The 144,179-nt window shown below is 34.6% G+C and overlaps 1 protein-coding gene across 1 annotated transcript; it reads right to left on the bottom strand.

Moving 5' to 3' along the window:
* Nucleotides 1–25,568: 25,568 nt before the first annotated feature.
* Nucleotides 25,569–141,382, bottom strand: MBOAT1 (membrane bound O-acyltransferase domain containing 1). The gene is made up of 13 exons (XM_003760139.4): nucleotides 141,014–141,382; nucleotides 96,707–96,852; nucleotides 95,140–95,217; nucleotides 86,883–86,978; nucleotides 74,960–75,015; nucleotides 69,928–69,982; nucleotides 59,259–59,442; nucleotides 56,526–56,718; nucleotides 51,955–52,058; nucleotides 46,833–46,897; nucleotides 42,128–42,260; nucleotides 36,263–36,414; nucleotides 25,569–28,350 (listed from the first exon to the last, which is right to left on the bottom strand). The coding sequence occupies exons 1-13, from the start codon at nucleotides 141,110–141,112 to the stop codon at nucleotides 28,230–28,232; spliced, it is 1,482 nt and encodes a 493-aa protein (XP_003760187.1). The 5' UTR covers nucleotides 141,113–141,382; the 3' UTR covers nucleotides 25,569–28,229.
* Between the last annotated feature and the right edge of the window lie 2,797 nt (nucleotides 141,383–144,179).

Raw genomic sequence — 144,179 nt, 5'->3', positions numbered from 1 at the left:
ATTTTTTAATGAGCAAAATGCACTAGATGACCTCCCAAGATTCCTTCTATTTATAAGATTCTATGGATTATATGACCACAGCCTTACAAGATTTAATAATCTAAATGGGGCAATAAATCATATACATAAAGACAACTTATTTCAATTGAATGAAGAGTTTTCATATGAAAGAAGGATCATATTTGTTCTGTTTGGCCTCTAGAGAGCAGAGCTAAGAAAAAAATGACTGGAAGTTATAAACATGTACATTTAGGCTTGATGTAAGGAAAATTTTCCTAAAAATCATAGCTATCCAAAGGTGGAATGAGCTGCTTCAATGGATGATGGATTCTCCTCATTGAGAACTATTAGAAGTTGAACAATAATTTGTCTAATATGTCAGAGTAGAAATCTTTTTAGTTCTGGATTGTATTCAATGACTGCTGAGGTACCTTTTCAACACCGTGGGCTAGTGGACTAACAATACAAAGCAGTGTATGATTGATTCATTGAATGATGATGATATTCTGTAGAAGCTCTGAAAAAAAAAGAGAACAATATAGATTCATTGATAAACAAGGTTTCATGGAGAGGATGGGAGCTAAGTTAGACTGAATAATGAGGAGGATTTGGATAGATGGAAAAAAAGGCTGTCCAGGAAAGAAAAATAGCACAAGGAAGGGAAAGCTAGCATTGATGTGTCATTCAGTTTCCTGCTAAATACATATATTAAAGAGTAGTCATCTCAGACTCATGAGTAAGATGAAACTTCCCACTTATGGACCCTGTGATCACCACAGCAGATAGCCATCAACCATAAGCAGGAAATAGAGTTGTATGGACTGCACATAGAAGGTAAGGAAAAATCCCAGAATCTCAAGCTAATAGGCAAAGGGAATGGCAGACTACTAGTGCTATCTTCCTTTCCCTTGTGCAAATAGCTTAAAATAGCTGTGCAACCCCTAAGATAGAAGGCAACAGAATTTTTCCCTACACAAACTAAGCCAATGTTAATAATATAACCCTTTTCTTCTTCCCCAGAAATGCAGAGATTAATCAATAAATTGTCTGCTTCCCATCACATCATTCATAATGTGAATCATGGATGTATATTGATGACTATTTTACAGATAGAGGGATAGAGGCAAAGTAGTTTATCAGATCCATTGTGGTCACACAACCGATTAATGGTGAGGTCAAAATTAAAATCTATTTCCCTTGTCTCCCAATTAATCAATCAACAACCTTATATTAAGCATTAAATATGTGCCCAGCATGGTGCTAATCATGCAATACAAAGACAAAACAAATCCCTGCCCTCCTGAATTGACAATGTGTAAATAGTTTCAGGTACACATAAGACAAAGAGAAGTAATATTCAAGGAAACCTGAGAGGAAAAGACACTAGCAGATGAAAAGCCCAGGGAAGGCATCCCAAAGTAATTAGCATAAGTACTCCTCTCTGTGCTTCTCAGTCCTTGTCTCTCTGACTCTCTTTCTGCCTCTGTCTTTTTGTCTCTTTTTCTGTCTCCCCTTCTCTTTCTCCCCCTGCCTCTCCCTCTTCCCTCTTCTTTTCCCTCTCCCTTTCCCTTTCTCTCTCTCTCTTTTTCTCTCTCATCTTTCCCCTTTCTCTTCTTCACTTTATACTTCCTATTCTCCACCTATTTCCAACACTACTTAAGAATTGCATGAATGCACTTGAATTTTTCACTAACCTTCATACTGGGTTGCCATCTTACATATTGCAAGTTGTTGTTTTTACTCTGGATGTTTAAACACTTGGCAAACTTAAGTCCATGATTCATAAATATCATTCTTTATTTGGCAAGTAAGCAACGACCAGAGAGTTGGCGAGATGAAAACCTAAAGGAAGAGGCTTAGGTCCCTTTGGTATTTTAATGCTTTGCAGAAAGGAAATGATCGGCCATGAGCCTGGCTTGTTTCATTCATTCTATCTCCCGAATGCAGTTTTTTCCCCCCAATAATTTAATAACATTCACAGGGATATTAGATTAATTGGATTTTAATTCCGAATGACTGTGAAAGCAGAGAAATGAGTCACCAGCCCATACTAATGAGAAGATCTATTAAGGATCCTTCTCTGATAGACACATACAGAGGGTTATAAATATTTCATATCCAATTAATTGAATTTTGCCCCTTATATATGACACTGCCCTGAAACGTCAGTCAAACAAGACCAGAGGAAGCACAGGGAGAAGAAAGAAGAGACAGAAAGAAATTCATAGCTTCTTCGGAATAACAATGACTTTGCCACTCCGTTTTCTCCTCCCTCCCTTTCAGTCACCAAAACCTCTAGTCCCTATCCAAGCAGACCCCCTGCCAGTCCACGTGGGGCCTGCCGATAGGAGTTGGAAGCTTTTAAACCAACTGCAGCTGGTTCCATACGGTGGGGAAATTAATGTTAATTAATCAGAAAGCAGTTTTATACAAGGCTGTGTGCAGAAGGTTATTTGAGTCCTGCTGCAAATAGATTTATAGGTGTAATTGCCATGTTGAATGACCCTCTGTAAATAGGCTCATTAAACTGGCCATCAGTCAAAAAGTCTAATTGAAGCCCTGCAGTAGCCTGCAATCGGGAACATGTGGCTTTTGATAAACAAAGCTAGCCCACAGCGGCATGCTCTCTGGAAGGCTTAGATAGGGCTGCTGGCTATCCTTCAGGTGGACCCAGCTTCTCCTGGCTTCTCTAGTTCATTATCTCTGCAGGAAAGAAGAAGAAAGCTGTCTACCTATCTATATGCCCTGTCCCTCCCTTTCTTTCTGCCAATTCCATGAGACAACACAGGAGGCTACTGCAACAAGCACTACGCTGAAACCCCATGGCTAGAAGAGAAAGAGGATTTGTAAAGAAGTATGAATCACCATGATACAGTGCCATGTTTTATTGCCAACATGGACCTGACTGGGCAGGAACAACAGGACAAACTTTCACATAGAAGAGAATTGCATGGTCATTTAAAAAATTCTACATACAAAGATAATTCTAATATTACCATTCAACTTACCCTTAATTTAGAGCACAGCTTCTTAAACTGTAGGTTGTAACTCTATATGGAGTCACCTAACTGAATGTGGAAGTCATAAAATTATGATTTATTATCAGTAATATTTTTATTTGTATACCTATTTTCTATACTTTTATACCTGCGATCATGTAAAAATGTCTCAGGCAAAAAGAGTTTGAGAATGCAAAAAATTTAAGAAATCCTTACTTAAAGGATTCTCCCAAAAATATTCTATTTCTCCTCCCAGCTAAGTGTAATTGTCAATTCTCAATTCTTGGTAAGAGTAACTGAAGAAATATGAACTGTCTAGCTAGCTAAAAGTAAATGGAAGATTAACCATCATGCACCTTTTCACTGCTTTTACCAAGTTTCTCTAAATAGAGCTATTGGTACTGGTAATTGCCACAGTAGCTTCCAGGAGTAGACTTTAACTACCTAGAGTCACTTTGCTCAAAGCAATCATATCCCTTAATGCCCACATCCATTATTAATAGCAAACTATCAGCACACTAAAATCAAAAGGTTGTTCATAGATAGATGGATTCTTTCTTTTATTTGGCTATTGCAAACAATAAAATGAACAAAAACTCAAAATGACCTCTGTGCATCTCTCTTTTACTTCTGATTCTGAAAACACAAAGAGAAAAATTCCTATGATGAACAAATGGGGAAGCTGATGCTTATACACACAGAACTAATCAACTAACAGTTTTTTTTAATCTACATAAGGGCAGCTTTGTGGTGTAGCAGATAGAGAGCTGGGACTAAAGCCAGGAAAACTCATCTTCATGAATTTCAATCAGGTTTCAAGGACTCAATAGTTGTGTGTCCCTTTCCAGGTCCTTTAACCACTATTTGCCTCAGTTTCCTCATCTGTAAAATGAATTGGAGAAGAAAACTACTCCAATATCAAACCCAAGTGGGGTCACAAAGAGTCAGACATGACTGAAAAAACAACTGGAGGATAGGGGCTATTTTCATTTTTGTCGTTTTAACAACAGTGTCTAGCACACTTTCTAGCATATTGTAAATGCTTAATTAATTTTTGATTTATTGATTACATATATACATATATACAATTATATATAATACATATTAATTAATATTTATATGAGAGAGGGCATGTACAATATTGAATCAAAACAAAGGAAAACTATTAAGGCAATTTTTTCCTTTTTCAAATTTTAATGACAAGTAAGGATAGAATACATACAATAGTCTATCCTCCACTAGATTTCAATAACTCATGGTATTCTCTCATGCAGAGAAGGAAAGCACTAGGCTTTGACATAGAAGATAAAGTGCCAGGTACTTTAAACAAGTACACCTGAGTTAAAATTTGGCTTCAGAAACTTACTAGCTGTGACTCTGACTTAGGTCCTTAGTCCTGTTTGTATTACTTTTCTCATCTGTAAAAAGAACTGGAGAAGGAAATGGCAAACCATTCCAATATCTTTGCCAAGAAAAATCAGACATATCTGAAAAAATGACAGAGCCACAACACATAAGGATAGTTAACAGAGAAGGAATATAGAAGCAATGGACCAGTAGGTCAAGTTCCAGAGCTCAGAGTGAGCTTAGTTAGTAAGGAAAGCTAAGGATGAAAAAGTGGGGGAGTGGAGACAACCATATGGAAAACAGAAAAGTGAAAGAAGTGAGATGATTATAACTTAGGATGACAGAAGACACAGATGCTCAATTTTTACCTTGGAAAATATATTCTTATTTATGGCTAATAAGAAATTTACTCAGAAGATAATATGAGAACAACTAACTAACCTTGAATTCAGGGTCTCTGATCCAGATGATTTATATCTTTGTGTAGTGAAAGAATTGACAGATGTTAGTGATGGATCAATGTTAGTGAACAAGAGAGGTGATACAAGACTGCAAATGAGCAAAACTTTTGCTGAATTTCAAGAAACGGGAGTAAAAAGAGGTCACAAAGTAAAATGCTAGGTCCAGACCTGGATTTTCTTTAATTAATTTTTAAAAAATTTCAAACTCCAAATTCTCTCCCTCCCTTTAACCCATCTCCCATCCACTAAAAAAGCAAATCATATGATACCCATTGCACATGTGAAGTTTTTCTGAATGAGTCATGTGATATAAAAAAGGGAAAAGCAAAAATAAAATAAAATAAAATAAAATGGAAAAAATAAGTTTTCATCAGCACTCATACTTTACTTGTTCTCTTTCTCTGAAAGAATATAGCATTTTTCATCATGAGACCTTTAGATTGGTCATGGATCATGATATTGATCAGAGCAACTAAGTCTTTCACAGTTGATTATTGTTTCAATATTACTATTACTGTGTCCAATGTTTTCTTAGTCCAGCTCACTTCACTTTGCATCAGCTCATATGTCTTCTGGCTTTTCCTGAAACTATCTCCTTCATCATTTCTTATGACATAATAGTATTCCATCATAATTATACACTACAACTTGTTCAGTCATTGCACAATTGATGGGTATCCCCTCAATTTCCAATTCTTTGCAACCATAAAAAGAACTGCTAAAATAATTTTGCACACATAAGTCCTTTTTCTTTCTCTTTGATCTATCTGCAATGCAGACTTAGTAGTGGAATTGTTGGGTTAATGAGTAAGGGCAGCTTTATAAAGTCTGGGGATTTTTACAAATCATTCTCCACAATGGTTAAATCAGTTCAGTTTCACCAACAGTGCATTAATATACTTATTTTTCCACATCTCCTCCAGCATTTGTCATTTTTCTTTTCTGTCATGTTATGTAATCTGATAGGCATAAAGGTGCTTTAGAATTGTTTTAATTTTCATTTCTCTAATTATTTGCAATTCAGTGTATTTTATATGACTATTAATAGCTTTGATTTCTTATTCTGAACATTGTTCATATTCTTTGGCCATTTACCAATTGGGGAGTAAGCCAATGAGCTTGACTTTATTTTTGGGGAAAATTTTAAAACACATTTTTATAAAGAGTAAATTTTTTACTCTGTAGCTTGTTTCAAAGCATGATTCAGGTGCCACTGTCTTTTCTGACTCCTGTCCCCTACATCTAGTCCCCCTCTCCCAATCCTCCCCTATTCACATACACATAAAGTTAGTGCTCCCTGCTTTTTGAAACTAGAGTGATGTTCTTTTTGTAGGTAACATCTACTCTAGGATATTTTCTGCAATTTACACACATACTCAAGTTGGATGTCTTTGGGATATGTATATGTGAACATGTGTTGTGGGTGGGGGGCATGTGCACACATATGCAATCACTCCTATAGTTTCAAGGGATACACTACTTCTATCACCACTACCAATATATATATATATATATATATATATATATATATATACACACACACATATATATATATATATGTGTGTGTGTGTGTGTGTGTGTGTGTGTGTGTACATTAGAATATCTGATGAGCAACCTCTAATGTTCTATAACAATCAGTCACTATACAAAATTAGTTCTTCACAAATAGATTTACTAAGATGGCATTGTAAGAACAGCAGCTACAAAACATTTATCCATAAACCTGGAAAGAATTATCTCACAAAATAAACACAGCATCTATGGGAAGAGTGATTACAGAGTACAATGAAAGCATGGTACTCATTTATGGAAAGCATGTGGCCAAAGCTACTTTAAATTGTAGACTATAAATGACTTTCCTTTTCTAGTGGAATCCTCATGAATCTCCCCAGGTGAAAGGCCCCTTGTTGGACAGGTTACTCACTGGGCTCCCCAGAGTTGCCTCTTCTTCACACTTCAACTTTCAATTGCCAGGATTCTTTCTCTAAGGAGTTAATAGCCACCTCTCTTTTTTGCTTCCTGAGGTCCAGTTCCTTGAAACCACTCTAGACTTTGAATGAGTAGATCTCTGTATTTATATCTAATTTGAGCATGCTTTTACTCCCTTAACTCCCTTAAATGTCTAAACCTGACTATCCATCTGCTGAATAAACATCTCTTTCTCAGTGAGCAGCAAAGCTGCTGAATTCTATGACTGATAAAAAGAATCAGAGAAAAATTCATTTCCTATTCTCTCTCTCCTCAGATATCCTCTGCTGGCTGGCTGTTTTTGTTTGACTACACTTAATCAGACACTTGAACTAGATCAGGAAGTTGTAAAGTAACTTCTTTTGGATGAAAAGCTTGGCTCTAGTCAACATGGTCAAATAGGAGAATGGGGGATTGGTCAGGGAAACCAAATCTACTTCTTCCCCGAAAAGAGTAGTTCCATCTCAAGGGCTGAGTTACTAGTCTGGCCTGCCAAACTGCCAATTGCTTCCAGAGATTAGCTATTGAAAGACTTCTAAGTCCTGCAAGAGACATGTAAGACATATGAAAGTCTGTGATTACAATTTAGGCCTATATCAACTGAGCTGGTGACAATGGATGTATATATTGTATAATTAATATATCTTTTCCATGTATATTTTGTATAGTTATTTATCTAAGTGCATATTTTATCTTCCCAGGAGAAGACAAGCTTATTGAGACAAGGAACTATGTAATTTCTATATCTGCATCCCCCCAGGAACTAACACAATGTTTTCCACCTAGAGGACACTTAATAAATGTTTATAATATTGTACTTAGAATTTAGCAAGGCAATTTGTAAAGTTGTTCATGCTACTCTTGTGGAAATAGTGTAGAAATATGGACAAGACAATAGCACAATTAAATGAATTTGGGCTTGGTTGAATGGATATTAATGATAGTTATTTATGGTTTAATGTCACTGTAAACAGAAGTCTTCAATGGAACACCCAAGAGATCCAAACTGTTTCACATTTTCACATAAATGCATCTCTATAAAATTTGTTAGAAGCACATTTTAGACAGCACCTCTCTCAGAAGTGACCCACAGCACAGTCTGAGGATAAGGTAATTGCAGTGGATTATTTAGTGAACCAAACTTGAAGCTGAATACTACCAGGTTCCATCTACAGTATACTCATACATAAATAAAAGAGAGCCACCACAATGATGTATACATACCAAATATCTGTCTAGCATGCCCATTTCATATCAATCAATGTACATTTATTTAATCTATGAGGCACAAAGAGAAAGTACAAAGACAATTTTCTTAAGTGACTGGGGGAGTCATTTATGATGAGAAGGGCTAACTGAACACATTGAGTTGGAAAGAATATATTTTTTTCATAATTATAACTTTTTATTGACAGAATCCATGCCTGGGTAATTTTTTACAATATTATCCCTTGTCCTCACTTCTGTTCCAACTTTTCCCCTCCTTCCATCCATCCCCTCCCCCAGATGGCAAGCAATCCTATACATGTTAAATAGGTTACAGTAGATCTTAGATACAATATATGTGTGCAGAACTGAACAGTTCTCTTGTTGCACAGGGAGAATTGGATTCAGAAGGTAAAAATAACCCCGGGAAGAAAAACAAAAATGCAGTTTACATTTATTTCCCAGTGTTCTTTCTTTGGGTATAGCTGCTTCTGTCCATCATTGATCAATTGAAACTGAATTAGGTCTCTTTGTCAAAGAAATCCACTTCCATCAGAATACATCCTCATACAGTATTGTTGTTGAAGTATATAATGATCTCCTGGTTCTGTTCATTTCACTTAGCATCAATTAATGTAAGTCTCTCCAACCCTCTCTGTATTCATCCTGCTGGTCATTTGAAGAATATGTTTTGAAAAACATATTCTGAAATGAATTATTGAGATATTTTGAGTGCCGTCCTGAAAGAAGTACTTACATTAGTAAATAGGGTTCCAATGTCTATGGAAGAGTCAATGAGTCAATAAGAATTTAAGTGCCAACTATACACTAGAATTGGCAGTTAGGTGACCCAGTGGATAGAATAATCAGCCTAGAGTCAGGAAGACAACTATGTACAATAGGAAATAATCAAAGAAGGACAGAATTCCAATTAAGAGAAGAATTTTAGCAAGTTCATGAAAGAATTCAAGGAAATCAGGAAGTAGATTTGAAGAGAAAGAACCTTCCAAACATGGGAAAACAGCCTAGAAAATGCCTAAGACAGAGAGAACTTTAAGGAAGCCAGTGTTACTGGATCAAAGAGTACATACAGGGGAGTAGGGTATAAGAAACCTGGAATAATTAGGAAGATCTAGATGAAGACTTTGAACATGAAACAGAGAAATACGTGTTTGATCCTGGAAGCAATAGGGAGTCACTAAAGTTTATTGAGAAAAGGGGTGACATGAAATATCACTTTGGTAGATGAATGGAGGATAAATTAGAATAAAGAAGTCATGCAGACTAACAAACAGGTTTGTTGCAATAGTCAAAACATGAAGAGCTGAAGAGATGCACCATGGTAGCAGCAGTATCAGACAAGAGAAAGGAATGTGTTTGAGAGCTGTTGTGAAGATGAAATGAACTAGCCTTAACAATAGATTAGCATGAAGCAGGAGAGGTTGATGGAGGTATATATAGTGAGAAGTCAAGCATGACACCTAGGTTGTAAGTCTGTGGGACTGGGACACTGGGGAAGTGACAGTAATGGGGAAGTTTGAAAGAGGAAGGGGTTTGGGTGAAAATTAATGAGGTCAGTTTGGGACATGTTGAGTTTGAGATATCTACTGGAAATCTAGTTCAACATATCTGAAAAATAGTTGAAAGACTGAGACTGGAAGTCAGCAAGAGGATGGGACTGGATAAGTAGATTTGAAAATTTATTAACATATAAATGATCTTTAAATACACAGGAGTTGATGAAATCACCAAATGAAGTAGTATAAATGGAGAGGAGAGAAGAAGCCAAGACAAAGCCCTATGGGATACCTATGGTTAGTGGCTATCAGTTGGATGATGATTTAGAGAAAGGGACTGAGAAAAAAGCAGTCAGATAGAAGAAGCAGGGGAGAAGGGCACCCCAAAAATCTAGAGAGAAGAAAGTATCAAGGAGAAGAAAGTGATCTACAGTGTCAAAGGCTACTTGTAGAGAAATCAGGAATGAAGACTGAGAAAAAGTCATTGGATTTATCAAGTAAATTTAAAGAGAGCAATTTTGGTTGAATAATGAGGTCCAAATTCAGACTCTAGAGAGTCTTTGCTCTAGAGACTCTAGAGAGACTCTGAGAGAGAAGAAGTAAAGACAACTATTGTCAACAGCTTTCTCTTAATCACAAAGGAAAGAAGAGATATGCAAAAATGACAGGGTTTGAAGGATCAAGTAAGGAGTTTTTGAGAATGGGGTAAATATGATCATGTGTGTGACCAGTTGACAGTAAGAGATTGAAGATAAATAAGAGTGGGGATGGTTTTGTGGAAGAGACAATGTCAGGTGGAATCACTTGTATAGATAGAGAAGTTTGCTTTGGCAAGGGGTAGAGCAAACAATGAGGACCCAGTTGAGGTTATATAATATAAATTTGTAGTGAGCCCAGAATGGATGCATGATTTCTCTACCTTATTCAGAATTAAGTGTGTAGGACTGAAGGCCGCAGATGGAGAAAGTGACCTAAAGCTCAGATTTGGCAGAGTACAATCAGCAATATGATAAGGAGGCCAAAGACAAAAAATACTGTATAGTGTTCATTAAGGCGTCAAAATGCAGAAAGGAGGAGATTGTGGCTACTGTAAGGGTGATCACCACAGAGAGAATTGAAGGATCAAAGGGTTGGAGGTGACAGTGTAAATGAAGAGTAAAATTGAGGGAAGGTGCAAAGTCAATAGATCGTGATTAGATAAGGGCATTTCAAAGTTGAACATGTAGGTTGGTTCTTCATTCTCAAAGAGGACAAAAATGACATTACTATGTTTGAGTCAAGTTAGTGTGTCCAACTGTGGCTGATAATATCAATATGAATTCCAATTGCTTTGCCACAAATCAGACACAAATTATGTCTATAAACATTTGGGACAGTTTCTCTAATTTTGGGCATCTTGCATTTCTAATTCTAATTCAATTCTGCTTTGCTCATACAGCACAGCACCTTCTCTGATGAAGGCACACCATGCTGGGAGGTTCTGTGCCAGTATTTCCCATATCATACAATCAATTCTAAAGTTCTTAAAAGAGATATTGAGAATGGCCTTGTGTCCCTTTTTCTAACCACCTTGTGAGTGGTGGCCATCTGTGAGCTCTCCATAAAATAGTCTTTTGGGCAAATATTTTGATTTTTGAACAATGTGGCCAGCCCAACACAGCTGTGCTCTTCACAATAGAGTTGGAGTGGTTGGCAGTTTAGTTCAAGAAAGGACCTCAGGGTCTGTTAACTTATCCTACCAGGTGATGTTGAGAATCTAAGACAATTTAAATGTCAGTGATTAAGTTTTCTAGCATGGCACTGGTAAACTGTCCAGGTTTCACAGGCATACAACAATGAAGTCAGTACAATAGCTCTGCAGACCTTCAGTTTGGTGGTCAGTCTAATACCTCTCCTCTCCTCTCCCACACTTTCCTTCAGAGCCTTCCAAACACTGAACTAGTTCTGGTCATGCATGTGTCAACCTCTTTATCAATGTGTACAATCCTAAAAAGTATACTGCCAAGGTAAGTGAACTGATCCATAACATTTAAAACTTCTCCATCTGCTGTAACTAATGGTTCCACATATGGATGATATGGTGCTGGCTGATGGAGGACTTGTGTTTTCTTGGTGCTGTTAAACCAAAATTAGTACAAGCAGCAGAGAAAAAATCCGTATTTCATTGCATCTCAGCTTCAGAGGCTGCACTAAATGCACAAACATTTGAAAATGAAAAAATCATGTATCAACACTCCTGCCACTTTAGTTTTGAGTTAGAGCCTTTTCAATTTGAAAAATTTACTATAAATGCAATAGTAGTCTTTGATACCATGAGAGGTAACTGGCTATAATGTTTCATACAGATGATTCATTGTTGCATATTTAAATATATATTTTATATTATCTATCACATTGTTAATAAGTTGTATAGCCAGTAGAGTTGATGTAACTTACGTCTGAGACTAGAAAGCTAGATAGAAGAGGGAAAGACAGAAGACAGGTAAGGAGTATAGGAGAGGGGGAAAGAAAAACTTATGGGGAAAAAGTGTTCACTTTTATTTACAAAATGCAGTGGGGGCTCAGAGAAAATTGAATGAGAGAAATTGTGTATTTATATGAATTTATTAAAATTATATATATATATATATAGAGAGAGAGAGAGAGAGAGAGGGAGAGTCTTACAGTACTGCTGATGAGTAATGACAGTGTAGTAATTTTCATATTTTATTATTTTATTTGATACATATTAATTGAATATTATTATTTCATTGTTTATTACTATATAAACAAAGTTTAATGCTTAATTTAGCATTTTTGTTTGATAAGTATAATTTTAAGTCACAAATACTCAGAAAATAGAGGTCGACTTACTAATATTATATTGTGAGACAATGGCACTTTAAATATATCACATTCTCTTGACATTGTATCTACCCTTAATTTAAGACAAAGATGTTATATGATTGTTTAACAGAGACGAAAATAAATTAGTTGAATAGGTGTAGAGTTATAACTAACAAAATAACAGGGGAAACAATACAATTAGTATTTTGTGAATTGTCAGGCCCAACTGATCATTCAAAAATTCCTGGTACAGTGGTAGTATGAGATAGTATCCAGAAACTGATCCCTAAACTAAGGGGAAGGAAAAAGTGAGAAAGTTAGTTTTAGAATTGAAATTTTTTTATGTAGAAAGATAATTTATCAATGGAAAAACTGAGAGGCTTGATAAAATTGGAGAAATATTCTTGGCACAGAGATAGTCCTAAGGAAGGATTTCCTTTGATAGGTCTATGTTCCTACCAATTGTTGGCCAATAATAGGTCTCAAACCAATTCTTTTTTTTTTGTTGTTGATGTTCTTTCTTTCTTTCTTTATCTTTTTCTTTCTTTCTTTCTTTTCTTTTATTATAGCTTTTTATTAACAAAACATATGTATGGATAATTTTTCAACACTAATCCCTGCAAAACCTTCTGTTCCAATTTTTTTCCTCCTTCCCCCCACTCCCTCCCTTAGATGTCAGATAGTCCAATATATGTTAAATATGTTAAAAATGTGTTAAATCCAATATATGTATACATATTTATACAGTTATCTTGCTGCACAAGAAAAAATTGGATCTAGAAAGAAAAAAAACCTGAGAAGGAAAACAAAAATGCAAGCAAACAATAACAGAAAGAATGAAAATACTATGTTGTGGTCCACACTCAGTTCCCATAGTCCTCTCTCTGGGTGTAGATGACTCTCTTCTTTACTGAACAACTAGAAATGGTTTGAATCATCTCATTGTTGAAGAGAGCCACATCCATCAGAATTGATCATTGTATATTAGTTTTGCTGTATAGTCATCGTATAGTCAGGCCAATTCTTAATTCATATTGTTTGGGCCCTGATGGCTCAGTTAGTATAAATAGTAATTGTTTCTGTTTTGACCTGAAACCCTGATGGTCTTCCCCTCCCAGATCAGATTTTTTTTTTTTGACTAGGTAAAAGAAGCCCATTTTTGGCTTCAATTCTTACTTATCCTTAATCACTAAATTGCTGTTGCCTCAGTCAAACTGAGACCTGCTAAAGGCCTTAGCTTATAAAGACCCAGGTCTCCCACTGCATCCAAGGCCATTTCCAATTTCTTGATCTGTATCTGTCCACTGGATCCAGATGGCTCTGAAGGATATAGTGAGGCTGGTGACTTTGTATAGCCAATCCACCCTCACCTAAATCCAATTCATTTGCATAACTTGTCATCACCTCCCTGATGTCATGACTCTCTTCCAGGAATGAAGAATAAACAGCAATAACAACTTTATTGGAAATATCTCAGGACGAGACCCAGGGACAGGATAGGGAAATAATAGAGATTTGGACTGAGCATGCTACAAAATTATTTTAAAACTGAAAGGTATTAGAAATACATAATTTTAGCCAGAAGCTTCAGACTTTTCCATTTATGATGTCTCTTAAAACATTTATGCTTATTCTGTCACATTTATCTCTAATATTTAGGGATGAAAAGGAACATGGAGATCAGCTAACCAGATGAGCAAATCAAAGCTCAGAGAGCTTCTCTTGGATACAGATTTTTCTTTTGTCTATATTCCTGCCTCCCTCTCCCATAGAAAAAGTTTTTTTTCCCCTAGGCTGCAAGGCTTCTCTTCCAAACTGGAAGTACTTATATCATCTCAGAGTCAAGCTAAAAAAAGGAGTTTACTGCATGAGAAACAAACTATTTGTTTTCTCAAGCTATCTCTATGTACTTACCCTTATTCTCACCCACCTAAGAGGACTTTGATGCTTGGATTTCGAATTTCTTTCTCTTTCTTTTCCTTAACTTCTTCTTTTTAAAAAATTATTTAGTTTTTGCTTTTCCCCAGTTACATGTAAAAACAAATTTTATTCAACATTAGTTTAAAAAATTCTCTCCTTTCTCCTTTTCCACCCCTATCACCCACCAATGAGAAAGCAAGAATTCTATATAGGTTATATGTGTAGCCATGCAAAATATTTCCATATTAGTCATGTTGTGAAAGTATACATAGAAAACAAAATAATCCTCAAGAAAAATAAGAAAGTTCTTTTTAAAGAATCCTTCAATCTGTATTGAGACACTATCAGTTCTTTCTCTGGGTCTGGATAGCATTTTTCATCCATATCCAAGTTGTCTTGTATTATTGTACTGCCGAGAACAACTAAGTCATTCACAGCTGATCATCTTATTACTATTACTTTGTACATAGTACAATTTACTTTGCATCATCTTATGGAACTTTTTCTAGATTTTTCTAAGAGCATCCTACTCATTTCTTGTATCATAATATTATTTCATGCTATTCTATAATCACATATCACAGGTTGTTTAACCATTCCCCAATTGATGGGCATCCCGTAAACTTCCAATTTTTTCCAATCAGAAAAGAGCTGCTATAAATATTTTTGCACATATAAGTCCTTTTCCTTTCGGTTTTTTATCTCTTTTAGGGTACAGAATGATAGTGGTATTGCTAAGTCAAAAACCATGCATATCAACTATTTTTAAACCCTGATTTACTGGTTTATCAGGTTAGTTGAAAAGTGACTGTTTGGCTCAGTGCTTTGTGATAAAACGGTCTCTTTTTACCTACTACTTTAGACTATGTGGTAGGTACGTAGTGCAGTAGATAGAGCAATGTGTCAGGAGTTAGGAAGACTTATCTTCCTGAGTTCAAATATAACCTTAGATACTTACTTGCTGTGGGACCCTAGGCAAGTCACTTAATCTATTTGTCTCAGTTTCCTCATCTGTAAATATGAGCTGAAGAAGGAAATGGCAAATTACTTTAGTATCTTTGCAAAGATACTAGGTCATGAAGAGTTGGACATTACTGAAAACAAATGAAATCAACAATAAGACCATGATCCAAAGCCTCCATTATCATTGTCTTTCTATGACCTTGGCACCCTCTGGTTTTTCTCAGTGTAAGTTTTCCTCCCTCAATGAAGTTTTGCTATAACTGACTCTTTAATGCCTAGCGACTTTCTTCATCAAACAGGCCAAGCTGAAAGATATACTCTAGTGTAATTGAAAATAGGATACTTGTCTGTTTTTAGCAATAGTTTGATTTTTAATGTTCTTTAAGTTCAATATTCAAATATATTAATAAAATTAAATAAAAAATAAAAATAATTTAATAACTACTAACAGAAACATTCAAATTAAAATTTTAAATGTATATACAGAAACACCTTTTAAAATATGTTAATCATAACCAAAGTAACAATGAAGTCCTATTTCCTTTGGGGTTCCTTTGGATTTTTTCTCCTTATGTGTATTTTCTTTAAATTTTGTTATAATTTTTATATTTTAATGTACTGGTACTTAATGTGCTTAATGTTCTAATTGATCCTGCTTTTTTAACATCATTTATATTTGTTGGTTATATTTATATCATTTCTTATAATATGGTAATGTCCTATCTATTCCATTGTCCAGTTGTTATACATATGAGTCATTTACTATTGTAAGATTATGAAAACTTCTATTTTAAATAGAAAAATCCATATGCCTACTTTCTCATCTTTATCAGTATAATCTATTTATGTACTTATAGTATCCTTAATGGAAACATGAGAAAGCTCACTGCTATGAAGAAGATCCTGCATAGATCGAAATTGAAAATGAGTTCCCTATGAATAGCGAGATCCTTCAAGTCTTCTTTTTTGCAAATGATATTTTGTTGATTACATAAAACCACAGAACATTACATCAATGTGATTAGTAGTTATTCCAAATGTTGACTGACAATCCAAATAGAAAATAATTCACAAAAATGGATGAAAAATTTTTTCTATAATATAAATGCTCATAGTTCCTAGACTATGATAGATAAACATAGTCAATTTCCAGTCTATGTTGTATTTTGATTAGTGTATGTATATGGAATAGGTACAGCAAATGAACAAGAGTTGAGCCTCGAACTTAATACAAAGAAGAAAATGAGCTGGATGTATTTTTAAATTATATGGTAATTTTTAAAATACCAAGAAAAAAACCCACTTCTATAGTGTAAATGTTTGTATGGTGATGCTACATAGCCATGAATCATGAAATATCACTGACCGAAGAATTAAAATCATGGACACCTAAATACCAATAAAAAAAACGCAGTTGACATAAGTATTCTGTCCTTTGTTTTCAATAATTTACCTGGGAATAAGGAAAAAGGAATGTCATCCCAAATGATTATTTTACCCAACATGCTAAATACCTTTTTCTATATAAATGACTCTTCTCTAGAAAATGTATGATCGAAAAGAAGAATGGCCTGATCATATATCAAAAACACTTAGATTTTAAATTCTTTTATGGCAGGGATAGTCTTTTGCCTTTTTTTTTTCCTTTTTATATTCCCAGCACTTAGCACAATACCTGATAAAATATAAGAACTTACTAAATGTTTATTGGCTGATTGAAAGAATTACTGATGGATAACCTAAATCCTGCATTGGTACTATCAAAATAGATAAGAACCCCAGGAAGGTATGCACTATATTGGGCACATTTTCTTTAGTAGATTGATGAGGAAATATGGACAATAATTATACAAGATAAGAAGACAGGAAATTATTGGAGAAAATATCAAAAATAAAGCATTGAAATTAAGGAGAACCAGGGAGTCTTTTTGGAAAAGTTGGAATTTTAGCTGAGACTTGAAGGAAATTAGGGAAATGACTAGGCAGAAGTGGGAAGAGAGAGAACATTCAAACATAACCAGTGAAAATGTTCAGACTCAGGAAATGTGGTGTCTCATAGGAGGAATAGGAAGGAAGCCAGAATTACTCAAGGGAAGTAAGCTGTGAGATGATTGGGGCTTTAAAAGCAAAAAGAGGAGTTTATATTGATTCTAGCAGGAAAATAGTGAAAGTGGAGTTTACTATATAAGAGGTGTGATGTAGTGAGAGAGATATTTTCAAAAGATCAGTTAAATAATTGGACTGAAGATGAGACAGAGTGGGGAGAGATTTGATACAAATGGGAAGACTAACCAGCAAGCTATAGCAATAATCTAGGTGTGAGGTAACAAGATCCTAGACAAGATCAAGCAACAGAATTCAGCTGATAGAAGAAATTTTGTGAAGGTAGAATTAATAAGATTTGGCAGCAGATTGGATATGCAGGATGAGACCAAGTGAGGAGTCGACATTCACTCCTAGGTTGTGAGCACAGGTGACAAGGACATAGGTGGCGCTCTTATTAGTAATAAGGAAATTAGGTGAGGCAAGGAGTAGTTCTCTGAATGCAGGAAAAGAAGGCTTCAGTCTCTACTTGAGAAAGCAAAATCAGATATCTGAGAAGTTGATCTCCTCTCTCTAGAAACAAATCCAGTCAGGGTTCCATGGTTCACACTCACTTGACCATCTTTGGGTGGTCAAGAAGTCCTAGAGAAATTAAATCCTCCTCTATTAAATAGTGAGCTTCTTGAGAGCAGTGTCTGCGTCACAGTTACTTTTGCAACTTCAGTACTAGTATAGTGGTATTTGATAAATGCTTTGGGGAACACAATATAGGCCTGGCTCGCGGAAAAAAATGTCACTTGTAGTTGCTCTGAGGAACCACGAGATGGCATCACTTTACATGTTTTTCAGAGCTTTCGTGTAAAACCACTTAAAAATGAAAGGACAGAAGTTCAGCTATCAGTCTTAGATTATTTGGCACATTTGGCACAAAAAGATTCATTTTTTACCACCCAAATTAGTGAAAAGTGAATTTGTTTCTTTCCCTAACTATAATAGCTTTAGAGCCTTTAACTTCTCTCAAAAACTTTCTGGTCTGGAACAACAATACTAGATTTTGCTACTTACAATGAGTTTTTATTTTTAATTAAAGTCTTTTATTTTCAAAACACATGTATGGATAATTTTCAATATTCAACCCTGAAAAACTTTGTGTTCCAGTTTTTCCCTCCCTTCCTCCCATCCCCTCTCCTAGATGAGAAGTAATCCAACATATATTAAATATGTGCAATTTTTCTGTACATATTTCCACATATCTCATGCTGCACAAGAGAAATCAGATTATAAAGGGAATAAAGGAGAATGAAAACAAAATGCAAGCAAACAATTACAAAAAGAGTGAAAATACTATGTTGTGATTCACTTTCAGTTCCCACAGTCCTTCTTCTGGTGGTAAATGGCTCTCCTCATCACAAGACCTTTGAAACTGGCCTGAATTATCTCATTGCCGAAGAGAGCCACGTCCATCAAAATTTATCATTGTATAATGTTGCTGTTGCCATGTATAATGATGATCTGGTTCAGCTCATTTCACTCAGCATCAGTTCATGTGGGTCTCTCCAGGCCTCTCTGAAATCATCCTGCTGATCATTTCTTATAGAACAATATTCCATAATATGTATTTATCATACCTTAGCCATTCTCCAACTGATGGGCATCCACTCAGTTTCCAGTTTCTTGCCACTACAAAAAGGGCTGCCACAAACATTTTTGCCCATATAAGTCCCTTTCCTTCTTTTATGAATTCTTTGGGATACAAGTTCAATAGAAACAGTGCTGGATCAAAGGGTATGAACAATTTGATAGCCTTTTGGGCAGAGTTCTAAATTGCTCTCCAGAATGGTTGAATCAGTTCACAACTCCACCAACAATTTATTAGTGTCTCTGTTTTCCGACATCTCCTTCAACATTCATCATTATCTTTTCCTGTCATCTTAACCACTTTGGGAGGTGTATAGTGGTACCTCAGAGTTGTCTTAATTTGCATTTCTCTGATCAATAGTGATTTAGAGCACCTTTTCATTTCTTTATCTGTCTCTTCATTTTGCATTTTGACCATTTATCAATTGGAAACCATTTATGAATTTGACCATTTATCAATTGGAGAATGACTTGAATTCTTATAAATTTGAGTCAGTACTTTATATATTTTAGAAGTGAGGCCTTTATCAGAACCCTTGAATGTAAAAAAAAAATTTTCCCAGTTAAATTTCTTCCTTTCTAATCTTGTCTGCATTGGTTTTGTTTGTACAAAACCTTTTTAATTTAATATAATCAAAACCATCCATTTTGTATTCAATAATGTACTCCAGTTCTTCTTTAGCCAAAAATTCCTTCCTTCTCCATAGATCTGAATGGTAAACTATTCTTTGTTCTTCTAATTTGCTTATAATATCTACAATGAAGTTTTTTTTAAAGAGTCAAAAAGCCATGAGCTTTCATATTGCCCAAAGCAAATAAGAAAAATGGAGGCAATGCTGAGAAACTTTTACCCACTAATACAGTTATAAGATCTTTTATTGCCTGAGAGGCACAGGAAACAAGGAGATAACTTTCAACAAAGAGTATGCTATGGCCTTAGACTTTGTCTTTATTATATACCAACCAAGTATTGTTCTGGGAAAATCTTACTTGCTTACTTAATAATAATAGCTCAAGGAGGCCTCAAGCCTTGTTGAATTTGAAAATAAAGGTCATTAGGAAATGCTACCTGTACAATCATTATTCTTTTTGCTAGGCTTTAAAGATTTTCAAATACTTGTTTTATTTTATCCAAATTATCTATTTCAACTTCATCTCAAATGTACAAATATTTTCAGTGGACCTCATAGATTTATTTTTCTGAATGGAGGTATTGATCTATAATATTTAATCAGCCACAAATCATATTAAGTATCTATATGTCAGATGGAAAGCTAAATGACTCAGTAGACAGATTGTGGGACCTGGATTCAGGGGGAAAAAATCCATTTTCTTGAGTTCAAATCTGTTTTCAAACACTTAATAGCTGTGTGATCTTGGGCAAATTACTTAATTCAGTTTGTCTCAGTTTCCTCATCTGCAAAATGAGCTGAAGAAGGAAATGGCAAATCATTCAGTATATTTGCCAAGAAAACCCCACATAGTTATGAAGAATAAGACATGACTGAAAAACAGCTGAACAAATATGATAAATTCTGCTAGGAACAAAAAAACATAAAGAAAACCTGACCTAACAAAAATGTAATGCGACTGTCCTGTCATATAGTTGGTTATGGTAGAGAATTTTTATATTGAAGAAAAGAAATTTCATTAACCCACACAGTATTTAATGGTCTAGAACTTTTCCTAATCCTTTACCTTTTGTTCTCAACTAATATTATCTCAGATCAGTTAAAAGTGATTTTATTTTTCCTTTTCATAGTCTGATATTACTATTAAATTAATACTTACCATTATCCTCCAACTCCCATTCTCTAATGTTGCCTGAGGTCTGTAAAGTTGATTTCCCAAACATTTTCATAACTGTTTTTCAACAATAATTGTTTTCTTTCAGAATCCTGTGTATTTCATTTTATGCATTTATAAACAGTATTCTAAGGAGTGGTTTCCAAAGGCTTCACTAGACTGCCAAAATGATCCATGATATACACAAAGAACCAGTAAGAATCTATGATCTAATTACACATGATGTTATAGTCAGTGGAAAAAGTGCTGGCTCCGAATTTGTATTCAAATCCCTTCATTATACCTCACTCTTGTTTCTGTCTAGGTCTTTGTTGTACTAATCATGATCCATTATTCATCTTCCAACCCTTCCTCTCCATTGGCTGCTTTCCATTTACCTATAACCATGTTCAGTTCTTCCCAAACTTTTAAAAAGAACACGTCTTCATTTAACCCCTTTGTCCCAACTAGCTACTATCATTTGCCTTTTTTTTTTTTTATCATTTTCTTCCTTTTACACTGAATATTCTTAAGACTTGTCTACCACATATCAAATGTTTCCACTTTCCCTGATCCTCATGTATTACTTACTCCGTATGTGGTGCCTCCCACTATTAGAATGCATGGTCCCTGAGGGAAGGGACCAGTTTAATTTCTGTATTTGTATTTTCAGTATTTAGCACAATGTTTAGAGCATAGGAAATACTGAATAAATACTCATTAATTCATTCATTCAGTTCTTACCAGTTTTGCTCTCATCATTGATGATTCCCTGATCATCAAATCCACAACAATTTTTTTTTCATCTCCCCTACCACTCCTGCACTCTCTACAGGATTTGATATTGCTAATCCCCCTCTGGATACTTTCTCCTTCCTTGGCTTCTTACATATTATACTCTCTTGGTTCTTTTCCCTTGTTAAGCCATATAATGAGAAGACCAAATCAGGCTAATCACTTGCCTTCCAATTCATGCTCCACCTTCAGTATCCTCTATCTGCACCCTATTTTCCTTGCCCCTACATGCTTACCTCCCACCCTGCTTTCCAGTTTCTCTTTGTTATTTTCTCCCATTAAAATACAAGCTCCTTCAGAGTAGTAACCATTTTGTTTTCTTATTTTTGCACACCAAGTGCTTAGCACAGTTATCTAGCATATAGTAAACATGGAACAAATGTTCTGTATTATCTCCAATTTACTATTGTATGTTCCAACTGGACATTCCATAAGCATCTCAGATTCAAAATATGCAAAACTATAGTTATTTGTATATGGGTCATAAGCCTCTTAGTTACACTGCTATATGAAGATAGGGATTGTATCTTACCTAAACTGTTTAACTCCTCTAGGGGCAAGCACAAAGAGTATATTATCTTCCCCCCCCCCAATTATCTTTGCATTCTTAGTCATCATACCAATGCCAACTTACCTTTTTTTGGTATAGATCTAGTCATGTCACTGCTCTCTTAAAAACCCTTCAAAGATTGCTGCTGAAATTTAAATTCTTTATCCAGGCATTCAGGCCCTTCACAATCTGCTGCCATCCATCATACACCCTTCAAACCTTAATCTCAATTACCAAAATAGTCCTCATAGGTAACCAAAGGCTTCCTAATCTCCAAATCCAATGTCTTGTTTCATACTATCAACATTCTATACTCCAACTGCATAGGATCATTCATTGTTTTCTATAATCACTCCACTTTACAAACTGTTGTTTGTACTTTTCCCTATATTTGGAATACTTCCTTCTTTGTTGAATTCCTACCTTATCTTGTAAACCTAATTCAAATGGCAATTCACCTAGAAAGCTTTGTCTAATGCTTTACAATGGTCTTTGTTCCCCTCAAATCTCATAAAGAACTTTGTACTTTTTTGCATTTATGATACTTTATTCTCTACTATGATTATTTGTGCGAGTCATAAACCTCTCTTAGTCACACTGCTATATTAAGATAGGAGTTGTGTCTTATCTAAACTTTTTGCATACAGTTGTTATTTTAAAGGCATTGAACATTTTTTTGAAATAATGGAATGGAAAGGGAGTTCATCTTTCTGTTGAGTTGGAGGACAGCAATGAAACTTTTAGTCAAATACTGTTTCAAAAGGAGGTCTTATAATGATGTCATAATTTCCCATTCCACATGGAGAATCTTCAATCCCACAGGCTAGATAAAAGTGGTATTGCTCTTTAATGTAATCCTCAAACATTACTGAAGAATCCCATTCTTCACTTCACAAAAGAAATATAATAATATAAGAATCAGTTATCTAGCGTCAGAAGGGACTTTTAGGCTACATAATTGGTTGATGTTTCTCAGTTTCCAAAACAAACTGCTGGAACCTGTTAAGTTCCATGCCTAGGTGAAGGGGCAAGTCAATTCTCCAAGAACCTCCACAGTTGTGGATCATAACATCTGAAGGAGTTGCAAAGCAACCTTTACTGGCACAGATATTGCTTGTGAACTGGGAATGAAATAAATTGGAGGCAGAGGGAAGAGGAGAGAGGTCGGACAACACAACTGCCTCTCAGTCTCCTTACATCATCATCATCATCATCATCATCATCATCATCCTTTCACATGTAAAGATCCATTCTACAGGTCTGAGTTAGACCTTCAGCGTCCACTGGCAGGTGGCTTCTGTATCACAACAGGAACCCAAACTGTTCCTTAAAATACTACATAACACTTTTAGAATTCAATTGAAAAACAATTTTGTTTTTAAAATAACACAATTTTACAGAATTTCAAAGAACAACAATAAAACGTTAATTCACTTCCAGGTAGGGTAAAATGTGGGAAATGAGATTCAGGGAAAGAGATTTGTTGAACTTTGGAATCGTGAAAGATAGAGAATGAAATTTAGGGAGGGAATTATTAGAAAGATTTTGAAATGAACAAGAAAGAAGACACAAGGAGGACTTCACTGAAGAAAGATGCAAATTGACATACTGAGTAGGAGGCACTGGAGCTATTACTCAAGCTGTTATCCATCACCCACTCACTGATTGATAATAGAATTTATACCAGGTTCAAATGTCAATCCAGTGATTGTGGTTACCAATCATATCTCTCAGCTTGACCCCCACCTACTTATCCACTTCCTTTTCTGCCTCGGAGTTCTCAAATGTCTCCATGTTGGAATAGTTCTCAGTGAGCAATTTAACCAAATTTAATTAAAAAAAAAAAAAAAGGTTAAAATGCATTTCTTAGTTTCTTAGTTCTGGATTCATTCATTCATCCAATAAGTATTAACTCTGATAAAATAATAAGAGAAGAACAAAAATAAATGCAAATTAGAATAATTTCAAAGTAATTCTGAACAGAGTACCTCTAAAATAACATGGTAGATGTTAGCTGCCATGCTAAGTGTTAGAAGCAATGTTGAACTGTATCCCCAAAGTGACTAACCTGTATATAACTTTTAACCCAGCAACACTGGTACTGGGCATATAATATATAGAGGTTAAGAATAAAAAGACATGTATATATAAATATATTTATGATAGAATTTTGTTGTTGTTGCAGCAAAAAACTAGAAAATAAAGTAGGTGTCTATCAGCTGGGAAATCTGCTGGATGAACTAATTGTGTATCATGAAAATTTAATATGATGAAATCTGAGAAACCTAGAAAGTCTTTATTAGTTGATAGAGAATAAAATGAACAGAACCAGAACAATTTACATGATGATGACAAAGAGAATGTAACAAGCATATTCAGTCATAGACAATGTGTTAATATGTTTTGTTTGAATACATTTATTTGTTTCAAGGGAGAGCTTCATTTTTTTTTAAGAGAGAAAGAAGCATTTAGAAGGTACTTAAGAGACATCAATGATTGCACTTGTATAATCTATATCAAACTTCTTACCCTCTTAAAGCAGAGGGTGAGGGGAAGAGAAAAAACGAGGGGCAGAATTTGGAACTCAAAAATTATCCCAAAAATTATTGTTAAAATTTTTTTACATAGAATTGAGAAAAATAAAAGGAAAAAATTCTTTTAAAAAGAGATATGCAAAAAGAAAAAAGGAGAAATGAACAAAGCATTTAAAAAATAAGCAGAAGTCCAAAAGAAAATACAAATAGAGCAATTTTATTACTACTCTGTTAAATTTAATATATGCTTTTTAAAAACTGCATGCAACAGAAGTTTACCATTTTATATACAATCTTTTGTTTTTCATTGTGTATTGAAGTGTTCATGTTTATTGATGATGGTATGTTTATAGTAAAAATGGAAAAATCAATGAATGCTAGTATACTTTTATGGTTCTAAGTATTCTGAGAGACATTAAGATGTATAAACCAATGCACTGTCCTTTAAGAGCTTATAATTTACCTATATTGTACTAGAATGTATGTATTCAGTCGGTCAGTGACCTTCAGTGGATTAAAACATTTCCCTATTCTGTTGTACTTCATCTCTATCCAGAAGCAGGTCAAAGATTTGAAAACATAAAATTGGATTTTGGGAGATATAAATTTAGCCCCCATTTCAGAAATGATTCATTGATTTTTCCCTATGTTATCTTTCATCTGGGTAACCCAATTTTTCTCTTGAAAATGGGACATTTTAATATATTGCAAACTTGTTATGATGTTACTCATTTGTCTATGGATTTAGTTAAAATACAGGATCAAGTATGTCTTCAGTGTAGATTTCATTTCTTCCTCTAGAATTTGAGTTGGTCAACAAACATTTATTAAATACCTACCATGTGCTATTTTTTGTGGATACAAAGAAAGATAAAGAATCTCTTTTAGGGTGCTTACAATCTGATGGGAAAGACAACCTGCAAACAACAATTATGTACAAACAAAATATATACAGAATAAAAAAAGAAATAAGCAACAGAGAGAAGGCACTGGGATTAAGAGGTACTGGGAAAGGCTTCATGTGGAAGAGAATATTTTAGCTGGGACTTGAAGGAAATCTGGGGATAGAGATGAGGAAGGACAATATTCTTAGCATAGGGGAAAGTCAGTAAAAATCCTGAGTCAGGAGATGGATTGTCTTATTTGAGGAACAACAAGAAAAGCACTGAAGAGTATATGAGAGGGTATGAGGTGAAAAAAACTTGAAGGTGGGGGAAGGTTATAAAAGGCTTGGACATAAAATAGAGGGTTTTTCATTTGATCCTGAAAGTGGTAAAGAGCTATTTGAATTTATTTAAAAAGGGGATAGGAGGGTTACCTGGTCAGACTTATGTTGAGTGAAAAAAAAACTGGACTTTGAAGAGACTTGAAGCATGGAAGTCAATCAACAAATTATTTCAATAGTTTAGGCATAAAATAATATTGGGCCAAAACCAGAGTGATGATGGTGTCAGAGATTAGAAAAGAGCACATGAGAGAATTCACAATTAAATCAACAGACCTTGGCAACAAATTGGTTATGAGAGAGAATGAGAAATTGGGGAAGGGGGATAATAATTAAATTGTGAATCTGGGGGACTGGGTAGATGGCAGCACATTCAACAGAAATAGGGAAGTTGGGAGGAAGGGAAGGTTTAGGGAAGAGTAATGAATTTAGTTTGGTTTTAGATATGTTGAGATTAAGATGTCTATACGACACACTGTATAAAGTAGATAAAAGGCAGCTGGAGATGTGAGACAGGAGGTCGGGAGAGAGGTTAGGGTTGGATAATAGATCTAAGATTCATCTGCTTAAAGATGATAACTGAATCCATGGGAACTGAAGAGGGACCAAGCAGGAGCCCTGTGGGATACTGTAAGATAAGTATGACTTTTCTCATCTAGCACATGTTTTTTGTTTGTTTGTTTGTTTGTTTGTTTTTAAACAGACCTTTCATTAGGTTCACTATCAACCTAACTAAATGGTAAAAATGAATGACAGTATTAGTTAAAAGAGAATTCTGAACTCTTCAGAAGAAAGGTACGACATGCAGAATAAATCATTTCAATAATAAAATCACATTTTTATAGCAATTTCCATGCTTTCAGATGATAGCCCCAAGAGGAAAATACCATGGTGAGGGGCAATATAAAGAGTGGGAAATCAGGAAGTTGTAATATTCAATACAAAGGCACAAATAAAATCTTATTTTTTTGCTAAAAAAATGTTCTAGTAAATTGAGTCCATTAACATAAACAAAAATAAACTCTTCCAGATAAAAATGTCTCTTTTAATATGTATAAAGGTACCTTACAATATTCCATGAAAAACTAATTTTCCACTTGTCAACTTAAACCCTTTTTCCTTTTCCAAACCATTCAATTAAGGTCATACACTGTTGTTGTAAGGTAGTTTATTATTATTATTATCATCATTATTATTTTCAATAAACCATAATGGGCCATTTTCTTCTCCCCAAAATAATATTACCCAATAGAGGTTTCCAAAGGGAAATAAAACACATTCTCTGAAAGATTTCTATCAAGAAGATGAAAAGAAAATTGTTTGTTCAACCTTTGCTTTCCATCCTGATGATTCAGCTAAAAATAAAGTTGAATTTATTCAGCTCCGACACTTTGGAAATTGAAAATCAACACAGAATATAGCCTTGTTCGTGTACAACTCAGACAAATTAAGGGTAAAAAAACTGAATTTATAACAACTTGGTGTTCTTACTAACCCCTTGGGGGGAAAGTTAACAGGTTAAGAAAAGCTTTAAATTACATGGGTTATTTTTGGTGTTTTCCTTCAAAAAGCCATGGCTGCATTTGGTACAGTGAACATCTGGCCTTCACTGGACCGTCCCTCAGAAACAGTCCTCTCAATTTAAATGACCAATGTTCCTACTGTGAGGGAGCTTCAATTCACATGTGGGTTCAGTTCACAATGTGAAATCATTACACCCTTGGAAAAAATTGCAGCCTACTCCAAGTGCAGTCCTGAATCTCCAATCCATAATTATTTTCTGTGGGAACTCTTTGCTGGGCTGAGGATTCTGGCCAAATCCTATGCACCTCTGTTCCCCCAGGTCCTGTGTCTCCAAGTGTATATGAAATAATGTGAAATAATAAAAATGTACCCTAAAACCAGCAGGTGTCACTGCAAGAGAGTCAGAATCTCCAAAGGAATATCCCAGTCCTGAGTGTTTTCTGGCATAAGAATGCCATGACAAGCTGGGATAGCCTTCTCTGCAATCTCCCTCTTCCTGCTGGAGCCTACACCAGTGTTCTCAACATTCAGATTCTTGTGGTCGAACACCATGGCTGAGCCAGGATATGAAGCAATGCCCTAAACAGCCAAAGAATAAACACCCAAAATGGGCTGCCTCTCTAACTCTTGTACTTCCTCTAACACACACACACACGCACACACACACTCACTTCACACTCAACTATCCTATAAAATATCAAAACAAACTATACATATGACTGATTTAAATACATGAAAAAGACTTTATAAAAATATTCCCTGCTTTTAAAATCAGAAGGCTATAAATCTTGTCTCTCAGCCTTCTGACTGGGTCACTGAAAATCATTTAAGCCCAAGGTCTTTTTTAATGTTTCAACATTATAAAATACACACCCCTGTTTCCATTCTGGTTCAAGCATTTCACTTGTCCAAGTTTTCTTGTGATGTATCATGTTTTTTCCTTGTTATGAAAAGAATTCAGAGTCTGAGATTGCCTTGTGGTTTGTGGTTTGATGGGCAGAATTAGAATTATCAGGAGGCTTATGATGTGTAAATGAAAATACAAGGATCTAGGAATAAAAACACACCAAAAAAATGTCATCCATAATAATATAAGTACAAGAGGGCATACAATATCAACATTATGAGATCACAATTAAGAGAACATGTTGAGTTTTGTTTTAGTTTTTTAGCTTTTGTTTTTAATATCAGTGTTATTCTTCTCAAAAGACCCACTGAGATTAATGGCATGTATTTATGAGACAGCTGGCCATAGCTAAGGCAACAGATTAAAGACATTGAAGGGAACAAGCCTAACATACTAGTAAGGATATTGACTTATTGGTCTTCACTTATAACCTTCATTTTCACCCAAAAGCTTTTCACATGATTGGATGAATGAACAAATAAATGAGCTAAAGAGATATCCAATGTTGTAAATAGTAAGTCCAATGTTATTGAGCTCCAAGTCTGAATGGTCTTTCTCAATCATGAATATACTTTTATATACACTATAGTAGTGTACAAAGTTCAAGTTAGTGAAGAAAATCAGTAAGAACCAATTTTTGAAAATCTGGTTCTACTTGTTTGAAAAAACTTTTTTTTTTTTTTTTTTTTTTTTTTTTACCATTACTGACAAAAACATTTATCAAGTATCTATCATTGCTCAACTCAGGTATACCACCCACTGATGTTAATTGGAAATATTTGTTCTTTTTCCACCAAGCTATGTTTATTCTCAGTGAAGAATGCCAAAATTCCTTTTTCAGAATTAATTCTGCAAAAATAGTACTTTATACAAATATTCTGGTAAGACTACGCCTATTTGAATAGGCAGAATTTTTAATTTTCCTATTTTGGGGGGGATTGGAAATGAACAGACTATTGCAATAAAGTCATATATAACAAATATATGTGACATATGATAAAGAATTGATGTCTCTTCAATCAGTTCCTCTGATTCTAAAGACATAATGGTACTAAGCAAATAAAATACATTATTCCCTGAAATTCTCATTTAGAAACTCCCACATAGTTCCCCAAGTTAAATTTGTCTATGACACTAAAGAATATCTATCAATAATTGTCATAAACTATGTCTGAACACCTCATTCAAAGTTTGTTCAATTAGCATTCTTTCTGTACCTCCTTAAATAAGTACCTTCTCTTTGGTACAACAGAAAGAGCAGTAGCCTTGATTGAGGGAGACAAGGCTTCAAAATCATGCTCCCAAACTTACTAGCTGTGCTTAAGTAAACTTAAACTCCCTGATCTTTAGTTTCCCCAAAGAAAGTAAACATATTTTTATTTCCTCCCTCAAGGTTATTCAAATAACACCCAAGGTTTATAAAGTTATTGTTAAGTTAAAGGAACATGAGAGTCTCATAAAATGCCAGACAGCTACTCTATAAATGATTTCTATAAAGACAGGAAATATATATGATGTTGTAAGTAGGCATTTGCTTAGGTGAGATAAGAAATGCACTAAAGTAGTGGTAATAGCAGTATCATTACTAGTAAAAGTAATAATAATCATAGTAATAGTAATAGGAGTAGTAGTAATAGTAATAATAGTGAAAGTAGTAGAAGTAGTAGTAATAATAGTGGTAGTGGTGGTGGTAGTAATAGCAGTAGTAAGTAGTACTAAGAAATTATATTAATTTCTGTGAGGAACAAGAACAAGAGATACTGCAAATAGCTCTAGAAACCTAGTCCAAATTTTAATGAAGATATTGACATCCAGAGAAGTCCAGTGATTTCACCACAGTCACATTAGAATTTGAACATAGACCCTCTAAATCTAAAGCAAATCCTTATTATTCTCATCTGTATCTTAATAACAAAAGCCATGAAAAGGATTTTGTAATCTAATAGGCAAGGTTAAGGTGATTAAGCAAATAGCTGTGCTATAAAAAGAAAGATAAATATTTACATCTCTCTCCAAAGTTATTTGGATTAACAAATTATTTCCTAAATCTAGCCTTGCACTAAGGAATTATTCCCTAAATTATATTTTATTTTTGTTCATTGGCCTAACTCTTCATAGGAACAACATCTGTTTCAGCCATTTAACCAGAAGTTAAGTGCCTGCTATGTGGCAGGCACTGGATTAACACTCTACTTAAATGTCATCTCATTTGATCATCACAATACTTCTATGAGATAGTTGCAATTATCCTGATTTTACAATTGAAGAAAGGGATGCAGAGAGAGAGTTCAAGAGAACTGCCCAAATTTCCTGGTTAGCTAATACCTAATGCAGCTTTAAACTTAAATCATCCTGACTGTAGACCTAAGCACTCTGTTCACTGAACCACCTGAATGCTACATTAGGGTGCACACAACTGGGTGTTATGGGTTTTTGTCTTATCAGAATTCACAGAGGAATTCTACCTTAGAATCCAGACAAATGAAAACCATTTTAAGCTAAATGTGGACACACTACCAACTAAAGATAAATTTAAAATAAAAACAAAAGCATCTCTGAAATTAAAATTTAAATTATCAAGCAAGTGGACAATTAATAGAAATTTTTTTTCAGCACAAGACTTTGCAGCACAACCATTATGTAAAACCATTGTATAAAAAACAAACACTGAGAATATTCTGTACCAAATAAGTGACTACAGAAATCCAAAAGTGATAATTGACTTGGTATAAAAGTCACCCCTGTGGCTTTTTCAGTTTGATATAGAGACACAAGTCATTTCAACTTCTTTTACTCATCTCAGCTTATCCACTGAAAGACCCTGAAATCTATTAATTTTTGCTTCCCTGTCGGCCTAGCCCAGAGGAGTTACTTTTAATGACAACGTTCAATTAACAATAGGTTAACTTATTCTTCACTGTTTGTGAAGTAAAGGTAAAGTTGCCAGTATCAGTTTGCTATACTCTAAGATCCAGCTTGCCTGGGCACCGTAGTTGGAGTTTGAAAAAAATTTAATTTAACTTCCCTGTAGAGATAGAAAATGCTTAATATAGATTAGTTCAGTTGGAAAAATGTTTTGAGATGTAAATTAACAGTCCAATTTATGCATGATGAGCCAATGGTAGGAAGTGAATGAGGAGGAATCTGGGATCTTCCCTTAGAGACCTTAAGCTAAAGGAAATGGGGCAGAAAAGTGGCAGGAGAGAAAGGATAAGGGGAGATTTGAGGACTCTGCTTCCCCTGTGAGGAAGAGGATAAAGATATAAAAATCACAGTCTGAGAGAACAAAATCTGACCTTGTAGTCCAAGGGTACTTAACCTGAAAACTATGGATACTCAAGGGATCTATAGATACATTTCAGGGGAGAGGGGTCTGTGAACTTGGACGGAGAAAAGAAATTAGAAGTTTATTTCAATATAATTGTCTTCTTTTATAACCCCATATATCTTATTTTATGCATTTAATAATATTATTTTGTAACCAAAGGAATCCATAAGACACACACACACACACACACACACACACACACACACACACACAAGGGTTGCAGATCCAACCCTTTCATTTTACAGATGAGTGAACTAAAACCCAGAAATTAAATAATTTATCCAAAGTCATAGTAAGTGAAAAAAGTGTTATCTCAAAGAAAGTCCTCTGACTCCAAACCTATTTCTTTCCACTCTCCCATGTTGCTTCCACCTTTTGAAAAGAGGCTTTAAAAAGTTTGGATAGGACTTAATAGAAGATTTGAGAGGCAGTATAGGGCACTCCATATGAATTCAATTTAGAATTGAAGGAGCTGAGTTCGAATCTCAGTGTTACCACTTACTCCTTACTTGTGAGACATTAGATAAGTCATTTAATTTAAAATAAAGATACTGGATTAGATGCCCTCTCAGGTCCCTTTCGGTGCTTAAAGTGCTTTAGAAATGCTAGGTATCATTATTATTAGAGTCAATAAAAACAAATTTAATTCCATAATATGGGAATTGACCAGGAAGTCAGAGGACAGGAAGAACAGAATATGTTCCAGTTCTTAGTAAAACTTCCTGGAAGTCCAGGATCAAGTAATATCATCTCTGCAAACTTAATTTCTCTCCATTTGGTTATTTTAACTCTTCTGTATTTTTCTCCAAATAACTAGATGGCACAGTCGATAGAGTGCTGAGTCTGGCCTCAGAAAAGCATCTTCCTGAATTAAAATCTAGTCTCAGGCTAGCTGTGTGACACTGTACAAGTCATTTAACCCTGTTTGCCTCAGTTTTCTCATTTATAAAAATTAGTTGGAGAAGAAAATGACAACTACTCCAGTACCTTTGCCAAGAAAATCCCATTTGGGCTCATTAAAAAGTCAAGCTTGACCGAATAACAAAAATATTTTTCTCTGTAGTCCTTAGTAAAAAATCCTTTGAAATTCACTTATAAAAGGGTTTTGTCCCCTTTTCATGAAACAGGACTACAAAGGAAAGCAGAAATCTGGTATCTTTTTTCCTCAAACCAGGTTGGATAATAAGAAGTCAACTCATTCCAGTGAGGCTACAGACAATGATTTTAAGATTTCAGAAGGGGATGAAAGCAAACTATTGCAAACTATTGTTATGGGCAACATTACTGATGGGAAGAATAGGCTTAAAGAAGGCAGTAGCCAACTAACACCTCAATTCCAATTCCCAATGCACAGAGAGTAGGCAATCTGTGACAGAGAAGAAAAATCACATAAAAATTACTTCTTAAACTCTTAAGTAGCTCCAAATTGAACTTATTCTACATTTGTATTTATCTGTGTTTGTCCCTTTCTAGCACCTAAATGACAATATATATCATAGTATGAGAAACATGACCAAAGTATTTTGCAAAACTTAAAGCCTATGTAAATATTAGTGATTATGTGAGTCAATCTAGCGGACAGATATAGAAATCTTATACTTTTCTCACAAAAATTATCACGTTTTAGAAACCAAAAAAAAAATCTAAAGGTCTTAAGCAGTTATGTTATTCTTATTTAACTGTTTGAAGGACATTCATTAAGCACTTCTTCTCAGGTAGTATGCTAGGTATCAAAGAGAAATATAAGAATGAAATAATCCCTATTCTCAAGGAGTTTACCTTTTAATATCCTGGCCTGAAGAAAAGAGAGCATATGTACACATGTACATATGAACATATATAAACTATATGTCTCTGGAAATAAACTTATTTTGATTCATGTTCTTTCTTTTTCTTTATTAAAAATATAGAAACCTAAATACAGTGTTTCCTAATTTACAAAAAGCTTGGATTCTAAAAGGGCATATGTAAGTCAACAGTTTGAAATTCAGAACTTATTTTCCCATAAATATAATGTTTGAAATGGTAGTCAGATTCCTAAGCCAGTCCACAAAACCTTATTTAACCCATCAACAATACTGCTGCATTATTAATAATTAAATAGAAAAACAATTATGCTGAATAAGAAATGCTTTTTAATTCATGGACAGGGCTATTTGCTGTGGCAGTAGAAATATAGGCTGAAGGCTGAGGTATAGGAGGGGGACGGAAGGGGACTGGGAAGGATGTCTCCCAGCCCTCCTAATCAATCTATAGTTAGTTTTATTTAAATGCCTGTCATACCTGGGTCCAATACCAGATAAATTCTCTTGAAGGAAGTATGTATCAATGAAGCACTTAGCAACAATGAATGGAGAAAAGAACTAATGACTTCTGAAAAGTCCTCTTCTCAAACCTGTCCTTTTTATTCTTTAATTATGTACTTGGTACTATATAGAAGCTTCTATCCCAAGTACTCTTTGTAGCTCAAGGTAGACAAAAATGCATCTTTGTCTGCCTCTCCATCTTCTAGGCCTAGCAGGTAACCGCTATCTTCTGTTCCACATAATCAAACCAGTTTTCCAGATCATAATCACTAAATTTTCACTTTCAATGGTGCTTTACAATTACTTCCATAGAGATTAATTAAGAAAGGGAATGCTTTCTTTATAGAGAGGAAACTAGACAGACATCACCTCTCCCAATTCTGTTCCATAATTAATCTTTTCAATCTTCCTATATGAAGAAGAGGAGGAAGGCTCACCCAATGACCTGTTGAGAGGCTATACAGAAATAGTTGAAATAGAAAAGGAGGTAGCACAGCACTAATAGAGAGCTGATCTGGATTCATATCCTACATTCAACAAAGATGAGATGTGTGATCCTGGGCAAGCCACAAACTCTCAATGCCAGACACAACTTTCTAAGACTATAATTTGCAAAAAAAAAAAAAAAAAAAAGTGATAACCTTCAATGGTAGATTCTTCCCTTTAGGATTTCTTGTACTAATAAAATCACAAGTCTGACACCTAGATCTATCCCAAAATTAAATATTAAGGTGCTCATACTTCCCCTTTCCCATTTTTACACTTCTATTAAGTTTTAATAGTTTTATCAGTGATTAAATGACTATGGAGGAATTCTTTTTATATATACTTTGTATTACAAAGTCCTCCCTTTGAGAATTTTGGCTTTTGGATCCTTCCCCTAAATGGGGAAGGCAATAGAAAGAGAGGGAAGCAATTGTATGTCTGCCTAATTTCTGTTTTCCAAAGATCCCCTAGGCAGATATATCAGTGAAAAATCCTGACCAAGCAGCACTTTAAATAACCTACTATCTGTCAGCATGACCTCCACACATCTCTAACATTCACCAAAGAAAGATTTCCCTTGACTGTAAGGAGGAAGTGAATAGAAAGAGATTGAATGTCTGAGAAAGAACAGTTAAACAAAACAACCATTTCAGGCTTTTTATTTCTTTTAATGCTTTTAAAATGATGTTTCAACCCTACCTCATCTGAGTGTTTAAGAGAACTGTGTTCTGTCCTCATAAAAATCCAGGAGGAGTAGAACTAAGAACCAGGAAGCCACAGTACAGCAGCAGACGTGGAGTCAGAATACCTGGGTCTTAGTATTGTGCAATTGTGCCTTCCAACCAGAAAATAGAAGAAGTCCCTTCTGTTCTCAATCTATTCCCCTGGAATATTTGGAGTTCAGACTTGTATGTGTATTTTCTTTTCTTTCCCCTGGTGTATAAATAAGGACTACCTATCCACATTTTGGGCTGAGAGGGGGGAAGTAAACAAAAACAAAAACGTCAAGAATGGTCATCTGGAGTTCAATCCTATCTGCTGATCCTGTGGTTACCAGGAACCTCAGAGGAAAGGACAAGTCCAAAACGAGTAGAGAAATCATAAGCAGAGATTTTAGATAAGAGCCAAACAAGAGAAGGAGCCATGAGGTGATCCCATAGTGCACAGAGTCAGGGGCCCTGAGTCATTCATTTTCCCGAGTTCAAATCTGCTTCAAATATTCAGGAGCTGTGTGACCCTGGACAAATCACATAATCCTGTTTGCCTTAGTTTCCTCATCTGTAAAATGAGCTGGAGGAAAAAAATGGCAAACCACTATAGTATCTTAGCCAAGAAAAGCCCATATGGGGTCACAAAGAATTAGAAACAACTGAATAACAAAAATAAGGGTAAGGAAGTAAAATGTAATTAGTAGCATCTACCTCGAATTGGCAGGAAAAGTAAGGAAGGAGCCTACAGAAAGAGCATATTGATAAAAAAGGAGAACAATTAATATGGGGAGGGAAAGAGAAGGCTAAAGATTAATTTGGCCAATCTAGAAAGGAAGAAAGAATATAGCAGCTTGGGGCATTTTCTCCCAGGGTTAGAAGCTCTATGAATTACCCTAATATTGGGAGTACAGTATTTTTGGATTACAAAGGAATATACTTTTCCCTCCCATAAAATTTTTTCTTGTTAATTATGATGGATCCAAGTATATTTAGGGTTAGGGTTATATTATAAAAGGCTTAGCATCTTTGGCATTTTTATCTTTCTTAGGTGTTTGGATCTTGGAAACTGTCTCTGATAATACTGCCCAAGAAATATCTTCCACAGAATTCTTTAAAATATCAGCAAATCAGGATTTTACCTTATGGATAGATCTAATTACCTGACCCTCATGCTGGACACAATCGATGTTTAAAAAATGAAACTCCTAAGAGATGGAAACTTACTTGTACAAAGTGAGGGCTGGTTCCACTGCCAGCATGACAAAAGGGGCCACTGTGTAAGAGACAGCCAGCTGAGTGGAAGCCCACGTGATGACATCATAAGCTGTCTTGAGAGTTTCTGAAGAGAGGAAGAAATGTCTACAGGTGGTCCTCATCTGTATGCATGGAAGAGAAAGGAAAATAAACATTCTTCAAATATTCTAGAGCAATATTATGAAGGCTAACAGAAATAACAGTGGAAGCTGTCAAGCTATCTCATCTCTATGTCCAATCTACCAAATGATTCACCATGAGACATTAGGAAAGAATAGAATTAAGACTAGTAAAAGAAAATTAGCTAGGAGGCAAGTTCCAATTCAATATTTCCATTTAATACAAAGAAAAATTATAACAATCAGAGCTGTTCTATAAGGCTGCCTCAGGAAGTTTTAATGAATTTATTTAGTCCTTAGTCCAATTACAAAATGCTATTTAACTCATTCTCTCACTTTATCTTGAAGGGGTACCCTTTCCCCATCCCTGCACTTTGCCTTTCCTTCACCTCTGGCCTTTCTAGATTCCAGTGGGCATCTGAGGGAAGATGACTGACTAGCCATGAGCTTGCCAAGACATAACAATTACAACAATTATAAGATGGAAAAGCCCCATATCTTAACATCTGTCTTGACAATGATCCTCCAGAGCCCCTGGTACTGTCATGTGACCTTGAGCTTTGTCTTCTACTTTATCATAGCAATCTTGAGACTTCTGGACCTTTTCTATCAGCTTTGCAATTGAACACTCTTGCATTTATTCCTCCATTTGACAATGAGTTAGGTCTATTATCTTTTCCTATTTGTATCCAAACATTTAGCATAGTGCTTGATTGGTGCACAATAAATGCTTAATGCTTTTTTTCCTCACTCATTCCTGTATCCATCCATCCATCCATCCATCCTATCCATTCTCAAATAAACTTTTTTTTTATTTAATAGCCCTTTATTTACAGGTTATATGCATGGATAACTTTACAGCGTTAACAATTGCCAAACCTCTTGTTCCAATTTTTCACCTTTTGCCCCCCACCCCCTCCCCTAGATGGCAGGATGACCAGTAGATGTTAAATACATTAAAATATAAATTAGATACACAATAAGTATACATGACCAAAACATTATTTTGCTGTATATAAAGAATCAGACTCTGAAATATTGTACAATTAGCTTGTGAAGGAAATCAAAAATGCAGGTGGGCATAAATATAGGGATTGGGAATTCAATGTAATGGTTTTTAGTCATCTCCCAGAGTTCTTTTTCTGGGCATAGCTAGTTCAGTTCATTACTGCTCCATTAGAAATGATTTGGTTGATCTCGTTGCTGAGGATGGCCTGGTCCATCAGAACTGGTCATCATATAGTATTGTTGTTGAAGTATGTAATGATCTCCTGGTCCTGCTCATTTCACTCAGCATTAGTTTGTGTAAGTCTCTCCAGGCCTTTCTGAAATCATCCTATTGGTCATTTCTTACAGAACAATAATATTCCATAATATTCATATACCACAATTTATTCAGCCATTCTCCAACTGATGGGCATCCATTCAGTTTCCAGTTTCTAGCCACTACAAAGAGGGCTGCCACAAACATTTGTGCACATACAGGTCCCTTTCCATTCTTTATAATCTCTTTGGGATATAAGCCCAGTAGTAACACTGCTGGATCAAAGGGTATGCACAGTTTGATAACTTTTTGAGCATAGTTCCAAACTACTCTCCAAAATGGTTGGATTCGTTCACAACTCCACCAACAATGCATCAGTGTCCCAGTTTTCCCACATCCCCTCCAACAATCATCATTATTTTTTCCTGTCATCTTAGCCAATCTGACAGGTGTGTAGTGCTATCTTAGAGTTGTCTTAATTTGCATTTCTCTGATTAATAATGACTTGGAGCATCTTTTCATATAACTAGAAATAGTTTCAATTTCTTCATCTGAGAATTGTCTGTTCATATCCTTTGACCATCAAATAAACTTTTGAGAATGGGGAGGGTGGGGCAAATAGAATTTCAGTACTTGGAAAAGATCTCTGATTTTTCCTGTTTCCAACAACACAAAACACAATACCCGTACATTCTGAAAACAACTTCAAGAGTTTCACTGAACTAAGGCTGGCTAATAAACCACAATCTATTTAATTGCCTGAACCTGAAGTCTTTCCAATTTGGTAAAACATTCTAAGTTCACACTCTGCTGGCACTGTCTTAAAAAGCCAGGAGTTATATCCAAAGCACTATGAGGCAGCAGCATAGGATTTTAGTGGATATGGTCAATTTAAGTTCAAAAGGGTTACAAGACTAGACCAAGGTCACATAGTAAGAGGCAGAACCAAAACTTAAATCCGAGAATTTGGGAATTATTCACAAGAAAAGTTGGATGATCTTTGAGCACCTATGAGTGATGCTCTTAAACGATTCTTATTTTAAAAAAGAGATTAGCCTAAGGTTACTTTTAACAATGCCTCCATATGAGAGGCAACTAGGTAGCATAGTGAAGATGTCTAATTGCTTTGGTTTCCTCTTCTGTAAAATGGAAATAATAATAACAACTCCTTCCCAGGATGGTCCTGAGATTCAAAGGAGATCATATGTATAAAGTGTTTTGCAAACTTAAAGCACTGTATAAATACGATTAATGTTGTTATTGTTGTTAACAATAATAATAATACTGTGGTGTGATGGGTACAATTCAGAATTTGACATAAGAAGTCCTAATTCAAATTATACCTTTGACCTTGCTTTCTCTGACCTTGAACCTCTGGCAACTCCTTAAAATTTCTAAAAACTAATTAATTCAGTTATATCTAATTTACAGCACCAGATAATCATGTATGGAAGCACACCAGTGGGGACTCAAGAGCTACCTAGCATTAGATAAAAAAACTTTCAAATGTCTACCTAGAAGCTTAAGAGGGAAAGATAGCCAGCAACACCATGAGGACTTGAGATGGCAATGCATGTATGAATTAGAGAGCATCTTCAGTACCTTGCTACATTAATGTCAACAGTAATATATCATATCACTCCAAGTAGAAAAATTTTTCTGTAACATCATTCAACAACTCATTCATTTATGGCATTTTTATAAAAGTAAGTGGTTGTATAATGTAAAAAAGAAAGAGAAAAAGAAAAAACTCTAAAAACAATTAGCTGAATTGATGCATAGTGAAGGAAGCAGAACCAGTATATCATTGCACATAATAACAGTAATAATACCATGATCAACTGTAAAAAAATTTAGCTACTGTGATCACTATTCAGGACAATTCCAAAGGTTTCATGATAAAAAATGCTATCCATTTTCAGAGAACTGAAGAATTCTGAGTGCAAATTGAAATACAAATTTTTCACTTCATTTTTTTTTTGCTATTTTTGCAGTGTGGCTAATATGTTCATATGTTTTGCATAATGTCACATGTATAATGGATATCATACTGCTTGTCTTCTCAATGAGTGTGGGAGAGGCTGGAGGGAGAAAGAGGATTTGGAACTTAAAATTTAAAGAAAAAATGTTAATATATTTTAACATATTTAATACGTATGGGACTATCTGCCATCTAGGGGAAGAGGTGGGGAGAAGAAGAGGAAAATTTGTAACAGAAGGTTTTGCAAGGGTCAATGTTGAAAATTTACTCATGCATATGTTTTGTAAATAAAAAGCTTTAATTAAAAAAAGGAAAAAATGTTAAAAATAAATAATTTTTCTTTAATAAAGAAAGTACCAGCTCTTCTACATTCAATCTCTTCCTCTTTTCTCCCCATAATGGTGATTTCCCCTAACATAATGTTTTCCCATTAATAAATATTGTTGAGTAGGGTGAGACTGTAATACTTATTTATCTAGCGTTTTTAGAAAATGAGTTTTAGATAAAAAAAATTTGAAGTAAATGAAGTTAATTTCTTAAGGCTTAAGCACACATTTTTTTATCATTTTCATGAAAATCTTTTAAAAATATATTAATCAACAACCCTATTAAACATGATTTAAATGATTACATGCTTCCCTGAATTATTAAATAGTACACTTAACATCCTTTAATGCTTCAAGGATAACAGAGTAATAATGATAAACAATGGGATTACTGAGTGCTATTTGGCTTCAATCAGTCATGATTTTCCATTTACCTGTCCCGCCAAGTGTCATATTTTAGGGGTGTGCTTTTTAGTAATCTTCTTAATCTCCTAGTTCCAGTTTCTAATCTGCTACCTACTAACGAGGCTCTCTCAGTTATAGTGCATTTTACATTCAGCATTGACATAATCTTCCTCAAGCACAGCTCTAATCTTGTCACTTCTGCTGCTTAAATATTTTTGATGACAACCCACTGTCTCCTGAGTAAGGTCTAGATAACTTAGCATAGCATTCAAAACCTATACAATCCAGTCCCAGCCTCCACTCTCAGTTTTACCTATTATTTATCTTCCAAAAGTAATTGTTGATGTTGTTTAGTCACTCTCTATGACCCCACTTTGGTTTTCTAGGCACAGATAATGGAGTGGTTTGCCATTTCCTTCTCCAGCTCATGAGGAAACTGAGACCAACAGAATTAAGTGAGTGTCTGAGACTGGGTTTGAACTCAGATATTCCTGATTCCAGGCCTGGCACCCTTTCTCCCAAATTTAGAGTTCAGTTCAACTGATTAAGGTTCCTTCAATACTCAAGCTCCCAGCCACTTTTTTCAAATGGAATGAAACACACTTTAGCTCAAACATTCTTCCTTCCTGAAGTTTCCCTAATCACCACAGCTGGAAAATCTCCCTCTTCTGAAGATATAGGGCTTTATATCTCTGTCTCTCTAATGGCACTTATCTCAGACTGATTCATATTAGGATCATTTACTACATCTTATAAAACTCTCCTACTAACTTGTAAGTTCCTTGAGGGCAGAAACTATGTTTAATTCAGCTTTGTCTCCAACCTAGTTCCCAATAAGTGCTTGGAAAACAATTGTTTAAATAACGAATGAATGCTATAATCTAAAAAGAACTGGATGTTACCAGGAGAAACTAAAAAGCTACACTTCTTAAATCAGTAAACTTAATTTTACCCAGAATCCTAAATCAACAGGCCATGGCCTAAGTATTTACTCTTCCCATACAGGACATGAGCTCCTGATTATTTATGAGTTCAAGATTGTGTTCCAGAAAATTGAGCCTGCTGTTCTGTTAGTTTGATCTCCAGATTAATGTAGAGTTACTGTTCTGCCACACCTACTTTAATTAATAGATTGTAATCATCTGTAATTAGCAGGTGGTTGGTATGCTCTTGGATGCTACTAAGTATTTGAAAACAGTCTGTTCTCTTAATTGAGTCAAGCACTTCTCTTATAAACTCCTTTACTTTGTTTACTTATGAAACTTTTTCTTCATTAATAGGACTAAGGAAAAACAAATCCTGTCCTTTGTAAGATTACCAGAAATTCCTACGTTGTTGTTCTTAGTCATATCTGATTCTCTGTGATCTCATTTAGGGTTTTCTTGGCAAAGATACAGAAGTGGTTTGCCATTTCCTTCTGTGGCTTATTGTTTACAGATGAGGAAACTGAGGCAAACAGAGTTAAATGACTTGCCAAGGTGATACAGTTAGTAAGTGTCTATGAGGTCAGATCTGAACTCAGGAAGTTGAGTCTTCCTGCCTCTAAAGCTGGAGTTCTATCCACTGAATCACCGAGCTACCCTTGATTTTAGCATTTTAATAGAAAATGAAAATTTGTTTTTAAAGATATCACAAGAACCCAAAAAGAACTAAATAAGTAAATAAAAGAATACCCCCCTGCAATACACACACACACACACACACACACACACACACACACACACTCAAAAGGACACTTACTGCTCTGGCCGCTAACGTAACCAGGATTCCAGTTAGGAATGTAAAATAATATCCAGGATAGACACCATGCCACAATGCAGACAGGATAAACGTTAAGGCTGTAGGGAAGCAGGGAGCCCGCTCATAGCAAACACTGTAATGAGAGTCATGCACAAATATTGCTGCAGGTGAAATGCCCGAGACACAACTAATTACACTACTCACAAGCCACTCCTGCACTCATCTATGTTTCTGAATTCTGGGGAACTATTTTCAAGCTTTCTCTGGGTTCCCTTATTCATCTCTGGGTAGCCAGATAACTATCAATGGCAAGGCATGTGCTTACATACTCTTGCAGGGATTTCCTACCCAAATCTAGAAATCATTTCATAAAGACTCACAGATTTTAGAAAGCTTTTATTTAAAACCTATGATATGCTAGGAGGCAACTAGGTGACTTAGAGGCTAGAGAGCTGAGTCTAGAATGAGAAAGACTTGAGTTCAAATCTAATCTCAGAAATTTACTATCTGTGTTACTCTGGGCAAGTCACTTAACCTCTCTGTTTACCTTAATTCAAAGGAAAAGGACATGGCAAACTGCCCTAGTACCTTTGCCAAGAAAACTCCAAAGGGGGTCACAAAGAGCTGGACTAGACATATGGCAGGAATTGTACTACACACCTTGAAATTGTTATTTTATATTCTAGAGCTAGAAAAAGAACTTAGACATCCACTCTCCTTGTTTATAGTTAAACACAGCTTAAGTGACTTGTCCAAAGTCACAGAAAAGTATCAGGAAAGCTGGAAGTAGAATCCAGATCTTATTTCCAATCTAGTATTCTTCCCATTCTACTATTTATAAACTTGGTTCATTTCCTCCAAAAGACCTTTTTTCTTCTTGAACTAGTCAAAAGCAGATTAGGAACTATATCACATGTTTATTAAGGTACTTTATCTGATATACATTTAATTGTTTGGCCTACTGTTTCAACCAATGAGGATGAAGCCCCAAGCACAAAGAGAACAGAATGAATGAACAATTGTACAAATATTTGAGGGTTGGGATAAGCAGAATGGGGATAAAGAGCAGAGAATAGGATTTTGTTGGTGTTCAATTGTTTTTCAGTCTTGTCCTACTCTTCGTGACCCTATTTAGGATTTTCTTGGCAAAGATCCTGGAGTGGTTTACCATTTTCTTCTCTAGCTAATTTTACAGATGAGGAAACTAAGGCAAACAGGGTTAAGTAATTTGCCCAATCACACAACTAGTAAGTATTTGATGTCTGAATAGAAATCAGGAAGATGAATATTCCTGATTCCATACCCAATACAACCTAGCTAAGCTAGAAAATAGCAAACTAAAATTTAAGAAAACCTTGGTTCCAAATACATTTTGTAACTGAATAGTCTCTAAGTCATTTCATGTTCCATAGTTCAAACACTGAATGAGTACTGTTAGTACTATCATTATCCAAATACCAGGAGGTATAGTTTCATTTTTTGAAAATACTTTTCCAGCAAACCAACACCATTGAGCTTCCCATTACAAGTTCTTTTTTGCCCTTCTTTTAAAGTGGATATAAAGATCTTTTAAAGTGAATTTAACAAGAAATCCTATTCTTGGTCCAAATATTCACTTTTCTCCTTATTTATATAATCTCTACATATTTATGGGAGTGCCCTTAAACTTCTGACTTTCTTGTTAACCTTCCTACCTCCTACCCAAAAAAACTGGAATCATTTTTCTTGCAGAAGTCTTGTACCTCTGTGATTACACAGAGGAGAATGGAAACAAGTTACCTTCCTGACAGACTCCAGATCAAGGATACATCTATCTCTTCCATTGCAAGGGATTTACCCAAATAGTATAAAATAGGAAAAAATCCCAAAAGGAAGAAGTAAGCATAAACAGTAACATATCAAACCAATCTTGGCCCATTCAGTTCCCCACCCCCCCAAAAAAATTATCAGGATGCTACAGAGTTATAACTTGGGAGCCTCTTGTACTAAAGGTTATTTCAAGTCATATGTATGGATCAGAAGAGGAAATTGTTTTGAAACCTATTTTCTAAAAGATATTTGAGATTGAAATTTCTTGTCCATGGAACCAGACCTCAAAGTTCTCATTTAATTTTATGAACTATCCTAGTGTGTGTGTGTGTGTGTGTGTGTGTGTGTGTGTGTGTGTGTGTATATATAGGTTCCAATCAACTCTTACTAGATACTCTTGGAAACTATTCTGTTCAATAAATCAGTATTTTTTATTCACTTCCAGTTTCCTTCTACTCACAGTCAGTGAAGATATTATTATATTTTTTGGTTGGAGTAAGCGACATTTTTAACAGCTATAAGTCTCAAATAAAATTTCAGTTCCTAAATTCTCTTGACCCATCCTTGAAGTCTGATCTGAGTTAAGAGCCCTGCACATAACTAGCATGAATCCCATGAAATTTGTTAGAATGAAAGCTCTTTAGGAAGTTGTCTTTGTATTCCTATACTGAGCATAATAATTATTATTGTTCTGTTGTCATGACCATCTTGGACCATATCATCCATAGAATTTTTTTGGCAAAGATACTAGCATGGTATGCCATTTCCTTCTGTAATGGATTAAGGCAGAGATTAAATGACTTCTCCAGGAAAACATAGTTAGTAGGTGCCTGAGACTAGATTGAACTCAGGAAAATGACTCTTCCTGACTCCAGGCCCCAACTCTAATGCATCACCTCAATATTTTTTTAAGAAGAAAAAAAAAGAACAAATAAATTTATTTGCTCAGTAGAAAGAAAAGTTTGCCACTACTCCTACCCTATAAAGAATAGTAAGAATTTATGGATAAGTTATGCCCCCACTAAAAATGAGAGACCAGATTAAAGACTTGGAGCCAGAATACCAATAAACTTTGGATGGAAAACACTTTGCGCAATCAGAGAGACCTACAGAGACTAAATGTGAATCAATGGATGCTATTTTTACCTTTTTTTTCTTTCTCATGTTGTTTCCCTTTTGTTATGATTTTTCTTTCCCAATCTGACTTATACAGAAATACATTCAAATGAATGTACATGTACAATCTAAAAAATTTGAAATTTAAAAAAGCAACCAAGGGGGAAAAAATGGAACCAACATATTATGAAAGAAAAAACATTGGATTTGAAAGCAGAAGACCTGCTTTTCAATCTCTCCAATGTCATAGACTAGAATGTCCTAGTATGTCCTAGAATGAGTCATAAAATCCCTCTGGACCTGCTTCCTTATTTGAAAAATTCCAGGAGTAGGTAAAGCAATTTATGGGACACATTATCTATTAACTATTCAGACTCACTATTTTTGTGTGTTGAAAGAGGCATCCAAGAAATGATGAGATGAAAAGCCTGTCCTCTGTTTTAAAACTGCTTTTAGCACTTTCTCTATAGGACCTTGAATAAGTCATTCAACATCTCAGCAACTCAGTTTACCCATATGAGAAAATATGCAATTGATAATGGTATCACTTAGAGATCCTATAAGCTTACAGATGCTGCCAACAAACATTTTAGTGATAACTGGCTTAAATATTCATTATTAACAGATGTTAAGACTCAAGTATAACTAAATTTTCCTGGCTCAAAGTTGCTATGGCAATAAGAGGGATAGATAGGAAAGTAAACACAGAAATGCAAAGATAAAAACAAATACTAAGGACAATTAAAATTAATTATAAAAGGCAATTGATACATGTTGTATATATGCATAGATGTGGGCATTATGCAAGTTCATAGCAGCAATAGTTCATATATGTTCAGTGTTGTATAGTCATTTAAAAAATAATGATACAATAAATATTTGCATTATCATGACTTGTAAAATACATAAAGCATGCAAAGTCTTCAGGAAAGGAAATTCACAGCATAAGATTGGGACAGATGAACAAGATTATATTGCAGAAATTATCTGTGACATTTTGTTACAAGTATCTCTTCTTTAACATTAATCTTAGTGGGCCATCAGAAATTCTGTTTATCAAAAAATGGTTTGCTATTTTATAGAGAAATCAGTTTTTAAATTAGTTTTGAAAGTTGTTACGGTAAACCTACATGTCATATGCAGGAAATGTGAAAACACTAGAATAGCAAAGAACAGGAAAACATCAACAAATCACCAAAAAGAAGGCATAAACAAACTAGGCAAAGACTTGGGATGTCCTACTGCTTTTATTATTACCCATTCAAAATGCAGACTAGCATGAAATTATGACCTCCATAAAAACTGCCTTTTGTTGAGGTACAATGTTACAGACATGAGAATGTTCACTTCCACTTTTAGGCAATGAAAATCTTGTTTTATGTTAAGAAATTGCCTTTCAAATTAGACAAGCGCTCCCTTCCTGAGTTCAAATCTGGCTTCAAACACTTACTAGCTGTGTCATCCTGGGTAAGTCACTTAATACTATTTACCTTAGTTTTTTCATCTGTAAAATAAGTTGGAGATGAAAATGGTAAACTAATCCAAATATCTTTGCCAAGAAAAACATGAATAGGGTCGTAAAGAGTTGGAAATGACTGAAACACTATAAAGTTTTAAGGTTAAAGACTATCTTTGCTTTTGTCTGTGTCCCTATTACCTATCACAGTGTCTGGAACAAGGCAGATATTTAATTAATGATTGCACTTATTATTTATTTAATGGATGCCATTTAAATATGTCCCAATTCTATAAGTAAAAGAAAGCTTTTTATTTTTCTTACCATTTTAGCCAAATAGCCGTTTGAATATTCCAGTTTTCTATGTACATCTTAAAACTTGTTGCAGTCTAGGAAGAAGAAAGAAACACCTATTATTGGTATTAAAATACAATGAGTAATGCCAATTCTCATCCAATAATACTGACTCCTACCCCAAATGGCAATAACAGTCATTATATTCTACCAGGGATGACTAGCTTCAGTTAAGATTGACTCAATATTTCCATCACATACACTAAAATTTCCTGATGTTTATAAATGTGGCCAAACTTGCTTTGCAACCTCTCAATTTTTCTTAAAAATTATTTTCAAGTCATGGGAGAAGAGAAGGAAAATGTTGTGGGTTTTCCGTCTACTCTTGTTTCAAAGTCATCTGAATTTTAAAATGGAATACATTAGCACAAGATTTATTGCAGGAAAATTTTAATCATGTGAACTTCACGCCCACATGGGTAACAGTTCTAGCTTAACACACAATTCTTTATCATGTGGACAATCCACAAACTAGGTCATCCTTATGGAGCCAGTGCCATACTCAGCAACAATGGCTCAAAACGCATCCATTGCTATCTAGGGGATTAAGAGATTCCATGCATGAAGAATTCCCAATAAGCAATGTAAACTTTTTTTTAAATCATCCAAGCATGTCAGGAGTGACTCAGGTAAACCATGAGGTAAATCCTGAATTAGATGTCCAGTTGTGTTCTCATAGTACATCTTTTATCACTTGGTACAGGGAGGGTAAGCTCTCCCTCCCCAAAAAATACATAAACTCACATCAGTTCATATGTCAAAAGTTACTCTTCTAAGGCTAAAAATCCAGGTAAAATTTCTTTGAACGGATTTTTCTTCACCATGGGAAAACCTTATGTTGGCACAAGATGTTGAGTTAAGGAGAGGATTTTCCTTCAAAGGCAATCTGAACATCCATCTATTTAGCTGTGGGTATTTATTTCATAAACTTAATGGTTTTTATTTACCCCCCTTTTTTTCCTTAGGGTTAGTGGAATGAAAAGCATATCCTCAAGGCAGGCTTACTTACACCAAAGCTGCTTTCCTCAGTTGGCTTTGGATTGCTTCCAGGATTAAATATACAGTGAATACAAGTTTTCTCTTTCTAATCATATTCCATAATAAGTAGGTAAATAAGTAGGTAATTCTATCCCTTTCCATCAACAAATCTCAATGTCGACAGAGAAAGAAAATAGTACTTATTGGGGACCTGGCTGATGTGAACTAAAGGTCACCAAACATAAGGTAGGTTTTAAGGAAAGAAATGTTTTATGGATTCTTCTGGAACAAGATTCTTGACAAGAAAGAATTTTTGAGAAAGAAGGAAAAGAAGCTTCCTGACGCCATTCAGGTAGAGAAAGGGAACCTGCCACTTTGACAATAATAGCTAGAATTTTAAGAGTAAAAGATACTTTATATATCCCATTTGATCCTGACAACATCGAAAATTAAATGCTATTTACTATTCTCATTTTACAGATTAAGAAACCTAGGCCGAGAGATGTTAGGTCACTTGTCCAGGGTCACATAGCAAAGTTTCTGACAATTAGAAATGAGTTTTTCCAGATTTCAAGTCTTGCACTCTATCCACACACAGTCAAGCTTAATAAATTTTTATTGAATTGAATTAAATTGAAGTATGACAACAGTCTTTAAAAATGAGATCTCTCCTTGTGGTTGTCATTTGGACATTTAGAAAGCTCCCTATGAACAACCCTCTCTCTTGTTCTGCTATGCATAAGTTCACCATTTACTAAAAGCACTATTTTTCTATTTAGAACAGGTTCTAGAAATTACTCACGCCTATGCTGACTAAAACTATTATCCTCAGCATAGTAGTCCTCAAACTCTGCAGAAAAGGAAAGGGCAAAGGCCCTGCAACAACACCAGACACTCAGTTGTTAAAAAGCACAGCATAACTGCATAATGATCACAAGCATTCCTGCTTTTTTTGTTCTTGTTGCATGGAACATTGTCAAAGATGGCTGGATGGTGGCGTTTTTGTTAAAACTAGTACTTGATTGCTAACACTGTACTCTAAGAGAAAAAGAAAAAAAAAACAAGCTTGACTGCACATTCTGTCATAATGCATCAGGCAAGCCACTGAGAACTTTCCCTCCCTAGAGGCATAAAGCATGGACTATCAAAAAAATCAAAGAATCTTTTCCTTAAGCATCCTTTTTGTCATGAACTTTTAGATCTAGACCTAGAAGTGTCCAAAGAGGACACAGAATCTCATCTATTCATTTTACACATAAGAAAACTAAGCTTCCCCTCCAAAAAAAAGTGATTCGCCCAAAAGGAATAAAAGCACTTAATATATTACAGACATTGTGCTAAGCACTTTACAAATATGATCTCATTTTGATTCTTACAAGAGCCCTACTAAGTGGACACTATTATTATCATCCACATTTTACAGCTGAGGAAACTGAGGCAACCAAAGGTTAAGCGATTTGCCCAGAATCACACAACTGGTGTCTTGAGATCAGGTCTTCCCAACTATAGATATCTATCTACCATGCTACCTAGCTGCCAGTTACATACCTAACAATTTAAATATCAGAGGCAGGATATGAACCCAAAACCTGATGAGAGAATATGCTCTTTCCACTGCACCATGCTGCCTCTCTGAAAATGTGGTCAGTATCTTATTTTTTATGTTGTTTATCACATAGCTTCCATAAAAGTAGAGGAGGTATGTGGCCACTGTGTCCTTCCCTGATTTCCCTGTAAACATAGACTCTCCTCCATGGTCTGATTCTCTTCTTTCAAGGGATTTTGTTCCCAATACTTAATAGTCAATAAAGCAATACCCACAGGATACATGAATCACCAGTCCTATACCTAAGAAAGATCTATACAAAACATCATCTCCCCATGACCATCCAATGGCTGGAGAGAAAAGGGTTCAGGACATGGGAGCTTGGCCACCTATTCCTGTTCCTAATTCCAAGAAAGCACGAATGGCACTTAACTAAAGGAAGATAAATTGAAAACACATCAAAAATGACTTGACTCAAGAATAAAGGGAGTAAAAGAGAAAATACTTTAGAATTTCAGATTTATAAAATGGTAACAGGACTAAGTGACCATCTTGTTTAATGTCAACCTAAAAAGGATTCATCATTAAAAGGTACTTGATGACTAGTCTTCCAGGACCTAACGGGTAACCTCCAAAGAAAAACTCTCCATCTCTCAAGGCAGCCCCATTCCACTTTTATCAAGCACTTAATGACTTCAGCCTTAGTCACTCTCTTTTATTTCTCAATAGATACATGATCTCAGTTTAATTTTACTGATAGCATCCAGAGAGAGAGAGAAAATGCAAGTATAGATATGATATAGGGGAGAATAAGCCCCCCCCCAAGGAATTGGAAGCAGAGAGGCAGAAATGTTTATACTTTTGCTATTGCTTTATTTATGCAGTAAATTAGCACACAAAACTAAATTGATGCTAAATGATTAAATGTAACTAAAGTATTCATTATTAGTAACTAAGAGTGGGAGGATTGAGACAATGGCAACAGAATTAAAATATCCATCAATTCTTTGCAGTGCCACCTAAAATATAGCAGGTCTCATTTTTAGAGAGAAAACAGACTACATCTACTGCATCTGTGCAACCACAATCTCTTCAGAAAGCTGCCATTTTTCCTCATCATCAGAATTGTTTGCATTTCTGTCTTCAGAATTTCATTCTTGAAAATTTTATTACTACACCCATATAACCACAATATTTTTTTTAAAAAGCACATCAGAATTGTTGCCTTTAAATCTTCTAAATTTCATTCTATAAAGTTTCCTATCTCTCCTGGAATTTTAGTCCATAGAATACTATGTGTTCTTCCTCTGAACATTTATGAAATCTACTCTCCTAAACTCTAGGGTATATTACAGATTCTTTCAAGCTTTTTTTCTCCTCTACCACAATTTCAGAGGATCACCCCCTCCTTAATAAATTCCACTCCAGTAATGAGCTCCTTCCTGTTAGTGAAAATAATATCCATAATAGACTTTCCTCGTTATTTCATCCACCTTCTTTTGAAAGGTGAAATTATCTTTAAGACAATTCAAGAACTTATTTGGCAGAGAGCTCTAAAGAAATGTCAAACTCATAAGCCCATCTGCATAACTCCTAAGTGCTGCCTGAACCAGATTAAAATATAATTGGGAAATGTTTGACAAAATAAAATATAACAAATATAATGTTAATTTGTGGTTTTTTAAGTCAATATGCAACCTGCAGGGATCTCTTTGAGTTTGACACTACTGCTTTAGATGTCTGGGTTAACTAAAGATTCCCAGCACTGCCAAGTTAAGCCTGTAGTGCAAGTTTGTGATTTCTTACCTAAATTTACCTATTTCTGTTTTCTGCCCACTTAGTCTACCTTAAAATCCAGTGAGAAAACTATACCTTTCCTTTTGTCTTCATCTAAATGCTCTCCACAAAGCTTCTTCTTTCAGGTTTCTGAATCTCTTTATATAAATATATCTTCCTAAAATGCAATGCAACCCCAATTTATGTCCATTTGCCATATCATGTGCCTTTTGAGTTATATTCTGGACACTGTATCAAGTCTCAGTTAGAACAACTGAGAATCAAATTTATATTTTTACATTAGAATCTTTATTTCTATTGTCTGCCATAATATCTTATTGAGCAGAAAAGTGATAGAAATTCTGCACTTGAAAAATGTATAAATCATGCAAACTTACCTCTCTGGGAATTAGTTTCCTTATTTCTAAAATAAAGTTGAACTAAAGGATCTCCAAAGTCCTTTCTATCTGTGGTCCTAACATGTTTCATAAAAAGAAACAAGTATAATTGCTGTTATAGAGACTCCAAATCATTGCAGAAGCTTACCCCTCTTATCTTTTTAAAAATATTTTCACATAAAGCAATGACTTCTGGTTTTCTGAGCAGACAAAAATGGATATTTACAAAAAATGAATCTGCCATATGGCTCTGCTATTTACCCTTGAGCCACTGTCACTAACAAGAAGTCACTATTCTTAAAATGAGGAGAAAAAAAAATCTAGACATTAATAATAAGTGCAAAACCTTCCACCTGATTCTCTATAGAAGAAAAGTTCAAATGCTTAAAATTACCTCAATCTTCCAGATATTTAGGTTAGAAAGCAGATTCCAACAGAAATTCCCATTCTTATCAACTCCACTGAACCCATAGCCAGCTGCATTATTGACTGCATCAGCTGTGATGGAGCATCGTTGATGTTTTTAATGGAAGGGAAAAAAAGGAAATTAGGAGCAAATAAGAAATAAAAACAAAATCACGTTATTGAAAAATATTGTTCAGATTTATTATTGTTATTCAGCTATTCTGGCTTAGCTCAAATATCAAATATTTCAATATCAGGACATTTACATTATATAATGTCTACCAAATCTATATAATTAATTTTAATCTTCCACTTACTTTCAAGTTAATTACTGTGAAACTTTATCATTTAAAAAAATCATGGAATCATTGGATCTTGAGACTTGAAGAGAACTTAGAAACAACTCTCTCAGACTTTGTGGTCAATGATTTACTGTATTGCATTACCCATAATAGATGTGTAATAAATGTTTGTTGAATGAATTAATGAATGTTCAAGCTAATTTTTAGTTGAAGATATATTTAAGGTAATTCAAGAAGTCTAATTTACATTGTACTGATGGATGGATGAATTCTTTCCTGAAAATGCTAGAGGAAAAATGGCAAAAAATAAATCGCTAATGACACATCAAATTGACATTTCTGATTTGTGAAGCTAAGATGTTCCTTGAAGCATTTACAACCCTTGGTTTCTTTTTGAAGAAATGCCCTACAATATATGATCCAAAAGGCTGGTAAAGCTCCAAGGAGATCAATCCAATTTAATAAATAGCGATTAAGCACTTTACTTTGAAAACATCAATCTTTTTATGTATTTAATACATTTGTAGTATCTAACGATTTAATTCTTTTAGATAGTATTTCATTTGGCTGGAAAATGGTCTCTTTAGACAGGTCAAGTTATAAAATTATGATTGATTCACATATCATTTATTGAAAACACAACTTACAGAAAATTAGGAAGAGCTACAAACAGAGAACCCTCATAAACCTTAGTATAAGTAAAGAAAATAGGAAAGAAATAAAAAAGAACTGCTCTAAGTATGAAGCCAAAGTTGGTTGCCCTGGAAAATAAGGAAACTATCTGGGCTTCAGTTTCATTATTTGTTAAATGGATCGTCCCACTTAGTCCTAAATATCTCTTCCAACAAACCTTCCATTAATTAGGCTAGGTAAATTTCAGAGGCCATAGGTATCCTTCAGAAGGTTCAAATTACTGTTAATATGGCTTATAACAATTGTGTTAAGTCATTGAGAGGAGAATAAACTGGGATATACCAAACCAAATCTGTGAAAACGGTAGAAAAAGAACATAACCAGATCAAACAATTGGAAATTGTTTATCACAGCTTAAACTAGAAGGCAAAGTCTTTGAACTTAGGATAAATTAAAATAAAATAAAAAACAATTCTAACTGGTACTGTTTGATATATCTGTAAGATGATTTTAATCAAAGAAAAGTCTAAGGGGGAGGTAGTTTTGAACAGAATGTCAAAGGTTTTACAAAGTCAAATTTAGAACAGTAAAATGAAAAGGATAAGAATCCAGATTTACTAGCTTCCAATAGTTCTGATGAACTATTGAACTATTGAAATTTTGGTATCTATCATTGTGCCAAGACTTTGTTTAGATTTTTAAATTTATTTCAGTCTGAGATTTTAACTACTCTGATAAAAGAACAGATATAATTTTATTTTGTATAACACAAACAAGCAATTAATAAAATGAAATTACCTCAAGTTGGTAGCAACTCATTTGGATTTGTGATAATATTAACATATGTTTATCTTCACACTAATCTAACTAAAATAAAAGTGAATAAATTAGTGAGTAAAAATCTCACTAATTAGAATTAATTGATGGGGCTGATATGTTAAGTAGAAAATATTTTCAAAGTAATAAATGGTTACTATTTCAAGTATATCAGTGACTGAAATAAACTAGGTTAACAAAGAACTCTGGTAGAAATTCTATAAGAGACTAGATTAAAGAATTACATTAAAATTATGCCTAATTGGAAAGTCAATTGTAAATAAATGGATACTTTCAAGAGTTTGAAATTAATTTTTTTATATAATTATCATTCTTCCCCCAATATTTATGTGTTTTGAATTACTTAGCAAACCATTTTTCAACACATAATGTAAAGACAACCTTATCTTCTTCCTGGTTTAAAATCACAAATAGGGTCCAAATTAAAGATGTTAGTCCCTCCAAAACAAACATAAATTTATCATCTAGATCACCTTTTGGAAAGGTGAAATAATTTCAGAGAGCTTCTACTTTCTTGGGAAAGTTCCCAGACTACCTCATCAGGTCTGGGTCTATGAAGACCTGAGATACCTTGTTTCCATTTTTCCATCCAAAATTAGAAGTCAATCTAACCTCATCCTGGAATACAACCAGATGTCAGAGAGTAGAAAGGAGAGAGGGAAGAGGTCTTCACGAAACTGAAAGCCCCCATGCCAGGTAGATCTAAACTGTCAGGACCATTCTCTTTTTAATCCTATCTTTTCTTATTATTAGTAAACCCCTTGTTTTCCAGAGCTAAAACCCAGCAAGCAAGCCGTGTCCTGAGCTTGGCATCTTGTGCTTATCTTTTGGATGAATTCTGCTGCAGCTAAATCACAGAACTGGCTCAATGAACCCAGCAAGCACCCGCAGGAACCACAATACAGACACAAAACTCTCCTATGAGTAGACTATATCACTAGGTAAACTTGCCCTATTATTGCTGTTATACCTCACAGCTGCTGTTACAACTCATTGTAGTTTCCTCCTACAATGGAATAAAGAAAGCTTTTGCTTATCATCTCTGTGAGCTCTTTGGTATTTTTATTTTTCAGAGTTGACAGTGGAAAGGTTTTAGCTATAACTTCTGTGAAGTCTCTGGTGATTTCTTTCCAGAGTTGACAAAACTTTTAGAATGGGGGTTCTTAAAAGAATTTTGTATCTTGGACCCTTTTGCCATTCTCAGAATGATGATTTGTTGACTGCATTCACAATTAAAGGAAGTGAAATTTCAGAGAGAGAATAGAAAGGAATGATCTGTAAGGTTTTTTTTTCCTTTCAAATTCATAGACCCACCTGAAAGCTATCATAAGGCTTGTAGGTCTCAGGTAAGAACTCCTGTTATAGCATATACTACTGCAAAATAAGAATATTAAATATTCCATTGAGTAGAAATATGTCTAATTAATAAAGCAGGGGTCATTTTGAAGTATCAATACTTTAAGACCATTACTGCTGCATCAAGGAAAGGAAAAGTTTAAAGAAAAATTTAAGTTGGTTGTCGGAAAGCAAGCAAAAGCATGGAATTAAATCAGCTCCTAAGTAAATTCTGCCACGCTGTCCAATAGCGCTAATTTTGTTTATAAAATACTGTAAATCATTCCAAGAAATGCATACTATATATATGCAGCCATGGGTTAGTCACTTTTGTGGATGTTCTAGTCCTTTAAAAAATAAGAAAAAAGCATTTCAGCACAAACTTATATTTGGATCAAATGCTTGCAGAAAAAAACTGAAAGAATAAGAAAATAAATCATATATCTATTATATATGGCACTATGGTAAACCAACTTCATTCCATTGCATATGCAGTCATTGTTATCATCAGTCATCATGCTTCCTTCAAATAAGGTGGTAAACCACGTTCTAAAAATGGGCATATACTTATCAGAAATCTATTCTCTTCTAGTAAATAAATATGAGACTTTTTTTTTACTTTGGAAAGACCTTAAATATTATCTTTAAGCTTCAAATAGTTAAAATGGAAAAGATGAAAACTTAAATTTGACCAAATTTCCCCAGCTAAAAAAATTGAAGTTTGATTAAACTTAGGATAAAGGGACAGCTAGAAGACACAGTGGATGGAGCACTGGCCCTAAAATCAAGAGGACCTGAATCCAGCCTCAAATATTTAATACTAGCTGTGTGATTCTGGGCAAATCACTTAATCCCAAATGCCTCAGCAAAAACAAAATAGGATATAAGTGTGTTCTATTTTAAAAGTAAGAAAGAACAGGAGACAAAGGAAGAGAAAAATACAGGGAAAAAAAGGATTTTCTTCTTGGTGTGTGAAATTGAAAAAATGAGAGCTTTTGAGAGTTTTGAAGTTTAAAAGTTTAGCCTAAATCAGGAACATGTTAATTTAATTTCTTTATTAAAGTATCTACATTAATATACATATAATGGGGAGAGGAAGTTGGGAAAAAGTCAAATTTCCCAGTACTTTTAAGGATTGATCGGTAGATATAAAGGCTTCCAAGTTTTGGTATCTGTTACTGACATCAGGTTTAAACAACAGTTAGGATCATTTTACTTTTTAACCACTGATTATTAAGTTGTTGTTTTTTTGGAGGGAGGGGGGCAGAAACCAAGTAGTTCCTGAGTCTTCCAAAACTAGAAAGCAAAAAGAATAGTCATTTGGCTCAGCAGTTTTTCATTATGTTATCAATAATTTCAATTAAGTGTACCACAACTTTGTCCTAGCTAATTCATTTGCAAATTCTATTCTAGTTATTTTGGTAATCAAATTTGAACCATTCCATCAACTTACCCAATGTCCATGCAAAGTAATACTTTGGCTTTGATGCTTGCATAACAATGTATAAGTAGCAAAGTCTGGATAAAAAAGATGCTTCATTGACAAACCAGTCATCAACTAGGCAAGTGACAGGATAGGCCTTTGTAAGCGTCAAAAAAAAGAAGAGAGACACCAGAGTGATACACAGTTTGTGCATCACTGCTCCCTGAAAAGAAATAAGTATCAATGTAGCCATAAATAATAATAAACAAATAGGGAAAATAATATGTCCAATATGTAAATTTAAGAATAACTTGATAACCATAAACTATTTCACCTTATTTGGTAGAAATGATATCAGCACATCTCCTGAACCAACATCTAACTTAAACTAAATCTCCCTGATACTGTTTTTACCAGATCTATTTGTATTTTTCATATGGAATTTAATTTTTGCATTAGGAACTAGTTGTAATCCACAATGGAAGAATAAACATGAACTATCAACTTTTACTATAAGCAAAGACTAAAACTTTTCATCACCCAAAGAACAAAACAGATTGGAGGGAAAGGTATTTTTTAATCATGTTGAAATTATTCTTCAGGGAAGAAATAATTGGATTTTTTCCTTCTCTAGAGAAGAAATGAATTTAACTTGTCATGGGAACAAATTTAGCTAGAAACTAAATTCTGATTAAATTTTAATGAAGTGACACAATATCAGAACTGATTTCAAAAGAAGTTATGAAGAATTTTTTTAAATTATTACCAAATAATACATGATGACATAAGATAGTTTCTCAAAAGTGTTTTTAACCAAATGATTCTTTATAACTTTTCTGACCATGTATGGTTTTGCCAAAGTAATGAAACTTTAAATTCCAAAATTATAAAAATGAGCATTTTGCATAAACCTTATCATCATCATTGATGTGAATAGACTGAAAAACTGAGTTACTCAGAAAAACTGGGAAAACACATTCATCTCACACATCATTCAACCAAACTTTTTTTTTTAAAAAAATCTGATCCCTATTAAGTGGTTTACTAAATTAAGCCAAAAATGCCTTAATCAGATTTAGCACATATATTCTATATAAGAATTTTATAGAACTAATATTTAAATCAGATCTTTGATGATTTCAATAGCATTTTCTCACCAAAAAAAGAAATTCTCTCCTCTACTAACACAGTTAAATATTTTATCTACAACTCAGGTTATGACTTGACCAGAATTTTAGAGCCAATATGTGCCAAAAGCAGGCCTTGAAATTAAGTCTTTTTGGCTCCAAGAAAAACTTTCTATACAACATGTCAAACTGTCTAGTAATTAATAATTCACTTAAATTCCAATTACTATACTAATGTTTTGCATTGATTTTCTTTCTTTTTTTTGTACGCAATCAGGGTTAGGTGATTTACCCAGGATCACTCAGCTAGTAAGTGTCTCAGGTCACATTTTAATTCAGTCCTCATGACTCCAGGGGTTCTCTATCCACTAAACCACCTACTTGCCTCTTGCATAGACTTTCTTTTTCTTTCCCCTGAGGCAATTAGGGTTAAGTGACAGACCCAAGGTCACACAGCTAGGAAGTGTTAAGTGTCTGAGGCCAAATTTGATTTCAGGTCCTCCTGACTTCAGGGCTGATGCTCTATCCACTATGGCCACCTAGCTGCCCCTTGCATAGACTTTTTCAATTGGACTATTTTAGGTCAACTAACTGAATTTGTCTTTTTCTCCATTTCCTAACTCATTTCCATTTTCTCAATATTTTAGTATTTCAAAATTATTATTTCTTTGATGTAGGTATTCTCTTCCCTGAAGCAGATCATGATCCCTCTCTGACTTTGAAATTTAATATGTCTGACCAAAAAAAAAATTATGGCTCTGCAGCAAATCTGGTAATGAGTCTTCCCAAACTTATTAAACTTGATCCTGTCATCAAATTATCACCTTATTGCAAACATACTGGTTTCCAGGTTGGTATAAGTTACTGTAGGAAGTAGCTTGTATTCTACTAATAAAGCATTTGAGGACATTCATCTCCCCATCCCAATGATTCACTGGTAAAGAATTTTTGTGCAGGCTCCCAATTATTAAAAATTATTTTTCCCTTCTAAAATCATGGAAAATTTATTTCCAACAAATCTAGCTTAGCTAGAAGTATATCTTAGATGTAAGCACACAACACACACACATTAACACACATATTTTAAATTTTAGAGATGGCTCTTTAAAAAAAAGTCATTTGTAAAATTTTTTCCTGAGTCCATAACAGATTGTTTGGCAATCTTGCTTACAACTGTTTATCATTATGGCAAGTATAGCCTCTGAAGTGCAACATACATTGGTTTTACTCATTTTCTTTGTGACATACATTTTGGCTGTGCTCAAATTCTAATTCATAATGATCAAACCCCCAGAATGTTCCAATTGTTAACAAAGCATCGGCACAGCAGCTGGGTACCAGAAAAAATGCTATTGCAACTAACCATAAATACTTGTTGATTGATTGATTAACCGGCCTCTCAGCCAATGAGTTGCTCTGTAAAACAAACATATGTTGGTCTAACACAGAGTGTCTGCCAGCCTTTCTCCCCCCCCCCAGCAAAAAGACCAACAGAAATAGCAGTATTTTCACAAAGCATCCCAGTAGATCTGTCTTGCTTGGCTCCTTATGGAAGACAATCATTAGTGGACTCAACCCTGACCCAGCAAAACACTGTTCTCCAGACTTCTGCAAAAAATTGTATTGATTGACTTACAGTTGGAGAAGGATTAGGAAGACTGCTGTAACCTTTTTGCTTCCAGTTCATTTCCAGCAACTTCATGTGTATATGCCTCCCCTCAATAAAAGCTACATAGTCCTTGTAACTACTACAGGGCCCAGCTATGACACTCAGGAAATTGAGAAGGTAGCTTATGTATTCCAAGAAAGAGGGTCTGACTCTGTAAACACAAGAAAAATGATAGTGTCAAAAGATGGAAGTTCACCATCCCTTTGTCTTCAGTTGAATGGCCAAAATGTAAACACAGATGTTGGTTGGTATCCTAGATTACATAGTTCTTTGTTTTACAGATGGTAACTCAATAAATGCTTCAACAAGTATTTATTAAGCACTTACTAACCATCAAGCATTGTGCTAAGGGTTGGGGATACAGAGACAAAAACAGTCCCAATCTAGAAGCTTACATTTTTAATGGATGCAAACGCTTTGCTTTATTCTGTTTCTCTGAAAATTATTCAAATAACTCATAGTAACTTTTCTTCAAAGGGAAGTTTTGGTTAAAACTCTTTTCCTAACCATTATCATGTTTCATTAGCATAATGACAATGAATGTCAGCTGGGGTTTTCTCGGGTACATCTAGGAAGAAATCCAGCTAGCCTGGAGAATATAAAAGCATAAAAGATGAAATTCTTCAGCTTAGAAAGGCATCTCCCAGATAAGAAAGATAAGAAAACATTAGTCAAACAATATCCCTGACATCTACCCTGAATGTCATTCAACTAAAGAATATGCATCTGGAATTTGAAAATCAAATACTCCTTAATGCTACTCCAATGATAGATTTCTATGATTTTTCTATGTCCTGCACTCTTTTAATTGACCCATTAAAAGATGTAAAGAGTGAACATAGATACTATTCACTAAAGGAGAAAACAGAGACAGGGAAACACAGAGAGACAGAGAAAGAAATAAAGACAAAGAGAGAAACAGAGAAAGAGAGAGAGAAAAAGGGAGAGAGACAGAGATAGACTGAAGACAGAGACAGAGAGACAGGGAGAGAGGCTGAGACAGGTAAGGAGGTAGGTGGGACAAGTTCTTACATTAAGATACATTACCTCTGCCTTCTTACCACCAACTCTGATACCATCAGACTTAGGTGTTTAAAAATGTTTGCCGATTTCATCATCCTAATCCAAAACCTCAACCACCTCACCTACTGGTTCCTATATTCTATTTTCTGAATTTGTCATTCTTTATAAGGATCTTATTGCTGCTTTCATCCTCATTCAATTAACCAGACCATTAATTTGTCCCATTAAGTTCTCTGCTTGTCAATTAGCCACTTATGGACATATGAGCAGTTAAGCATATCTGTCATACTTACTAAAAGATTCACCCTTGCCTCAGATCTTTTGCTATAACAGACTGTTTATGTCACCCCTGATTGTAAGAATTCCCCATTTGTCACTGGAGCCTGCAAGGGGATTTTGTGCATCACTCCCTTCACTAAACTCTGGGTGACTGAATAATTTTGTTATTCATATATTTTAATGAATTATTGTGTAGATCATTCAAAGCAACATCATGGAGTTAAATATTCTGGTCCCGATATTTATGTATATCTCCTTGTTGATTAGCATTTTACACGTTGCTGATAACATCTTCTGGTCTGTTCTCAATCCATAATGTAATCTGCTGAAGTTGATGAGCAAGAAGCATATAGTTTTCATATATATTCTTACCTAGTCACACATACACACACACACACACACATGCACACACACACACATAACACACACACCAATCCATTCTGCATGCAATTATTGTTATTCCTAAAATATCATTTTCATGATGCTAATTAGCATTGCAATTAAAGTTTATTCTGATTTGGAATAATAACATTTATATTTAACTTATATTTATATACAATATATTTAGCTGCAATAATTTATTTTTCTACCTGAATACTCAAAAAAATTTGATTTCATTCATGTGAGTATTCCATTCACCAATGCAAAATAATAGTCTCCTCATGTTATAATATTTATTGCAAAATTGGTACTGTGGTGAACAATTTTCCCCTTGTTGCTCTTCCACTGAGTTAGACTTCTCCCCTCATAGGAGGCACTTTTCAATTTGCTATAGGATCAGAACTTGAGAATGATCCTTTCTTAGATAGAACCCAGGTAATCTCTATGAGTTGATGAGGCTTCAGAGTAAAATGTTAGTAGAGGAATTTACTTTTATAAACTGTGTAAATAACAGCTGGTTTCATGGAAATCCAATATTTTGTGACAAATTAGCTATTCAACCTTGTCACCCCCACTTTTGTATCCATTGCACTTGGTACAATATTTTGCATATGGACACATAAGAAATGTGTTTTAAGTTAAAAAATAAAGTCTACAGGCTTCTCAAAGCAATTTATGGAGTGGTGGCTAACACCAAATTTCTACATGGTACAGTTCAGTGTTTGCATGCAAGAAAACCATTCAACATTTATCTTTCATCAAATTAAATTAAAATCACTCAGATCATCAGACTGCTTGCCCAATATGTTGTCTGAGTAATCTGTCTTTAGAGTCAAAATGCAAGCAAGTAGTGACATCTAGGCAGGGAAAAAAATCAATGAAGTCCAGTGTTTATAATACTTACAGATAGATAGGAAATTACATAGGAAGAAGAAACCTTAAACTTTGTGATAATACCTCAACCAATTTTTTAGAGAAACCCTAAAGTGAAAATGACTAAATAGCATATTATTTTTATATATCTATAGAATATAAATTACTACAGAATCTAGTTAGCTACAGATTAAAATTTTTACTTTGCTGAATGACAATGAAAGTGATATTAAAGTAACATAGAAGGTCATAATGGATAAATGTTCACCTATTTCTACAATGGAATGGGCAGCTCATAGATCAAATTTGTTAATCTGTGATAATATGAAGTTTGATACTCTGGAAAATAGCAAAGGATATAATAAAACATGAAAAAGATACTCACTCTGTAGATGTTATCATCAGGAAACAAGAAGAAAAGAATGCAAAAACAGAAAAACCCTGTATTAAAACTCAAAGGGCAAAGTGATAACAAATCTCCCTAGAAACTTTATAAAGAAACAAAAGATGTTTTTTTTTTTAAAGAAACAGTGAAAGTGAGACTCTTACTGTGAATGTTTCATTCTATTTGATATGTCTTTTTGCATTTAACTACACAACACACTAAAAATTAGAAAGCCAATTTTTCAGCCATTATTATATTGGAATAAGGAAATGTAGAATATAAACTCCTTAAAAACAAATATAACTCAGTTTTTGTCTTGTATTTCTAGGAATGAACCCAATACAGATACATAATAAATGCTTATTGAGTTGAATTGACTGGATAGACAATCTTTACCAAGCAAGTTTGTTCAAGTATGGAAGAATATAAAATAAACGGGTATTAAGAAAAAGGAAGAATGTTGAGGTTAGACAACTATTACTGCAACAACTCATTTGAATTCATGACTCAAAGTCTGGAATATAAGTGAGTAACTACTACTACATTTGACTAGATTTTGGAAATTAACAGGATAGGTACAAATAGAATTGGAAAAGCACTATCAAATATGAGAGACTACTGTGCATTTCCACATGCCTGTCCCTCAAGAAAGGAATTTAGGATTCTGTTAAGTGTATCTCTGATGCAACATTATTTCAGGGCTTTGGTACAAACCAGACTTGGACTCTTTTTTCAGATTCCACAATGTCTATAGTATAGCAATTTTTAAAAAATAGGTCTGTGGATGGATCACGATCAGCTAAGATGTGAACAGCTCAGAAGGCCTATCTCAACCTGAATCATGATAATAAAGCTGAAGTATTAAAAACTGCTGATAGTGATGGCTCTGAAAATAAAACTAATTAAATTTCCTTTTGGCAATTTAAAAAAAAAATCTTACTTCCTTTTCTGAAAACTAATCCTTTCTGTATCTGTTCAAAAGACACAATGCACAATGTGTTTCTTTTTTTTCTGTCATGTTGATGGCTTCTTTTTTTCTTCAAGTTTGTGCTTATTTCTCATGAAACTAGGTGATTCTAGATTCCTTACAAATCAGCAATTTATAGTGCAACTTGAAATGAAAATTTAAACATTAATAAAAATGATAATGTATGAATTCACAATTATAATCTAAAATACAATGCTCTTAGATTTCATATTCCAAATATTAACTTTATGGTCTAAAAAGTTACACATGGAAGTACAAAATCAGCAGAGTTTGTAAAAGCAAACTTAAATCATCACTAGCACTTCTTTATACACAAGTGAAGAGAGGTGATTTTTAAATTAAAATTCTTATTTTTCCCCAAAATTATATGTAAATTTTTACATGTAATTACATGTCAAAATTATAATATTCTTTTTTTATTTCAAAAATCAAATTATCTTCCATCCATCCTCCTCCCCCCTCTTGAAAAGGCAAGCAATTTGATACAGGTTATGCTTGTGTAATCATGAAAACTTTTTTTATAGTTATGTTGTAAAATAAAACAGAGACAGAAAGAAAAAAAAAACAAAAAGAGAAAAGTATACTTCAATCTACATTCAGACTTCACCAGTTCTTTCTCTGGACATAAACTGCATTTTTTCCTCGAGTCCTTTGGAACTGTCTTAGATCATGACAGTATTAAGAATAAATAAGTCATTCACAATTATCAATTGAACAGACAATATTGCTTTTTTTCAATATTTTCCTGGTTTTTATATCATTTTATATAAGTTCAGTAATTTTTCCAGATTTTTTCTAAACTATCCTGCTTATTTCTTATAGAACACTAATATTCCATCACAATCAGATATCACAACTTGTTCAGCAATTCCCCAAATGATGGATATCCCCTCAATTTTCAATTCTTTATCACCACAAAAAAAAGCTGCTATAATTTTTTACATAGATAAGACTTTTTTCCTTTTTCCTTGATCTTGTTGGGAAACAGATCTAAGAGTGGTATTGTTGGATCAAACCTTTTTAGACCTTTATAGACATCGTTTGAAATTGCTCTCCAGGATGGATGGATCATTTCATTAATTCTACCAACAATGCAGTAGTGTTCCAATTTTCCCACATGCCCTCCAATAGATTTTCCTTTCTGTTATACTAGCCAATCTAATAGCTGTGAGGTAGTAAATCAAGAGTTGTTTTAATTTGTATTTCTCAATCAATAGAGATTTAGACCATTTTTTCTTATAACTATAGATACCTTTGATTTCTTCATCTGAAGTCCTTTAATATAGAAGCTGATAAATAAATACTATGTAATCCTAATAGTGACTCCATAATATTTAAATTATTTTCTTCTGTATATTTATAATATTGTCCTGCTGGCTTGGAAACTCTAGGATTTTGCTAAAATATTCCTGGGAGTTTTCATTTTAAAATCACTTTCAAGAGGTGATCACTGAGGTGATTCTTTCAGTTTCTGGTTCTGGGATATAGGACCTTTTCCTTGATAATTTCTTAAAATATAATCATATTTCCTTGATCATAGCTTTCAAGAAGTCCAATAATTGTTTTTTATAAAAAGCATTTTATTTTTTCCAATTACATGTAAACATAGTTTTCAACATTCATTTTCATAATATTTCGGGTTTCAAGTTTTTTTCCCTCCTCTTCCCTCCCCCTTCTCCAAGATAACAATAGCAAGCAAGCTGATATAAGTTATACATGTTATACATGTACAATCATGAAAATATATTTCCACATTAGTCATGTTATAAAAGAAGAAACAAAAGGTGAAAACTTCAAAAAAATTAAAATAGTTAAAATACTATGCTTTGATCTGCATTTAGATTCCATAGTTCTGTCTCTGGATCTGAATAGCATTTTCTTTCATGAGTCTTTTGGGATTGACTTGGATTATCTTTTTTCCTATGAAATACATTTTTTTATGTTTTAAAAGCTTTTTATTTTCAAGACAATAAAATAAGATTTTATTGTCAAGACAAGACAAAGATTCAAGACATTTTCAAAAAAACATAGTTTTCAACATTCACTTTTGTAAAACCTTGTAGTCTAAGTTTTTTTCTCCTCCCCTTTCTCCCCAACCCCTCCATTAGTCACCATATAATCCAATATATGTTAAACATGTGCAATTCTTCTATATATAATTCCACAATTATTATGCTGCACAAGAAAAATCAGATCAAAAAGAAAAAATGAGAAATAAAACAAAATGCCAGCAAACATCAAAAATAAAAGTGACATACTATGTTGTGACCCATACTCAGTCCCCACAGTCCTCTCTGTGGGTACAAATGGCACTCTCCATTACAAGACCATTAGAACTGGCCTGAATCACCTCATTTTTGAAAAGAGCCACGTCCATCAGAATTGATCATTGTTGCTTTGTACAATGTTCTCTCGGTTCTACTCACTTCACTCAGCATCAGTTCATATAAGTCTCTCCAAGCCTCTCTGAAATCATCCTGCTGATAGTTTTTTATAGAACAATAATATTCCATAACATTCATATGCCATAAATTATTGAGTCATTCTCCAAATGATGGGGATTCACTTAGTGTCCAGTTCTTTACCAATACAAAAAGTGCTGCTACAAACATTTTCAGGCCCAGTAGAAACATTGCTGGATCAAAGGGTATGCACAATTTGATATCTCTTTGAGCATAGTTACAACAAATTGCTCTCCAGAATGGCTGGATCCATTCACAATTCCACCAACAATGTATCAGTGTCCCAGTTTTCCTGCCTTCCCTCCAACATTCATCATTATCTTTCCCTGTCATCTCAGCCAATCTGACAGGTATGTAGGGGTATCTCAGAGTTGTCTTAATTTGCATTTTTCTGACCAAAAATGATTTAGAGTATTCTTTCATATGACTAGAAATAGTTTTAATTTCTTTGTCTGAAAAATGTCTGTTCATATCCTTTGACCATTTTGCCTTGGATTATTGTATTTCTCAGAAGAGTTATCAATCAAAATTGATCATCACACGTGTTACTCTTAACTGTCTACAATATCGTCCTACTTCTACCCACTTCGGTCAATTCATATAAGTCTTCCCAAGTTTTTCTGAAATCCACCTGCTCATCATTTTATAGCACAATAATATTCTATTACATTAATATACCACAATTTATTTAGCTATTCCCAAATTGGACAGTCCTTCAATTTCCAATTCTTTGCCATCACAAAAAGAGCTGCTATAAATATTATTGTACATGTAGGTCCTTTTCCCTTTTTTAAAATCTCTTTGGGATTTAGAGATTTGGGATCTCAGAGATTTACTGCTGGATCAAAGAGTATGCACTGTTCAATTGCTCTTTGGGCATAGTTCCAGATTGTATTCCAATAATTCTTAAATTATTTCTCCTGGATCTAATTTCCAGGTCAGTTGTTTTTCCAATAAGAAATTTCACTTTTTTCATTTTTATTATTTTTTTATCTTGTTTATTGTTTTTTTATATCTCATGACATCGTTAGTTTCTACCTGTCTAATTCTAATTTTTTAAGGAATGACTTTCTTCAGTAAGATTTTGCACTTCCTCTTTCACCTAACTAATTCTACTTTCTATGGAGTTCTATTCTACAATAAATTTTATACAACTTTTTCCATTTAGTCAATTCTGCTTTTTAAGGAGTTCTCTTCAGTGCAATTTTGTGCCTCTTTTACTTTTTGATCTGTTTTTTAAGATGTCATTTTCTTCAGAATTTTGATGCCTTCTTTACCAAGTTGTTAACTATTTTTCCATGATTTTATTGCATCACTCTCATTTCTTTTTCCAATTTTTCCTCTACCTCTCTTCTTTAAGTGTTTAATTCCTTTTTCAGCTTTTCCAAGGCCTGATGCTAATTTACATTTCTGGCTCTGTTTGTCTATCTTTGATATCAATGTCTTCTGGGTTTTTTGTACTTACTTTCACTGTCACCATAATAATTTTATATAATCAGGTGAGGTTTTTTTTGTTCTTTGCTTATTTTTCTAGACTATTTGTTAACTTTAACTTTATGTTAAAATTAGCCTCTGCTCCCAGAAAGAGGCACTGTCCCAAGTAGGTTTTATGTGTAGCTCCTTTCAGAGCTGGTTTTGGGAGTTCTATACGGTTTCAGTAGTTCCAAGGTGTTATGGTCTAAGGAGATTTGGGATCATTATTCTCCCAGCCTGTATTCTTGCCTATAAGTGACCACAAGCACTCTTCTCTGCTTTGGAACTTTTCAGAGTCCCCATTGTTGCTGGTACTCTTCTTTGCCCTGGAACTGTGGCCCTAAACCACAAACGAGAAAGGCAACAGAATCCTGCTCCCGATACCTGCAAAGGGTGCCCTGTAATCTCCTTCTGATCGGTTGTCCAACCCCTTTACCTCTGGAAGCCACTGGTAATTTAGTCACCTGCTCACCTGATGCTGACTTGTTGGACATGAGCTGTGCCAGCAAAGCTTATGCTGGACTGTGCTCCCAATAAGACAGATCTTTCCTTCCAACGTTCTAAGTAGCCTTAATCTGGAAAATTATTTCATCCTCCCTTTTTATTGTTTCTGCTACTCCAGAATTTGTTTTGAGGAGTTATTTTAACATTGCTTGGAAGGGAACTTGGGAGAGCTCAAGCAAGTCCCCATCTTTACTATACCATCTTGGCTCCACTTCTCTCTCCTAGAATGAAGTTTTTAAAGTCACTCAACTAATTAGTGAGACATCTTAGAACCCAGATATCTCAACTCTTAGTTCAATATTCTTATGTCTGGACCATGTGCTACTCAGCTCACAAAAAAAACTTTAAATTTATAGAGTGTGCTAAAATTTTTCAGATATTTCAAATGATGCAGCTGTTTCAGTATTTTCCTGGTGTTTTCAAAGTAGCAGAAATTTTTAAAATCTTCTTATCATTCTTTTGTCTTTTTCAATGCAGTGATTAATATGACATCATGGTATATCAAATAGAGTGCAAGATTTAAAGTTTGATAATCATGAGTCAAGTCCTACCTTAAACACTTAAGCCCACTGAGCCTCAGAGATAATAACATCTATATCATCAAGATATCATTAAAATCAAATGAGATATGCATACATTGCAAAACTTAAAAGTGCTATAAAAATGCTACTAATTTCTACTATTAATGATTTGGGAAAATTCTTTCTTAACACCAGAATTTGTTTTTTGATAATATGCATGTTCAGTTCAAAGACTAATATGTGCAAATTTTTCTCAGCAGAAAGTAAAGACAAAAGAGAAAGGGAGATAATAAAACTATGCTCTTAAGGCTCATAAAGGTTTTTATCCCAAAGGACTAGAAACATTTTCTCAAATAATTTTTCAGATATCTTTGCAATATCCCTACAACTCTGAGATGAACTCATCATCTTGTCAACAGTTAATGAAATAAAATACAAAAGAATTGTATGGCTTGCTCAAAGTTTCATTTAATTACTTGAATTAATACAAGTAGAATCCAGGGCTCCTTATGGTTCAAGACTCTATTGACTAAACTACAGTATTCAGTATATAGATTGTAATGGAAAAGAGCTGAGTTTTGTCCAGGGGAAAAGCCAAGGACAACAAATGTGAATCATACTTTACTTCTATTCAATTCCTGTGCTGAATCTGATGACCCTTTTATTTTCTCCCTGCCTCCTAACAATGCCGGAAAACATTTACTTGGGGTTAAACCAAGGTTTCAAAATTGCCTCATCCTGCTCAATTCTAATTTAAATATTGTCAACACCCTTATAATCAGGTTTTTCTCTATGTTTCCAGACAAAATGAAGAAAATAACACAACTTCCTTTGTCTTGTGTAAAGTGTGAAAGAATGGCAGTGGTTAAAAATTATTTTTAGTCATTTCTATAATTTGTTGAAAGTTAAAAATTAGTAGTCCCTAGACTTTAAAAAAAATTCAAGTCACCATCATTCCATTTTTATGTCTTTTTTTTTTCCAGTTCTATCTTCTCTCCCAACTTAAATATACATATAGAGATTCAACAGCTACTTTTATGCTCTATAAATGTTTTCTATAATACCAAATTAAAGTACTTAGTAAAATCTTTTCCCAATTTTATTAGAATGGTTGCTATTCACAAGCAGAGGTTCACGAGGACATAGAAAATAGAATTCTTCATCCCATTATGCCAGGCAGGCCTCTCCCAGGGAAGAGAATGAGCTTTGCCTTTTCAAATAATCTTTGACACCTCCTTTGGATGATATCTTTCCAAAAAACAGGTTTCCAGAATCTGAATTCCAAATGCTACTTTTTATTAATAATGAGCATAGTGATAATCATGATATTTACATGAAAAAGTACTTTACATATATAAGAGAAATAGTACAATAAAAGTTTAATGTATGGAGTTTTACATACCCTCTATTCCCCCACCTCTTACACATGGCTTTAAATGATTAAAGTGTAAAACTGCACTTTTGGAATGCACTGTATTATCTCAACAATATTGTGATCTAGGTACTACAAGCAATACTGTGCCTACTTTTATAAATGAGGAAGTTAAAGTTGCATTTTATCACACAGCAGCTAGGACATAGGCATAAATACACATACATGTGCATGTGTATAAATATATATATGCCAGCATACATATATAATATATGACATATCATACATGAATATATGTATGTATGTATGTGGATTGTGTGTGTGTGTGTATACATCTCAGAGGCTTGATAATATTTAGGAAAATAAGAAACTTACTTTATAGCAAGTCGAAGTTGCTCAGGAGTGAGGTCCTCAGTTTTTCGGCCCAATCCTAGAAAGAAAACAATATTATAAAGATGAACGAATGAAGTTGTCATAGTCTGACTTTTTGAATGAATGCTTCCTTTTATGATAATACCATGGAAGGCTGAAGGCTGACTCTTAAGAGAACATGCTAGTTAACAAAATTCAGGAGCATTTCCTCTTCAAAGCTAGTTCTCTTTGATCTAAAAAATCTGATCTTGCCACAATTTGCTCCAACAATCCACAGGGTTGAGACTTCTATTTTCTCCAACCAAAATACATAAGGGAAACCACTTGGCTCTAAACACTACATACAGAATGAAATCCAGATAGGTATAACTGGTCAGGCATGAGTCAAAAATATGACGGAACCCCATAACCACTGCTAGTGTGATAGTTTCCATTTGATCCTAGTTCAAATTTTTTAGCAATAAATTACTTTGGATCAATAGAATTTTTCTACTTTCCTCAGAACTAAGTGAATTGGGCAAGTCTGAAGATCACCAGCAGTGGGAAATCCGTCTCAGACACCGTTTTAAAATATTCCTTCTTCTAATATTAAAAATGATGATTATTATCATTGCTAGCATTTAGAGAATGCTTTAAAGTTTACACATATTATTTCATTTGATATCAACAATAGCCCTGTCAGGTAGGCAACTTATTTTCATTTTACATATGAGGAAACTGAGGCAAGGATAGGTTCAGTGGCTCAACCAGGATTATGAAACTAGTGTCTAAAGTGGAATTTGAACTTAGGGCCTATGCATTACAACTATAAAACAATTATAATTATAAGCAATGATAAACAGTTTCTCCGTTGATTGGCTGAGCTACTGGTGATACTGTGCCCTAGTATATTTTCACTCTGTATGATTATTGTCCTTGAAAGCACATAAGGGGAAAGCAATATCAATGGTGCTTCTTAGAGAACTGGTCAGTGTTTAGGGGCAATACCTTCTGTATCATGTTCACTGGAGGACTCGGCTTCACATTGCTAAGCAGAGCATAGCTCCCATTTTTTAAGTCAATAATTATGGAGTAACCCCAACTAATAAATGATCAAAATATATGATCTGTGCCTAAAGGGCTATAAACTCACGCATATCCTTTGACCTAACAAACCACTATTTGGCATGAATACCAAAAGAGATTTAAGAAAAAAAAGGAAAATGACCTATATGTAGAAAAAATATCCCTAGCAACTCTTCTCAGGGAAAAAAATGGAAACTGAGGGGATTACCCATCAATTGGAGAATGGCTCAATAAACTGTGGTGTGTCTTTATGATGGAATATTATTGTTCTATGGAAAATGATGAGCAGGGAAAAATAAACCTAGAAAGTCCTCCATGAACTTAAAAAAGGTGAAATGTACTGTACACAAAGTAATAGCAATGTTCTGAGATGACCAACTGTGAATAACTATGCTATTCTCAGTAGTACAATCATCTGTGACTACTCTGAAGGACTTTTGATGAAAAATCCTATACAAACCTAGAGAAGGAACTGATTATGTCCAAATATAGATTGAAGCATTCTCATTCTCTCTCTCCTTCTCTACCTCCATCTCTCTCTCTCTCTGTCTCTCTGTCTCGTTCTCTCTCTGTGTGTGCCTTGTGCGCTCTCTCTCTCTCTCTCTCTCTCTCTTTTCTCTCTCTCTCTGTTTTTCTTTCTCTTTATCTCTTTCTTTTAAACTTAATTTTTCTTGAGGGTTTTTATTTTCATTAGGATGAGAGATTTATGGGGTTTTTGGTCACAACTTGACTTTTATGGAAATGTTTTACATAACTTCACAAGTGGTTTTTTAGGAGAGAACCTAGAACTCAAAATTTTTAAAAACAAATGTAAAAAATTGTTTTTAATGTTAACAGGGGGAAAATATTGAATAAATAAAATTCTTAAAAACAATTAAAAAAACTTATGGAATATGGCAGAAAGAATGTTGAACTGAACATAGGACTTGAGTTTGAATCCTGATTATTTCACTCAATACCTATATGGCTTTATATAAGTCATTTAACCTACCTAGTCCTTAGTTCCTCTGCCTATAAAATGAAGAATGCTGATTAGATGATCTTTAAGATCCTTTCCAGCTAAAATTTATGACCCTGTTTTTATTAATCTCTTCTCTCTCTGTCTCTTTGTCTTTGTCTTTCTCTGTCTCTGTCTCTCTTCTGTTTTGGGTGCTAGACCCCAAGGCTTCTGTCCACAGCACTGGGGTTAGGGAATCAAAGAGGAAGAACGAAGAAAAGAGATAATTAACTCCTATACCCAATCACCACAGAAATCAAGAAAGAGAAGAAATACATATTCTGTGTTGAAAAAGTTGAGGTATGCCTTGGCTTTGTTAATTTTCCAATCAGTGGGTCAAAGAATCAAAACTCACAGAGGACAGCTTTCTAGAGATTTATATGAAAGTGAAAAAAATGTACAAATCTTTCTTTCCCTACAGGAAAGCAATATTCCAGGCATCTCCTTTGTTCTCATTTTGTGAAATGAAGCACAAAAAACACCAGGGTGACAGCATGGGGAAAGAACACTCTCTCTGGAGTTAGGAAACCTAGGATAATGGCTCAGTTCTGTAAGTTAAGATGAATGTGTCCTGGGGCAAATCAATTAATTCTTGGAGTATCCCTTTCCTTACTGATAAAATGAACATAATCATCTTTTAAGCCTAAATTAAAAGCCTTATAAACACTAAAGGTAGCTACATGGTATGGTGGATAGAGTGGCAGGCCTGGAGTCAGGAAGATTCCACTTGGTGAGTTCAAAGCCAACCTCAGACATTTCCTAGCTGTGTGATCCTGGGAAAGTCCCTTAATCCAGTTTGCCTCAGGTTCCTCATTTGTAAAATGATTTGGAAAAAGAAATGGTAAACCACTCCAGTATTCTTGCCAAGCCAAAACAGAGTCATGGAGAATCAGACGTGACTGAAAACCACTGAACAATAAAAATTAAATTAAAAAATTAAATTTAAAAAATAAAATTAAGACTATATAAATGTGAGCTGTAATTATCTTCTCTCCCACTTGTGATGGTCCTCTAGGTCCTCTAGGTCCTAAGAGAACCTAAGAAAACTCAAAAGTAGCCCTGGCTACCTGCACTAGAAGGACCTCTGGCCACAGAAAGAAGCTTAGTTGGTATAAAATGAATACATGTTTGGGGTCTGGGGAAGGTTTTGTCCTTTCTAGGAAAATAAATCTCCCACCATGCAAAGGAAAACCAGCCTAACTCAGAATCATTACACGTTAATACATAAATATTTGTCAGACAAATTATTAACTAAATCTCCATTTGTATTATTTGTATGTACAAAATGCACATGTTCCTCATTTAGAGTCCTAAAGTCTGTTAAACTAATAGCAAGTCCTTATCATGTACAGAAAATCAAGAGCTGCCGCTGCAGAAAATGTATTATTAACTTGACCTCAAAGTAGTCACCAATTATAAGGGTAATTCAAAAAAAAAAAAAAAAAAGAAGGGCAGAAAAAATCTCTCAAATTTATATTTTCCTCTTACTAGAAGGAAAAAAAGAAAATATTTTATTTCAATTGCCAATGAAACAGGACAAAATGGACAGAAATACATGCAAATAATTCATTATTCCCAGACTGAAAACTGGAAGGAAAAAAATCTTTAAGAGTAAACCTATTCTTTGCTTGAATTCACCCAATACTTATTAGGCAAATAGAAGGGACTGAATCTGGTTGTGAATTTATTTTATGTGGTAATGCATGGCTAATCTATTGCCAAAGGGAGTTAACTGTAAACTAAGTCACTCTGAATCTAGCTATTTTGAGTACCTCAGTCTACAATACCAAATCATCCAAGAAACAGCTAGAGCAGAGATATGGATTAAAGATACTAAAGGTTACAAATAAATTAAATTCATTCCCAAGCTTTTGAAAAGAAATAAGAAATTTGACTATAAGAAATCATCATTTTTCTTAGCTTCTTAAATAGAAAATTCAGCAGGTTAAAAACTATCAACTCAGTGTGTATAACTTAAAAAGAACTTTTTAAGGGTGAACTAGCATTGTGCTATATACTTACAAGAACACAGAGTGCAAAAACCTGACCAGCTGTATAAACTTTAGATACGTCATTTAATCTCTACAAGTATCAAATAGTTTCCTCAACAACAAAATGGGCATTACAACACTAGCATTACAACAAGAAGTAGACTTGTTCTGAGGAAAATATATTGGTGTAATACTAAATACTGTATTCATGTGAGTTATTATTTTTAAAATATATATATATAAGTATGCCACTATGACAAGACTATTGGCTTAAATCCCATTTTTGAGATTGGGCATTTTAACCTCCCTGGACCATATTTTCCTAACTTGTAAAAAGAGAGTCTTGACCTAGAGACCTCAGAAGTCTCCTCTTGCTTGCCATCTATAATTCATTTGTTGGAGCCTAATAAAAACTTATCCCCTCCCTAAAAATAGATTAATGAGAAGAAAATATACATTTGTGTGCACTGAGAAGTACCTCTTCCAAGGTTTTACACCATCTTATTATTCCCATTCAAGTCATGTGTTAACAAATGACTAGGGAAAGAGAGATGGAGAAAGCTAAAATATTCTTTTCTAAAATGTTTAATAGTTCAGGTAAATATCATTATTTAACAATATCAAATGGTGCTGAATTTTTTATTATTTTTTTTAACTTTCCTAGAATTTGAATGAAGCAAAGAAGGTGCCACTTCTCCTTATTATAGCATTGATAATAGAAGAAAAAGAAATGTCACTGGAGAAATTCAGCTCTTATTAAGATAAAGAGAAAAGTCTCTCCTCTCAGCAAAAATATTTCAGCAAATTTAAAGTACTGTCTCAGGGATCAAGATGCTGAAGGAGTTAAGGCTAATTTTGGGGCAATACAATTACCAATAAGATGAAAATAAAGCTCTCTCCACTTTCTACTGATGATTACCAATACAATGTAAGAAAAAGGGAGCCTAATGGCAACATGGCCATGAGGAGAGTATTTCCTCACCATCATGAATTTGAAACGCCAGGGTTGTGATCTTCTGGGTCACAATCATCAGTGGCCTACAAAGTAAAGATACAGAAGATGTAAGCTTTTTCACACATAGATGGAAAACTAATTCTAGTTATAATATGTAATAATTATTATTATAATTTTCAACTCCAAAACTTAAAATAATGAGTTTTTATATCTCATGCCAAATAACTTTTGCAAATACTTATAATATGGTCATAGAATAACACATTCACAAACAGCAATTAAAATTCTTCCACAGATCCTTTAGCTCTGCTTTGGATATTTTTCTGACAACAAATGATGACAAATGATTATAGAAGATTTATTTTAAAATAATTTCAACAGCTACAGATAAACCATAACTAGGGACATTTAGTGACAAGAAAAAAAAATCCAGATCTGGCTTGAGACCAAAACACATCAAAGACAAAAAAAAAGTGCCTTCTTTTTTTTCTGATTATCTTTAAATAAATATTCATGTGTGAACTGAAGTCATTTGCTTTTCCGCAGGTCATTTCATCTTTGATTCCATCTTAATGTCCCATTTTCTGGCCTTTTAAAAGGGCAAATCTGTGATAAATCAGTAACATTATTTTTTAAAAGATAATTACTTGGGGACACTAGCAACCATTCACCAAAAACTCAAGACCTACTTGAAAGGTAAGATGAATCCAAAAGATTCCAAGATCAGAATTACCGAATCAGATTCTAACAGCTCAAATGCAGCATACAAAATGATTAGGAAAAAAGAATACCTAATGATTCCTGCATTATAGGATTCTTTTTTCTCCCATCTTCATTTCAATGGCTATTATGGCACTAGGAAAAAGAATTTTTGAACATTTGGAAAAAATCAAGAACTAAAGAAAAGAAACTCAAAATGTTCTACAAATGACAAAAGATTATGAGATTTTATATATGAGTCTTAGTTGATAGTGAAGCTATCCTCTATATTTTAGGACAAACAATAGTGAAAAGAATGATGGGTTTGAAGTGAATAGATAAAGATTTGATTCCTGGCTCTGCTATTTAATACACTTTAACAATGGGCAAATCCCTTTAACATTCCTGGGGCTCAATTTCTCCATTTATAAAATAAGTAGGTTGGTCTAGAACTCCTTTGAGCTCAAAATCTTGAGAGCCAAGGTAGGTAAGTATAGGAACCGCAGAATAACCAACCTAAACTTTGTACTCTTGCTCTGTGAGAAATATTTTCCAAGGTACCCAGATTCTTAGAATGTTGCCTAATCAACCTAGAATCATCCCTGCCATTATTTGCTGATAAAAATATTACAGGGTAAATAAAACTGTAATATATTTATCATAGAATTGTTGCTATTTAAGGAAGAAAAAAAAACTGGGTCCCAAGTTTTTTTTTTTTTTTGAATTACAGAAGATAGTTTCAAATTATAGTTCACAGTGGCCAATGACCATTAAGTAAGAATAATCCTGCTGGACTCCAGTTCTCACATCTGTGAAATGGGGAAAATAATAACTCTTCTTTATCACATGGAGCTGTGAGATTTCTAAGGCAATATATTAAGAACTAATGTCAAGTAGTTTGATTATTGAATTGATTATTGAATGAATTCAGGGATACAAGGAAAATTTCAAAACCTAAGAAGTTTTCAAATTTAGAGACATGAATTCAAGTCTTAGCTTGCTATCTTAGGCAAACCATTTTATTTTCTTAGTTTCCTCATATTTCTATACATTTCTATAGACATATTTCCTCATATATACATATATATATATACACACACACACACACACACACACACACACACACACATATATATATATATATATTTGTATACATAAATATACAAATACAAGATAAACATTAAGTGAACCTAGCTGAAGCATCAAGGTATTCTGTGGGAAAGAAAAATGACATCTCTTCTACAATGTCCCTCAGACATGGATGGAGAATTCCCAAGACCTTGAACCCAAGATTCTTGGAAGGGCAATGTTTTTCAGGACACCAGTCCTGTTTCTAGCCTGGTCTCCAGTCACCAAGGAGAGCCACCTTTGCTAAGAATAGAACCTCTTATCTTCACTGCTATCAACATAACTGCTGATCAGCTACCATCTCCCGTGTGACATGATGGGGACAGTCCAGCTCTCTAAATCTAAGAGTTCTGGGAACAGCAACAATCCCTGATCACTGCCCTTGCTCCCATCCCAGACCCATAGCCATCACAGGATAGCACATGTATTACAAGGAGGGTTACTGTATTTTAAATTGGGCACAATGATGTGGCAAAGAGAATATAAGAGAAAACTCAAATCAACAACCATTTATTAAATGGCTCTACATGTGCTGAACACTAATTTTTTTGCTGTTTTTATTGTTCAGTCGTTTATCATGTCCATGTGATCCCATCCGAATTTTTCTCGGCAAAGATACTGGATTGGTTTGCTATTTCTTTCTCCATCTCTTTTTACAGATGAGAAAATTGAGGCAAGCAGGATTAAGTGATTTGTCCAGGCTTATACTGCTAGTGAGTGTGAGGCTGAACTTGAACTCAGAAAGATCAGTTTTCATGATTCCAGACTCAGCATTTTATCCACTATACCACCTAGCTACCCAGGGCAGTGAGTGAGGCACCAAGAATAGAATAGCAAAAATAAAATATTCCCTTCCTTCAAGAAGCTTACACTATAAAGGAGAAAACACATTTGTAGTCATACACAAAATAAATATCAAGTAATTCAGGGAAGAGGAAAAAGCAACTGAAGAATTGATCAATCAATAAACATTAATTTGTTGCATACTTTGGTCAAGCATGGTGCTAAATGCTAAGAATAGCTAAATGCTAAGAGGAAGGAGGGAGGAAGGGAGGGAGGAAAGGAAGAAGGAAGAGAAAGGGAGGAGGGGAAGGAGGAAGAGAAAGAGGGAAGGAAGGAGGGAGAGAGGGAGAGAAAAAGGGAAGGAGGAAGGAAAAGAGTGAAGGAAGGGAAGGAGGGAGGGAGGGAAAGAAAAAAATCATCTGAGGTCAAATTTGAACTCAGGTTTTCTTGACTCCAGGCCTAGAACTCTACCCATTGCTACACTTGAGATAATATTTGAGGTTAAAAGTTGGGGAGATTAGAAAAGGTTTCAAGTAGAACACAATCCTTGAGCTATGTGGAAATCAGCAAACCATTCTGTTGTAACCAGATATGCTCATTGGGAATCATAGCAATAGAAAAAGGTCCTCCAGATGTTTTCTACATAAAAATGTTCTTTTTAAACTCAAGCCCACTTTCTGATGAGTCAGGATCCTCAACACTGGCTAAATAAGGCCTAGCATCCTGTATGAAACACTAATCCAGACTAAAATCTATTTTACTGCAAATGTTTCCTTTACTACAAAGATTGTATGCAGGATAAGTTCAAGAGTTGACCTTTAGAGTGAAGCAGCTTCCTACAAGGCACTTATTTTTCCTAGAAACCTAAATGCCTTGAGGGCAAGACATATGACATGAATTTCTAACTGTACCCACAGTGAAGCCATATCTTTAATTGGGAAAAATTTGAAATGTATTCTCAGATACCTTGGTTATAAATAACCCAGGCTAACTAGTGGGTTCATTTCAGTTCCTAATTTCAGTTTAGCTCCAAATGAATAATCAAGTTAACAAAGGGAATAAATGGACCATGAAGCAATACCGCCCCACTAAGAAGAAAAAAAAAAACTACTTTCTTCTGTCTTGGACTTAGCTTGACAACATCTCAGGTGCAATTGCCCTGTACAATCCTGCACAACTGAACAAGATTTAAAATGCTCAAATCAAGAAGGTCTTGACAATTATTCACTGAGATTGGTAAATGAATCTTCAAATCTTTACCTTAAAATAAATCTGTTCTAAATTTCATATAATTTAGAAGGGGAGAAAGACTAATAAAACAACTAATAATGGATTAATTGTTGATTAAATTGATTAAAACACCTCTACCATCATATTTATAATAAGACAGTTGGAGAGAATTCTAGATATGCAAAGGAAGAAAGGAGTACATTTTTCTTTGAATAAGGGTTCTTAACCATTTTTTATGTCATGGACTTTGGCAATCTGGAGAAGAAACCCATGGAAATTCTAAGAATAATTTTTTTAAATAATTGGAGGAATTGATATATTTCAGTTCAAGGTTAATGAAAATAATACAGGTTATTTTTGTTTTGTTGTTTTCATCCAATTTCACAAACTTCCTAAAATCTATCCACAAACGCCTCCGTGAACCCCCAAAGTAAGAACTTTTGTCTTGGCAGTATGAAAGAAATATGTATTTGAGAGTTTACAATAGAAAAAATAAAATAGATTAGGTTAAAGAAAACAATAAAAAGATATATTAGAATATAAGATTCTATGAATTAGAAACTTTTGTTAAAAAGCATTAATTTCATTCTAATCTCTTATTTCTTTTCCTTCAAGCATAAAGTATATTAGGTACTCAATAAATATTTATTGACTCCTTTTGTCTGCTTACAAGCTGTAGCAGAAACTGAGAAACCAACTAATGGTTACTTTCTCTAGTGCTGAAAGTCTCAAGGCAAATTTTAATAGTCATTATTTCCAGGAGAAAATATATGTACATATTTTTCAGTAATTACACATATAATATAAAATGACATATTTATAATATTATAATTATTATATATAAAGTATACTTTACTAAAAGCAAAAAAAGATCCAAGATGATATTTCTAAACCTGAAATGTCAATTTAGGCTAATGTGTTTTCTTTTTATGAAATTATTCCCAATATGTGCACATGTGCACCCCACCAGTACAAGAAGGGCAAAAGGAGATGGGACATCATAAATGGCTACTTGATCCAGAATAAGAATTTTCTCTAGACAATGAGGCATTATAATCTGAGCTGAACTCAAATGTTCCACTCCGAAAAGGCTGCATTCTGTCCTTGAATTTGTACACAGACAGGCTCCTAATCATCAATCATGGATCTTTCGCTTGAATCCATGGGAACCACTTAACCAATTTAAATCAAGAATTTGTATTGAATGTAGGAAGGGTGGTACCATTTCTGAATTTTTCTGTGGGTGTCATAATGACAACCAAAATAAAAAAGAGCAAAGGCAAAAAGAAATTTTTTCTCTCTCCAGAGTTAATATTACATTTTTAAAGAGAGGAAGAAATAAAAGGGTGAAAGAGGGGACAGGGGCAGAGATGGGATTGAAGCCAAAACAGCTAAATATCTATGCAGGTGAGAATCTATCAAAGCAGATCTGACACATAGAGCCCTTACTATATAAAAGTGGGTTTTTTAGGTTGAACATGTTAATGGATTCTTTTACTTATAGTTTTTAAAAACTGCTATCATGCAAGTTGAGCACTGACTACAAGAAGAAGGCAATAAGGGTGAGCCTGGGGGTGTGAGCAGAAGTAGAACAATGCACTCACTCAGCTTCCCCATTCTAAGACCAAAGATAAAATCATGACTTAAAGTTCCCTTGGTGATGAGGTTCTGGGTTGGATGGCAGAAAGAGCTCAAGTTCTGATAAAATTACTCCCTGATGTAAGTAAGGAGGGAAGGGTTTGAGGGGAATCAGTTTAACCTTATAATCCCACCCTCTGGGAAGATCCTGAGTAGCCCCACCTTGCTGTGTCCAGCCAGAAATCCAAGTTATGTCAAACCCCTGAGGTTCAATTTCCTCTATAAATCTGTCCCTGGCCCATGCCATCTGTGGGGTGTCTTTCCTCTGAGCCCCCAAGCTAACTAACTCTTATAGTGTTGCTAAACTCCTCTATGGATTTAGCCTGCTAGTCAATGGAGTATTGATATAAGTATAATATACCCTTTCTCCTGATAAATTGTGAGTTCCACTAGGGAACTTGTCTTTTCCTTTGCTGATTGTTAAAACTACTTTGATGTTTAAAAGTTCTCACAAATCTATTTCATATTTATCATTCCTGGTGTCTATTGTATCTTTTCATTTTGTCTGAAACCTCCCAAATAAACCTTCATTTTGCCAAAGAGAATGGCCATTGTGAATCTTCAAATGACAGAACCCCAACATTTGGTGCCTACGTCAATCTCATCATTTAATGTTAAACCCCAACCATATCATTTGGAACTAGGAACTAAACCCAAAGGATGATGATCTGGATCCCCTGCCTCCATGCACTTGGGAGTCATAGATCATAGCAGAAGTGGAAAGTGACTATTTTTTGGCCTATTCCCAGTACTTAATGACTAGCCTTGAAGAATGTCCCTCGGCCCTTTGCCCTCAATCTGGGAGTCAGAGAATCTTCATCTGACCATGTCAGGAAACTCAAAGTGTTCCAACAAAAGAAGTCACATATTCCCTTAAATCAAAGGTTCATAACCCTGAGTCTCCACCAATCTTAAAGGTCTTCAGTGGGCCACTCAAAAAATATACCTCTATTTCCATTATTATTACTTTTCCTTTGTAATTCTGTGTATTTTATCATATCCATTTTAAAACATTCTGAGAAGGAAATACATATGCTTCACTACACAATCCAAAGGGTCCATTATACCAAAGAAAGGTGTCCTAAGGGTTTAACTATAAAACTATGAATACAAAGATAACTCCTCTATGCTCTCTAATTTGGAATCAAGGAACCTGAAATTATAACTAAATTCTATACCGTGTGATCCTATAGAATAAAGAATGCTTGGCTATGACTTAACACATCTTTCCAACTCTAAATCCAATGAATCTCTGACCTCCTGTTTCAGGGCTAGCTATTATGTTTGGATTTGTAGGCTGTCAGATCAGAACATAATGGGCTAGCACACATTGAAAAAAAAAGAAAAGAAAAACATCTTTCTAATCCAGGGCATTGTATGTGAATCTGCAAATTCAGCCTCCAATCTATCACACCCAGGGGAAAAGAGCAGTCTTTCATTCCAAGATATTTCTACTTTTTAATAGGCTCATTCTGCCAACAAAATATATTTAATATGCCCGATTCCCACCTCCCCAGATGTAGGTTTGAAATGACTATATATTACCAAGAGACTGGTTGGCAGTCATCAGGATTTACCGAAGGGGCATCAGGATTTACACGAGTCAATGTGAGACCCTTTGGAAAAGCTCCTTTTCAAATGAGACAGCCTGAGTCTTCACAGAGTGAAACTACAATTAAACAGGGACAGGATGATTGTCTTCTCCCATCAGCCATGCTCACTTGGGAGCAGCCTTAGAAACCTATGCAATTACATCCTAGCAGCCCCAATAAAGGCAATAACAGAGGTACCAAATCTGACTATTGTAACTAAGTGTCTGCTGCCACCTCTTTTCTTTCTAAAAGTCTGCTGTGCTATTTTGGTTTTGGTTTTGTTTTTTCCAATAAATAAAAAACTATTGCTATGATCAGTCCATAAATTAATAGGAGGGCAATTCTCTGCTTCAATCCAATGCCAGCTTGGTTCAAGCAGAGAATCCAAGCAGGGAAGGGGGAAAGTTTTTATACAGCACCTTCTATGTGCCATTATACTACCTACTTTTTTTGTTGTTCTATTTTGAGTTATTTCTTCTTTCTTCTCTCTCAACTCCATATCACGAAGGCCAAAATTTGAATCCAATATATATATTTGAATCAAACATACTTCTATATATATCAGTTCTTTCTCTGGAGGTGAATAGCATGTTCCTTTGTAAGATTTTCATAATTGATTTAAATAATTATATTATTCAAAATAGCTTATTCATTCACAGTTGCTCTATGAAAAACATCATTGTTACTGTACACAAGGTTCTCTTGGTACTACTCATTTTGCTCTTTTATTTCATGCAAAACTTTCCATCGTTTTCTAAAACCAACCTGCTCATCAGTCCTTACAGAACAGTAATATTCTATCAAATGATATTTTATGTTGTTCTTGATTTTTAGTATTGTCTGACTTTTTATGACCCCATCTGAGGTTTTTTTGGCAAAGACACTAAAGTGATTAGCCATTTTCTTCTCTAACTCGTTTTATAGATAAGGGCAAAAAGACAGTTAAGTGACTTGCCCAAAGTAACACAGCTAGTAAATATCTAAGATTATATTTGAACTCCGGAAGATTAGTCCTGACTCTAGGTCCAGCACTTTATCCTCAACACAACCTAGTTGACCTATATTTGTATATACTTATATTTATCCTATTTATTTATAAACATACTTTATATACATGTATTCTTAGTTATATATGTATCTATATATTTATATATGCATGTCCTGTTTCCCTCATTAGAATATAAATTCCTTCTGAGCAGAGATTATCTTATTTTTTGTATTTTTATCTATATTGATTGGCATATAGTAGAAATTAAATACATGTTTATTAATTAAATGAGGAAGAAACTATTTCCCAGTAAGACCAAAATATTCAGTTCTTAACTAATAGTCCTAATAATGTTACTGCATTCTGTCCTAATCATTCTTTAATTGTTCATTGATTAACCCTATCTTTTCTACATGGAATAATTTTATTTAATCCATATTCAATTCTTGTCTGTATTATCAATATCTCTTTTTTAATCTCCTTTGTTGGGTAGAACACATAGATTTCAAGCCTATGACTACTTCTATAATTATCAACTCTAATAAGTATCAAGTTCCACATGAAAAATCAATAACCATGAGAATAAAAACAGCCTAATTCCTCTATTGAAAAATCTGACTCTCCATGATGAATCTGGGAAAGCTATAATGGCAGATAAAAGACAAAGTTTGGCTAGGGTCTTTAGCTCCTGGAATCACAGTATTTAGTAATGTCTATAGATGGACACTACAGGAAATCCCAATCATGAGAGTGTCTCTTAAATGATACTATAAGCCCCCTAACTAAAACCTTAGTTTACACAAATAAAATCTATTTCAAGGAAAAATGCAATGTAATTTTCCAATATATTTGATGCATTGTCTAAAGAAATTTCTTAGATTCAAGCACATATCCAATCCATGATACTGTGTGCAATATGGTGATTAAGGAGTAACCTTTATTATTTTACATTGGTTGATTACCTACACAAGAAAAGAAAAGCCCACTGCATTGTCATCCTTAAGCATTTTATGCATTTAATGTCCAAACATCACTTCACCTCTCATTACTGGGAAGGAACAGGGGAAAATCAACCTTGATTGCTGAGTATTTTTCAAAACTGCAACAGTGACAGTGAGTTATTCCCATTCTGAGTAAGACTGCAATTGCTTGCACGCTCAGAATGAGATTCAGAGATGGGGAAAGAATGACAATTGGTCATTTAAATTCTTCAAATCCAACCTCAGACGTTAATTAGCTAAATGACTCTGGAAAGTCACTAAACCTAAATGCCTCAATTTCCTCCACTATAAAATGTAGATCTTGATGTCTAACTCATATGGTCTTTGTGAGGACTGAATGAGATAATATTTCTACAGGACTTAGCACATTATTTGGTACACAGTAGATGCTTAATAAATGCTTGTTCTCTTTCATCAAAGGAGACTGTGAAGTATTAATGATGGTGATGAACTGTTTAAACAGTGACAAAGACAATTGTGTCTGAAGGAAAGACCACCCCCTCCACTGATGATGATATTTGGCTATGGAAGAATCTAAGTCCCCTTCTCCCAATTTTGAGAATGACCCTATAAAAATGCTTTTCCTGCCACCCATGGTCAATGACTGAATGGGGATCAAAGTAAGAAGAATATGCTCCCCCTTCTAATCTGAAATGATGAGAAAAAAAGACCATATTTCAATGCTGAGAAGATTATACTAAATACTGTGAAGAACCAAAATAATATTAAAAAGCATATTGGAAGGAAAATATCTTGGCAACTTAGGCAAATGCTCTTAACCTAAGATCAGAATATCATACTCCTCCAAAACATTGGCAAACTGATAGGCTTGTTTGGATGTTTCTAACTCCAACCCAAAGCTCTATCAATTTTCTACTTAAGGACTTCAGCCCAGCAAACCAGGGATTGATTAATGCAAACCAGTAGGTCTGGGGGACATTTAAGATATAGTGTTTCCCCCTTGCCTGACCCTTAAACCCCAGGCTTCCTACACTCTATTTTTACTCGAATCACTGAGTATATTTGTAGCGATGAAATAGAGAACCTCATCCGTGGGCTCTCTCATTTTCCCTTTCTATAACCGAAAAGTGTATATGGAATTAAATATTCATAATTTCCAAGAACAGATCAAGAGGAAAGATTGGCAAGGAGTAGGAAGAGAGAAATGAACTACAGAAAAATTTGCCTTAATAAATATTGTAATATGTCAATCAATCAACAAGCATTCACTAAGCACTTATTGGGGCAGATACTGTGCTAAGAGCTGTCTATATGAAGACAAAAATAAAATAGACTTTGACCCCAAAGAAATTATATTCTATTGGGGGGACAACATATACAAATCTTCAGTTACCATGACCCTAATCTGTCAGCAGCTATCAACACTGAGGCAAGCCCCTCCAACATCAAAAACATTACAGCTTACTGAAGACTCAAATGACAGCAAGTATTTTTAATTAAGGTTTTACTTTTTTACATGATATAATTGCACACTTAATAGCTTACAATACAGTGTAAATACAAATTTTATATGCACTGAGGAATAAAAAATATCACTATTTAAATATTTGCTTTATTGTGGTGGGTCTGTGCCCAAACCCACAATATCTCTGAGGTATGTCTGTATCAGTAATGTAACAAAAGTATTGCTTAATAAAAAGAGATCCAAATAATGTCACAATATAAATAGTTCATGCCATAGGATAAACAACACTTGGAGAAATGTAGTCATCAGTCTGTGCTCCGGGAGGTGAAAATGACAAGATCAAGACACTGTCTTAGTCCTTCCTTGATGCTGTACCAAAGCCTCCCACACTTGTAAACCCACTGCATTTTCAGCTGTGTTAATTTTTTCCCCTTTCAGTGACATCTCATGATATGAATTATACAAAAAAAAAATCCAAGTGGGAAAATGTGGGAAGGCCTGATAGTTTTATGCTTAAAACCAAATGAAGAGGATGAGAACAATTCATTCTCTGAACTCTTGAGTCTTAAGTGGTGAAGTTTTTGTTGGCAGAGGGAAGGGTGCAAAACTCAGATAAATTAGCTGTCACTTTACCAGCTCTGTATCTGTGCTTCAGGAACCTTTAAAGCTCAATGTGATTCAACTTGAGCCCTGGAGAAAGTGGAAGTAAAAGCACTCTCATCGAGACTAGCATACTGCCTAAGCAAAGTGAAAGTATCTCCCCAGGTAACCTGGAGAAACAATACTGTTGTCCCCAGTAGTTTTGCCTTGCTGGCATTTTCTAAAAGCAGGCAAGAGCCCGTATTATGCAGTGGGAGGAGCTGAGAAATACAAGGTTTGGGTTCCCAGCTCTGTCACCTAATAGATGGGTTATCCCGGGTCTTAATCTTTCTGGGTCTCAGATCATTCATCTATTAAATGTGGAAACTGGATGAGCTAATTTTAGCTGATACACAGTGCTTTAAGGGTTACAAAGAAATGCACTCACATCTTGTTTGAGCTTCACAACAGCCCTATAAGGTAAATATTTCAGTTATTGTTGATTTGTTTTCCAGACATGACCAACTCTTCATAACCCCATTTAGAGTTTTTTTGGCAGAAATATTGGAGTGGTTTGTCATTTCCTTCTCTGGCTCATTTTACAGATGAAGAAACTGAGGCAAAGAGAAATGTTTGAACCTGGGTTTGAACTCATGAAAAAGAATCTTGATGATTCCAGATCCAGCAACCTATTTGTTCTTAGTTTGCCCCTATTCCACTTATTATTATTCCACTTATTATCCATTTTACAGATGTGCTGTTACCAAAAACAAGTAATTCTTTTTATTTGTTTAAAAGTTAAATATTTAAGTCTATAAAAATACTTCCTAAAATAACTGATGGACTCATACTTAATAATTATTACCCAGGCTAAGAAGGTACTCACCCTGAAAAATCTGTAGTAAGAATCCCATAGTGGAATATGTATATCCGGCTTATATGGCATACTGTGAGATAACCCATTGCAACCACAAAGGAGTACCTAGAAATACAATTCACCAGAAATTAGATTATCAATTTTTATAATCATCCTCAATAACAGCATCATCATAACAAGATGGGACATCCTGTATACTTATAATGGGTTCATAAACTAGCATTTTGTATGTATATCATATGACCAAGAGATTTCCACCTCTATAACAGATCATTGAAAAACAAAAATAAATTCTGTATAATTATTATGACCAGGACTCCAGAAAAGAATCTCATTGTCAAAGTAGAAAACCATGGAGATGGAATACTTTATATACTATAAGAAATAACCATTGTTTGATTTTGTTGAATTGCTTTTTTTCTCTTACTTTTTAGGTCTGTTTTCTACCAGGGATTTCTTGCTGATGATGTGAATATATTTTGAAATGAATAAGATATAAAAATAAGATGTATCAATGAAGCAATAATAAAGTATTGAGGCATAATATGGCATGCAAAGGTCCTTAATCAGGAGTCCATAAACTTGTTTTTAAAAATATTTTAACAGTATAATTTCTTTTCTGATTTTATATATTTAATATATATTAACAAATACTTTCTTTTCTGAAACAATAATTTCTTTTCTGATTTTATATATTTAATTTTATGCCTTTAAAAAGTGTAGGCTTCTCCAGCCTGCTAAAGGAATACATGAAACAACAACAACAAAAAAAAGATTTAGAATTCCTGGCCTAGGTTCAAGATCTATTCCTTATATATACTCATTATGAGATCCTGGGCAAGTCACATAACTTTTCAGTTCCCTGTCCAACTCTCTTAGATTATAAGGTATAGAATAGCTACCTAGCTGTAGACCAAGTTTCCTATGCCTACTAAGTCTGGACCAAAAGAAATTAAAGTGTAATGATTGACCTAGTTAGTATTACTAGCAATAATAACAAAATTCAGCTAGCAGTTTGTGGCCAATTCACCAAACTTAGGAAAAGGCAGAATGCAGAAAGACAGAAGTAATTAAACATTCACAAATCGTTATATTAGAACTATTTGCTACCTTAGCAAAGTGGCTTATTTTCCTCCTTTTACAAACGAGCTCATGGTCCGCAAATCATAGTGGACTCAACAATTGTAGATGTTAACCTGGTTCTTCGAAGACAAATTATATGGAAGAAGCTACTTAAGAAGTCTTATTCAGAGACAACGTGGAGATGGAGTGAAAAATGATAGTTCTCTAGTCCTATTTATTTTCTGAGAATAAACTTACTACAAACTCCAAAAGTTCAAGATTGGAATCCAGGGTGGAGTGAGAAGACTATCCTACGCCAAGTTCCTAATCTGGAGTCTATAAACTTTTATATTAAATAAATTTTATTACTTTATTTCAATTTAATTTACTTTGTAATCCCATAAATTTTATTTGATGCACTGTGATTCTGAGAAGAGGTCCATGGGCTTCCCCAGACCACCCAAGGGATCCATGCTACACTCAGAAACGTTCAGGTCTCCTGACTTAGTGATACACCCTCTATGTGATAATCTGACTTCTTCCTAGGAGCTGCCAGATACAACTCTCTCTGCTGCCCTTTCCTGGCCCTTAAACAAGGGCTCTTCAGCTGCTGTCTTGACCCTTTGCCTGGCCTCCACTTTCCCATGGCCAGGATATAGATTCAAGTCAGTTCGTCTAAGTGGCTGGTGGTACTGACCATTAACAACAGTGGCAGATGTGAGGGCATACCGCCATAAGTAGATTTATTCCCTGGACAAAAGCATCCTTTCAAATAGATGGGTTCAACCACATTTTCTTCCACCTGGTTTGAATAGCCTGAGAGACTTTCTTTCTCTCCCAATGATCCCATCATTGAAGGGTAGGGTCGTGAAGCTCACTGAAATTCCTGACCAACAACAATGAAGGCATGATTATTTACTTCTTTGTATATGTTGTTTTCAATCTCACTCCTTAACAAAAGTCAACATTTATATAGTGCTTTACTATATACACATATGCATAAACACATACACACACACACACACACATATATATGTGTGTATATATATTTATATAGTAATATACACCAAGGGGGTTTATATACATATTCATTACATATATTCAATAACATTTATTAATTAGGCATTGTGCTATCTACATATATGCTCACACATGCACACACATATGAATTGAATTGATTTGCTTAACAAATGCTGATTCTTTATTCCCTCACCCCCCTTCTCACCCAAATGACTCAATTAAATAAAGAGAAATTTAAGGGCTGAGACTGTGTTTTGTCTTTGTAGCTATTCCCAGTGCTTAGCATAGTGTCTGGCACACAGTTAGTGCTTAATGAATACTTGAATATCATGAGATTTTTGTTTTCTCTGTCAATTCAGGTACCTCTAAAGGGGAAGGATATTAGAATTTTATTACCTTGTAAGCTAGCTGAGTTCTGTACCTAGTTTATCCATCTGTAATTTTAATTGACTCCCTTCTGTAATATTGGCAACAATGCAAGCAAACAGAGAAAGAACTTACTTTGGCATTTTTGCTTTCTGGCATCATGACATGTCCCTGCATAACCATAATATTAGTATGTGGTAAAGCAAAAACAGTCACAGTCTGTCTGCAAAGTTCTAAGATTCATCAGGATCAGGGGACTCCATTCCTGGAAGCTGATGAATACAAGGGACCTAAACAAGTCACTGACTAGCTCTCTGTCTTAGCAGCCTTTCATCTATCCCATGCCGTTCATCCCATCAGGATCCCAAGGGTGTTGGACTAATGGACAAATTACTGTGTGTAAAGTAATTGGAAATGTGCTGTACAGATGCAGAGAATTATTGATTCAGTCTTCAGCTACATCCAAAGTCAATACAACAGAAGCCAAACTTTGAAAAATAGGTTACTTACAAACACTTTGCATTATTATGGGCAGCATTTCCAATACTTTATAGTTATGCTTTCCAAGGGAGAAAGAAATGGATTACCTAATCACCCATCTGGAACAAATGATAAAATCCCTAGCAAGGAGTATATTTGGAACATAGATTATTTGATTATTGCTCTTCGCAGTCAGTCTGGACTCAAAACTGAGTATCTATAAAATCTAAAAGTACGTAAAACATTTGTTCTACAAATAAGAAATTTATTGCAAGATACAAGTTATAAACTAAAAAAATTTAAATTTCCGAGCCTATTAAGGGGCAGAGATTAATGCAATTTTTTTCATCAAAAATCTCTTTGAAACTGAATATATTTAAGTTGAAATATTTAAGAAAAAAAGGAAGAGGGGAGTAACTAGATTTGTGTCCCAACTTATTTTTAAAAACAATGAAAACTTGAAGACAGAAGCAATCTAAAGGGTCAGTTAGGTGGCACAGTGGAAAGAGCACAGAGCGGGGAATCAGGAAAATGTGAGTTCAAATATAACCTCAGATATTTACTAGCTGTGTCTCCCTGGACAAGTTATTTAACCCTGTTTGCCTCAGTTCCTCATTTGCAAAATGAGTTGTAAAAGGAAATGGCTCCAGTATCTTTGCCAAGAAAACTTGAAATCAAGTCATAAAGTCAGTCATGACTGAAACAAAAATCATTTAAACTTTTCTGAGAGAACTTGAAATGGTAACAGTAGTCATTCCTCATTAGTCTAAGAATTACAGCATAATAGATTTTGTAATAACAATAATGGTAATAGTTAGCATTTATAAAGTGCTTTAAGGTTTGCAAATCTCTCATTTGCAATATAAATATTCTCTCATATTATCTTTATAAGAACCCTGAGAGTTAGTATCATTATTATCCCCATTTACAGATGAGGAAACAGAGGCAGAAAGAGATTATGTGAGTTGTCCAAGATCACATATTTATTGTTTGAGCCTAAATTTCAACCCAAGTTTTCTTGATTCCAGGTCTAGTACTCTTATCTTCAATGACACCATGTTGCCTTTAATGTACAACTTGATAGTTTCTTTTCCCCAGAGATTAATAATAATAATAGTAACAGTGACATCTAATACTTTGATTTTTCTTGAAGGACCTGTGATTTCTTTGACATGAATACTCCCTCTACTAATACAGACTGAAATCCCTCCATGTGTCATCAATTGTTCTGACAGAAACATAACATCTGGTGACCAACCTTTTAATGATAAATGTAGGCTGCTCCTAAGGATAAGGGAAACACTCTGTCCACTATTGGATTTACTCAAAAAAATTTTTCTAGCTTAATAGGAGTTTGTGATACACTATATGATGATGATAAAAGCTAAAATTTATATTTGTTATATTAATTATAAGTAACATACACTTCCTATCTATCAGGTACTCTGCTAAGTACTTTAAAATTATTATTTCATTTGCTTCTCACGACAACCCTGGGGAGAAAGTACTCTTATTATCCCCATTTACTATGAGGAAACTAAAGCAAACAGCTTAAATTATTTGACAAGGCTCACACAGCTAATGAGTATGTGAGACCAGATTTCAACTCAGATTTTCCTAATTCCAGGCCTGATGTTCTATATTCTTCACTATGTAGCTCCCCCAAATATATAGTAAATACAGTATTTGAGAAACTTTTGTCCTCAGTACAGCATGATAAAGCATTGAAAGACTATGAAGTCATTTGAATAAAGAATACAATGAGATGCTCCATATGTATTATTTTTTTAAAAAAGGAAAACTTAGAGAAATCTCTTTTATGTAACTTCTCATCTCAAAACAAATCTATATTTGTTCACTAAATTTCTTTCTGAATCCAGAGCATTATGCTAGGCTCTCAGAGAGATATAAATTTTAGATAAGACAAGGTCTCATCTTTCCTGAAGCTTATAATCTAAAAATATACTTTATCATACTACAATAGGTAAAAGTAATACAAAATAATGATTACAATTTCAAAGTATAAAATGCCACATCAGACCCAAGGGGGGTAAGTCATTACTGACAAATGGAGATTAAGGAGAAATGGAGGTGGCAGTTGTGATTGTATTTCAAACAACAGGTAAAAATTTAACAGGCAAAGAAAAGTAAAGAAGATTATTTAGAAATAAGAAGGGTACACAACAAGCATCCCAGCAGCTAGCAGAGCACCTGACACATAGTAGGGATATAATAAATGCTTATTCATTGATAAGGAAGTATAAGACAAAAGATAGAGTCAAGAGTGGGCTAGGGATTTGGGGAAGGGGAGGATAAAGACAGCCCAGTTTGACTAAAATATAGACAACAAAAAAGGGAATAATATTTAAAAAATGGAAAGATGGAAGGCAAAAGGGTTTATTATTAGGCAATAATAAGAAGTCAAAGTTTTCTGAGCAGAGGAATGAGTGACCAAGTAAGTACCTGCTAAGTACTAAGCATTCACTGCATGACACCATGGGATAATAAAAAAAAAGTGAAATAAAACAAATTTGACTAGACCATAGAAGAGGAATGAAGTATAATTATAGATATATATATAGATATAGATATATACATCTGTCTACAATTATTTGTGATTATATAAATGTTATGTGTTGTATTAAAACTATTGAATGTAAATATATAATTATAATAATATGTGTGTATGTATGTATAATAAATTCAGTATAATAAATACAGTAAATATAAGGCAAGTCCTAGAGTCAGAAATACCTAAACTCTTATCCAACCTTATATACTTTCAAAGTCATGACGTTGGGCTAGTTACTTAATATTTGTCCGCTTCAGTTTCCTCAAATTATATATTTATTTATATGTCTACATATTTATATATGTTTTAATTAAAATGGCATCTACCTCTCAGGGTCGTTGTGAGCAATAAGTGAGATAATATTTGCAAAGCCATTAACACCATGTCTAGAATATAGTAGATGCTATATAAAAAACTCTTATTAAATATTGAAAGGTTGATTGAGTAATGTTGTAAAAAGCTTTAAATGCCAAACAGAAGAATATTTGCTTTTATATATAATAAGAAGTCAACAGGATTCACTTTATAGGTAATCGACGTGGTTAAATCTGAGCTTTAGGAAAAACATTTTGTTAGTTTTAAAGAAAATGAGTTAGAATGCTGTGAAATAAGGCAGAAAGATAATTAGAAGGTCACATATTTCAAAGGACACAAAGAGTGGAGGACTGAAGACTTGCACTTTTCAAAAAGTCAAATGAATGTCTTACAAAGGCACTGGCAGAAGAGAGAAAGAGGGAGGGGATGAGAAAGATATTGCAAAGAGAGAATTTAACAAACCTGATCATTCAAATATGAGCAATGAAGACAAGGGAAGAGTCAAAGATAATAACAAGATTTCAAACATGGCAGGTTTCATAAGTGAAAGTGGCAATAAAAGTGACATCCAAACTACTATGTGTAAGCACTATACTTGGCACCAGGAATATAAATACAAAGAAAGAAATAAGTCCTACCAGAAGGAAGCTCACCTGCTAATGGGAGAAGACATATATAAAGAATATTCACCATAGACATAAAGTGAATAAGTAAAAATATATACAAGCTTATATTTGTTAATATTTGCCCAATGAACCAAGAGCCTAAATGATTTGTCCTGGTCATAGAAACTGAACTTTTAAAGTCAAGTCGAAATGACTCCAAAGGCAGTTCTCCATCCACTACATCATACTGTCTCTCAAAATAAAGTAGGGATTATAGATTAGGAATGATAAGGACTTTCTATGCTAGAGAATATAAAAAAGGGGGAAAATAAAGAGAACTAAGGACAGAAATATAGGAAAGATAACAAAGAAGGACTAGTAGATATGGTATTAGTTAAAGAGAGAGAAGAGGCAATTAAAAGGTGGGAAAAGCACCAGAAAAATTTGGTGTTACTAAAACCAAGAGAGGAAAGAATAGAAAGGGTTAGTCAGTAGTATTAAATGCTATAAAATTTGAAGATGAAAAAACGGAAAAAGGTCATTGGAACTTTTTATTATCAGTTTCAGTTTTTCTCCCTCCCTCCTTATCCTCTACTACCCATTGAGAAAGCAAGAAATATGTGTATTTTTTTTATTTTTTGAGGGGGGGGGGAAGATAATAAGGGGTAAGTGACTTACTCAGGATTATAGCTAATAAGTGTCTGAAGCCAAATTTGAACTTAGGGTCTTCTGACTCTAGGACCATGCTTGATCCATTGTACTACTAGCTACCCCATATCTATTTCTTCATACTCAGTCTTAACCTTTTTGTAATCTGATTTCCAACTGGTTTCTACTACTCTTCTGAAAAGCACTTCCAAAGACCCTCAATGATTTTCTAATAAATAAATATAATGGTCTGCTTAGTCCTCATTCTGGTAAGCAGTTGTTCTAGTTTTTTTCCCTTCCAATCCATTCTATATTTAAAATCATGAACATGGTTAGGATCACATTCCAGAAAGACTATTTGGTTTACCATCTCTTTGAAAATGTCAGTGATTTCCCAATCTTCCAGAATATTATAGAATCCAAATTCTTTCCCCAAGCACTCAGAAGTCTTCACAGTCAATCTCCCATTTACCTCCCCAACCATAATCTACACCCCTATTTTAACTCTTTATTCCAGCTAAACTAATCTATTTACTGTCCAGCCAAAAAAAAATTCCATTTTTATAAAGTGAGTTATGCTAATTTTATTTAGTCCATTTCCCATGCCAAATATGTCATCAAATGTTCTATGCTACTTCAAGAGAATGTGCAGTCAGTAATTCTACTATAATCACCCTAAAAATTTGTGATTATTCTATCTCCTCTGAAATTCTATAGCACTTATTATACATACTATTCATATGTTATACTATGTTATCTCCATCACATCCTATATATGTTCCAACTATTCTTGTAAGACATTGTCCTGTACGAGAATGTATTCTGCTATCATCTCCTAACAACACAATGTTCTATACAAGCAAAAATTCAAATCTGACACATACTATAAATCCTTTGATAGCATAAACCATATTATTTATACCCTCTATGCCTAGTATAGTACCACGTACAGATTTTTTTTAAATTGTGCTGATAACTTGTTGATGATAATAAATCTGCCCAAGTAAATGTGGTCTTAAACTTTCATCATAGTCAAGAGAAGGAATATACATCATCAGATCAGAATGGGAAATAATAACAAGTAAGTAAATATAATTGACACTGATCCTTCTTAGAGATGGAAGATAAAGGCCCCACCATCCTGGAGAAATTATTGTAAAGCTCAAAAAGATGTCACTTTTCATCAACATAATCTCACCTGTGAACGTTGTGTGTACTTGAAGTAATCAGGATTCCATAACATATTAACACCAATACAAAGAGGTGTATAGAATACCTTAAAACATAAAGAAAAAAAAAACAGTCATCCAATACCACAAAGCTTGTGAAATTTAGAGATAACAAGTCTATTATTTACCCATTTCTCCAAATCAGCTAAAACTTCTTTTGGATAAGTCTGCATTTTTTCTAAGGTAAAATAATAAATCAACTAGTAATCATTCCATGAGTTAAAGAGATTGGATTCTATGGCCAAAGGACCTAATATGATTTGTAAAGTCTTACAATTAAAGTACAAATGATCCATTGTAGTACCCAGAATCCATACTCACCACTATTTTATATAGAATTGATAGTCTATGGTCATCCTGCCATCTGGGGAAGGGGGTGGGGGGTAAGAGGTGAAAAATTGGAACAAGAGGTTTGGCAATTGTTAATGCTGTAAAGTTACCCATGCATATAACCTGTAAATAAAAGGCTATTAAATTAAAAAAAAAAGAATTGATAGTCTAGAGAAGAGAACTTTAATAATGAACAAAGCATTCTAAGTTAGTAAATAATCAAGACTGGATATCAGGGGGTCTTTCCTTTGTGGCTATTCTAGAGAGTTTAATGTAAGCTACTGGAGAATAGGAACTGTCATTATTTTGTCTCTGTATGACCGATGCCAAACACAGGACCTTGCACAAAGCAGGGGCTTCATAAGTATCTGTTGAATTGAACTGAAGTGAGATCAATTTTCTTATGCCACATATATTCTGAAAGGGGAAGAAACCACATGGCACCTTGGGACAGCCTATCCACAGTCCATACTTCTGAGTGATATAAAATTCTCAGAAGTGGAATGATCTGAAGTACCAGTACCCCAAATTTCCATTCCTAGGAGTTCTGTCAAATAATACCTTACCTGGTCCCCTAGGCATAATGCTTTTAACTGTATTAAAAAATGTTTCCTTAATTCAATACCTATAACAAATCTCTTCCATCATATGAGAAGGATATACTTTCAGTTTCAGTTTAACCAACTAACTAAGCAATGATAAGAAACAACCATTTACTTATAAGACTAGATCTTGCCTTGAGCTTGGTAAAAGGGAGGAAAGCAAAACTAAAAATGAGATAATTACAAGAAAAGAGAATATGCTCCCACAAAAGCAGGTAAAGAAAAAACACCAGGTAAACAGAGTCTTTTCTGTTAAAGAAATACTGTATTTTCCTGGAAGCCACAGCATTGCAATCTTGGCTCAAGTAAACTACCTAAAAAGAAAGATTAACTGAATTTTCTATAAGAGTAATAATGCAAAAAATACACAAACAAGAAACCTAAGTGCTAAATGTGAAAAATTTAAAAATGCCACCTTTTTTTTTTTTTTTTTGCTTGTTCATACCTGTCTCTATGGAAGAAAATTTTAACAATGTTCCTTTCTTGGGCTAAAGCAACTGTCAAACTAGCACAGTAAAGTAAATGGAATTTCAGATAGAGTAGTGGCATATAGATAATGATATCCAAACAGCAAATAATGGTATTGATAAGGTTTCATACTCACCATCCAAAGCAAAAGATGACAAAATAGATTCCAAAAATGGCAGCAAAGGCATGACGGATAGCAGAGCTTGTCTTCTCAGGACTCAGGTAGATGCGGAACCAAAAAGCAGCAAGTAAAGCAAAGAGCTGGCATGCCACAAAATTTACCTGAAAAATCAAGGGTTAAGATTAAAGTCCTTCATTGCATGCTTGTGTATGCAAGTGATCGTGCATCTCAGTATTTTTAGGCTTTTAATGGGATCTCAGAATTAGCCCTTTCCCTTCCCCCCCTCCAATTTCACTTCAGGTGAGTATGAAAGACTAGACAGAAACCATGCTTTATTATACTAGCAGGGATGAGTAATAGAGAAGCTTTTGGCTTTTTTGGCCACTTTATAAAGACCAGTGAAAGTTTCTTTTTTAACTCTACCAAAAGTGTTTACTATTTGGTGTCAAGATGAAATTTAAGCTCACCATGAAATTAACTGGCTGTTTATTTTAACCAGCAGTCTAACTTACTATTCTGGCTCTAAATTACAGATATCCTAAACTCCTTTCCCCTAAGGGATGATGACAAACCTCCCTATATAGTAGTTTCCACATTAGACACTTGATTATTATCAAAAGTATGACTTTGATCAAATATTCTTTAGACTTTCTCAGATTGATGGATAATTATCATTTAAGCAACATTTAAATTCAGGTTTATTTCTTTTTAGATTACGTTAGCTTAGAAGCAGATGTTATACTGCTTTAAGCTTTACATGTCAAAACAATTAAACTATGCAAAATAAATTACTTTCCTTAGCAATTTTCAATGGCCTCCAGTAATATATAGTATACTTTATGGGGGAAAAGGTGAAAATACAAAATAATGTCTTGGACCAAAGAGAGAAGAGTACTTTTATCTAAAGAAAAAAATTATCTCATTTTTGAACTTAGAAAAATTAGACTCCCAATACACAAAGCTAACCATTAATTAAAACAAGAAACAGAAATTATCCATTTGTTTTACATAATTGCAATGTTTTTCCTGAATAGTCCATCTAAATACTTCAGATGTGATTCATGTAACAAGTACTTAACCAGAAAGAGAATTAGCAAATGTATAAACATTTGGCTAAACTTAGATATCAACAATGGTTTCCAGTGAACTAACTATCCCATCATCAGTGTGACTGCCTAACTGGAGATTCCTTTGCTTTAGGGCAGGTCTAGTGATATATTCCCAGATCGAATCCATTTTTCTACATAGAAACTACAGTATTTCTAACCACCTTTTTTCATGAGTTCAATCAAACCAACAAAATGCTATTCAGAGAATTCGTGGTCCTTTTCAAAGTATTTGCTGAACTCATCATCTTCCCACACACAACAGTTTTCCCTCCTTCTCCTCTTCCTAACTTCCCCATTTCTGTTAGTGGCACCATCATTCTCACTCAACCAGGCTTGAAAATGGGGAAATTCAATTATTGATTGAATATAAGGTCTCTTTACTATTTAAAGGGGCATATTTCTCCATTCTTACTGCACTAAAAATAGAAAAGGTCCTTTTAAATTGTATTTTCCCCATCTCCCTTTGGATGACAGGGAATTACAGAAGACACCAGATGAAAAGCCAGGATAAACATTGGCTTTACCTATAATAGTAACTACAGTCTGAATAAGTAGACCTATCAATACTTGTTCAGTTAGGTAGTAACCAAGAGCTGAATCCAGCCAGCAGAAATACTGTTATTGTAAATCGTGTATAAACCTTCTGGAGACTGATCTGACTATCTAGCTATGTTTGATTCTATGTAAGATTCCTCTCCAGGCAGCTCTTTCTCAAGTTTTAGCTGGAAGATATTTCCAACTTTGGGAAAACTGAGCTAATTCCATTTAATGGAAATTTGCTACCATGTGGTGGCTCTTTTTCCTTGATATTGCTACAATTTGGACCCATTCCCTTCATGGACTACAACAAATGGCATAGTCAGCACAAACATGAGCCCCAGGGATGAGACAAGCTTTTTGGAGAGAGGAGTAGGAAAAGGCAATCCCCTATATAAACTATAAAAGAAGAAGGTGACATCAAAAAGTGGCACTTGAAGCAACAGACCATTTATTTCCCCCCAGGTGCCTGGGGTGGATCTTCAGTGTTGAGAATGTCCTCGCTGCACTACAAGAACAGAAGCTATTCAGCATCCTCAGGCAATAACAAAACTGGCTTAGAGGTGCAAGAATTAGAGCCTGGGCAGAGCTATAGGCAGATGGATATCTACAAGGGGGGCTACTAATTTCACCCAGTCACCCAAAAAACAGCACTTTTCCTACACATAAACCAGGGGTACATATAGCAAGAAGATACTGAAGCTTTGAGAGCTTCTCTGGACAACTGAATGATGCTTTAATGAAAAGGATGAAATTGTGCCTGTTAATAGGAAGTAGCCTCTCAGATATCATCCTCAGATGATTTTTACATCTGACCCATATCAAGATTACATCCAGGGTAGCTAAGTGTTGCAGTGGATAGAACATATGCCCTGTAGTCAGGAGGACCAGAGCTTGCACCCAAGCTAAAACATGCCTAATGTACTTGTGGGATGGAGGTGGAGATTTGATATTCCTATTACTTCAAAAAACACTAATTACAGTTTGAAGAGAAATGGAAAGAACTGAAGCAACTCTCTTAGTGTATCCTCCATCATAAGTTGCCTTTCTGTCTTTGCTGGGATTTACTCCAGGAACTCCCAATGGGACTGGAGCTATGCCTGAAGACCAATTTCCTACAAAAGTTTTCCAAATTGTCATAAAGTCTTTGAATATGTAAATATCCAATCCAGGAGTCTATATCATAGAAAAGAAAATTTATTCAATCTTTGTTCTCAGAGAGATCTTGCAAAAGACAAGGGATTTCCACAAGTCTTTCTTTATAAAGACTTTTATAAAGTCTTTATAAAGAAAGACAGAGTAAGTAAAGGAACTCTCTTGGTTTTTGCTGCCAGCAGCAGAACTATCTTTGATCAGCTAGGTGGTAACTCAGCTTGCACTTTACTGTCCAACCAAACCTCCTAGTCAATATTTTCTATAATGATTTAGAGAATTAACATATTCTCTACATTGTAAACTAGAGGCAGGCTGAATAAAGGGAACTGATTACCCTAATGTGGGTAGCTGAAGAGTCAGTCGAGACAATACCAATGATACAAAAGGTTTCTTATATGTAACTGTTTTGCAGGATCTTTGCTGGGGCTCTTGCCTGCTGTGGGAAATATTTACTTATCTCCATTCAATAACAAATTTTTTTCTACTATTTTGTGGTACTTCATTTCCTGATGTTCCCTCAATTTGAACCCAGATGCTCCATAAGCTATACTCTTAACATATATACAAAATACACACATGCATATATGCAAATACCCTCTACATTAACCCAATTTCAGACATTAACTAGTTGTTTGATTCTGAGCAAACCATTTAACTCCTGTCTGCCTCATTTGAAAAATGCTTAAAATAATAGCACCTTACCCTTGAGAGTTGTTATGAAGATCAACAATTGTTAATCATTTAGCACAGTTCCTTGTACAGAGTAATGCTATATAAATGTTCACTATTATGGAAAAGTTACATATCTTTTTGTTTAATTTAGTCCAACTGAACAACCAGTCTGACTACCTGCATGACTCACAAAACGAACTTGAAAAATTATCACTTGGTCAAAATCACAAATCTTGAGGTCAACAGTGAGTAACCCAAGAAAGCCACAAATATGTCTAAATGAACATGAAGTCATTCTTCCAGCCCTGGAGGTTCATATCAAAAGGTGTAGACAGAGAACAGAGAGGGAAGTTTACCCCACCCAAATCAAGTCAATCTGCCAATATTTACTGACACCTTTTGCATTGCTCACAGGTAGGTGACACAGTGGATAGACTGCTGAGTTTGGTGTGAGGAAGCTTTATTCAGGAGTCCTTATGAAGAGAAATGTACTCCTATAAAAAGGAAAGGGAGGGAATTATGGAAAGTCAGCCTCTGGTCCCAGATGATACAAGCTTTAAAGTGCTTCTTAAGCACATGGAGTTCATAAGGTTTCTTCTCATTAAAAAGAACGGCAAATCACAGAAAAATATGACATGGAGAAGAAATGAACAATTACTTCCTGCATAATGTATTCCTTAAAATTCAGGAAAGAAAGTACCTTCAAGCATCAAAGAAAGTGGCCTACAGCTGATATCCAATTAACCAATTAACAAACATATATTAAGTGCTTACTACATGCCTTTACTGTGCTTCCACAAGAAAGCATTAACTAACATATCCTAGATTCCTCCTCTTATTCCCCAAACCACCTTAAGACACAATCAAGGCTAATAACTATAATTTTCCTCCTAGTATTTAGGGTTACTCTTAGATATTGATTCTTCCACACATGACAAAGCCAGAAGCAAGGCATCAGGTTATTATATTCCCCACAGACAAGGAGTATAAAGCAGATTGGAATAGATGAAAGAAATCATTTTTCAAAAGCTCTATCCAAAGCGGTTAGGCAGCTCTCAGAGAATGGCAATTTTATTAAAACTCAAAGGGAATGAAAAATGCATACTCCTTTAAAACGCTTTACATTTTGGTGTTTTGTGGGGCAGAGGGTTTTGGTTGTTGTTTTTTGGTTTTGTTTTTAACGCACACATTCAAAGTTTTCCATTTCCACTGATTCACTACAGAACAGGAGGGTAAAATTATCCTTTTATTCTTGAAATCCAGCAATGTGTTCTGCACAATCAAAGTATTGTTTGGGTGTTTGTGCATAAGGAAATAATGCAGCTCAGGACAGTCCAGATGTTTTGCTCAGCCTCCCAAACACAAGCTAGACTGACATAACCCACACTTAATAAAAGACTAAATTTTCCACAATTCTTGTGAGATTTTAAGGAAGTAAAACACACATGTTTTAAGGTTTATCAAAGCATTTAATTTCTTGTTTCTTGAATCAAAGGTGTGATCATAATATCATTTTAATGAAGTTTTTAATTAAATTTTTCTACCCTAATGTTATGTGCTGGATTATCACCCATAATGTTATGTTAGTTGGGATTGGTTCTTTTCCCCCTCTCTTTTAATAATAATCAGTATTTCAGGAATAAAAGGAACTTTTACATTTACACACTTCCCTTTGCCTCCAATAAAAAGATGTGAGCACACTGCTTTCAACAAAAGACAAAAATGAATACGACTATGTCTCCTGCTTCAGAAACACACCAGTGAGGAGCAGGCGATCCTTTCTCTTGGAATGTCTCCTCTGTGAACACTGCCTTATATGTGGTGGATTAGAATAGCTCCAAAGACAAAACTAGACTAATTAAAGAATCTCTTATTTAAACAAGCCATGCTTTTATTGGTGATGGTATCTCCTTGGCAAATAGGAAAAGAGGAAAGTTGAAACTTGAAAATTTTACAAATAAATCTTAATCAGGAATGGGAATGAACTGAAAAACTTTTTTTTTTTTTTTTTACAACTTTTTAGTAATTTTATATTGCCTTTCCTGCTGTCACCTCAGGCCACCACTGCACCCTTTATCCATTCTCTTGTATAGTAAATGAATCCTTTGTACATTTTCATTCCAAACTCCTTCAGGCCTGTCAGCAAGAAATGCCTTTACTTCGTAAACAGCCAATTTCTTCCATGCACCAGTGGACAAGCAAATATTGAAGAAGAAAAAAAAAGTTTTGTGATCAGTATGCATAATTCCTACCCAAAGGAATCTTCCAATTGACTTATATGTTCCGTTTAGTTCTCATTATTTCACAGGAGGAAAAATACTAACAAATGAGGTGACTCTAGCAACTAAATTAAAGTCTCTGTTATGATACATGAAAAAACAAATTTCACAAATTTCTTGCTCTCCAGGACAGAAGATAAATGAATGATATTCCCACAGGGAACGTTAGAGAATCCTTCCACTACAGAATGAATTACAGCTTACCCCAGCACCATGCCAAATCCTTTGATTTTTTTTTCTTTTCTTTTCTTTATTTTTTTTAAAGAGGGGTCCCACTACACTACATCTGTCATCGACCTGTCAAAACTCCCCCATCTAGTAACAAAAGAACTAATTGTAAATGTATACCTTTTAACAATTCAGAGAACTGTTACAAACTGCAACTTTTCTTGGTTTTCTTATTTGAATTCTCTATTGGAAGCCTGGTCTTTTCTTTTCAAAACATAATTATTTTGGGACAGCCTGGTGGTGCAATGGATACAGCACCAGTCCTGCAGTCAGGAGGACCTGAGTTCAAATCTGACCTCAGACACTTGACACGGCCTAGCTGTGTGACCCTGGGCAAATCACTTAACCCCAATTGCCTCAGCCAAAAAAAAAAAAAAAAAAATATATATATATATATATATATATATATATATACACATACATATAATTTTACTTAATTAAATATTTACCAATTATGTAAAAAGAACTTTAACAATAATTTTTTAAAAATTTAATAATATGGAAATTTTAATAACATGGAAATGTTTAAAATGATTGTACATATACAATTTATATCAGATTGCTTGCTGTCTTGGGGAAAGAAGGGAATGAAGGAAGGGAGAAAAGGAATTTGAAACTCAAAAATCTTACAAAGATGAATGTTTACATGTAATTGGAAAAATAAAATACTACTAAGTGGAAAAAAAAAGGGGGGGACTATTTTAATGGTCCAGGGGAAAGATGAGGAAGTCCTGAAGTAGTATCATAGTTATGCAAGAAAAGAATAAGGAATATTTATGGGAGATGTTATAAAGTTATAAATTACAAGGATTTATCAACTGATTTGATATTTGATTGATATGAAGACTGAAAGTGACAAGTTGAGGAAGAATACTGTGGTTGCAAATGTTGATAATGGGAGGATGGTGATTTTCTTAACAAAAATAGGAAAATTCAAAGGAGGGGTGCTTTTTTCTTGGGGTGGGGGAACAGTTAAATTAAACAAACCAGTAGTTATATTTGTACATTAAATAGACTATCCAGTACCTCACAGTTTCTTTACTCTTCCAAGGAATTGTAGAGATAACTTTTCTCATTTTTTTCCCAGTAGCACAGTTAATTACAATTGTAATTGTAGCTTTGTTTCCATAGCCATTGATTATATATCTTATATTCCTAGTTTTGCCTATTTAACTATACATCATGTTTCTTTCATTGTTTGAAATCTTATATTCGTGACTTCTAAAGAGCTGTGATATTTTATTACATTCATATATTTCAATATTTTAGCCACTTACCAATCAATGACAAATAATGTTGTTTCCAGTGTTGCTATTATTGTTACAGTGGTTAACATTAATATATGGCTAAGTATTTTTTAAAAAGGATAGATAGATAGAAATATAGATAGATAGATTAAGATAGATAGACAGATAAAGTTTGGAATTCCCCCTCCCCTCTTTGAGAAGGCAAACAATTTAATTTTGATTATACATGTGAGGTCTTGCAGAACATATTTTCAAATTAGCCATCTCACAAAAGAAAATACCAACAAAGATAAAACAATAAAAAATTGTTAAAAGCATACTTCAATTTGTCATTAGTTCTGTCTCAGGAAGTAGATAGCATTATACATCATGGGTTCTTTAGAATTGTCTTGGAACATTGTCTTGATCAGATAAGCTAAAGTTTTCACAACTGAGTACCCTTACTGTATACAATGATCTCCTGGTTCTGCTCACTTCACTTTGCATCAGTTTATTTAAGTTTTCCAAGGATTTTTTTTCTGAAATGATCCTGCTCATCATCTCTTATATTACAATAGTACTCTAGTACAATCATATGCAACCACTTGTTCAATCATACCACAATTTACGCATCCTCTAATTTTCCAATTGTTTGACATCACAGAAAGCTACTATCAATACTTTTGTATAAATAGGCTCTTTTCCCTTTTCTTTGATCCTTTTGAGAAACAGATTTAGTAGTGGTGCTGCTGGTTAAAGGATTCAATTTTGTAGCCCTTTGGACAAAGTTCCAAATTGTTCTCCAAATTGATTGAACACATCCAAAATTCCACCAACAGTGCATTAATGTCCCATTTTTTTTACATCCCAAACAGCATTTATTATTATCTGTTTCAATCATTTTAGCCATTCTGATAGTGTGAGGTGACATCTCAGAATTGTTTTAATTTGCATTTCTCTATCAGTAGTAGTTTAGAGCAATTTATTTCATGTAACTATTGATAGCCATGATTTCTTCTGAAAACTGCTTATCCATATCTTTAAGCTATTTATCAACTGGGGAATGGCTCTTATTTTTATAAACCTGGCTCAGTTTTCTATGTGTTGAGAAATGAAGCCTTTATCAGAAAAACTTGCTGAAAATTTTTTCCTAGTTTCTTGTTTTTCTTCTAATTTTACTTGCATTGAGTTTTATTTGTTAAAAATTTTTTTAATTTCATGTATTTAGAATTTTTGTTTTATTTCATGTAATCTTTTCTCTCTTGTTTGGATATTCCTTAATCATGTATCTGAAAAATATATGTTTATTTATATCATGTTCTGTATTTAAATCATTTACCCATTTTTGACCTTAGATACAATGTGAGATGGTCTGTGACTAGTTTCTGCCAAACCGCTTTCTAGTTTTCCCTACAATTTTTGTCAGATGTTAAATTTTTATCCCAAAAGCTTGGATCTTTGTGATTTTCAAATACTAGATTATTATTGTCATTTACTACTATGTATTGTGCATCTAAATTATTCCAATTATCTACCACTCTCTTAGCCAGTACCAGATTGGTTTCATGATTACCATTTTGTAATATAGTCTGAAATATGATCACCTTCCTTAACATTTTTTTCCACTGATTCCCTTGATATTTTTGACTTTTTGTTCTTCCAGATGAAGTTTGTTATTGTTTTTTCTAGGTCTATAAAATAATTATTTGATAGTTTAATCTGATATGGCACCAAAAAGATAAACTAACTTAGGTGGAACTGGCATTTTTATTATAATCGCTTGGACTGCCCATGAGTAATTGATATTTTTCCAATTGTTTAAATTGACTTTACTATGTGAAAAGTGCTTTGTAATTGTGTTCATATATTTCCTGGGTGTGTCTTAGCAGATAGACTCCCAAGTATTTTATATTATCTACAGTTATTTTAAATAGAATTTATTTCTTGCTGCTGAACTTTGCTGGTAATATACAGAAATGCCAATAATTTGTGTAGGTTTATTTTATATCCTGCAACTTTGCTAAAATTGTTCATTATTTCAACTAGTTTTTTAGTTGATTCTCTAGTGTTCTCTACATATAATATCACATGATTTGCAAAGAAATATTTTCTTTCCTCATCTATTTTTATTCTTTCAATTTCTTTTTTCTTGTCTTACTGCTATAGCTAATATAATAACTACAAGATTGAATAGCAGTGATAAGGGACATTTTTGCTTTACTCCTGATCTTACTGGTAAAGCTTTAAGTTTATCCCCATCACAAATAATGCTTGCTTTGGGTTTTAAATAGATACTCATTATCATTTTCAAGAAAGGGTCCCTCCATTAAATTCTATGCTTTGTAGTGTTTTCAATAGGAACAGGTATTGTAATTTGTCAGTCTTTTTTGCATTTATTTATATAATCATGAGTTTTGTCATTATTGATGCAGTCAATTATGCTTATAGTTTTCTTAATCTTGAATCAACCCTATATTGCTGGTATAAATCCCATCTAAGTCCTAGTTTATGATTTCGTAATACATTGCTGGAATTACAGGATTTTTTTTTCATAAAACCAGCTCCTACTTTTACTTAATAGTTCAATTTTTTTTACTTTCAATTTTATTCTTCTTTCCTTTTATTTTCAGGATTTCCATTTTGGTATTTAATTGGGGATTTTTAATTTGTTCTTTTTCTAATTTAGAAGCTTGGATTTAAGACTTCATCCAGTGAGACTGGAAAGCATAGCTGAGATTTCTGGGATGGAAAAGTCCTTTAAAATCCTCTCTCTCTGCGTTTCATGTAAACACTCTTCTGAGTCTGAATATACATAATACATATCTGCCAAAGCAAGTTGGGCCTGAGTCATCTCTAGGCACACTAAAACAAAGTGAAGAGAAGTTGTGTGAATTCTCAGAGGGAAAATTCCATTTAATTTGGTGCAGTTTTTAAACTGATATGAGATGAGTTTTCTGCACATATATATCCATTTTTTGTAACATATATACAATTTCTGTATAAAATTGAGACAATGAAAATAAAAACTCATACTTAAGTGCTTTAGGGTTGACAAAGTCCCTTCTCCATAATGCACTTTTTAGGTGGACAGAGGAAATTAGCATTCTGAGAATTAATTTGCCTGTGACTAGCCAACTAGTGTCTGGGACAGCATCTGGCACTCACCATATATTTGACCTAAGACAAGTGTCTTAACTTCTCTTGGTCTGTTTCCTCATTTGTAAATTAGAGAGTTGGAGTAAGAGGGTCCATTTAAAGTCCCTTCCAGCTCTAAATCTCTGTTTCTATTAGTCAAACTGAAGTAAATTATCTTCCTCTATTTATGAATTCCTTGCACCTCCAAACAATTTTGCCAATATATCCTACCAATTGGAGGGATAGATAGAATCAAAATATCATGGGGCATTTAGATTAGAAGAGATCTTGGAAATTATCTATTGAAACCCACTCATTTTTATAAAGGAGAAAACCAAGAGCCATAGAGATGAAATACCTTTTCCAAAGTCACACACAGCTAATCAGTGACAAAGCCATGATTACAGCACAGGTGGTTCATCAGCAAGGTTTTATGGCTCATGAAGTAGGTAACAGTAGGAATAAAAGAATACAAAGGATTAATTTCCAAACCCCAAATGTCCTTCCACCATGTTGTTATTTTCTTGTAGAATTCACTGTAAGAGATGGTTTTATTGTCCTCAATTAAAAATGTAAACAACCCTGGAAGTTACCTTAGAATCACAGTTTTCAACTTCAAAGAATGCTTGAAGATCATCAAGGCTAACCCTTTATTTAAAGATAATGAAAATGAGACACACAAAGAGGTAAGGCTCAAAGTGACATATCTTATTAGTGTGAGAAGCAGGATTGGATTTGTTGTTGTTCAATTGCTTTTCAGTCATATCTGACTCTTGAAACTCCATTTGGGGTTTTCTTGGCAGAGATATTGGAGAGATTTGCCAATTCCTTCTCCAGCTCATTTTACAAAGGAGAAAACTGAGGCAAACTGGCATAAGTGATTTTCCCAGGGTCAAGCTAGTAACTATTTGAGACGAAATTTGAACTCTAAAATGAGTTTTCCTGACTCTAGGTCTAAGACTCTATGCATTGTGGTGCCACCCAGCTGCCTATCCAATTACAATTTTAGCATTCCAATATACTCTCCTTTATATTTAGCTTGATAATCAACAAGCTGAATTGAACTCAATATTTATAATATATAATGTTATAATATATATAACATATAAAATATAATAACATGTTTAAGATACAAAGGACATAAAACTTTTTAATGACATATTCCTCTCCCTCAAAAAGTTGGGAGTAAATTGGCACAAAGCAATATAAAATGTACATAGAAAGTATCTCAGAAGTTATCTTGGATCTATTTGTTCCTGAAAATAAAAATGTCATTTACAATGCTCTTGAAAAGTGATTTGCCATTGCTTAGAGACTTCTAGAATGGGAGAACCCTTTTTCTCCTGAGGAGATCTATACACTTGGAGAAGACTCTAATTAGTAGGAAACTTTTCCTTATTTTAAGTTTAATTTGCCTCTTTCCCACTTCTACCTATTGCTCTTAGTTCTGCTTCCTAAGGCAAAGAAGAATTCTAGCCTCCTCTTTCTATATAACTGTCTTTCAAATACTTAAAGACAGATATTATGCCCCATTTAAATCTTCTCTTCTCCAAATTAAATATTCCCAATTACTAATTTCTTCCTCTCATGGTTATGTTCTTAAGGCCCTTCTTGATTCTGAACAGCCTTCAGCTTATCCATGGTCCTTACAAACAGTAGACTTGTTTTATTATCCCCAATTTTTTTAGGTTCCACACCACTCTAGATTTGGTCTGACTAGAGCAGGAGAGAGTAAAGTAAACCTTTTCCTACTCCTGGATAATATACCTCTTAAAACAGCCTAAAACTATACATATTGCATGTTCTGAAAGCCAAATGACACTACTGAGCTGTTGATCCACAGATCTTTTTTTTAGATTAGTGGTTATACATCTCTGGCTTTTAAGTCTTATACATGTGAGGTTGATTTCTTATTCAATCAAATTTCATCATACTTCTATATGGCCCAGACTTCTGATTTAGATATTTGGAAATCCTGAGTATTTCATCTAATGAGCTAATTATGCCTCCTAGCTGTTTCATAGACAAATGTATTAAGTATGTCATCTAAAATATGTCATCAATAAGAACAGTAAAATAACATTGGCTAAGAATAGTTACTTAGAATATTTAATGGAAACTAACTTTCCAATTCAATATCAAACTACCTATTATATATTATATATATATATATTATATATTATATATAGAGTCTATATGACTCTATTCTTTGGGTCCAGTCATTCCAATAATTCCAAATCTATATATTATATAATAATCTATAACTTCCAAAGGAAGAAACTGAAAATTTTAATCAACTATCTTGTTCAACTTTATCTATGGCTATTTCCTGATTTACCAATTTAATACCTTTAAGGGGAAAATTAAAAAAATAAAGTTAGTCTGGCATAACCTGTCCTTATGAAGTCATGTTGACTATGTGATTACCAAGACCTTTTCCACAGGTTCACTAAACATCCCTTTAATACTATATTCTAGAACAGAGGTATCAATCTTACTCTGAAGCAGATTAAAATGTAATTGGGAAACATTTAACAAAATAAATAACAATATAATACAACATAATATCAATTTGTAGTTTTCTAAATCAATATTCTAGCTCCATTTCTATTTGAGTTTGTCACTACTGTTACAGCATTTTGTCAGGAATCAAAGTCATGCGTACTAGCTATTAACGTACATATTTGATTTTCTTCCCTTTTTTTGAAACCATGGCTACATTTAATATGTATATTATATTGCTCTATATTCCTCTAACATACTTCTCCCATACTGCACACTTTCAAAATTTACCAACTATGTCTCAGCATTCACATCTGTCTGTACTTTCACTACTTTACAATGAAGTTCATCTGGGTCAGATAACATGAGCTCATCAAGGGTGCTTAGCTGTTCTTCTACTATCTTTTTTATTTATCTTGAATATCAATATTCTATTGGATATTTTTGCTTTTTCTTTCCCATTCCAACTATCATTCTCCCTGGCAGAGAAAATAATTGAGAATTGAGCAACTCTGTTTTCTCTCCATTTTGTGTCAGGGACATGTGGCCAGCCTGATGATCTCAATGCTATCAAAATCCTAATATATCAAAGAATATGTTATAGGAAAGTGGAGTAGTTCTTAATTCAATGAAAACCAGAAAAAAATGAAAGGGAAGATTACAAAAGATACCTAAACTCTTCTTATTTACTTATTTTCAGAGGTAGACAGGTATTGCAGGTATTTTTTCTCAGGCAAATTCTTGAGTCATAAATTACATCTAGCTCTACCTACACTTTGTTGATACAGTTGTGGAAATAAGAAAAAAAGGTGGGAAAACAAGAAACAAATTGACCACTTTGACAAGTCTAGGGAAGCCTATATATCCCTTCTCAGCATCATGTTTATAAAAAGCATAAAATAAAATACACAGGGTTACAGAGGGAAACCAAGTGAAATTGTTGTCTAAATATTTTTAATAAGTTCATGGGTTCCAGGTTAAAACCTCCTGATCTAGTCCAACTCTTTGATTTTAAAAAGAAGTGAGAAGGATATCTTTTCTTCCTATTCATTTTTTTAAACTAGACCAAATTATTTCATTGGCTATCGTGAAAAGAGTGAAAAGGAGAGGTAGCAGCAGTGAAGAACCACTAAGAAGCATCTGTGAGCCAAGTACTGCAATGCTAGTGAAAAAATAAGGGTCTTCATTCTGGATAGAAATCTGGAATTATGCCCCAAAAGTTATCAAACTGTGCATATCCTTTGATCCAGCAGTGCTACTACTGGGCTTATATCCCAAAGAATACTAAAGAAAGGAAAGGGATCTGTATGTGCAAGAATGTTTGTGGCAGGTCTCTTTGTAGTGGCCAGAAACTGGAAAATGAATCAATTGGAGAATGGTTGGGTAAATTGTGGTATATGAATGTTACAGAATATTATTGTTCTGTAAGAAATGACCAGCAGGATGAATACAGAGAGGCTTGGGGAGAACTACATGAACTGATGCTAAGTGAAATGAGCAGAACCAGGAGATCATTATATACCTTAACAATGATACTGTATGAGGATGTATTCTGATGGAAGTGGATTTCTTCAACAAAGAGAAGATCTAACTAAGTTCCAATTGATCAATGATGGACAGAAGCAGCTACACTCAGAGAAGGAATACTGGGAAATGAGTGTAAACTGTTTGCATTTTTTTTCCTCAGGTTATTTTTACCTTCTGAATCCAATTCTCCCTGTGCAACAAGAGAACTGTTCAGTACACACATATATTGTATCTAGATATACCGTAACATGTTTAACATGTATGAGACTGCCTGCCATCTAGGGGAGGAGGTGGAGGGAGGGAAAGGAAGTGCAAGGGATAATGTTGTAGAAAATTATCCAGGCATATGTTCTGTCAATAAAAAGTTATAATAAAAAAAAAGAAAAAATAAGAGTCTTGGGAAATAGTGGGCACATGGTGCCAAGGGTAGAAAAGAGCATAAAGAAACCAAAAGCCATGGTACAGGGTTGATGAAGTGACTTCCAATAGAGATTTAAAAATCTAAGTTTCTAAAAGGGCAAAATGCATAATAAATTCCTGAATAATTCAAGAGTCAATTTCTCCACAGAATTCAATCTGTCAATGAAATTAGTGGTATATTCTTTCCCTCAAGTAGTCATGAGTTTAATCCTGTGGTTTTAAAAGGCCAGATATATTAAGCCAACATTTTAAATAATTGCATTTCCTGGTTTTATCTTAGATTTATTTAGGATTTTAAAGCCTCAAGAGATAAGTAAATTTAAAATACAATTAAAAAAAATTATAATTGACAAAAAGAAAAATTGTGGGGAAACAAATACAAATTGACTACTTTGACAGGTCTAGGAAAGTCTAGATCTAGGGAAGCCTACAAAATCATGGAGATCAAAAACTTTAGAAATCACTTAATCTAACCATCCTAATAAAGACATAGCTTTTGCAATTTGGGTCCCAAACTTCCTTCATCTACCCTGGGACACTAAAGTAATTAGAATCATAGAATCTCAGATTTGGAAAGGATCTTACAGATTATATAATTGAATTCTTACCAAAATGCCACTATTGTTAATACACTTAATAAAGACCCATAGTTCTCTAGTGATACTGCAAGAAATTTCATTTTCCAAGGATCTAAGAAAGTGCTTCACATACATATTATATGATTCAGTTTCATATCAATAGAATGAAGAAAATGTACTGTAGGTATTCTGCCTTTCCCCTGTGGATAAAATGGAATATAAAGAAGTTAAGTGGGTTGCCGAAGGTTATATGGAGAATGGGGGTGAGGTGGGGAATGGATTTCAAGATTGGTTCTCTTTCTACTAAAACCAGCTGCCTCCAAAAACAAAAACACATAGATTAATCTTTTTCTTTTTTCATAATGCTCAGACCTCTAAGAAATTTTTTAAGATAAGCAATCCCCACAGTATCCTTCCAAAGAAATGTGATGATAAAACATCTCTGGGACTAAAATATATCAATGACATACATAAACACTTGTCCAGAGAGTTTAGAGATATAGAGTAGAAGATGGGGAATAATGTGTGGAGAGTGCAAGGAAAATAGGAGGAAAAAGTTTTCAGGAACAAAATATAAGAAGAGGGAATGCACTATTTGGGAAGATGGTCGTCCATCAAAATTAGATCCATAATGTGAAAATAATCCAAAGGGACAGACAAACATGAGAATGATCAAGTATTTATGAGATATGGACATGATGTAAAAAAAATCAATAGAAATATGAAAAAGTATAGCAAAGAGGAAAGGATACACAGTAGGGAATAAAAGGTCATTTTGGGGGGGAGAAAAGGGGGTAGGAGTGGGAATGGGAGTGAAAGGGGAGGGTTAAAGGGGATGAGGAGAAAAAAATGAAGCTTCAAGGGAAAACCAATGTTGCCAGTTTTTAATCATTTATTGTAAAGTATTGGTATCAGAGCCACTATGGAATTTTTTTAAATTCCCAAAAAGTCCTTACCTCAACCAGTCCCTATAAGCTTTTCACTAGAACATTAAGGTTATCTAGAGTAAAGCTTCTTAAACTGTGGGGCATATAACTGGATGTGGGGGTGGAAAAATTATGATTTTTTTTATCAATAAAGGTTTGATTTGTATACCTATATTAATCAGGGTTGCATAAAACTTTCTTGGGCAAAAAAAAAGGGTCGAGTGGGAAAAGCTTAAGAAATTCTGATTCTAGAGTAATTGTTGCCCCCATACTCATTTTGCAGAAAACCAAATAACAAGAAAAAAAGGGGGGTAAAAACTCTTTTTATGTCCCAGGATGATGAGAAATGTAACCCAGGTTTGAAATGACTGAAACAAAGTATTTCAAAGACGATTGTAAAATTCTCAAGCCAAAATTAATTTTAACTCACTTTAATTTCAAAAGTAAAAACATTGCCACTTTTGCAGGAAGGAAATCATAAGTAGCATTGAAATATTATCACAACTCCAGAAAGTTCAATAATCCTTAAGATTAAACTAAAAAAAGGTGATCTTTACATATTTGTCTTCAAAACATAGACTAACAAAGGATTCTAATATTTAGAATTATTCTAAGCAATTGTTAAATAAATGTCTCAAAATATACTTCTTATAACAATAAAATTCATAAGTAGCTCTAGACTTCCAGTTAGAGTTACTATGCATCCCTTTCTAAGAGAAGTGGGCCCTAAGTTTTACTACCACACCCCTCTAAAGTATCCTCACTAACGTTCCAGTGTAGGTCCAAATGCCCAAGAACTCTGTCAGAGTAAATAACTGCAAATGCTTCTATTACATCTCTTCTGTTGTGGTTCATTGTCTGTCCCATTATGCTAATACTCAGTAAAAGCCTGTCTTGATCTTTCTACTGAAGGATATATCAAATGCCCTCATATTAGTCGCTTGCTATCTAAAGCATTCCACTCACACAGCAGTTTGCTATCCAGATCTGTCTTCTCCTTTCTTCTCTCCCTTCCCCATCTCTAGTGCCCCAGTAAATTCCAAAATCATCTTCCATAGGGGAGAAGGAGGAGACAACATATGCCAGGAAATCAAACCATTTCCACTGCCTCAAACACCATGTGCCTTCAGAGATCAATGAAGATAGTCCAGGACTCTGAACTGAGAAGCCTTGAAATAACAACGTCCCCTCAAGCCACTAGTTCAGCCTCCATAGCCATGACTGAAGGAAGTACTCATTATGGAAACAGAGCCCATCTCCCTTGAAACCAACCAGTTACCACTAGCAGATAATCCCATAAAACTGTATGTCATAATGTGAGGACATCTTTTTCATCTATTGTATTTTGTAGAGATTATATTGTATTTCAAATGACCCCAGATTTCATTGAGTAGTCTTCATTGTTTAATGCATCAAGCACATTATCATTGAACAATTCCATCTTGAAAATCTTACCTCATCTATTTGCAATCAAGCGAAGACATCCTTCATGCTTGTGATGAATACCTTTGATGAGGGCATCTCATTATTTTATACTTCTCTTGATTAAATAACAGATTCGCAATTTGATCTCTTTGATAGTATAAAATAAAATTCTGGTTTCAAGACAGTGTTTTAGGATTTTATTTTATTAAATTAGATACTTTTAAAAGCAATAAAAAACCAACAAGGCAAAAGCTTATACTCTCTGAACTTCTAAGACAGTTTGATGACAATAAAGATATAGTATTCAGCAGAAAATCATCTTTAAAAGTCTGCCAATTCCTTTCTCATATTTTAATTAGACATACACTAAACATTCTCCTAGTTCATTCAAGAATTTGTAGAAGTGAGAAAGTACAAATAAACATGAGAAAGTAAAGTTGATAGTTGCTGATGTGGTCTCGGTAGAATTTTGGAGAAGGGATTGGGAAGTAATGGTACTTTCCATGATTTTTTCCTATTTCTTTGGAATTTAAAACTGCACTGCTACCAGCACATATTTTTTCAAGATGTGTCTAGTCATTCTTTCTGACTCCATCTTCTTAACTTAAACCAAATGAAATGTTATTTTATTGTTACAAAAAATTCATAAGGAAGATATTATTTTGAAAAATCTAAGTCAGCACATCTTTACAATTTAGAGTCTCACAACATTGTTGAGAATACTGAGTGGTTAAATGACTTGCTCAGGATCACATAGTAAAATCTAAAGGGGAAGATCTTGACCTGAAATTCTCCCCAGCTTTGAGGTCTCTATCTACTGCATTGGGCTGTCATTTCCTCACAAAGCATGTGGAACACTAAAGTGGCAAATTCAAACAATTCTACATTTGACACAGTGACAAAAAATCTCCAAAGAAATGCTGGTAGATTTCTGCCATTTTACATGTATGTTTCCCCCTAATTTTTTTCTGCTATCTCAGTGGATCCTCCACCAACCTCTCTGTTAGATTTTTTTCCTTATACTGCCTTTTGCTATCCTTTTAAAGTGATAGCGTTCATCATCTTTTATCATATTTCTCTCATATTTTTTTCAAATGTCTTGTCTTGGCTACTGTGTATTTGGTTACTGCTTGGTAAGATCAAATGCTATTGGTTAAGGGGCATTTTAGCTTCTTTACAAGTACTTTGAATCACTTAAACTCTAAAAAAAATGATAGAATTACTTTTTCCACTTGTCTGACAGGTTAAATTGAAGCACCTTCAATTATACACCATTGCCTTTGTTTTGTCCTTCTCTCTAATTTGATATTGCTTTTGACCTTGTCAGCCAGTCTTATTCTACCAAACTACTCTGAAATGACTCCCACACAATCATATCCTGTATTTTAAGATACAGTGAATTCTATCCTTTTTTTATTGCATGACAATGCAGAGTACTCATCTCTTTGAAACCATCTAGTTTTGTACTTGATAATCTACAGATATGTTTTTTTCTCTTTGTAAGCCCTGGGCAGCCTTCATTTTTTGCTTCTGAACCATATTTTTCAATATAGTATTCATCATCCACCCCACTGAAGTGATGAAATATCAATATAAATGTTGACTTTCATCCTGTCGAGTCTTTCAGTGAATCCTATCCTCCTCTGCAACAAATATTGATGCTCAACTCCAGGTGTATTTCCGTTAGTCTGTTTACTTATATTCATCAATAGCTCTGTAAATTAAAATTGCCACAGCAATGCCTGATGGGCTGGTTGGACTCAGCCCTTTCCCTGAAATATGAAGTCAAATGGCAGAGGAGGAAGGGCACAAGCAAGATAACTATCTAGGACTAGTGAACCAAAGAGCCTGGCAGAACCCAAAAATGCGAGTATGAATATAACATATGCACTACTCTACCACACTCTCTCAAACCACCTGGGTTTGCCATTAGTCTGGATTAGCATCCATTGCATCCATTCATTACACCAATGAAGCAAGTCTAAACATATATATCTTTCTGTATGTCCCTCAATGATTTTATATTATTCAATAAACCATAGAGTCTGATCAGCTTGGGGTGAATGTTATTTTGCTCTATTATCATCCAAATCTGACTACTGAAAATAGTCTTTCAGGAACATGATGAAATCAACTTCACCAATTCCTTCATTCACCCGCCTAACGAGAACCTATAAATCATCCTTTTATATAGCTATAGTATCTATGTTTTCTGGGTTAGTATATAGAGAAATTTATCTTTCTTTTTCTAACTTTGTTATACATTTCTGCCCCTCTCATATTCAGGAATCCAGACAAACTGGTCTTTTCTCTTTTTTCATACATGGCATTCCATTTCCCATCTCCATTTCTTTCCAGGGACTATCTCCTATGATTAGAATGAATTGTTTTCTCACTTTTGCTTTATAGAATCTCTCTCTTCATTCAAGCCACAGCCAAAGCACTCCTTTTTAAAATAATCACTTTTACTGATTTTCCCCAATTAGTAATGCCCCTTCTATAACTATCTTAATTTTATTCTCTTCGTGTTTATTCTATACTCTTGTATGTATTTGTTGTCTCTCCCATTAGAAGCTTAGCTCCTTGAGAATAGAAATTGTTTCATCCCCAGTGCTTAATATGTCCTGATTAATTGATCAAATATCAATATGAGCTCTAGATCACTTCCTTTTGTAATAGAATTAATTGGTTAAATGAACATCAGAAGTACCAGTTTTTTTCCAGAAAGCCATTTTCATTGCACAGTGAAGGAAAAAAAGGAGGAAAAGGAAAAGGAAGGAGGAAAAGAAAACAGGAGAGAAAGAAAGAGAAGAAGGAGAAAGAGGAATGAGAGAGAGAAATAAAGCCAGAAGAGAGAGGGAGAGGGACAGAGACAGAAAAGAAATGGGGAAGGGTTGGAAAAGGAAGACATACAGAGAGACAGAGACAGAGACAGAAACAGAGACAGATGAGGAAAAATGACTAAAAGGCAGCTTTTCAATCAGTAATCAGAAACTTTAGAGGAAAGCCTCCTTCTTGGAGGAAGAAGACAAAAACAAAAACAGTTACATGTTACAGAAGTCTAGGAACAATGGTGATATCAACAAAGCTAACATGTTAGCTACACAAAGAAGACTAAGAAAAAGTCACTGAATTTGGAAAATAGATTACTGTTGACATCTGAGAGATCAGGTTTTTTTTTTTGACATAATGAGGGCAAATACTATTTTCCTACCTTAAAGAAGCTTGGAAGTAAGGGCAGGAGCAGGAGCTTAGATAGTAGAGATAACGGAAGATCATTTTAATATAAACAATGTCTATAAATGCCTCCAGCCACGCTTCCAACCTCCATGGACTAGGAACTGAATTCAACAGATGAAGGTAAGAAAGGCAGGTTAGATTGAATCTATGACACATCATCACTATTTATATGTTGTTGTTGTTTTTAATATTCTATGACAGAACTGAAGCCACACTGGACTTAACTGCCTTTTAGTCATTTTTCCTCATCTGTCTCTCTGTTTCTGTCTCTCTGTCTCTGTCTCTCTGTTTGTCTTCCTCTTCCAACCCTTCCCCATTTCTTTTCAGTCTCTGTCCCTCTCCCTCTCTCTTCTTGCTTTATTTCTCTCTCTCATTCCTCTTTCTCCTTCTTCTTTCTTTCTCTCCTGTTTCTTCTCCTCCTTCCTTTTTCTTTTCCTCCTCCTTTTTTTCCTTCACTGTGCAATGAAAATGGCTTTCTGGAAAAAAAAAAAAAAGAAGTCACATACATTCCATGTGGTAAACATAGACATACCACCGGCATGACTCTCAACATTGTCAACAGCCATATATCACACATTACAGGCACAAAGAATTACTGGACTATCACACCCAAACTGTTACTCTAACCTTTTGAGACTTATCCTGCCATTTATTCCTGTAGTCTCTGAATTATGGAGGACACTAAAAGTTATCTACCTTTGATATCTGTACTCCAGAGCTGTCCTCTAGTCCCTGATCCCATCTAAATATGCTCTCCCTCAAAGCAAGGTACAACTGATCTGATCTCAATCATTAACAGAGAAGCTATGAACATACTCATGATAAAGAAGGCAGAGGAAAAAGAAAAAATGAAGATGCGATAGATATAACAAATTCCCTAAGGAGGGGTAAGAGGATAGACTCAAGATTACAAGGAAAAGGCAAGAACAGAAAGTCTCCCGGACAAGAAGGAAGGAGGAAAGGATAAATATAGGCACAGAGATTCTGAGTTACAGAGAAGAAAGAGAGATCACACTTTCTTCTGTAAAATAACTTGTAAAAGAAAAGAACCAAATTTGGGGTCTTAAAAAAATATAAATAATTTGGATTGGCAGCTATTCCATCATTGATGGAAAATAAGAGGGAGAATATAATGAAATAGTGAAGCTAAAAACAGACTTTGATATAGGCTACAGTGAAATAACAATACTTATAAATGGTCAAATGTCCTCACATCTCTCACAAAAGAGGGCAAATTATTTGAATTTCTCAACTTTTCTTATTAAGTAGCTAACAAGAAAATTAATTCAGTAATTTTTTGCTATCAAATCTGCAATTTTCAAATAATCTGAGCATATATGTCTGTAAGCCTAAATTCCAAATGTAGAACACAGGCTTATATTCAATAGTCATTCCAATACAATTTAAAATTTTCATACAAATCCCAAAAGAGTAACAACAATTTACCATCACCACCGAAATCAAAGCAATGAGCCAGCATCATAGAAGTATCATATAAGAATAAGGCCTGAAGACAAGAGTTTAGATATTCTAGGATAGTTCTAACAGTCACTTTCCTCATGTAATTTCAGTGTCCTTTTTGGTAAAAAGAAAAGGGTTGGACTAAATGTCCTAATAACTGCTTTCTAATTCTCATAGCCTATGGCTCTAATCACAAACAGATCAGAATAGAAAACAATCCTTATGTTGTAAAAGAGTAAAAATAAAAAAAAGAACCACAAAGAAGGCAAGTGGATAGTACACATCTATAAGGTAAATCTATGTTTTTGAAAATAGTCTACAAAAAAAATGTAACTAGATAAATGGTAATAGCATTTGAAAATGATAGCAATACCAAATGTTAATTTTTATTCAGTAGTGATGATTTATTTTTGGAAAATACCTGGAGTGTGATCCAAACATTTAAACTTTTGGCTACTCCAACTTAATAAGATGGAGAAGTTTAAAGGTTTTTTTTTTAAATACAGTTTTTTGTTTTTTATCAGCAGAGCAGACAGGCCAGAGTTCAACTAAACCTTTAATAGCCCTAAGTAGCACCAGCAGCATTGACCAATGCTGATGGAAACTGGCAGACCTGATCTTTATGGAAAAGGGGAGTAGGGTAGAGGGAGGAGACAAAAGAAGAGACAAAAGAGGAAACCAATAACTAAATAAATGGATGAAGGAAGGAAGGAAGGAAGGAAGGAAGGAAGGAAGGAAGGAAGGAAGGAAGGAAGGAAGGAAGGAAGGAAGAAAAGAAGGAAGGAAGGAAGGAAGGAAGGAAGGAAGGAAGGAAGGAAGGAAGGAAGGAAGGAAGGAAGGGAAGGAAAGAAAGGAAGAAAAGAAGGGAAGGAAGGAAAAAAGGAAGGAAGGAAGAGAGAGAGGGAGGGAGGAAGGAAGAAAGAGAGTGAGGGAGAGACAGTGAGGAAGAGGAGGGAGAGAGAAAGGAAGAGAGAAATAGAGGAAGGGGAGAAATGGAAGAAGAGAGGAAGGAAAAAAGGAAGGAAGGAAGGTATAGAGGTAGGGAGGGAGGAAAGAAGGACTATCCCTTCCCCCAACCTGGAACTAATAGATTTTATTGTATACATGGGAGCAGAAGTAATACAATTTTACCTCCATGGGAATAGATGTTCCTGGCCTGACAATTATGATAACCTGCCAACCTTGGGCACCTCCCCATTTTGAGAAGAATGACAAGAATCTTGTGTACCACATGTATTTTACTGCAAACAATAGTAATCCCAAAGTATGCCAAATATTTATTTATAGTCATCCATGGGTAAAAAGTAATAGGGTTTCAATAATAAGTACTACTCAACAACTCTACTAGCCTATGTTATCTGATCTTGAGACAGACCCTGGATTTGAACTCCAGAATTTTTCTTTTTAGCTTTATCAATAAAAGACCTGGAATGAGAAAACTGTCCTTTATAAATAAAATAAACTAACACAATTGCAGAAGACTGCCACGATTTTTCCCCACCACATTTCAAAAACAAGGGTTTGAAGAGAAAAGGAGAAGCCCAATTCTTCTGCCACTCCCCACTCATGAGACAGGAAGCAGTTCTACCAAAATACTTGCTGGCACAGACAATGTGAAAATGCATTCCTACAGAGTCTGGGGAAAGTAATTGTTCTTCCCACTCTATCCCATCCTATATACCAAGCACTTCTGGCTCTCTGGATGACCCCAATACCAATGTACTGCCCTGAAAGTCACTCCAGAGGGCAGCAAAGGCAGGAAAGGAATAGGATTAGGCTGAAGAACATGAAATTTGAGACAATTCTGCTTATGTCCTACTCAATTCCAATATGCTTATATGCTCTCCACAGTGTGGAGATACACCATTCATATCTAACACACATGGCACTGGGCATCTTTCCCTAATACTGATGGCAAAGACATGGCTTCTGATGACCATTTTCTTTTCACTCTGTGATAAGGTCAACTGAGAAATATGAATTTATATAGATATCTTACAGGAAGGAAAGAGCCAAACTTCATAGTTAACAGCTCTTCATTAACTAGATGTACACTATGTAGCTGTTTCATGTTCCAAAACTACCTGCACCCAAGTTACCCCATCCTCTGCCAAATTCCCAATCAAAACTCTCACTCCCACACTATGCTGATTTTAACTTATTGATGGAGGAATGCAATCTAAGTTAATTTATAAAATACAAAGAGTCAGAATGAGTTAACCCTTCTAGAGATATCTATCTGCATTTTGAAGTGCAAACCTTATTAAACCAAAAAGTAAGTTTTGATTGGCAGGATTTTAATAAGTATGATAAGATGGTAGGGAAAATATTTAGAAGCAGGAGGGTCTGCCTCATATACTATCTACTTCACTTAAGGGTGAGAATTTCTAATGAAAGTCCTCAAGAATTACGTAAGCTACAACAAACAAAAAGACTTTGAGTGTTAAAAAAAATCAACTAGGTAATATTTATGACTAATAGGCATGTTCTTCTTTCTGACTTTTTCACCCACTCACCCCAGCTACCCATCCTATAATCATATTTTTTCCCTTTAAACTGGATGCCAACAGATCTCTAAGATGTTATCTGTTAACTAAGGTTTTGCTGATAAAAGACAGTATAATTTAATGATGGAAAGAATAATGACCCTGGGATAAAAAATCCTGGATGTTTATCCCAGTCTCTAATACTTACTAGCTGTGTAATCTAGTCCTGAGCAGTGAGTCAGCATCTGCATCTCAGTTTCTTCATGTTTAAAAAAGAGAATATCTGAAGTCATTAGTAGCTAAACTGTTCCACAGTTCTACAAGAATTACTTAAGGTGCAGATCTGAGAATTTAAAGGGATTCTTAAGGAAGGAAAAGCTTTTACTAATGCAAAAGGATAAAACTTAGACTTGACTAAGAGTAGGGATGATATTAAGGACACAAAAACACCCTACTTGCCCCACTCATAAGGCTGATCGTGGGCAAAATGGCCAGAATTGTAAAAAAAAAATATATATATATGCTATATGGGAAAAGATAAGGCTACAAATAGCCTACATTGCTGTGTCCATCCTCCCTTTAATATGTACTCCCCTGGCAAGGAACATTTAGTAAGAAACTTCTTTGTCACACTGCAATGACTTGGCTGAAGAATAAACCACAGAGATTACTTTCCCCCCTTCAGACCTGCCATCACTGCCTTTCTCCACATTTCTTCACCTCCAAAAACCACCCACCAAGGAGTAAATGAACAATGACTTGGTATGACATTTCTGAAAGCTTTCTGGCAGGAACTACAACAAAGCCTCAATGTCAAATTTCAACTGTGTATTCACAGGGGGTCTTTGTGCCTTAACAAAGTTACCCAAACAATTCACTGAAATAGGGATATACATATATTCTTTGGTGTAGTTATGAAACATTTTATACCATTATTTAAGATAGTAGAATGAAGAGTAGGGGTCAGATGGTGTAGTCACCATGGTATGGGAAAAGATAGATAATGACCTATAATTATTATTGTTGTTGTTACTAATTGCTAAGCTATGTTGAATGTAAAGCTTTCAAAATGCAGAGGAGATAAAAACCAGGTGGGAACAGGAAGAAGGCAACTTACCCATGTTGCTGTTTGATACTGGAGGTGTCCCAGAGAGTTGCTCCAGTAAGCCCACAGAGAATTAGTTTAGATTTTAATACTTTTGTTCAACTATAAAAATGTTATTTTTTCCCTTTCTGTGAAATAGTACTTAGAAGATAAAAGCACAAAAATGGGAGAACATTCCAAACTGAACTTCAGTGAAAAAAAGATAAGAACAAAATATTGCTACAAATAGTTCACAATTATATAGCACATTTTTAAAGTGTTTTATGTAAATTGGACCTAATTTTATTTGAAACATAATTTACATATACATATATGTGTATATATGATATATATCATATATATATATACATACATATATATATAGCATATACCTGTGATTACATAAAACCATATGTCACATAGGTGAAGAACAAAATCTCTCTCTCTCCTTCAAATCCCACTGTTATCCTTCTAATTACCCAGATTAAAAACCTGGGTTTTATTTTTGGTTCTCTCTTGATCATCAATATCTAAAAGGCCACTCAAACAGCTTTAATCCTAGTTCAGGCCTTTATCTGAAATATTCTTCTAATTGTTTTTCCTGCATATCTCTCCCCTTCAGTCCATCCACCACATACTTGCCAAATTCATATTCTTAAAATCTAGATCTATCCACTTTACCCCATCCTACTAAAAAATTCCTCGATAGCACCCTATTACCACGAAAACAAAATAGAAAATCCTTGAGCTGATATTGAGTCCTCTACAATCCGGCTTTCACCTCCCTTTCCACAATACTCCCCTTCACACATTTTCCCAAGCCATCAAACTGGTTATCTAGCTCTTGCTTATGGCAAAACATTCTAGCTTCTGCCTCCATCTCTTTGCACAAGTTGTTTCTTGTACTCCTCCTCACCTTCACCTTATAGAACTCCTAGCTTCCTTCAAAGCATGGCTCAGACATTAACTCCCACATGATGCCTTTCCTGAATTCTCTCACCCTCTCCAGCTAGTTATTAGCATTCTCATTTTCTTAACACTGCTTGTTCATATTTTGTACTCAATTGTTGTTACTGTTTAGTCATTTTCAATTACATCATTTTTTTAAAAATTTCTCTTTTTAGAATTCCCTCGGCAAAGATACTGGAGTGGTTTGATATTTCCTTCTCCAGCTCTTTTTGCAGATGAGGAAACTGAGGCAAATAGGAGTAAGGGACTTACTTACACAGCTAGTAAGTGTCTGAAATCAAATTTGAACTCAGGAAAGTGAGTCTTCCTGGCTCCAAGTCAGACACTGTATGAACGTATGTAACAGATGTGTGACCGATCTGTTACTTTGTACTTACTTGGGTACACATTAAGTACACAAGTAGAATATAAGCTCTTAAAGGGCTTGGACTATTTCCTGTTTGTTACCCACATCTAGCATGTGCCTTACATACAGTGAGCACTTAATAAATGTTCTTTTTTTAACTAAACAGCCCATAATTGGGGGTAATAATAAGAAGATGGGAAAACAGAATCTGTGGGATTTTGTCCTGGTTTAAAAAAAAAATTGGAAAACAGGATCTGACTTGCTCACTTAAAGAAGCTTTGCTAGACATATCTAAGCAATTAAGAACTAACACTATACTTATTCAATTGGTCTTTATTCACTTACATTAAATAAATCAGCTATATAACATTGGATAAGTATGTTTCCTTGTGATGTCAAGAGAAAGAAAAAACTGCTCAAAGCAAAAGTTGTGAGTATAGAAACAGACATGACAGATTTAGCTAGTAAAGAAAATGTTTTACATAAGATTTCCAAGCATTCTACTAATGAAATGTTTAAGATCTGATCTACATAATGGTGGATATTCACATGAAAAGTGCAAACCTGTCTCTCAGGTACCTGGGCATGGAAGATAAAAATTAACCTTCCTTGGTGATCCCATAATAGTGCTCTTCCATCTCTGAAATGCTAACTAAGGCTGTGGAGCACTTCACACTCTGGGCTACCTTACCATAATGAACAACATGGATAAGACCATAAGGTCTGACCAGATTGACTTCACTTTGGAGAAGCTAGTCTGAAAAAAAGAATATCTTTTGTGACCTGAATATCAGGCTGAATTATTCTTTTTCCAGGATATGGGAAAAACAACTATAATACTCTACAAAAGATCTCTTTACCTTTATCTTGCATACAAATGATACCCATAATATTTACTGAACATTTTTTTAATTGAATGGGTGACGAAATTATGAATACTTACATAAAGGTTAAATAGGATTGTAGGTTAAACTAGATGGCTTCCAGAGAGATTGAAAGGGAGACTGGGATTTCAGAAGGAAATTCTGACCATAATGTACAGCTCAGCCAATCATATTAAAGGCAAGAAGGGAGGAGTAATGTTCTACACTGGGAACATAATTCCAGAAGCATGTAGGTTAAAGACTAATCTGTGTTGAGTACTTTCCTTTGATCACATTTGCCTTTAACCTCCTTTATATAATTTCTAAATTTACATTTTCTTTCCTTTGTAAATAAACTACTAGGTTAAAAAAAACTTTTTTTCTGCCAAGATCAGTGGAAAATTGACTGAAAAGAAAGAAAAATGGGAGAAGGTACAGTTAAAGTTGAAGCTAGAGTACCTGAGTATAGGAGCAGTAGCAGAAGAGAAAAAGGTAATCAGCCAAAGCAGTAACAAAGATTCTGAACCTCTGAACTCTGACCCTCAAACTAGACTTTCAAAAATAAGTGGAAATCTAAATTATATTATCTAGAAATTTCTATTTCCCTATGTTATGAGCCATGGGGAAAAGTGAGATGCTCAGAATCCAGGTATAGGTCATTTCAAGCATAGCCACAACTACATTAAAACTACTATAACTTCCTCTGAAACATTATCCAAGTCATACCTTCTTTATGGGCATTAATCAGACAAAGCAAGATCCACCATTTTGAAAGGGGCCATAAATAAACCTACAGTTTCTGACTACCATTAAGGATTTTTCTTTTTGTTTGAATGTATTCTAGGTGTGAAAGGTTCCTTTACTTCAAAAACCAACTTACTGTGCAGGTGGTAAAAATTATGTGCTGACAATATATTTGAATGGGCAGTTGATTTAAAAAAAATTAATTCCAAAGACAATCTAATTAATGATTTATGAATGTAACCAAGTTAACAACTTCAGTATTTCTATGATAAGGAATAACATTTAATGATAAGAAGAATCAATAGAATTCTTTCACACTCCCTGGCTTAATGGCCTGCCATTTTACACAGACTTCACTTATTCTCTTCAATAGTGATTTTTGTTGTTTTTTCACCTATATTATCTTGACTACCTTTCCTTCTGTGTTGCCTCTTTAACTTGTGTTAACAAAAGTTTTTGTCTCTTATTCTTCTTCCCCCCCCCCAAAAAAGAGAGATTTTCCTTAATCCTGTTATGTTCTTAAATTATTACTGTCTCTAAATCTCCTCCTTTCCTATACTTCTACTACTATACTTCTCTTCTATTAAATTTCTAGAAAATATAATCTATAATTGCTGCCTCCATTTCTTTACCTTCCAGTCATCCCTCAGTCTTCTTCAATTTGGTTTCTATACCCTACCAGTACCGTTGTTGAAATTGTTCCATCTAAAATTACCAGAAATTTCCTCCTTGCCACATCCTATGGCCTTTTCTCAATCACTCTTCTCTTTAATATTACTCTAACATTTGGAATTCTTGAATTGTCTATAATCTCTCCTTAGCTTTATGTCACTTATTTCTCCTGGCCCTCTCTACTTCTTTCACTGATTCACTTCTTCCTCCTACTTTATAAATGTGGATATCCCATAAGTTTCTACATTGAGTCCTTATCTCTACTTATATTGCAATCTCCCCATTGGCAATCTCTTCTATTCCCAAACCTTCAATTAATCCCCTCCATCCAAATAATGCTTATATCCAATCTCTATTTCTCTGTGCCAACATGTCCAAGAACAGGGGCTCAAATTCAACATTTAGACATGTTTGAATTGAACTCAACTCATCTTCCTCATCAAACCCACACTTCCTCCCAACTTCTTTGTATCACTTGGTTGTACAACCAGTGACCCAACCACCCAGGCTTGAAACCTTTGAGTTATGCTTAACTCTTCCCTTTTACTTCATCCCCCACCCTCACCCCTACCACAATAAATAACTTCCAGTTCTACTGTGCCAATATCTCTTGCATTTATTTGTCCTTTCCATTTACTGATTCAGACTTTCATCACATTTCATATGGAGCATCACAATGGCTTCCTAACTGGAATCTTTGCCTTCATTATCTTCCCATTCAGTTCAATTGAGTATTAACTGAGTATTGAATTTGAAGTCAAGATTTGAGTTCAAATCCTGTTTTGCTTAATTATGTGTTATATGACTCTGAACATGTGATGTAACTTCCTTCAACCTTAGTTTCCTCATCTGTAAAATAAATAAAATATCTGAAGCATTTACATTTGAGGTTTGTTGTGAGGATCAAATACAGTACATGTATAGCTCTTTACAAAAACCATAGAACTGACAACATAAATATAGATTATTATGATGATGTTATGAGGCACTGTGCTAGGTACAAAATAAATATTCCAAAAATTGGTAGCTGCCCTCAAGGAGCTTACAATCAATTGGGGAGATAAAACATATACAAAAGTAAAATATCAGAAAAACTGAGAAGAGAAGGAGCATTAACAACTGGGAGATCGGGAGATTCTTCACAGGGAAGATAGCACTTTGATTCTCAAAGAGAAAAGAGAAGTACATTATTGGAATGAAGGAAGAGCTTCATGAATGCATAAAAGCAGAAGATGGAATGAAGTATAGGAAAGCTTCTAATTTTGTGACTGAAAGAACTCATAAAAGAAAGAAATATGAAATAATTTCCAATTCATCATCCATATCATTCTATTGCACTAGTCTAATCATGTTATAGTTCTGATCAAAAACCTTCAATGACTCCCCATATCTCTAAACTGGTACTTATAATCCTTTAGATTCTAGCTTCAACTAATTTCTCTAGTTTTACTTCATTCTCTTCAAAAGAACTTGAGGGGGAAAGCTTGATGGAGAATATTTAGATAAAGATCAATTCAGGGAAAAGTAGAAGCAAAATTGTGGTGGAACTATACTTGAACCAAACCAAGGTTTAAAAAAATGGATAAAGATTCTGAATTCAGATCACAAACTGAAGGCAGGAAATTAATGATAAATTGAATTAGTTATATACATGTGTGTATGTTTATGTTCCAAAACAATCTTTCAAATCAAAGTAAATTCCTGACTTGATTTAATAATAATCTTATTTTCAAAAGGTAGAGTAAGCAATGAAAAGAGTCACTATTCTAAAACCTGCTTTTGACAAATAATAAGTAGTTGCTGAAGTAAAAAAAAAAAAACTAACAAGAATCTTCACAAAAACATGAACAGAATGTCTTAAATCTACCAATAAATAATGCAGGAAGTTTTCTATATACTCAAATTTCAGGAAAAGGTAATACAAAAAATCCTGAGAAAGAATAAGTAAGGCCCCATTATCTAAAATTCTATGGAGGAAGTCAATTCACCAGGGATAAGATGTACCAAGGAATGGAACCTTGACAACACAAACAGAAATGATTCCAATAAGGAGAGGAGGTAGCAAAGTTGGACGAGAAACTTAGCTAAAGAAACAGATTTGGCCATACAAAGAACTGCTCTATCAACTCAGCTTTTTAAAAGACATATACAGAAAAAGAAAGGAAAGACTGGTAACTAAGTATAAATAGGAACAGAATGCTAAACTCTAGAACAAACTTAGACCTTAGCAAGCTAAGAGCAAAATAAAGTTCAAAGGATGAAAAGGACAACTACCCATGGTGAGTAGGACTATGAAAATGATTAGCAAAGAAAAAAATAGTTTTGTTTTTTCCATCTTCTCTAACAAGGATATTGCTATTCAAATAACAAAAAAATATGGAATAAATTATTTCATAGCAAATTGAAAATTAATTTTCCTTGATGATTTAAAGAAAATAGCAAATTTGAATAAAATATATCTCAAAGTACTGAAAAAGGAAACAATGTACAATATAACAAAGGCATCTAGTAAATGATTTTTAATAAAACAAAAGAATAAATGAAATTATGGATGTGATTTTTTAGCTGCTATTGAAAGTCCTGAAAAACTAGTAGGAAATTAGAGAAATCTCACAGGACTACAAATTGTCCTGATTTTTAAAAAGGAAGAAAGGGAGAAGAGGTGGGTTCTTTTATCTCTAAACCAGTGAACTGGGCTTGAATTCTTTACAAAATTCTGTAATATTTAACTAGATATTTATCTGTGAGCATTGATTACTAAGAGCCAGCAGAAGACCAAAAGGAAGAAGTCTCATTAAACTAAATTCATTTCTTCTTTTGACAAGGTAACTAGATAAGAAGAAGGGAGTTTTGCTATAAATTAAGTATACCAGCATATTTGGATTTCAGTAAGGAAATTTGCCTCACAATATCTTTACTGACAAAATAAAGAGAGGTGAGCAGAATAATTAAAGAACTCTTTAATCTTCAGATTAACAGATTTTCAACAAGCTGAATGACTTGACCAGATCCAAAAGATAGTCAATATTGGATCAATATTGGGCTGAAAAGTGGTATCAAGTAGTATATCCAGAGAATTGTCTTTGATCCCATTTTGTTTGACATTAGATAGTAGATAGATAGAAAGATCTTAAATAAAGTTATACATAGCATGTGTATCAAATTTGTGGGAGGGAAGGGAGGGAGGGACGGAGGGACGGAGGAAGGAAGGAAAGAAGAGAGGGGAAGAGGAAGGAAGGGAAAGAGAAAGGGGAAGGAGAGAGAGAGAGAGAGAGAGAGAGAGAACGAACTGAGGATTCTAGTGAACTACAAGCACAATGATTAGTCAGCAAAGTCACAATGCAGCCAACAGACACACATGACCTTAAAACTGAATTAGTGAAAACAGTAATAGAAAACATTCTATATAGAATGTGAAAGGTGATAAACCTTATTCTGCCCTAGCCAGAGTACCAGCTTCTTGGGGTCTTATAACTGAATGTGGGATTTGCAAAATTATAATTTATTATCAGTAAATGTTTGATTTGTATACTTTTTATATACCTTATATACCATGGTCACATAAAAACTTCTTGAGTGAAAAGGGGTTGCGAATGGGAAAAGTTCAAGAAACTTTGATCTCGGGCATTGTATTCAGGTCTAGGAGTCACATTTTAGGAAGAATATTCACAAACTGAAACAGACAAAATGGTGAGGCACTTAAAAATCCTCACTCAAAAATCAATTAAGAAAACTATAATTGTTTAGAAAATTAGGATCTTTAAGGAATAACATAAATGTTCCCTAATATTTGAAAGACTGATATACATAAGACTTGTTTTACTCAACCCCAGAGGCTCACAAGAACAGTAGACAGAAGTCAGAAACAGATTTTTGCTCCATATAAGGAGAAAGCTTCCTAGTAATCAAAGCTATAATGAAACAGTATGGATGGTCTGAGGAGCTGGAGTTATGCATCTATCCGATTATACATGCCAGGAGACAACTGGTCAGGCATGTTTCATACCATTTGTGCTGTAATGCAGAGAGAAGGTTTTTTAGAATCAAGGACTTGGGTTTCAATCTCAGCTTAACTAGGTATTGCCTGTAAACTTGAACTGGACATGACTGCTTAAGAATTCAGAATCACCTTTAAAAGGAAGGGATGGGCTAGACCAGAGGTATCATACATGTGGCCTCCCTACATGTTTAAAAGGTAACTGGGAAATATTTAACAAAACACATTAAAATACAATACAACATAAATAATATTGACATGTGGTTTCTAAGTCAATATGTGGCCTGCAGGGATCCTTATATATAGTTTAATGGACCCAGTTTCTGTCTGAGTTTGATACCTCTGGACTGAATGATCTCAAGGGCCCTTTCCAGTTTTAAAGTCTGATATTTATATCCTGTGAGGTAAAGTCCTTCAGGTCCTAGTTTTTCCAGCTAGTTATCAACTAATCCCTGATAATTACTAAGTAAATACTTCTTGTAAGGCACCGAAAAGGTCAAACCAATTCATATAACTCTTCTTCATTTCTATTTCCTACTACATTTATTCTTTTCCTTGCTTTTTTGAAACCCTCTCCAAATTCACCACAACTTCTTAAAAAATTTATTTATCAAATAAGACAAACAAAATACAATAATTCAGGTTTGAACAGTTACAATCATAATGTTATTTCAGAAGCTAACAGCTGGCCAATTTCTAACTCAACATATTGAATTCTACAAGTTTTTAGTGTGTTCTACTATCAACTAGTCCTGGTATTTATTCATCAGTTATCCTACCTAGTCATAAATTATTTCTGAAACTGATAAGGCCCCACCCTCTATCTTGATGAAAAAAGAAATGCCTCTACTTCTTTTGTTCTGCAATTTCATCGTACTTCCTCTATTAAGCTGTAGTAATCATGCTGATAATCAGACCAGAAAAAAGAAATATAGTACATTTGTAAATCACTCTGAGAGCCTTAGAGGAAAGATTACAGAAAATTAAACTAACAGAAGTGGGAAGTTGGGGGAATAGGCAGAATAATCAGAAATTAAAATTATAATGTAGAATTGTCTCTTTGTAACAATCTCTCCCAATATACACATGTGCACCCAGAAATATATGTATATATGTATTCCTTCTATCTTCTCCCCCTCACATAATTGAATAAAATATCTCTGAAAATTGATTTATGTAACTTCTGATTAATTCTTTTACTAGACATGAACTAGAATAATCTTTTCCTATTAACATATGCACAGTAGTACCTAGCATAAGGTCACACATGTAGTACTTAAAGAAAAATAGTTCTATTGACAAATGAGATATAAAATGATAAAACTAAATAAGACCCATCACTAATCAATTCTAGTTAATAGCTGAAGGAAAAGAAAAATATATGTAAAAAGTTTTAGACATCATTTCAAAGGAAGAAACAAGAAAGTAAAGATAGCCATGCTCCATTTGGGATGGTCTAGGAAAAAGCATCAGGACAACTTCAGAATATGTTTTAAAACAAAGTTTATTAAACTGGAATCCTGTAATTGAATGTGAGTCATGAAATTATAATTTGTTACCAGTTAATGTTTGATTTGTATACCTATTGTGTGTATGTGTGTGTGTTTTTTTACACACCAGGATTTCATAAAAATTTATTGAGCAAAAAGGAGTCATCAGTGGGAAAAAGTTTTATAAAGCTCTGCTTTAAGGGGCAGCTGGGTGGTGCAGTGGATAGAGCACCAACCCTGAAGTTAGGAGGACCTGAGTGGCTTTAGACACTTAACATGGACTAGCTGTGTGATCGTGGGCAAGTCACTTAACCCCAACTGCCTCAGCAAAAAAAAATAAATAAATAAAAGCTCTGCTTTAAAAGAAATGATATGGTACCTTGCAGCTACTTTAGAAAGAGGTTGTAATGTTATTCAGTCATATTCAACAAAGTGTGACTTGTCTGAGGATTTCTTGTCAAAGATTCTGGGGTGGTTTGTCATTTCCTTTTCCAACTCATCATACAGATGAGGAAACTGAGGTACAGTGAGTTGACTGGTCCAGGGTCACACAGTGAGTATCTGAGGTCAGATTTTTCCTGACTTCAGATTTCACATTGTGCTACCTAGATGGCCAGAAAGAGGTTCCTTACAGCTAATCTAAATCCTCCATCCTGCCATTTTTTCTAGTTTTGACCTCAATGAAGATGAAATGAGAAAGGCCAGTGTAGCAGGGTACTAACATAATTTTTTTATGCTTTTAGGGTTCTGTGTACAGGAATTGGGACTGAATATGAAAGAAAAGCTTCCTCTTCAGCAATACCAAACAAAACCATTCTCACTTGGCTATAGGTAGGCTTTAGCAACAATAGAGTATTTAATATTTCTAAAATGCCACAGAAGCCCCCCCTAAAAAAATCAAATAGAATTTCTAGTAAACAGGAAAAAGAGCCAAATACTCATGATTATTGGAAAGAACAGTGGAAACAAGGAAGTCTGAGTTCAGTGACATTTACAGGTTAAACTGCTTCATAAAATTTCACAAACTAACTTGGAATTTAGCAATTTCCTGCTAGCCCCACTCAGTGAATCACTCGCCCCACCCCCTTATGTTCTGTACCACTATAAGTATACTATATTTCACCCTGGAACTACACAGAAAATAATGGTCTAAGGACTAGGCATCTAATTTCTCGATATAGGAAATTCCTGTATAAGAAGTATCCCTCTATTCATCACTCTTCTCTTCAAATATTGGTCTTAAGGGAATTTTCTGAGTTACTGGGTGAATAAGTACCCAGGATCACAGTCAATATGACAAAATCTGAACTCAGATCTTTCTGACTTTAAGTTCTCTTGCCATTACCCTGTTTCTTCTCAGACTTGCAAGAATAGTAAATGAAATTACACTGAAAGAAAAATAACATATTTTTCCTCATTAAGATTACTAAAATTTTAAGAAAAATCAAGAAGAGGTTTTTCATTAGTACTTCTTTTTCACCAATTAGAAAATATCATCAGTCAAATTTTTTTTGTATGTACTCTGTTTTAGATGAAACAAAACTCAGTATAGGAAATTATTTTCAGAAAGATAATACTTGAGAAATTCCTAGCAAATGCAACGTAAAACCTTATTTAAAAAACATATTCTTTGACCATTTTAAGATATTATGAATTTTTAAAAACTACAATAAATAAGCATCATATTACTAATGTAGAAAAATTGATTAAATATATCAATAACTTTTAAAAGTTGAAAAATGAGTTCCAAAGAAGATTGCAAAGAATTCACCAATTGTGTCCTTAGGTACAATTGAAAAATACTTTATAAGTAGGTGAATAAATCTTCCTCCTTTGTATACAATGACATTTGCTGAACCCAATGGGATCAGTTCTTTGATAGAATATACTTTTTAATCATTCAAATCCATATTGAGTAATTTCCCCTATTGTTTTCTCATGTGATATTATTATAAAACATTGAATTGAATTACATTAATACAAATACAGGATATTTCTTGTTTATTGAGAAATTCTATTTTCTTAAATTATAAACACTTGAGGAAGTGTAAACCTGGTACCATGACCTAGTTCCTATTGGTGGAGGAATTTTTCTCAATTATTAAATATAAAGTATAAATTAATTACCAAATATATCAAGTATTAATTAATTACTAACATTATAAAGACATTCAGAAAAGCAACCCTGTTGGGGGAAAAGGATCCAGATGATGTAAATAAAAGTCAGACAAGCACTGGGAAGTGGGAGGAACCGGTATCCTAAGCTTTGCTTACTCACTGAATCCAGAACATAGTGTCTTAGTTTCATTAGTAGCCTAGGAGGTTAGGCTTTACTAAAATGAAACTTTCATGGGATAACTATAGAATATGCTGGTTTGAATAGGGATGGAAATCAGCTTCCTTTTTTTTTCCTTCCAGAGACCATATATGGGGAACTCAGGCTCAAAATAATGATAGCATCAAGATTAAAGGCCAGTGCTCTCCAAAATGATGTCTTGTCCCTAAGCAACTCAAGACCAACTGGATGATGGGAAGATCGATGGTAACCAGTCTTGGAATTTGTCTCCGAAATAATCACAATTTTCCTTCTCCCCCAACATTCCTCTATTTTCCTTCCTCCCTAAACTATGAAAATTCTCAATTTCCTTCCTACCTTCTATACTGGGGAGTCAATCAGAGCAGAAAGCTCTCTAAGCACTAAAGAGAATAAAGCACCAACTGCTTAGGTGCTATAGGAAAAATTCCCCTTCTCTTCTGGCATACTAACCCCTTGACCCCCCAATCACCTAAAGGGTTTAGCAGGCACCCTTTGGAGAGTTCAGGCTCCATGGCAATGAGCAATTGATAGGAGTCCTACTTCACCCTTTTTTCATTTTAGATGAGACAGAATGAGTCACACAGGATGAGTGGGCATGAGTAGGTTGTGACCTCTCTTACAGATCTCATTACATTAGCTTTGCTGATTAAAAAAAAAAAAGAAAGAAAGAAAGAAACCTCATTTCCTGAACTTCCTTTTTTCTGTTTATTCACCCAGGTCATAATCTTCAGCATGAATTCAGTGTCATCTTTTTGACTCTTTACTTTCCCTAACCCCACAGAGCCAATCAACTGTCAAATCTTTTTCTTCTGCTATCTCTTGAATCCATCCCCCCCCCCCAGTATTTCATCACATAACCTCCTACTTGGACTATGGCCACATAACTGATCTTCCTCACTCAAACCTATTCTAGCCTCCACATAGCAGCCAAAGCAATTTTCTCAAAGCAAAGGCCTTACCACGTCACTCCCGACTCAGTCAACCCCAGTGACCCTCTAATCACTCTTAGACATCTGAGCCTTTTAAAATTCCTATTTTGTATAAGATTTATATGATATATAACTATTAAGATAATAGAGCACGAACATCATTTTTAAATAAATATGTTGATAAAGGTACATGATCAAAAAAAAAAGTCTGGAGACCATTCTTCTAAGAAATCCATGGTCCTAGAACAGAAGAGAGGTAAATGCAAGGTTAGAGTAATAAAGAAAAAAGTTAATCCCAGAAAAAACACTGGAGACAGAGAGGGCAGATCAAGGATGATATTCATTCATAGAACTTCTAAGAAAAAGGAGCAACAAGAAAGTAAATATAATCACTGTTAAAACAGGGCAAGAACACCTGAAACAAAATGTAGGGATATTTAGACCAGAAAGGAAAGGGTCTTTCTTATCCAGAAAACCAGAAATGAAGGTAAGAATTTAAAAGGCTCAGAGCTATTACTAGGAAATTGAAGTTAATACCCATGAAATTTTTACAAACAGATCTAACACCTCAGCAGTTAGGTGACAAAGTAGATAATACACTAGGTCTAGAATCTATAAGACCTGACTTCAAATTCAGTCTTAGATACTAATTTTGCAATGCTGGACAAGTTTACTTAATTTCCTCATCTATAACATGAGCTGGAGAAAAAAATGGCAATATCTTTGCCAAGAAAACCTCCAATGGGGTCATAATTGAAACAACAATAATAACATCTAAAAGAAAAAAACATTTATTAAGATTGCCCCCTACCAGATAATTTTTGCCAGGTAAAAACTTTGGTCATCATGATTTTAGGACACATCTATCTACAACCCAGAAATCAAACTAGGAATGTTGTTTCTTTTTAGATAGTGGGAATACTGATCATCATTGAGTCTGCAACATAATAATACAAGTAAATACATTAATAAGTCAAGAAATTCCAGCACAGATTATTATCCCATCTGGCAAGAAAATTTATCTTGAAATTAACCTTTACCTATAAGCAAATTCAATACATTGATAGCAATAGTCAACACTTACAATCCACTTACATGTTTGTCAGGAACTAGTCACCTCCACACCCTAAGTATATTTCTTTGGTTTGCCTAGGTGTTAAGATGCCCTTTCCTGAGAATGTTGTTTAGACCTGTGATTTCATCGGTGTTTGGAAACTCCCAACAAGGAAATTCTCCAGTTCAGGCCTTCATTCAATGTGTCTTCTACACAATGGGTACTTAATAAATAAACACACGAGTAAACACCTAATATATGACAGGCTAATATTCAACCCATATAGCTGCTCCCACTCAGTAGTCTCATCAATAAATTCACTGAGTACTCATTAGGCCCTATAGCTAATTAGATCCTAATATCAATATGTAGATAAATAATATTTCCAGGTAATAGGATTATTTGATAGCACTCATAACTGCAAAACCACAGATTTGACAATACTATGCCTTGAGGGTCAAACACAAATATAGTGTTATTATTATTTTTACTGTGCTATGGGTATCCAATTGTTACAACCCATATATAAACATCCTACTAGTCATTTTTTAGGTCACATCTGACCCTTCATGACCCATTTGGAATTTTCTTGGCAAAAATTCTGGAATGGTTTGACATTTCCTTCTCCAGGAGATCCATTTTGTCTGGCAATCAGGGGTTAAGTGACTAACTCAGGGTCACTCCCAGCTAGGAAGTATTTGAGACTAGATTTGAAGTCAGATCTTCCTGACTCCAGCTCCAGAATTCTATCCATGGAGCCCCCACCTATCTATGTCCTACTAGCAACTTTAATATAATCCATAAAATTTGAGAATTTGTTCTATTTTGCAAACCTAGAAGGCTCGAAAACAAATTAAAAGATAAAGCACATCTTAGTTCTAAGCCAAATGAAGAATGAAAGCAATTATCATTGATAGATACTTTAAGAGGAATATTTTTATGTGAGTGATCTAGAAAAGTAAAATGTTGTGGCAAAGTTACACAAATAATTGTTTCCAACTTCTACTTTAGCTGGGGAGAACTAAACTCAGTACTTCAGAAATGCAGACCACCTTTCAGTGGTACAGGTATAAGATCTCTTGATCATCATGCATCTACCTTTTTTATAGTCTATTTTTCCTGATTAAAAAGGAGGATGTAATACTTAAAAATTACAGGAAAGATTTTCAGTTTAGATCACTGAAAATTAATTCCCATAACTTCTTCAGGGCAGGTAAGTATATACACAACAGCATTATATGTTTCAAGAAATTTCAGGAATCTATAAAATGAATGTCAGGAAATTATCATTTTAATTAAGAAATTATTCTTTACTCCAATGACACTTTTAAGTGTTTAAAAGATAACAATCCACTGGTACTAAGAGACCAAAAAATCTTATAGATAAAGTATATAGATAAGCACACTGCTAACTAAAAACTAATCAGAAATTAAGGTAAATATTTCTGAAATTAAGAGAAAATGGAAAATTCAGTGAATCATTAGCTTCCTTTATGAAAGTCACTATGCTGGGAATACTGTGCATGGTCACTATGCCAATGCAGATATTCATTATAAAAGAATACTTTACAAATGGCACAAGTCCCTGCTCCAAAAGGACTTAAAGTCTAATAGGAACAAATATGCAAATTAGGTTAGAGAATGGAAGGGATTTCATTTAGGGAAATATGATTTCTAAAAAATTTTTCAGGAACATAACTATTGGGTACCTAGATGCAGACCTTAAAAGCTTCCTAACCCTGTGAAAACACAGGTACACTAGGACACTTTTGGTAGAGCTAAGAACTGGTACAGCCATTCTGGAAAGTAATTTTGAAACATACCTAGAAAGGCATGAAATTTTGTATTTTGATTGAACAGTATCATTACAAGGCCTATATTACAATAAAATAAAAGGAAGAGAAAAAGAATCTATGTGTACAAAAATATTTATAGTAGATCTTTTTGTGGTAGCCAAAAATTGGAAATTAAAAGTATCCTCCTTTTGGATAATGACTAAATAAGATGTAATACATGAATATAATGGAATATTAAGAAATGAAGAATATTATTATATTAAGAAATGATGAAAACAACAACTTCAGAAAACCTGGGATGGCATTTGCGAACTAATGCAAAGCAAAGTGAACAGATCAAGGAGAAAAATTTGTACAATGATAAAAGCATTATTGAAACTACTCTGAAAACTTTAGAACTCTGATCAACAGCAGCAATAAAACAGGAGTCCAAAAGAATGAAAATGAAATATATGACTCCTCTCTTTCTGAGATATAACAAACTTCAAATGCTAAAAGAGATACATATTTTTGGACATAGCTAATGTTAGAACTTGTTTAGCTGGACTACAAAGCTACATATCAAGAGTTTTGGCAGGGTGGTGGAGCTAATTTGTTTGGCAGAGAAGCAGGAGGGTCAGATTATTTTTTTAATATTTGTTCAACAAAAAAAAATAACTTTTTAATGCAAAAAAAAAAAAAAAACTTCCCACCGTTTTTTGCCTGCTAGACCCAATTTGGTCTGAGGAAAAATTCATTCGTTAAGGCTTCACATCCATTTGGAGCAGCTAGATGACACCAGGTCTGAAGTCAGGAAGATAGTTTAAATCCAGCTTCAGAAACATACTGTATGACTCTAGACAAGTCATTAACCCTGTTTGCCTCAGTTTCCTCATCTATAAAATGAACTGGAAAAGGAAAGGGTAAACCACTCCAGTATCTTTGCCAAGAAAATTTCAAACGGGCTCATGAAGCATAAGACAAACCTGACACAATGAAAAAACCACCATTCAGGGCCTTTATACTGAGTGACAGAAAGATTATTCTCTCAAGCTGATCATTTTCTAGGCTACAGACAGCTCAAGTTTAAACTTGAAGCAATTTTACAATGTAAGACATACATAATAGATAGGCACTCCAGAAATATTGTGAAATTGAACTGAATTAGTCTATTGGAAAGTAGAGTTAATACTTATCATCTTGATATGAGTAAATCTATGAAAAATACTCCTCTTCTCCCTACCCTTCCAATAAAACATCACAGTATTCTGTATTGATAGCATTGCTTTCCTTGTGAAAGAAAAGAAAGCTGAGACTCCACCCAGATCACATTCATATAGTTATTGGAAGAATGTATAAGAAAAGTATTGAGCTACTCCTAAAGTTGAAGGTAAAATTAAAAACAAACAACGTGAAGCTTCAAATTCTCAAAGCTATATTTTAGCTAAGATCTCATTTTCTATAGAAATTTACCCTAGATCTTCCAAATAAACTAAAACATGTATTTTACCAGCCTGTAATAATTTTTTTTTCAGATTGAGAGTCAACCCTTTTCTACTGAGAGGTGTTAGAGGAGATGCATCAATAAGTTACAGAGAAGGTTTTAGTGTTTCAAAGTGATGCTTAGTAGTTGATACAGAAAGCTAACTTTCTCACTCAAAATATTTTCCAGTTCCTCTTTCAAGTCTTTTCCCATTCTCCCCTCTCTTTTCACTCCCCAAACTTTCCTACAAGTCTAAAATGATTTACAAGGCTATAGATTGAGGTAGAGGCTGATTTGTGGAAGTCTTGAGGGTTGGAGTTGAAGTAGCTACCCTAAGGGGAAAAAAAATCCAAAACTACTACAAACAAATAATATGAATATGTATCTCCTTTTTGTGTATTCATTGCACAACAGATGAAAAAATGAATTTTTTAAAATACTGTTTGTGTGGAGGGAAGGAGTTCACTTTTCTCTAGGAAACAGCTCAGTCCAGAAGGATCTGACATTCATAGTAGTTGTGTCTACCATTGTCTATATGTGTGTCTATCCACTGTCCAGACTACTCTTAGATAGTAACTCATGACTTTAAAAAATGTACACATGAACTGGCATCTGTTCTATCAGCTAATTTCCTTTCTCTCAGGTGGAGGCTACAGTTAGATCTTCACACTTGGAGACAGTAGCAGGTTGGCTCAGAAAACAATGTCTGAAAAAGGCAAACTTTCAGGTAAGACTTCCTCATTGCTAAAGAAATGCAGGTAGTAAGGGCAACAGGTGTAGTTAGTCATGTTTGAAAAGTGATAGAGTAAGAAAGGGAGGGAAGGAAAGAGACTTGGCCAAAATTCAAAAATGCTACATAACAATACACAAAGTACAACAGCATTATTTTTACCTGCCCAATGGACCCAAACCAACTCACGAGGAATATCAGTACCATTTTTGCCATTTATATTTTATGACTGCCCGATAGTAACTTAACTGCCTCAGGATTCAGGAGTCACAGACTCCTAAAGATAAGCAGCAACGAAATCAAGCAGAGGCACTTCAAAGACTTCTCATATTCTCAGCATGCCATTCTTTGCATATACATGAAGGGTGTACACCTACCTGTTTTTGGGAAGAATAATAAATGTCTTCTTTTGCTTCCTAAATTTTCCTAAATAGAAAGCACACTTTTCTCAGGAAAATGCCCCTCCATTTAAAAATGAACACGTGCTACTGCATGGATAACTAAATCAGACATCTCTGAAAGTATACAGGTGATAAGGATCTTAACATTTTAATTCCGAATTAAAGATAGTCCAGGGTTTGTCTTGTTGATATTTTGTTACCAAGGAAGAGATGGACGGGGGAGGGGCGAGAAGAAACTGTAGGGGCAAATGGGAAAGGGGAGGCAAGAGAGAGGATCTTTTAGAGGATCCAAAAATTTTCAGTTCAGGCTTTAACCTGCCCCTTAGACTACACCCATTTCTTTTCAAAAGCAAATATTCCATTTGCAGAGTAACTTCTCACTGTTGCAAAACAGGCCCATGTGTCTAACCCGTGAGCAAAATCCGGACAAGTTTAAAAGACAGAACTTTTTTCCCCTCTCCTACAGAGCACTTGTGTCTTTCTCTCCCCACCATTCATGCCGCAGAGTTCTAGAGTGGACACAGGATGGGTGGGGGAAAAGGGACGAGCTCCCCGCTGTTACCTGGTCCAACGGGATGCCCAGGAGGTCGCTGACCGGATGCAACAAGGTGGAGCCCGTGGTGCGGTAGGCAAGGCTGGACGGCGACGGTTCTGCTGCCATCCTGCATCTTCGGGGGGGCTGCCGCGTCTGCCCCTTCCCCGAGTCACCTCCTTAGTGTCTTCTCCCGAGCTGGGTGGGGACTGGACCCTAAGGCGACTCTAAGGCTCGCGGGGAGGGGGCCACTCTAAGTTGGGCTCCGGGCGGCAGCCGAGCAGAGCCGACGGGAACAGGAGGGGTCCAGCCCCGGCGCTGGCGCTGGCACTGTGGTGACCACGGGAGTATTGGCCGGGTGGGGAGCCCGCTCAGCTTCCCGCTCCCCTCCTCTTCCCTCTCATTGGTCGCAGTAACACAGGACAGCCCCGGGAGGGTGGGTGCTGGGGAATAGAGGGCGGGAGGATGTGAACAGCAGCCCAGGACCTCCCTCAGGCCCGCCCATCCCTGCCTCCGAGAGGTCGAAAGGGAGCCTAGGAGAAGCCTCCGCCCCCGCGGCCTCACCCTCCTTCGGAGCTGGGCGGGCGATCCGCGCCCCCGGGTCCCCATCTCCCTACCGAGGCACCTAGTACAGATCTCCTTCTGGGGCTCCCATCCTTGAGAGGACTCCGGTCTCAAGGCCTCAGTTCTCCTAAGTTCACCGAATGTAGATTCGGAATGAGCGCTACAAAACACTTTGTTTAATCCCCTTTTTTATAGTTGTGAGGAAACTCAAGAGCCAGACATATGACTTGCTTAAGTTTACGCAGGTAAATTTAAACAAAGAGTAGGTGTCCGAACTTCAGATTCTCTGACTCTAAATTGAGTGTTCTTTTCCTTACACGTCGCTTGTTCAAGGGGAGACCTAGCCCTGCATTTTAACACCCGTTCTGTGACTTGCGCCTGCGGAAATCTCTAAAAGTCATCTCTCTGGGCAGGTATTGCTCAGGCGTTTGAGAGTCATCCGGTTAATTTCTGAGGGCTAGGAAGGAGCAAGTCAGTGCTCCTGAGAGTGTTACAGTATTACAGTGCTGTGATACTCTGATTTGTATCCTGCTCCTGGAAAGGTTACCGCAACTCCCACGCGAGAGACAGAGACAGAGACAGAGCGAGCGAGAGAGAAAGACAGAGAAGGAAAAAGGGAGAGAGAGGGAGGGAGGGGAAGAGGGAGAGGGAGAGCAAAGGAAACCCTTTTAGTTCTTAAAGCCATTCCTAGATAGTATTTTTATTTCCCTTCTCCTCATTTCTTTACCTTCTCCTCAAGTAATTAACTAAGAACCCATTCTTTCCCCTGACTTCTACAAGTGTTTCAGTTCTTAAAACCATTCCTAGATAGTATGCTTATTTCCCTTCTCCTCAATTCTTTACCTTCTCCTCAAGTAATTAACTAAGAACCCATTCTTTCCCCTGACTTCTACAAGTGTTTCAGTTCTTAAAACCATTCCTAGACAGTATGTTTATTTCCCTTCTCCTCATTTCTTTACCTTCTCCTCAACTAATTAACTAAGAACCCATTCTTTCCCCTGACTTCTACACGTTGTGATAAAGAAAACCATCAGTTTTTATTTGCTCCATTGTCTTTGGAGTTCCCAAGTCATGAGAAAAGAAATTATTTACTCTGGAAGCCCTATCTTTGATACTGTTAAACTCCAAAATGCAACTCGAAGTCATAGAGAGTTTCCACTACTGCTACATTTTTCCAACACTGATGTCCCTACTTCCAACATTCTTTCTTGCCACTATTTTATAGCTAGAAGAGATTGATGTTTCAGTGGCAGCACCCAGGATTTGAGGATAGAAAAACTAGATTCAAATCCTGCCTCAAACTTTCACTAGTCATGTGTAACCCTAGGATACTGGCTCAACTTCCCGAGGCCTTCATTCCCTGATCTATGAGATCAGGAGTTGGATCTGATGACCTCTAAAGTCACAGGTTTTGGACATAATTAAAAGTTCTAGAGACAGCCACCCAGTAATTTCTGTATGCTGATAATAGCTCCTGAAACATACTAATAATGATTCGAAAATATTGTTATCCCATACTAAAAGTAAATCCCAAAATATTCTTGAGATCTCAGCAGATAAGATATATGGGAATCAGAACACTGTCACAGACAAGCCTGGTACCCATAAGTACCTGGACATAACACTTATCCAGAAAAACTTAACAATAATAGTGTGAATAGCTGTCACCTCACTGAACTTTGTAAAATTAAAAAATTCCAAAATATAAAGACCCAGTACAAGGAATCAAAATCATGTGGGAAGGTGATCATCCCTTTTTTCTTGACTGCTACTGGAGTTTTCTCAAAGATGCTTTTAGTGAGCTTATAGAAAATGAGCTTACATCCAAATGCTTTTATTTATTCAACCTCTACAATAATAAAGAGAACATTAAACATTTTTAAAGGATAGTAATTTGTCCTAAAAGTATTTTTCTCAGTTATACAAAAAAAAGATTAGAAAATAATATTAAGAAGAAACTCAACCAACAATATGTAGACAAAGAAATGGTTGTGAAGCTATTTGCTTACAAAACAGAGAGGCTTTTGATATCAATACAAGGTCAGGTCATTGCTACCAGATACTACAGAAAGCCCATTCTTATGGACTTAGGAATTATAGATCAATGCACAATTTTTAAGGAAATAGTGAAAATTGGGATATACATCAAGTTGAAAAATTTAGTACCTACTCAATATTAAGAAGGCATAATCAAGTGAACAGAATTATACAAAAGAAGGTACTATTCTTTATAAATTAAAAAATAACGAACTTTAAAATATCCTTAAGAATTTAACAAATAAATCATATCCTAATCTGAGTAGCATCACAGGTAAAACTATCATCCTTAATCATAAACCTGAGATAAATTCACTATCCTGTCATTATTCTTTTATACTTAGTGTTTGGCAAATTATTATGAAGATCAGTAAAATAATTGATTCATAATTGAATGAAAACATTAAGATGTGGGTTCTTTTTTTGTAGACTTACTCAACTATGCTATTCTAGTAGCAGAGCATACAATACAATTTTAACACATTTTCTTGATGCAACAAAGTTTGAATTGCTTCTCTTTGGCCTTATATTTTGGAAATACTACACATCATTTTCAAAGCTACTCTATTAAGTTTTCTTTTGTTCTCTGCTGTAC

The sequence above is a fragment of the Sarcophilus harrisii genome, chromosome 1 (genome assembly GCF_902635505.1).
Source record: "Sarcophilus harrisii chromosome 1, mSarHar1.11, whole genome shotgun sequence".
NCBI classification, from domain to species: domain Eukaryota; kingdom Metazoa; phylum Chordata; class Mammalia; order Dasyuromorphia; family Dasyuridae; genus Sarcophilus; species Sarcophilus harrisii.
This window is presented reverse-complemented; position numbering and strand designations above follow the sequence as displayed.

Coding starts and splice junctions, on each gene's coding strand:
- MBOAT1 (XM_003760139.4), bottom strand. CDS start 141,112: ATGGCAGCAGAACCGTCGCCGTCCAGCCTTGCCTACCGCACCACGGGC. Junction 59,443..69,927: donor CAACTTCGACTTGCTATAAA/GTAAGTTTCTTA, acceptor TTGTGTTTACAG/AGTCAGACCCTCTTTCTTGG. Junction 36,415..42,127: donor TTACGTTAGCGGCCAGAGCA/GTAAGTGTCCTT, acceptor CCATGCATACAG/ATGAGGACCACCTGTAGACA.